The sequence below is a fragment of the Bos taurus genome, chromosome 25, assembly GCF_002263795.3.
Source record: "Bos taurus isolate L1 Dominette 01449 registration number 42190680 breed Hereford chromosome 25, ARS-UCD2.0, whole genome shotgun sequence".
NCBI lineage: Eukaryota > Metazoa > Chordata > Mammalia > Artiodactyla > Bovidae > Bos > Bos taurus.
In genome coordinates this window covers 41914681-42054035 of record NC_037352.1, presented here as the reverse complement: position 1 = coordinate 42054035, position 139355 = coordinate 41914681, and the positions used below count along the sequence as shown (strand labels likewise).

Here is a 139355-nt window from a genome sequence, read left to right as displayed (position 1 = left end):
GGCCAGTGCCTGAGTCTCAGTCTGCACATCAGACCCCTGGTTCAAGTGAAAGCCGCTCAGTCGCATCCGACTCTTGGCGACCCTTTGGACTATACAGTCCATGGAATTCTCCTGCTAGAATACTGGAGTGGGTAGCCTTTCCATTCTCCAGGGGGTCTTCCCAACCCAGGGACTGAATGCGGGTCTCCCACATTGCAGGCAGGTCCTTTCCCAGCTGAGCCACCAGGGAAGCCCCCAGTAGTTTAAGTGGCCCTGTAACTTTAGGGTCCGTGCTGTTCCTCTGCTGAGCTGCTTTTGGAGGCCGTGACCCAGGCCCGTGTGTTGCTTGATTCCCTCCTTCCCGGCAGGTGTGTCTCACGGCTTGACAAGCACAGCTGTCCCTGGAGTGAGGCGAGCTCGTCCCGCGGCTCCGGCCCCAGAGGCAAGCTGTCCTCCGGCTACTGTGCGAAGAGGAAAGGGAGACCACGTGTCCCCTCCCCGAGTGCACCCCCCAGCAGCCCTGAACGCCACCCCGCCGCCTCTCCGGAGACCCTGAAGGCAGATCCTGGGCCGGGCGGCCCCACCAGCAGCGGGCGAGCGGGTCTGAGTCAGGTTGGGAGCCTGGTTTGCATCGCCCGCAGACCCTCAGGTCTGAACTAACCGCCGGGCCACCTGGACTCCCCAGGGATACGGCAGGGACCCCTGATCCCCGGGGGCTAGACCAGGAGCCGCTACGGCTTCCGTCCACCCGGACTACAGCCGGCCTCTCCTGGCAGATTCCAGGCCGTGGGGCCATACCTCAGAGCGGTGGTGAAGGGGTGCCCAGGGCCTCAGGGTGCCCGGCACCATGCCTGCTGGGGCCACAGCAGGATGCCCAGGGCAGCCCTTCCCCCTGGCCCCCAGCCAAGGGCTCCCTCAGTCACAGACTCAGAGTGCCCCCTGAAATGGGAATTCAGGTATGGGCTTCCCCAGGGGGGCGCTGGTCCTGCCGTGAGCTCCGGGACACTCCCCGAGCGGGTCCTAACCCCTAGGCCACAGCTGCCCATGATCAGCCGCCCCAGCTCTGGCTTCCGTACCCGTAAAGCAGGAATAATCTTCCTGCTAACGCGGAGCAAAGCTGGAGGCGTCTCCGGAAAGTGCCTGCCGGGCAGGGAGCCCCCAGCCTGGGACCCACTGGGCTCCAGGACCAGGGAACAGGGCAGAGGGAGCCCCTCCTGAACCTCAGGCACCCCCGCTCTGGGAGGGTGGGGGGGCGCATGAGACTGGCATCCTGGTGCAGGGGGCGGGCTGGCCCTGGCGGTTCCCCTTCCTGCAGCTCCCAGGACGGGGTGCTCCGCCCTGCACCCTGCGCCACTGGCCGCCCGCCAGCTCCCCGGCATGCCTGTGGGTGACTCCTGGAGCCCCGCCAGACGCTGTCACACGTCCCGGAGGCCTCGGATGACTGGGTAGGGGGTGGGGCCCGGAGTCCCTCGGAATCCTGCACAAGATGTTGGGCCTGGGGGCGCAGACAGGGAGGGGGCCGTGCGGATGCCCCCCTGCAGGAGGGTGGGTGCGTGTCCCCACTGGAGAGGCCCAGGGCAGCGGGAGCTCCATCTCAGGCTCAGGCACTCGGATGGAGCACAGTCAGGGTCTTGGGCCCGGGTGAAGGGGCACGGGGGGGTCCCTGGCCTCCATGCCGGAGGGGCCGCACGAGTCTCCCTCCCACTGGGGATGGGGGGGCACGGCTGAGAGGGCCCCCGGCTGTGGGCCACCCCAGCCCCGCTCCCCTGCAGGCCGTCGGGGGCCCCTGGTACGAGTGGCGACAACTGCACGCTATTTATATCAGCAGCCCCGCCGTCCACAGGCCGGCTAGGCTGCCACCATGATCAGCTTACATTTAAAATAAATGTTTCCTTAGCTCGAATCCGATCTCCAGTGGCAAATTTCGGGAAGCGGTGAGACAGGTCAAGACTCTGAGCAAGGCTTGCCTGCCGGGCCCAGGGCAGAGGCCGGGCCAGAGTGTCCCCAGGAGGGCACCTTGGTGATCCCGAGAGGCCGGGCTCCCCCACCTGCGCCTCACAGGGTCCTCACAGGGGTCCTCACGGGGCTCTGGGTGCCCCTCAAGACGGCTGAGGGAAGGGACACACGTGGCCACATGGGGCCCTGAGCCTGGATCAGGGGGTCAGACCCAACGCCACAAACGCAGCTCTTTTCAGAGGCACTGCCGCCTCCTGGTTTGAGGCAGGGGCTCTGAGTGGGAGGGGTCTTCAGAACTTGGGGGGCAGGAAGGGCAGCCCCCTTACCTGTGGCAGCTGTGGCCAACGCATCTGCCCCTCTGGCACTCGGGCCGCCCCGGTCCGGGGACCCTCCACCTTCCCCCGGAAGGCAGGCGGGAGCGGGGCTGGGGAGCCGGGGAAGCAGGGTGTGTGGGCCCCTCCCCAGGCCACCTGAGGTCTCGGGCCCCCTGTGGGCGAGGACCCAGCGCCAGACAGGGAGGGCTCAGCACCGGCCTGGACTCCCTGCAGAGCCCCAGAGGCTCCCGGGGGAAAGTCTTCTAAGATGACTGCCTCTCCAGCACCCCCACCCTTCTGGGGAGAAAGCCTTCTTTGAAGCCAACTGGGAGCCCCTGGGCCGCCCTGGGAGAAAGGGGTACGGGCATCAGCCCCACCCTGGGGGGTGCCTGGTACACAGGGCCAGAGTGGGACAGACAGCAGGGGTGGGCACGCCTGGTACACAGAGCTGGAGTCGGTAGACGGGGTGGGCCTCCCAGGGACCAAGAGCCCCCGCTGATGACCCCGAGGGGCCAGGCCAGCTCAAGCCCAGACATCAGGGCTTCTGCGAGAGAGACGGGGACCCCCTCTGAATCCCGCCCCTGCCGCCCACTTCCCTGCCCCTGGGGACCTGAGTTGCTTCCACAACAGAATTACATCCAACTCTGGGGCAAACCAAACCCCCAGCCCACGTGACCCCCTTGCCCATGACACCCTGAGCAGTGCCCCCGGGAGCGAGGGCGGCTGGGGAGGCTGCTGGGCTGGGCTTGTCCTTCTTTCTCTCTCGAGGCAGGAATGCTAATTACCTCCCCCGCTGGGGCAAAGGAATCCCAAGGGGAGCCCTCCCAGCCTGGAAATCGCAATTGCCGGGGGGCCCCCCTCCTTCTGGGAGGGTAAGTGCCTGCTGGGTGTCAGCTGCGGTGCAGAGCTTCACTGGGACCCCCCCCTCAGGTGAGGTGCTGTTCTGCCCCCTTGACGCAGGAGGAAACCGAGGCTCCAGGGGCTGGGATAGAGCCTGTGGGTGGTGGAGCAGACAGGCCTGCTGACTTTGGAGGCCACGTCGGACCACGCCAGGCTGCGCAGGCACGGGGGACTGATGGTGAGAAAGGGGGGCCACGGTGGTTGAGGGCTGAGTCCATGCGGCTCCCGTGGCCCAGGAAAGAGAAGACCCTCTCTGATCCCAAGGCCGTTCACTCAGGCAACTGCAACGCAAGTGCTCATCTCCAAGCCCAGCAAACACTGACTGCCAACTGTATGCTCCACCCAGCGCTGCGGCAGGCGCAGCCACAGTCCTGTGGAGGAGACAGAGGAGCGTGGGGCGGCCCCGGTGCAGGGGAGGGGGTCTGGGCTGTGAAACTGAAGGAGGGACATGGAGGGGCCCAGCATCATGGGTTGGGGGGCTTCAGGGATAGCTGGGTCCAGGAACTCGGCCAGAGCTGGGTCCTGAAGGCTGGACAGTCTTCCCCTGGGGAGGAGCCCTCCGGGTGCAGAGGAGTGTGAGTGCGGGTGTCACACGTGCCAGCATCTGGGGCCCGAGGGGTTGGTGGGGCTGACGGAGCGGAGAGGAAGCGGTCCCCACCACCCCACGGCCCTGTCTGCGCCCAGCCCTCCTCCTGGGCAGCCTCTGGCTGGGAACCGGAGGTGGCGCGGGGCGGGCGCCCACCCCAAGGGGGCCTGAGCTCCTCCGGCCAAGACACCAGGCACTTCCTGACTCTGGGCCCAGATCTCCGGGCGGGGGCGGGCACCGAGGGGGCGGCATTCCAGCTGGCATTCCAACTCCTCCTCCACAATTTGTCCATTTCCTGCCCTGGCTGCAAATTTCAACCATTTCCTTCTCGGGCCACCTCCGGCCTCTGCCGCTGCCTGGCCCTGAGCTGACCCTGGCAGGGGACAGGACGGTCCTTGTCCTGCCAGCTCCAAGCTGGGAACCAGGCTGGCCCTCAGTCAAGCATCCTGCCAGCAGGCCCCAGGATGCTCAGAAGGGCACTGAGCCAGAGCGGGGTGCGCCTGGGGTCCAAGCTGGGCTGTGCGAGCCCCAGCCCTGTGCCTACCCTCAGGGACATATACACGGCGCCTACTGTGTGCCTGAGCAGAGCTGGTGTGGAGACTCTCTAAGATGGGAGGCAGCAGCCACGGGCAGGATGCGGGCAGCACCACGTGCCAAGGGTGAGCATCTCCCTGTTCACCTTGAAAGCACGGCCTCCCATCCCAGGGAGGGCAGGCTCCATGGAGAGGGGCCCGCAGGGTGCAGGGGGCCCGGGGTTCAGTGCGTGGATGCCGGCGCCCCTCACCTCAGCAGACGGATCTCAGCAGATCCTGGCAGAGGCTGGCAGTGCTCCTTCCAGAAAGTTGCAGAGCGGAGGGACAGTCGTTTCTTTGCAGGCGCTCTCCCTAAATTCAGAGAAACTGCCCCAGGAGACCAGTGCCCCCAAGACGAGGAGGGGGCCTCCCAGTCCCCCAAGCAGGGAGTGTCCCACCCTGGACGCGGGCTCTGCTGGAGGCCCTGTGCAAGCATCCTCCAGGGCAGCCTGGCCCCACGCCCCTCCTGAGGTCCCCGGCTGTGGGAGCCGCAGGCCTGTGGCTGATAGCACCCTGGGGCGTCAGGCTTGTTCAGGAGTCTGCGGGCCTCCCTAATAAGTGATTTTTGCCAAATGTCTTCTCGGCATAAACCAGCCGGAGTGGCGGCTGCTGCTTGCAGCTAAGCATCGGCGTGGGTGCTGGATGGGAAGCTGGGGGAGAGGCCCCCCGGCTCCGGGGCCCACAGCCACTCAGTCGACAGCGGCAGCTGCCTGTGTTTCCCACCCAACCCAGAGACCCTTCCCGCCAGCTCCCAGCTTCCAGCCCCCGGGGTGGCCTGCCAGGAATGACCCTTTCCTGACAGGCTGGTCAGTGTTTGTCCCCAGAAGCAGGCACCCAGCTGAGGTCCTGAGGTGGGGCTGAAAGACCCCCGCTCCCTGCACACAGCGCAGCGAGGCCTGGGGCTTCCTGGAGGCGGGGAGCTCAGGGACCACGGGGAACCCACGTGCAGCCTCCTCTCCCAGCTTAGGCCCAAGTCCTGAGCCGGAACTCTGTCCCCCAAGGACCGCGTCCAGAGGCCCCTGGGGACAGCCAGACGTGCCCCGTGCAGGGACTGCACCATCGGGTCGGCACAGGGGGGTGCACACCTCCCCTGGGGTCAGCCGTGCCCTGGAGTTTGCACCACGGCCCACAGGAGACACTGTGTCTTTAAAACGGGGATCTGGGGGTGTGAACCCCTGACCGCCACAGCGACCGCGCCCAGTGGGCCGACCTTGCCCAAACTGAGCGCTGTCCTGAGGGCGTGAGGAGGGCTTGCCGAGACATCTGGAGAGGATGGGGGAGTCCAGCCCAGCCCCAGCTCTGTGACGGGAGGGCCACACAGGGCAGAGGCTGCAGGAAGGGCCCGGGTGGACCCGCTGCAGGGAGCCGGGAGGACACGGGACAACGTGGGCCCAGGGCACAGAAGTGTGCGCGCATCCGGCCGCGGGCTGGGCACCCTCCAGCACAAGCTGCGAGCCCGGACAAGCGAGCAAAGGGGAGACTTTCCAAGCTGGGGCCCCGGAGGCATAGCTGGGATGCCCGTCACATGCTCTCAGTTCCTGGAGTAACAGCGGAGGGTCCTGCAGTCTCTGCAATGAGTCTTTCCAGTTGGGGGTTTTAATATGTCATGGGAGGCTCCTCCCCACGCCACCCCAACCCCCACCCCAGAATCCTGAGAAAATCCCCTTCCACGGTTTCCCACAAAGCAGGTGCAGAGCAGCTGGAGCGGGGCCGGGGGAGGGTCTGGGGGTGGGCCGGCAGGAGGCCCTGGTGGCTGCAGTGCCAGCAGGCGGGCAGGCAGCCCCTGCGCCCCCAGGACCCCAGCTCCAGAGAGGGCATCGCCCCCAGAGGCCCCCATCCTGGAGAGGCCAAACCCAGACCAAACTCAGTGTGCTGAGCCCCATCCACTCACACGCAACATGGACATTACGGCAAATGCTTCAGGCAAACACACAGAGTCCACTTCTGTGTTAAATACTCAAACGAGGTTCTTGGACCAAATTTGACCCCAAGATCAGAGCAAACCATGCTAACTTCATGGACCTCCTCCCAGCTTCCCTGGTGGCTCAAGAACCTGCCTGCAGTGCAGGAGACCTGGGTTCAGTCCCTGGGTCGGAAAGATCCCCTGGAGGAGGGGCTGGCAACCCACTCCAGTATTCTTGCCTGGAGAACCCCATGGACAGAAGAGCCTGGTGGGCTACAGTCCATGGGGTCACAGAGAGTCAGACATGACTGAGCGACTCACACTTTCACTTCCTCCCAACCCAGACAGCCTACCCTGCCGCCCACCTGCCCTGGGAAACTTGAGTTTGGGGGTGCAGGTTGGCTGGGGGTGGGGAAGCCAGGAAACACTCTCCTGAGAAACCACCAGCCCCCAGCGCTGCCCCTGTCCAGGCTCCGGCCCCGGGGGGCATCCTGAGGGGCTCCTGAGACGCTGGTAGGCGGGATGCACTGTGCACCTTGGTCTCTGTGATGGGCACCCCCCAACACACACACACTCCCCTCATACACACCACACGTACACACACACACACACACACACACGCCACACACACACACACACCACACATACCACAGACACACACACACACCCCACAGACACACACACACACCACACACACACACCACACACACACACCACACACACACACACACCACACACACACACAACACACACACACACACACGCCACACACATGCCACACACACACACCACACACCCCACAGACACACACACACACCCCACAGACACACACACACACCCCACAGACACACACACACACCACACACACACACACACTCCACACACACACACACACCACACACACACACACACACGCCACACACATGCCACACACACACACCACACACCCCACAGACACACACACACAACACACAGACGCACACCACACACACACACACACACACCAGATGCACACACCACACACACACACACACACACCAGACGCACACTCCACATACACTCACACACACACACACCACACATACCACAGACACACACACACACCCCACAGACACACACACACACCACACACACACACACACTCCACACACACACACACACACCACACACACACACACACGCCACACACATGCCACACACACACACCACACACCCCACAGACACACACACACAACACACAGACGCACACCACACACACACACACACACACCAGATGCACACACCACACACACACACACACACACCAGACGCACACTCCACATACACTCACACACACACACACCACACATACCACAGACACACACACACACCCCACAGACACACACACACACCACACACACACACACACACTCCACACACACACACACACCACACACACACACCACACACCCCACAGACACACACAACACACAGACACACACCACACACACACACACACACCACACACACACCACACACACACACACACACACCAGACGCACACTCCACATACACTCACACACACACCCCATACACATACCACAGACACACACACACACACCCACAGACACACACACACAACACACAGACACACAACACACACACACACACCCCCCAGACGAACACACCACACACACATACTCACATATCACAGGCACACACACACACACGCCACACACACACCAGACGCACACACACACACAAACACGACACACACATACATCAGACGCACACACCACACACACACATCACATGCGCACACACACACCACCACATGCACACTTACACACACACACCAGACGCAAACACCACACACACTCACACACACACATGCCACACACACACACCCCACACATACACCACTCACACACACACACACCACACACACATACCAGATACACACACCACACACACTCACACACACACATGCCACACACACACATATCACATGAACACACACACACACCACACACTCACACAAACACCAGACGCACACACCACACACACATACCACACACACACACCACACACACATACCACAAACACACACACAGCCCCCACAGACACACACACACGACACGCACTCACACACACTCACACACTGGCTGCTGTGACCGGCAGCTGGTTTAACTCAAGGTGGGAGGGACACAGGGCACACAGAATGCGTGTAAGGTGGCAGACTGGCCACACCCCAGCCCGCCCAGCCATCACACAGATCCAGAGGGCAGCAGCCAGTCCTGTGGCAGGTCAGGGCAGGGTCTTCCTGGGGTTTGCTGAGGGCCTGCACGCAAGAGCGCCTTTGGGGCGGCAGTGTCTGCGCCCTGCCTGTTCTGAGGGTCCCCAATGCCAGGCTGCTCCACCCGTGGCACGGCTGGGCAGAGGCGGCCTGCAGACAGGGGCTCTGTCAAGCACCATCAGGGCACTCGCCTTCCCGCAGGCACCCAGAGGCAAGACAAGGGGGGCCTGCTCTTTCTGGAACCTCGAGCCCACCGACCACGTCGTGCCACGGGCCCGGCCCCCGCTCCCCTGCACACACATGGCAGGAGAGGGCTGGGGAGCCCGGTCAGTGCTTGGGCGCCGGCCTACCCAGGGCCGCTGGGCTGTGGGCCGGTAGCAAACGCGACCCGCTTCTAATAAAACAAATCATCTGAGGCTGGGAAGCCGCAAGAGGAAACAGCTGTGCACTGCTGGCTGTGAACATGTGTTTCCACGCCCATCCCTCAGCTCGCCTGCTCTGCTCCCGGAATTCTGGATACTTGGACATTTTCTGACAGCAGAACGCTCCAGGCTATCGAGAGGGAGTTTCGGAGGCCAAGGAACGCGGGCACACAGAAATCAGATGGGCAGACCCCTGCACAGTGGCCACTGTGTGCCAGCCAGAGACTGTGGTCCTCGCACGATCTGACCCCGAGCGGCCCTCAGAGCAGCCAGAGGGACAAGGCTTGTGAACGAAAGCGGCAAGGATGCTCATGCTGGCTCCGATGGGCCAAGGCCCGGACAAACGCAAATGCTCATCCAGGTGACAGATAAACAGGGGTCACACGAAGGAGCCGCGCCTGCCTGGGCCCAGGGCTGGACACTGTCAGGACCACGTGGAGATGGGACCCCACACAAGCAGGGCTCGGGGGTCCAGCCCACGACGTCCAGGAGCGGAGGTTGACCTACGCTGATGGGAGTCAGAACAAGGTTTCCCTCGGGTGGGGATTGGTCCCAGGGGGTCGGGGGTGTGGGAGATGCATGTACCTGGACCTGTGAGGTGGTCCCGGGCCTGCACGTGTAAGTGGGAGCTGTGCACACAGGTCCTGGATTCCCTGTGTGCAGCTCATACCTTAGGAGAGCGCTGTAAAGGACGGGGACACACTCAAGGGCCCCACCCCACCCCACCCCGCACACAGGGCCCTCCTCCAGCTCAAACCCTGCACAAGACGGGAGGTGGACGCCGGTCTGGGAGAGGATGAGCTTTCTCTCATCCTGGGGGCTGGGCTGCAGCCTCCGCAGGCCAGTGGGCAAGGGCCCTCATGGTGGGTCTGGCCTCGGAGACACACCAGGGTCTGAGCCCAGGTCTTTCCAGCCTTGTGATGCTAGAGTAAAAAGGGGTGAGGCCCAGCAGACCAGCAGGTCCCCGGGGTCTTGATGACACTAAAAAAAGGGTCTGGAGCATCATCACAACCTTTATCCTGTCTCCTCCCGAGCACCACCACCGTTATCAGCCCACTGCCCTTCCCCCAGGACCACCACCACTCTGCCACCATCTCCTCTTCACCGCCACCATCACCACCTCCATCACCTCCAAGATCATCACCAATATCGCCATCTTCATCACCTCCAGCATCACCACCAGCATCATCACCACCACCACCTCCATCACCTCCAAGATCATCACCAATATCGCCATCTTCATCACCTCCAACATCACCACCAGCATCATCACCACCACCACCTCCATCACCTCCAAGATCGTCGCCACCGCCACCACCACCTTCATCACTTCCAACATCACCACCAACACCTCCACCACCACCATAGCCTCCAGAACCACTTCCATCACCCCATCATCACCACTGATCCCTGCTCTGAGCCCACTTGCTTTATTACTAAGATGCAAGTGAATGTCCTAGTATCTGGGCCCCCAGGCAAGCAACGACCCTACATTCCAGTGTGAGTCTTCAGACCCTGACTGACAGCCTTTGTACCTCAGTACTCAGTCCCACAGCCAAGACCCATCCCCAGATGATGAGATGTATCCACCAAAAGTCCGGCGGTGGACTAAAACTCACTGAGATCCTGTTTTCAAGCCCTGTGTAATCGGCATGTACCTGGATGCTCCTCGGGTTCCCTGATGAACCCAAAGGTGTCACCTTTAAGGTAATCACATGACTTATGGAAAGTACCCTGGATCCCTCCAAGCCAGCAGCAGGGCCTTCCCACTCCCAGGACCCCGGACTTGCGCTTACATAACCCTTGCTGGAAGTCTGAGCTGACGAACCGCTCCACTGAAGAATGACTACCACCAATAAAACGTTTTATTGCCCAATCAGGACTGCTGGTAGAGTCTATATTTAAAGCAGTTCTGTTAACCCTGGGAAGTGAATGCTCACTTGGCTCTGGGGCAGCTTGCAAAGCAAAGACAGCGGTTTCAGTAAAGCCCTGGGGCTTTGTAAATTCAAGAAGGAAAAGCTGGATGTTGAGCCAGCCCAGGCGCTTGGGCAGAGCTCTCGAGGAGCCCTTCTCTGGATGCTCCAGGGCCTGGAGCCAGATGAGGTTGGGAAGGCCGGTCCCGGGGAGCTCCAATTGGTGGAAAGAAGATGGGATTATGACCCCCACATGGTACAAGAGCCACAAACAGAACGGTCCCCCAGCCATCCCTGCCCTACGTGGCCCCTCAGCCAAGTTCAGGGCCCAGGCAGGCCCTCCATGGGCCTGGCCCATGGGGCAGGACTCTTCCTGGTCCTAAGCGGGCCCCCCAGGCCTGAGGCCAACATGGCAGCACTGGTCACACATGGCCACTTATATTTAAATACAAGTAAGGACTGATGCTAAAGCTGAAACTCCAGTACTTTGGCCACCTCATGCGAAGAGTTGAGTCATTGGAAAAGACTCTGATGCTGGGAGGGATTGGGGGCAGGAGGAGAAGGGGACGACAGAGGATGAGATGGCTGGATGGCATCACTGATTCCATGGACGTGAGTCTGAGTGAAATCTGGGAGGTGGTGATGGACAGGGAGGCCTGGCGTGCTGCGATTCATGGGGTCGCAAAGAGTCGGCCACGACTGAGCGACTGAACTGAACTGAAGTGACACTGTGGACACTCAGCCCCTCGGTCACGAAGGCACATTTCCGGAGGCAGTGGACACACGGCCAGTGGCTGCCTTGCTGGGCTCTGTCCACGCGGGCAAGGACGTCCATCATGGTGGAAAGTTCTCACGGGCAGAGCTGGGCTTGCTGTGACAGGTCAGGACTCTGTGGGCCCAGAGCTGACGGTCCGGACGCTGCGCTGGCTGGTTTCTGCTGGAGGCCCCGAGGGGTCGGCCCAGGCCTCTCCCAGCTCCTGGCAGCACCTTTGAGGCTGCCCGTCACATGGAGCAGCCCCGACCCCCACTTCCATCATCATGGGGCCCTCCCCTCCGGCCTGTGTCCACGCTTCCCTATTCTTTGAAGGCCGTCGGATTCTGGGCCACCACATGCCAGGGCGGCCTCGACCTAACTGATGATGTCTGCAAAGTCCTATTTCCAAATAAAGCTGCAGTCACTGGTCCCACGTGGACGGGGATCCTGGGAAGACATTCCTCAGCCCACAGGCCCGCAGCTCCTGCTGCCCCGGGCCCCCGCGATGTTCTACAGACTACCCATCTCTCTCCACCTCGGGCCGTAAGCCCCGGCCAGCACCTGCCCGCCACCCTGCAACCCAGAGCCCGGCCCACAGTGAGGGCCGAGTGAGTAAGTGAGGACACAGGGCCACATGGGCCCCTCCCAAGCCTCTGGAGGCCTCGGCCACAGAGCTCCCCCCAGGCAAGAAAGGTGCAAATTCAGGGAGATGGCCTGGGTCCGAGGCCTGGCTCTGCTGGGTGTGCAGGTCACCACTCCCCAACCAGAGGCCCGTGTCCCCGTCTCTGCAGGCGGGAGGGGAGGCTCCCATCCAGGCTGACCTGGGGGGCAGGCAAGTGGACAGGCAGGGTCACCAAGATGGCCCTGGGCAAGGGACGGGTGTCAGAGGAGGGCTGTCGGGGGCCTTGTCCAGCAGACCCCCATGGAGCCCCTCCATGGAGCGTCACACCCAGCACAGTGGATGCACCCGCCACCCTTCCAGCCGGGGTCACTGGGGCTGGGAGCAGCGGAAGCGCATGGAGGAGGCGGAGCGCATGGAGGAGGCAACTAACTGCCCAGGACGCTGCCAGCAGGCGGTGCCCGGAGCAGGTGCTGGGCGCCTCCGTGGCCCCCCAGGCCAGAGGGAAGGAGGAGAGGGCTGGGGGTGAATCTCTTCTGGCAGCCCCTAGGGGTTCCTGGGCAGCTCGAGTTTCTAAGGAGCATAAACTTCTTATGAGTTAAGAGCACGACTCCGATGACTGAAGACATAAAAATAGCTCTGCTTACTCAGTCCCATCTCAGAGTTCTGTGGGAAAGCGTCCGGCAGCCGGAGGGCTGACCCTAGGGCCCCGTGCTCACCCGGGGCTCTTGCAGCACATGGAGGAAGCATGGGAGGCTCTCCGGGGGTGGGGGTCCTGCACTGGCCTTGGTGACAGGGAGGAGCCCCACTGCAAGGGCACCGGCCGCCTGGGGCTCACGTCTGGCCATGCTTCTCTGGCCCCTCATTCGTCACTGCCTCTCCTAAAACTGCCTTTTCTCTGCCCAAGGAGCAATCTTTTGATTCCCTCTTAACGCTAAGAAGGGAAATTTTAGTACACAAGTAACCAGTTAGGATGTTTGCCTGCAAGTACAGAACAACCAGCTTGAAGCGGCTTTAAAATATATCATGTCATATGACAGGAACGTTCAAGTTAGTGCACAGAGGTGGCGTGACATCACGGGACCCAGGGTCCCTCCTCTCTGCTCTGCCATCCTCGCTTGGCCTCAGTCCTCGGGATTGGCTCTCGTGGTTGCAAGACGACTGCCATTGCTCAGGATGTCACACCCTCATCCGCCAGCCTCTGAAGACACACCCGCTTGTGGCCGGTGCTTAAAGAGCCAAGAGGATGCTCCCAGGAATCCTCAGCAGCCTTCTCTAAACTTCTATTGCCAAGATTGTTACAGAAGGGTTGCTTTTTTCTTTATGCTAACTGAACACTTATTCTTTCTGTAATAAGAAAAAAATTAACTCATTTTTCTAAAGAAACCCTCTTTTCAGTAGAGCACAGGTTCTGGACTCCAAACTGTGGGCTCGGTCCTTCCAGGGCAACGCCAGTGTGTGCCAGGAAAATCTGGGAGAAGATGGGTTCTCTCCAGGCTGCGCCCAGGGGCTGGCCTGGGCTCACTCTCCTGAGCCCAGCTCCGATGTTCTGGTCACTGGGCAGCAGCCCGCATGCTCATTCAGGGACCCAGGCCCAGATGACCGCTGCTGTACCTCCCCAGGTCCCTCTGCGGCCCCTCGGCCCAGTGGCAGGCAGGGTCGGGAGGGCGGAGGGCCGCGCAGGCCCACACAGCATCTGTCTGTCTTCTCAAGCTGCCGCAGCCAGCCCAACACAAATCCTGGGTCTAAGGTCCTGCTAACACACCGCGACCCCACACCACTCGCAGCAGACCACCTGCACAGCGGCTGCTTCCCACAGAAGCAGTTTCCAGGGCTCCAAGGGCAGCCAGAAGGATTTTAAGCCTCATCCTGGCTCCTTCTAGAAGAGAAGCATTGACTCACTGAGGCTGAGAGGCAGGGCCTCAGGGATCTGAGTCCATGGGTCTGGTCTGCACAGGGGGTCACTCTGCCCCTTGGGGAGCTGGTCTTGGGAGGAGTGGCTGCCTGCCCCTCGCCAGCCGGAGCACCGCCACAGTGCCAAGCACGCCCTCCCCTTTGGTCAAACATTTTGCATGATGAGGGAAAAGACTGAAGTACCCTTGTTGTTTTTATTAAAACACAAAATTAATTAATTCAGCCATTTCTCCTGACCTCGAAACGTCGGAGGAGCAGAGTGAGTAGAGACATGAATTATTCATATCTTTGGAGTCCATTCTCCCAAACATGTGCAAAAATAAATTGGGTTTTCCTCCTAAAATGGGGCTGTTTCACCTGCAGGGCTGTGATTTTGAGAAATGAGACTTCACAGGCAGAGACCACAGACTCCCCACCGCGGCCAGGACAGCAGGGAAGGGCCGCCACATGGACTGCCCCGTGGTGGACACAGAGGACCCGGGAGTCAGGCCCTGGGTGTCCTAACCTGAGCAGAGGGCAGGGACAGGTGGGCGCGTCCGGGCGGACAAGGGTCCCGAAGGTGTAGACCTGCTCCAGGGCCTCACCCCTGCCCCGCTCCCCACTTTTCTCGTCTGTAGTTGAGTCTGCCGATCAGATGATGGCCTGAGGGCTCTGCACCAGGTTCTGAGACGTAGGCTCAAGCATGCCCGGTGGCTTCCTTCCGTTCCTTGGGGTCACAGTCTGGGCGCCCCCAGGATGAGCAGCCTTGGCTGGCCCTCAGAGTCACACCCATCCTCCCAGCTGGACAGCAGCCGTGGGCCGTGGGGAGGACCAGGCCGTGCAGGAGCTTTTACAAGGTGAAGTGGGGGTTTGGGCCCGTCAGTATCTTTCTGGGCTTATTCACCACTAGTACGTCTTCCTCGGCGAGGCCATCAGGGGTGTCTGGACGGCTTGGAAAGCCTTTCCGGAAGGTCTCACTGTCCAGAGGCCAGGGGACCACACACGCTTAGCCCTGGACGCTGAGGGGCGTGGGGCAGGTAACCCGTCGAGGTTCCCTCCCTCTAGACCTAGGAAGCGACAGTTTGGGGGCACCGTCAGCCAGAGGATGGAAAGCAGAGCCAGGGGAGGCACCACACGGCCTGGGGACCCAAATCATCTTCCGGAATTCTGTTGCTTTTCTACGTCCCTTTTGAATAACCTCCTCTGGAGGACTGGCAAGCCTTGCTGCATTAAAGCTGTGGCTCTTAGGACAGGCTCCTTTAATGAATTCACGGAGGACCCAGCCGGGACTTTCACGTTCATTTTCTACCATGCACAGCATGTGCCGGCTGCACTGCAACACTTGGAGAAAAGTCTCAAGTAACGAGCAGTGCGGAGAAAACAACATAAGACGAAGGACCTCGGGGGCCGCCAGAGGGCCAAACCCAGAGCCAGGGCCACCAGGACTAGCCCAGAGGTGGGGGCAGCAGTCAGGGTCCGGGGTCCTCATCCTCGCACATCTGCCCGCAGCCAACAAAGCCCCAGGCCCGTGCCCACCCGACCCCACGCCTCGCTCAGACCCCCAGCTGCAGGCCCGTCCCAGGCACTGCGCAGGGACGGGGCCCAGGGCGGCCAGGCTCCCAGCTCCTGCACGGAGGTCACGGCTTCAGCAGGATGGAGGCCACAGGCCCAGCTGAGGACCGGGAGGACGGGCCGAGGATGGGCCCAGGAGCAAGCCTTGGGCCAGCCAACACCGGGCAGAGCCCAAGGAGAAAGTGCTTCCTCTGCAGCCGCCCCGTCCTCCGGTCCTCGGCCACGGGGTCCTGAGCGCCTGCCAGAGCCACGCTGCGTCCGGGCCAAGCGCCTCACACCCTGGAGGCAGCGCCCATGGGGGCCCGGCCTCCAGGGGAAGCAGGAAGGCCCAGGTGGGGCTGGCACCGCGGGCAGGAAGCCAGGCCCTGATCCCGCTAATTAATTGCTTCAAATGGCTCAAAGCGCCAGGCCTCCAGACAGCGGCGTCTCTGAAGACCAGCTTTGTCTACCTTCTGTCCTGATGTTTGGAAACCAAAGGCTCCCCTCCCCTAATCTCTCCATCTCCCCTCCTAGAAGGCAGCTCATTAGCAGAGTTTGATAACAGGTGGTCCAGGATAGGGGCTGGCCCTGGTGGGTAGCGCAGCCCCTCCTCACCCCCCGCCCCCTTCTCACCCCGCGCCCCCTCCTCCGTCCCCTGCCCCTCCCCACCACCCCCACTCACCAAGTCTGTCCAGGCTGAAGGGCCACCACAGGTCCTTTTGCCCGGCAGCCCCTCCCGCCGCCCCACACGGCCCCTGCCCTCCACACACAGCAGCCCCCTAAGCCGCGGACAGAGCACACCCTGAGGGTTCCAACCCAGCCTGGCTCAGGTTCAGACCTTGACTCTGCCAATTACCGGATGTGAGGCACGTTCCAGACGGAACCCTCCTGTAAAACAGCTTGCTGGGGGCCCTTATCCTAGGGCAGCTATGAGGATTAAAATATAAATTATCTCTCCCAGCGTCAGGATCCTGCAACACAGCCACTGCTTCATTTTCCCTGCAGGCCCCCACTTCAGTCCACGATTGTGAGTGTGTGTGTGTGTGTGTGTGAGCAATGCCTGACTCTTCCCCTAATGATCAGCTCCACAAAGGCAAATATCCCTGGTGCCCAGCACAGTGACAAGCCCTGGTAGATGCTGAAGAAATATCTATTGGATGGATGGATGGGTGGGTGGTGTTTAGAAGAATAAATGGGTGGGTGGACGTATGGATACGTGGGTGGGTGAGTGGATACGTGGGTGGGTGAGTGGATACGTGGGTGGGTGAGTGGATACGTGGGTGGACAGTGTTGAGGAGAATCAATGGACGGGCGGGTGAGGACACGTGGATTGATCAACGGATTAACTGTGGCCGAGGCCGGTGCTCTCTCCCTTGCTGTGGAACGCGAGCTGACCCGGGAGCCTAGGTGCAGAGCAGGGCTGCAGGGAGAGTGTCTTGGGTCTCCCAAGGGCCGTCCCGCCTCTTCCTGCCCTGTGCCCACTGCTCAGGGGAGGAACACGGGGCACAGGTGTCGGCCCACAGGGGGCTGGGAGAGTCAGGTGCCCAGTGTAGGGGTGGCCCTGCACCCACTGTATGCTCAGCATGGAGGGTGAGAGCTGGCCGCTCCGTGCAAGGCTTCCTTGTTGACCCCTGCCAGGCCTGCCCAGCGCCTCCCCCGAGTGCCCCCCAGACTGCCTAGCGGCCAGTGCAGATGGAGTCACTGTCCGCTTTTCTCTGAGAAATCCATTTACTGTCTGCATTGCCTGGGAAGTTATCATCTCGAGACTGCAGCTTCCTAAGGCGTTGCCATGGAGACGAATTTTCTGTCATAAATAAAAGTATTCTGGGGTCAGGAGATCTCAAGCATAACTAGGACAGATTTTGAGGGGAAAACGCCAGAATTTTTTAAACACGAGACGATGATTGGGCTGCTTTTTTCCAGAGGGTGTTTCTCAGGCTGTTATGAATTTGGACAGGAGCCCAGCGCCTCGGGAAGCGGGTCTGTCCCCCCATGGTCCCCCCTTCCCCGGTCAGTGCCGGGCCCCCAGCGGCCACGTGCTGCTGGGGGAGGTCGGGGCTCCGAGATGGGGGGTTCCGGGGGCCCCGCAGCCGTGAGAGGAGACTGCGCGCTGCTGCATGTGCCCAGACAGGCTGCTGCTCCTCTCTGGGCCTGGACCAGCCAGCTCGCCCTGAGGGCTCAGCGCACGCCCCACGCCCCTCTAAGGAGCGGAGCCGTGTGACTTCCCAGGAGGCCCCGGCCAGGCCCCACATGCAGCCCGCGGACGTCGCCGTCAGGGAGTTCCTTTGTTCGGGGTCACTGCAGGTCAGCAGTGAGGAGGTGGGGGAGGAAGGTATGCAGGCCGAGGCCCCCGATGGACGCCACCCAGGCCGGAGCCGGAGCCCGGGGCTGTTTGCCAACCCCCCACCATGCTGGGCAAACAGAGCCCTCGTCCCCAGGGGCCTGAGCTGGGACAGCGGCCCCCTGAGGCCCGCAGCTTGGGAGGGAGCAGGGCTGAGCCCTGGGGGTCTTCCGCAAGTAGGGCAACCCCAGGACCAGATGGAGTCAGTCCACAGTGAATTCTAGCAAACAGTTCTCAAAAGAATTCACATCGATGCTTTACAAACTCTTCCCAAAAACATCAGAGAAAGGAACTCACTCTCCCAGAATCATTACTTTTACATGTTGATACCAAAACCGAGGACGTCACAGAAAAGGAAACACAGACCACTGCCTTTATGCACAGATGTAAAAGCTTCGACAGAACATCAGCAAAACAGATCCAGCAGCGCGTGAAGATGGTGATCGCGCCCCATGACAAGGTAGGTTCATCCCGGGAACACAAGTGTGGTGCAACAAACAAATCCAGTCAGCACGGGGGTGTGTGTGTGTGTATGTGTGTGTGTGTAAATGTGTGTGTATGTGTATGTGTGTAAATGTGTGTGTGTGTGTAAATGTGTGTGTATATGTATGTGTGTGTATGTGTGTGTGTGTGTGTATGTGTGTGTAAGTGTGTGTAAATGTGTTTGTATATGTGTGTGTGTAAGTGTGTGTATATGTATGTGTGTGCATGTGTGTGTATATATATGGTGTATATGTATATGTATATATGTGTGAATGTGTGTGTATGCCTGCTGCCAAGTTGCTTCAGTCGTGTCTGACTCTGTGCGACCCCATGGACTGCAGCCTACCAGGCTTCTCCGTCCATGGGATTCTCTAGGCAAGACCACTGGAGTGGGTTGCCATTTCCTTCTCCATGTGTGTGTATGTGTGTGTAAATGTGTGTGTATATGTATGTGTGTATATATATGTGTGTATGTGTGTGTGTGTAAATGTATGTATGTGTGTATATATGTGTATATGTATGTGTGTATATGTGCGTAAATGTATGGGTATATGTGTGTGTTTATATGTGCGTATGTACATGTGTGTGTATGCGTGTAAGTGTGTGTGTGCGTGCATGTGTGTATAGGTGTGTGTGAATGTGTGTGTAAATGTGTGTGTGTGTGTGTGTATACACACACAATATACATGCATTATGTTCACAGGATAAAAAAAATACAAATGATCTTCTCAATTACTGTGGAAAAAGCATCACCCAGAAAAAATCCAACACCTTTTCATGCTAAACACTCAGAAAACTAGAAACAGGAGGGAACTCCCTTACCCTGGAAGGAACCCACACCTGGCACCATATTTAAGGCAGAAAAACGTAAAACTTTCCCCCCATCAGGAGCAATGATGTCTGCTCCGCCAGCTTCTCCCCACTATCCCAGAGGTTCTCACCCTGGCGATTAAAGAAGAAAAGAGAAACAGACCGAGAAGAAAGGAGTCAGCTACTCCTGTTGGAAGGTGACACAACCTTGTACATGGAAAATGCCAAGAAACCCAGACACACACAGACGTCAGAGCTAAAAACGAGGCCACAGGACTGTGGGACAGTATACAAACACAGCTGCGCGGGTCAACACGCACCAGCAAAGACCCAAACGTTCAATCAAGAAAACAGCTTCACTGACAACAGCCCAGCAACAGGGAGGCCTTGTGAGGTCCCTGAGCTCCTGTCTGATACCTGGGGCAGCCCGGAGGGCGTCTGCGGGGACAGGAATGAACGAAGGAGCACATCTCCAGGGGCCAGTGGCGACGACCACCACCCTCTGCGTTTAAACCCGGGCTTTGGCTTTTCCACGACCTGCCCCGAGGAAGTCTGGGTGGTGGGGGACCCGGGCTCCTGGTCTCCACTGTGCTGGGGACTGGGGCAGACGGGGGACGGGGCTCTGGGGTCAGGGGTCCGCGGCGGCCGCGGGCTGAGCTGAGCCTCCGTCTTGACGCGGCAGCAGGCCTCCCCTACAGGTGCCGGCAACCCCGGGAGCGCAGGTCCAGACAAGCCCACAGCCGCCCCTCTCCCTCCGGAAATGCAGCCTCCTCGGAGCAGCTGGCGGCCCGGCGGGCAGGGGGCTCTGCCCGCTCCCCCTCCCTGAGGGCCTGCAGGAAGGACGCCGGGGACACCAGACAGAAAGGCAGGGACCCAGCTCCTAGTACCAGCCAGCCCCAAGGGAGGCCCAGCCCACAAAGCACCCAGGGAGGCACCAGACACCCCGCGCTGCCCAGGTTGACATCCCCCAAGCCCGCGAGGCCTGCACCCTGGAGGGGCAGCAGGAAGAGCGAGGGCCGGGCTGTGAGCCCACCTGCGAGGGCAGAGGGCGTGGCTGCCCAGAGTTTAGAGGTGCAAAGAGGGCAGGCCGGGGCCCAGGGGCCTGCTAGTGACTCCGGGCTCCTCGTCCCCAGACGGGCAGCCTGAGGCCCAGGGGCCGCATGAGGGCTGTGAGTGCCGGGGCTGGGCTGCCTGCCTGGGGCCTGCACTGCGTCCCCACCTGGAGAAGTCTCCGTCCGTCTACCCTGCACACTAGAACCACACACGGCCTTCGGGACAGCGCAGCGCCTGGTGGAGCCTGAGGTGGCAGCCCTGCAGAGGCAGGTGCCAGCGCAGGCCGCGGGGCCAGAGTGGTGGGGTGGGGTGCTTCACCCACAGAGTGCCAGGCAGGGGCCTCGGCCGGGGGCACAGGGCCAGGGTCTGGTTGGCGGGCCGGGGGCAGACGGCGAACACTCCACATTTTTGGCAGCTGAAGGGCCTGGTCTGAATAGTCGCTTTTCTATTCTGCAGAAGCCACCAGCTTTGCATCGCAGGGCCCTGCAGCAGGCAGGGGTGGATTCCAGCTGATGCTGGAGGGGTGCTGCGGGCACTGTTGGGTGACAGCCAGGCCCCGCCTGTGCTGCAGACCCCCGAGGCCAGGCTGGGTTGGTCTCCAGCCTAGGGGTGACCCTGGGTTCCTCTCTCAAGAGCAGCCCCAGGGACACAGGGACACGCTCTGAGCAAACAGCTTCCTGGCCACTTGACCCTCAGGTCTCCCTTGGGGGCCCAGAAAAGACTCAAACCCTGGCCCTGTCTCCCAGGGTCCCAGGCTGGTGAGGAGACACCCAGAAAGGAGCCGTGAGCAGGCAGGCAGCCCCAATGGGAGGAAGCTCCGGGGAGGCCCTGCTCTCATGCTCAGCCCAGCCCCACTGGGGAAGCGGGCCTGGCGGGCCGTCATCAGGGGTCCCGGGGTCCATCGGCCCACAGCCCCAGCAGACACTCCCCCATCTGAGACTAGCTCCTCTTGCTCCCGTTCAGGGTCGGGAGCCCCATGAGTCCATCTGGAGCGTCCGCTCTGGGACAAGCTCTTACATTCACTACGGAGACCAGCACAGCTGTCCAATCAAGAGCAGGGAAACCACCTGCCAAGGTCACACACAAGGTCACCCAAGGTCACAGGGCCAGGTGGTCCTGGCAGGGAAGAGCCTGGCAGAGCCATATTCCCACACTCCACGCTCAGCGGCCCCCAGCACGTGAGCCGGGGTCTGCAGATGGACCTCTGGGCAAACAGCCCTCCCCAGCCTGGGTAGCGCAGGGCACCAGCTCGCCTATTCAGGCCAGGGGCCCACAGGGGGACAGCTGTCCACCGGGCTCCAAAAATGCTGGCTCCTTCACCTGGGCCGCCCACTTAGCCTGAGCCCCGAGACTCAGCTGTAATTGGTACCCCACGGAATAGACAGAACTGGCGAGGCCAGTGTGAGGGGTCACGAGACCAGGATGGGGGGTCACGAGGCCAGCAGAAAGCACAGAGGTTGGGGGTACTTCCCAGCCAGGTAGGGCCCAAAGCCCACCCCAGGTTTCAGACTGCACTCTCAGAGAGGGCTGGGGTGGGAGGCCGGCAGGCGGCCGCAGTGCCTCCAGGGCTGAGCGTGGCCCTGCACTCCTGCTTTTGCCAGGGCTGCTGTGGGCAGCGCCCAGAGCATCCTCCCGCTGACAAACTCAGAACCACAGTGGGGTCCCCGGCTTCCTGCCCACCTCCCCCAAAGCCAAGAGAAAGGCCCTGAAGGAGCTGTGTTCACAGGTGCACAACCCAGGCAGACGGCTCTGATGGGCACTTCCAAGGCCCCCGGGATGGAGCCCAACTCCCTGCTTCACCATTTGACCCCTGGACGCCCCCTACAACAAGCGTTCTGCTCCCCAGCCCTTCACAGGCTCCGTTTTGGAGGCCCAGCACCCCACTGTATGGCCACATCTTCCTTAGGGGGCCTGTTCTCCCCATTTCTGTCTAGAGCTTCCAGGGAAGTTCACAACAGATGGGGGACAAGGGAGCTAAGCCAGCTGAGCGCGCCACCTGGACCCCTCGGGGGTCGATGACGCGGCCTCCCAGGAGTCCTGGAGCTGGACGGGCACTGGGCAGGGGCCAGCGTTCAGGGCCTAGTGCCTTTATCAGGGAACGGAGAGCAGGCCGAGACCCTCAGTCCCGTGACACGTGGTGGCCGCTCCCCACCAACATCCTCCCGGCTGCCGCTGGGGGCCCCACCCCTTCCTGGGCGTTCCTCTCCCCCAAGAGCACACCAAGCCTTTCTGCGCCATTGCTTTAATGGACAGACCATCAGACGCATTTGCCCAAAGAAAGAATAACTGAGCAGGGTTCTGGGCATCTCACCGGACGTAAATACACAGATCACGTTTGTACATCTCACATCAGACACGTATCCACAGCACAGGATCGCGCAGAGCGCCGCTGCGGGACACCCCTCCTGGGAGGGGCGGTCCCCCATGGGGCGGGGCCACGGCCCGCGACCACGCCCCCATGCGCTAGTCAAAGGCGTCCTACAGCCGCGCGTGGAGGAAGCTCCTGAACGGACAGGTGAGTCCCGGGACGGGACGCTCCCTGTCACCGGAGACGGCCCCAGGGCAACAGAAGGGTCCCGACGGTCACTCGAGCTCCGAGGCGAGGACAGGGGCGGCAGGCCGCGGGCAGTACGGGGCTGACCCAGTTCGCAGGCGCAGCAGACACTGCTGTCCACGCACTCCGAGGGATCAAATCTTCCTCATTCACTTGGCGTCTGACAGGGCGCGCCGCCGCGTCTCTGTGAGGTCACGATGCCGGTGCAGCTGTTCGGCCCAGTCGTCCAGAATCCCGGAGGCAGGCCCAGGACACCGAGACTTCCCGGTCACCACCTGGAGCTCCAGCACCACAGGCCACAGGCCATGTGGCGCTGATGGGCCGCGGCCACAAATGCTTTTCACCGTGAATGCATTTTGGTGGGTTTGTTTTTTTCCTTTTGGTTCAAAAAAAAAAAAAAAAAATACCATGGCAGGCTCTCAGGTATATAAAACTTGGTAATATTAGACAAAAATACAAACTTCACCGTTACAAAAAAAAACAAAATCAAACAACAACACACAGAATTTCCGTTGAATACACGTAAAGCGTAACATTTTACCAAAAATAAGAGTTTAGTTTCTGTCCAAACACGGCAGCCGCAGGGAGCAACCCCGGGCTGCAGCTCGGGAAAGCCGGGTCCTCAGGCCCGGCCACGCAGGCAGGAGGCTGGGGAACGGCATGTGATTGCTTCACGCAGTTCTCTCGAAATGGCTTAAATTAAAAGGCGGGTGAGACGGGGCAAGAAGAAACACGTACAGCCAGAAACATTTAGGAAATGATGCACGGGTGGGCATACCACGTTTATTTTAATACAGCTCATTCGCTTGCATCCTGCTAGGAAAGGTACCGTCCCCTGTACTGACTGTCACAGCAGCCTGGTGTTATCGGTGTAAATGTCTTCCAAAGAGATAATTAAAAAAAGAAAGCTAGGCCAAGAGTAAAAAGGAAAGCTTAATAATCACTTTATGATGTAAAAAAAAAAAATCCACTTAAGGCTCTCAGGGAAGTTTCTGGATAAGACTCAAACACTACGGCAAGGAGATGTGGTTCCCCAGTCTTGGCTCCTGCGTGCGCCTGCAGAGCCCGCGGCCTCCGATCGCAGCCTTCAGAAAGCAGGCTCTGCATCCTCGGCAGAAGCACCTGTGACCACCCTGGACAGAGATCCAGTCCGCTGAGACGTCAGTCCTTCCGTCCCTCGGGGCGTCCCTCCATTCCGGCAACTGTTCAGATATTTCTGTGAGTGAGTTTGTTTGTCGTGTTCCGTGGGTTTGTTTGCTCTCTTTTTTTTTGACAAGGAAGCGTCTTATTGTTTCACCGAGTGCTACAATACTTGCTTTGATGTCACATGAACGACGTATACTGTCTCTTTGTTCTCCAAAGCGTGCATGGAGACAGTTTTCACGGAGGAGAACAAAGACCACGCTGGCAGTAAGCACCGTACATAGTAGGTTCAGGAATGTAACACGCCATGTACATCCGTGTCCCGGGAGAGGGCTGCTGGCTGATCTTCACCTCACATCTGCAGGCAGGAGAGAGACAGACACTGAGAGGCCACGAACTCACAAGAGCCATGACGGCACGCACACACACGCATACACGCTGCGTGGTAGCTCGCAAGATTTAAAGCCTTTGTTAAATTTTCCAAATCAAATATGCCCCATTACCCTTTCTGTAACATCCTGACCAGAACTGGCACTCGGCTCTTGGGATCTCATAGAACACAGCTTCAGAGCAAGCCCCATTCTCCCATTGTACAGATGGGGAAAACTGAGGCCCAGAAGGGTTCTTCTGCTTTTCTCCTCACCTTTCTCTTTCTTCTGGCCTACAGCTTGGTATGATTTCTGGTGTTCCGGCAGCCATTCTGGGCCATGAGGCAATCCTGTCACCGGATGCCATCAGTGAGACACGGGTCTCTGTGACCAGGCGGGGCACATGGGTCTGAGCATGCAGCAGCTCTTCCCTGCCCTACACTGCCCGTCTGTTGCTCATCCGAACATTCACACCACACGCCCAGAGACCGAATGCTAGCAGGGAGGCAGGGACGGCACTCTCCCTTTAGGGTCTCTGTCATCAGCTGGCCCGTGGAGGCTTAGCCCGGTGGCTGCAGACTGGGAAGCACAGGCAGGTACTGATCAGCCCCTGCACACCCTCAGGACCCGAAGCCAAGGCTCGGCAGCTGGGGGCTGCTTCAGGATCTGTCTACGTGGACCCTTCCTCCCAGAGGAGCCTCCCGAGTGGACCTGGCCCACAGGCCTGAGAAGCTCCTGGCCTGGTCAGGTTCTACAGTTACACATCACTCAGCTGGGCCCTGGGTTCCCAGGCACCTGTCGCCAAGAGTTTCTCTCACAACTGTTTGTCTTGGATGCCATGGGCTCCACATACCCAGGAGCAAGGACCAGGCTCTCCAGAGGCAGACAGTCCAACAGGAAGGACCAGGAAGACTTAGCACTGCCTCCCTCCATGACAACCGCAGTTGCCCACACCCACCTCCCCTGGGAAGCCCCTCGAAAAGACCACTTTTCCCAGGCCCCCTCAGAGTGGAGGGGTGGCCAGTGAGATTAAAGCAAAAGTCACTGGGTCCTTTCACTGTTCTCCCCACCATAACCTTTCTTCCAGCCTGGAGTGTAACACGATTTCTGGAGCTGGGGCAGCCATGTCAGGCCACGAGGCTGAGCACGGACATCACCAATCCTGAAGTGGGTGTCTGATGGTACTTTGAGACTGCCGTACCTGCTCTGGTCTCTACCTTATCTTGCCCTTATTTCTGGTGTGTTGTTAGCAGCCAAACACAATTTCCAGTACAGCAACCAACAGCCCTACATGTTTACAAAGCATTTCAGACAGGATCTATCCAGCCTTCAACGTCTCATCTGTGATCCTGGTAAGCCTCAGTTTTTCCATCTGTCGAAGGAGTGGGTAAGCTGTCTGTGTGATCCCAGCAATTAAACACGGGAGCTACTCCACTGCTGCTCAGGGAGCCCAGATCACCCCGCTCCTATGATCTCTGCCTCCCGATCAACGAGGGCCAAAGCCAGAGCGGGCACCCCAGAGCAGGAGGGGCTGGGGCCAGGCGTCCCGAGCGGCAGGAGAAGGGGCGGAGGACAGGAGCGTGGAGACCCGCAGCCCGGCCGGACAGACAGCGGAAGCTCGCGGACGGATCAAGGCCAATCAGGGCGCGTCCTCGCCTGTGGGTGATTCGCCGAGTGAGCGGGCGCTGCGCCTCCCACCCCAGGATGGCGGCGCGGCTGGCGGGTGGCTCCTACCTGGTTGGCCACGTTAGGTGGGTTTTAACCTTTTTCTTTTCCGTTTTTTACCTGACTCCCTACGCCTTCCTGTTGACAGAAGGGCAGGAAGGGTGAGTGGGCCTGAGGGAGGGTGTGGGGTGGAAACTGAAGCAATAAATACCTGGGGTGTTTGTCTTTCTGTAAAACAGCTCGATGGCGCTGGCAGGGAGACACTTCCTGGTCCCATGAGCCGGCCCGGCGCGGCGGTCACGACGCCGGGCTGCTCTGGGCAGAGTCTGGCCGAGAAGGCCAGGTCCCCGATCGCCAACACTGTGGCCAGCACCTGCCACCCGCCAGGGACGGGCCGCATCTCTCCAGCTCACCGCTCGGGCCGGGGCGGGAGACGGGACCCCACGGCGGCCTGACCCCTCCCTCCAGGCGCGTGGCCATGTCCCCGCGATGCTCTCGGGGGCAGCACACCCCCCGCCACAGCAGGTCCCGGGTCGCACGGGCCGCGCAGTGAACGCACAGTGACCGCAGGCCTGAGCCACAGGGCTCCGCCCCCGCCCCCCATGCCCCCGCCGCCCCCCAAGGCCACAGGCGCCGGCCCCGCCCCGCGCCCCTCCCACAGGCCACAGGCGCCGCCCCCCGCCCCGCCGCCGGCCCCGCCCCCCGGCTGGGACTCACCCGCCTCCTCCTCGCGGTGGTCGGGGCTCGGGCTGGCGCTCGTGCACGTGCACTCCAGGTGCTCCTCCAGCCGCACCTGCACCTCTTTTAACTTCGCCTTCTTCCTGAAGTACTCCACCTTGGCCACCTGTCGGGAGAGCAGCGCGGCCGTGGACGAGCGGCACACGAGCCTGGGCGCCGGGACGACCCTTGACCCCTGACCTCCTCCCAGTGGGAAAAGCAGGGGCACCAGTGAGGAAGCAGTGAGACCCAGCAGTGAGGTGCAGCGTTTGTGGTTTGGTCCCATTTTAACTTGAGCCCAGAGGCTTGTGCCCGCCAGGAGAGGCCCTGAAGGATGCCCTGGAGGGGGAGGCTCTGGGTGACGAAAGGGGTTTGCTTCCACGCTTCAGGGATACGTGGAACAGCCACAGAGGTCGGCAAAGGTGCGCCTGACCATCAGCAGCCAGGGACCGGGGCTGCTGCTCGAGGCCCGGGACCATCCGCCCTCCGGCCCAACCCCGAGCCGCAAGGAGGAGCAGGAGGCATGGGCCCACCTGGGGCTCCAGACAAGGACCCCTCAGCCACCTGACGTGCAGCCGGCCCCAGCCCTGCAGCCTCACCCAGCTCCCAGAACAGCCCCCAGGGACACTCTCTCCATCCCTCGCTCTTCACCCAGGGACATGGGTGCGGGGCGGGGAGCAGGGCTTGGCCAAGGCCCACCTCCGGCACTTGGAGGCCTTGGGGAAGCCTGGCTCATGGGCCACAGCTGACCAGGGCAAATGGGACCCCAGGCCACAAACAGAAGCCTCCAGCCTGGGGACCCCGGGCAGGGGGTTACCCTGCACTCTGGTGGCCAGGCTGCCCACGTCATAGGCGAGCAGGCCTGGAGGCCCGTCCAGACCTGGAACGGCCACCTGGCCGCGTGAATTAACCAAGCAGAACAGAGCCGGTGGCCTGCCGGCCGTGTGAAGAGGCCGTGGCTCAGACGGGTCAGGAGCTGGGCCGGGTTTGGGGCCAGGCCCAAGGGTTTCCCAAGTCGAGACCTCGAGACCGGGTAGAGAGGAGGCCTCGGGTGGGAGCTCCTGCAGGCCTGGGGCCCGGCTGCCCCTGCCCCTTTCCCCGGGGAGAGTCCGAGAGGTGGGCAGCCAGCCTCCACCTTCCCATCTGTAAAGTGGGGACATAAGTCACATGCACCGGGGGTCACGGTGAAGGACAAACGGCCTCACGCACACATAAGCACCTGGAACTTGGGTCACTGTCCAGAGACCACTGAAGTCGGCACCTTTGCACAGAGCCTATCTAAGGCCCCCATCCAGACAGGCCAGCTTGCCGGCCCAAGCAGCCTTGTCCACTCCCCTGGGGCTCAGGCAGCAGGCACACAGGCCAGCGCCTCACCCCGCCCTGGACCCTGCTCTGAGTGCCCACACGCTTCCCACCACCCTGGCCTCTCCTGGGGGACACAGGCCACCCGAGGGCTTGGCCCTCTGGATGGCACGCCTCTGGCCAGTGGGCGCCTCCCCTGGTATCCTCTGCAGGGCAGGACGAGGACCCAGGCCCCCACGGCCGGCATGGGTGTGGGGGAGGGGGACGCTCGCCAGCCACCAGACAGGCCGCCCGGGGACCAGCGCTGGGCCCAGCAGCGCTGCCCCAGCGGGCCCCTCAGTGAAGGGTGCGCAACAGCGGCCACTTGAGTCTTTAGAGAAAAATCTTGTTTTTCTTATCACAGAAAAACAAACAGGGATTCATAGCCGCACCTGCAAGTATCCGGGCTGGTCCACCACCTCCATCTGGCCAGGAAATGGCTACATTTTTCCCCCAAGAATGCGCTGTGAATATTAAATTCTCAAAAGCGTCCTCCGCCCTAGCCAAGGCCACGATGAAGATGCTGACGTCCTTGGCGCCCCACCCCCTGGCGCCCCACCCCCAGACCTACCTACGCTGCAGCCTCTCGGAGCCCACACCCCACGCTCTCCCCGCCGTTTGTCTCGGCTGCTCCTGAAAAACCAGACACTCGGACTCCCCGCCATGGAGCTGCCCCACCTGCGGGGTCCCAGGCCAGACCCACCCAAGCACACCACCCCATGACGCCATCAGCCTTCTGAGCCAGGCCTTGGGTCCCTGTGCCCGCCAGCCCCCATGAAGCAGGACACCCCCAGGAGGGCCAGGGACAGCCGCGCCCTGCAGGGCCCCCTGACGCAGGTGGGAGGTGGGGTGTGGCACTGCGGAGGCCAGAGGCCCCCCGAGAGGTCCCAGGTCCAGAATAAACAGCAGCATCTCCCGAATCCCACGGGCCAGGCCCATGACTCTCACAGCAGCCTCGAGAGGGCACGACCGTGGCCCGCTTCACAGACTGAGAAACAGGCTGCACGGACAGGGCCTGGTTCACAGGGAGGGGTCCCGGACTTGCAACCAGCAGGGCCCCTGAGCGTGCCTCTCAGCCAGGGGACATCCTGAGTTCGCCAGGCAGGGTCACTGGGGCCCTGCAGCCCCAAGTCCACTCAGAACTGAGTCCGGCTCCCGGGGTCACGATGGACAGACCGACCTGGCTCCCAGGTGGGTGGCGGGAGGCCTTCTCCAGGCTCGGTCTAGAGGCCACAGTGGCCGGAGAAGAGAACCCAGCCCCAGGGCCTGCGGCCGATGGGGTCTGCCCTCCCTGACCAACTAGGGCTCAAGTCGGGCAAGCAACGGGCGCCTCGCTGCACAGGGCAGGGACTCAGGAGCCCGGCACGGAGGCATGCTGCCAGAGCTGCTGCCTCACCCTCACGGCCCGACCTGGCTCCCGGAACAGCAACGGCTGATGCGGCCCTGTGGGGACCCCCACCCAAAGCACAGGGCCCCTGTCCATGAGGGGTGCAGAAGCCCATCCTGGACTTCCCCGGGTAGACACGCCAGGCCCACCTCCCAGAGGCCGGAGGTCTGGCGAAGTCAGACTGCAGTTAACTGCCCAACATGGCCGCAGAGCTGAGCCCGCAGCTGCCCTGAAAGCAGGGCCGCCCCAAACTCCCAGCACCCGTGAGGCTGGAGGCCCACCCGGCGGCGGGGAGCCGCTCCTTCCGCCTGACCCGCCGCCGCCCACGCCCAGCTCCACCTGTCCCGGCCACAGAGGCTCAGGTCTAGGGGCGGGACCCGCATGTCAGCCCGCACCGGGGGGGCAGATGCCAGGCGCTGGCCTTGCTGAGCGGGGTGCCGGGGAGTGGCTGGGACCCCTGCCCACGTGGCAATACGGCAGGTCTGCAGGGGCTCCAGGGTCCACGAGCCGCCCCCAGGGCAGGCCCCGGAGGTCTCAGGCCGCCCTCCATGGAGGTCACAGCAGGGCTCTAGGGGCCAGGCCACCGACCTGGGCGTGTCCTGACCCCGGGCCCGGAGCCCCCTGCAGCTGAGGGTACCTACCTGGTTCAGTCACCCGGGAGACCGTCCCGGCCTCCCCGCCCTCTCCTCCCAATGAGGGGCCTCGGGCTGTGCGTCACCCTATGACCCCCAGCACCCACCCCATGTTCAGTCTGGGCCTTGAGGGCCGCTCTCTGCTCGGCCTCAACCCCAAATGGAACAGGGACGGCCCCTGGCCAGGCTGGGGGGTGGGCATGCTACAATGGGCCTCCTGTTCCCACTGACCTCTGTCTCCTCCCGCCAGGACCCCGGGGTCTGGGGCCGGATGTCTCCTTGCCGACCTCCTGATGGCAGGGCGGGAGGGGCCCTCCCCGGGAGAGGCGGGTGGGCGAAGGCGTGCGGGGTGCCGGATGCGGAGCTGGGTGGTCAGGCCCCCCGCGGCAGGCTGACCCCACTCTGGGCAGATGGAACTCGGCTCTCCCGCTCACTGGTCAGGCCGCTCCGGCAGACGGAGCACCTGCTCTCACCCACTGAGACCCCCGAGGAGCTGTGGACCACCCGCCCACCCTTAGGATGGACCAGGGGAGACAGAGGGTCACTGCCCAGCCTGGGACCAGACATGGCCTTGCCCTCACACCATGGGAAGCAAGAGTGGGAGCCGTGGGGGACCCCAAAGGCTGGAGCCACGGGCAGAGAGCCCGCTCCATTTCCACTCCCCTGTACCTCCAGGCCCCTGCTGCTGGCCCAACAGACAGGCTCCAGCATCCGTAAGCAGGACCATCTAATCTAGGGCACCCCACCCCCAGGCCCAAGAGACAAAGACCTCAGTTCCCTGGACTCCTGGGGCTCCTAAGACCCCTCAACACACCACAAGGAGGGACCCCCAGACCCAACGGAAGCCCAGGAGGCTGGGCTGAGAGCCAGGGCCACCGCTGAGCCCACAGGCAGGCATCAGGCCTGCTTCCTCCTTGAACCAAGGAGGACACAGCAGTGGGGCCCGCGGGGTGCCCAGGGCAGACGACCCCCCACCCGGAGCCTGAGGCCTGAGGCAGGAGCCAGCACGCCGGGCAGGCACTCCAGGGCACCTTGGCCCCAGGGGAGTGTCCACCTGAGACCACAGGCAGCCAGCCGTGGAATCCACTTACTCAATCTCCAAAGCACGCAGAGGACCAAGTCCCGAGGTCAAGTCAAGTCCCAGTTAGAGTCTAAAGTGCTTCTCGCGTGCCAGCTACAGGGTCCTTAACTCCACACCTCACTCTGGGGCCAGAAGCCTGGACTCAGGCTCGCAGGTGATCGGAAATAAATCCCAGTGGAGAAAAGAGTTCTACTGCACCCCCAGAGCAGAAGTCCACATTCCAGGAAAACTGGAGGCCCGGCTGAGTGGGGTGGGGCGGGGGGCGAGGGGGTGGGTGGCAGGGGCTCCTCCATGACACGGTGCCAAGTCCACGCCCAGGGCCACAGGGACCACAAACCACCCGGAGACAGACCTTCCGTGGGGGCAAGCAGTCCCCATGTCCCAGACCCACTCCCCCGAAGAGGCAGGTGCAGCCAGAGGGGAGCAAGCCCAGGCTAAGAAAGGCTTCCAGACATAGGGCCAGAAGCCAGGCCCGAGTTGAGCTGCCCAGTGACCTGAGGATGCAGAATTTCCCCCAGATTCAGAGGACAAGCCCCAGTATGTGTCCTAGGAACCTGCCCTGCTGCAAGACCCCGTGATGCACTTAGCGGTCAAACCAGCCAGCCTCCCGCCTGGGAGAAGGCCTCATAGTGAGCACTGGCCATGTACTGGTTCCCAGGAGCCCAACACGGGAGCAGAGACATCTGACCCAAGCCGCAGGGCCTGTGGTTCTCCACGCAGAGCACACCTTCCTGAAACAGGGGGCAACCTGGCCCCCAAAAGGACCCCCCTGGCTGGCGCCCCATCAACAGCACGTCCAGTGGAGAGGGACTCCCTCCCAGGTTTCACAGGGGCCAGAGGTCTAGCATGACAGGCGGTGCCTGGCCCTGCAGCCTGAGTTCTGAGCCAAGTTCTGAGCCATGGTGGGAGTCAGCCTCCCCACCCAGCCCCAGCCTGGGGCTCCCTTCCAGTCTCGGTGGGGAGAGGCTCTCAGGGGACGCCCAGCCCCCTTGCCACCACCAGAGCCCCCACTAAAGTGCCCAAGAGACCCTTCCAGAGCCTGGAGGAGACACCAGGCAGCTCTCAGCTAAATGGCTGGACACCATGCGAAACCCGTCGGCAAAGCCAACCACTTTTCTTGTGGATCTTAGGATCTCGTCGTCCTAAGACCCACGAGAGGCCCTTGGAGAGGGGACCAGACACCACCCCTAAACTACCCACCAGGACCCAAGCCCCAGTCCCGCCCCCGGGCCTCAGTGTGCCAGTCAGAGAAATGGCCGCATCCTCCGGCTCACCAGCCACAGCTGGCCGCCGCAGGCCAGGGATGCGCAGGCTCACCTTGACGTTCCGGTGGTGGACACGCGACGGCTGGCACTTGACGCTGCTCGTGTTGCAGCAGCCGGTGCAGCGCTTCACCTCCACGCACGGCGGCCAGATTAGGAAGTTAGCGGACGTGGGGTCCACCTGGCTCCGAGGTATCTCGTAAATGACAGTCCTGGTCTTGCAGACCGCTGGGATGGCCTCCTCTGCAGACGTGAGAGGCGGGTGAACGTGCCGGAAGCCCCAGGGCTGCAGCAGCTCCCAGGGGTCCAGGCAGGAGCGACCCACAGCCCATGGCTTCCGCCCACGGGACATGTCACCCAGCCCCTGGTCCAGCACAGGCAGAAAGACCCCCCAGCAGGGCGCCGCTGACTGGCCCGAAGGTGAGCGGTAACCTGAGGGCTGGGAGGGGAGACCCCAGAGGGGCAGGGTGCTGCAGAGAGCCTCCCTTGGGGTGTGGGGGCTGAAAAGGGGCTCACACAGCCCCTGAGGCCAGCTTGGAGCTGGGACACCACCTTCACTCAGGACCGGGGGCGGGGGGGCAGCTCTCACCTGCCCCCCCTCCCAAGGGCCCCGCCTCCCACAAGCACATTTCCAGTGGCCCCCAAATCAAGAGGGCAGGGTGCTGGTGACCCAGCCACCCCAGTGCGGGAGGGGGCCCCACTCACAGTGCCCAACCCAGCGCCCACCAGCAGGAAGGATCTGGGGAGTCTAGCCAGGCAGGGCCACAGCCTTCAGTCTAGCCCCAGTTCCGTTCAAGGGCAGGCCCCCGGTTTGGAGCAGGACAGGCCCCCATCAGGCCCGAAGACTCGAGGCAGCACACGTCACCCGGGAGGGCCTGCTGGCCTCAACCAGGAATCGTCTACCCACACACCACGCCCAAAGGCAGAAGCTATAAAATTCATATTCTTGGAAAGACAGCTCAGACAGAGAGAGTCACATGCCCAAGGTCACAAGGAGGACGGACAGCTGTCAGGATCCCCAGGTGGCACGGGACTGGGTGGTCACACCCCCCAACTGCACCCCTGGGGCAAGGTCTCCCCTCAAAGCTGAGCCCAAGGCCCCAGGAGACCTCCATCAGCCAGTCACTCCTGAAGGGGCCAGGCAGACCCCAGATGCTCAGAGTGGGGCCAAGGGGCCAGGACTGCAGGAGGTGGGGACCCCGGAAAGGGCCCCCCAGGCCCAGCATGGCTGCACCCACCCCTCCGCGGGGCGGCGGGGAGCACTCTGTGCTTGATGTTATGAACTGCAAATTAAACACAACCATCCTCCAGCGAGGCTGCCTCCAGCACAGGCCCCAACAAGACCGGGCACCTCAGGAATTTATGGCGGCTCCCCGCTTCTGGAAACTCTTGGCCCAGGCCAGGCCTGCAGCAGGGAATGGGGAGGGGGGCGCGGGGCCTGCACAGCAGAGAAGAGACGGACCCCGCGTCCTGGTCGGGGGGGAGGACGTGTCCCCGGAGCCCCTCCACAGCCCCCCAGCACAGGGACTCACCGATGCTCCTCTTCCTCCGGATGGGCACTGGCCGCTTCTCCAGGGCATGCTTGGCGCCGTGGCCCCCGTGGGCTCTCAGACTGGTTTCCAAAGGCTCCTCAGCTCCTACAGGAAAAAGAGGAGATGCCAACCGTCTGCCCACACCTGGGCCCCTGGGGCCTGCGCAGCAGCACACCCCACCGCCCTCCTCGTTACAGAGGGGGTCCCTCTGTACCCACAAGGGGGGGCCTCCAGACGTGTGCAGGATGAGACTCCCAATGCGGCCGGCACGAGGCTCCTGCCTGCCCTGCACCCCACCGTGAAGCTGCAGGCCAGTGGGGAAGGGCCTGCAGCCAGCCCGCCCGGGGCGCCTCCTCAGGGAAGCTGGATGAGGGCTGACCCAGGGGAGGTGCCTGAAGCCAGCCCGCCCTGCCCGCAAGGCTGAGCTGACAGGCCTTCTGCTGCTTGCTGGACAGCGCACCTTGGACAGCGGGCTGGACGGCAGACCCGCACAGGCTGCAGCCGCAACTTTTCCACCACCTCTGCTGCCTCCTCTGCTGCCCTCATTGACCCAATCCTGGCTGAGCATCCCGGCCTTGCAGGGGCATCAGGAGCAAGGCCAGACGGGGCCTCGGTCAGACCCCCCTAGTCCCTGAACGTCAGCCTGCCATGATGGCGAGTCCGCTAGAACCGGAGCGGCGCGTCCGGAGCCCAGCGCCCCGTGGGGGACACGGCTCTCAGGAAGGAAAGAGCTTTGAGTGGCCCCAGAGCCAAGGTCACCGCTGGGCCTAGCGCCCCAGGCTGGCTATAGCCTCCTCGGTACACACACCACCACCCGCTCTGCTCCCAGGGCCCCCAGACAGGGCTCGGAAGGGACACACACCTGCCGTCTGGGCGGACCCCGCCCAAGGACAGCACCTGCACCAGGGTAATGGGCCCTCAGACCTGGTGGGGCATCTCCCCGCCTCTCCCCTCTGTCACTGCTTCCCCCACCGTTAACCAGAGGCAGCGGGCTCTGAGAAGGCACGCCTCCAGGGCCACAGCTGCCCAGGGAGCCCGTTCTCACCACCTCCCCTCCCCAAGAAGCTCCAGTGGTATCCCAGCCATGAGCCCAGACCTGAGGACCCCCGTCCCCGATGTGCAGCACACAGAGGCCGTGGAGACTGTCCACATGCCGGCAGTCTGAACCTGCACTCACTAGAAACGAAGTGCAAACACAGAGAATGCAGCGGGAGCACAAGATGCGCCACCGTGCACCCCGCCGTCCAGGGGAACCCAGCTCTTCCCTCAAATGACTCAACGTTCCACTGCCGCTAATTTTTTCTGAGACCCAAAATAAGATCAGAACAGAACTACTCATGCAGTAAGAATTTCCCATCTACCAACTGTTACAAGAAGCATTTTTTCACGAAAAAAGTGACATTATGAGTCACGTCCTGGTGGTGGCCATCTTGCCATCGCCAAGCCCAGGAGCAGGTGGTCAATCCTGAGCTTCTAGGAGACAACGCAACGGCAGCAACGCAGGCCGCACCCCACCCCGCGCTCCAGCCAGGCAACAGCGGCCTTCCGCGACATCGTGGTGCCGTGCACACAGTAGGGGCTGCCGCCTCCCCACCTCAGAAGAAACTGAGGCCAAAGCTCAGAAGAGCAAGCAAGGCCGATGGCCGGCAGGAGGCCCCCGACTGCCTGCCCCACACCCAGGTCTCTTGCCCCTGAAGAAGCAGAGAAGACAAAGCCTCCTCCTGGTCAATCAACTGTTCTGCAACCTGAACCCAGGACTCAATCCCCAGCAAGAGTAGCAAGAGCTCCCAGTCAGACAAGCTCATCCACTACCCTATGGAGACGGGTGGTCCGGAAACTCAGCCCAGACATTGCTGATGGGGAGGCAGCCCTCTGATTCATGTGGGTGGAGATGCAACAGGCAGGGATCCCCTTCCCAAGAGAAGGCCACACATGAATCACACCCGAAAATGGCTCTCAGGACAGTTCATCAACTGGTTTTCCCTTCTGCCTCTTCTGCACAGATGTCCGAAGGATAGAGAGCCGTCTTCCAGCCGTCAGTCCTGGAGGAGCATTAATGGCCTAATGGGATGATATTTATGTATCCTTACTCAATGGCCACGGGCGCCCAGCCAGGCTTCAGAGAACAAAGCTCCCGCGCGGCTGAATGCTCTGCTCTCAGCACGCCCGACACACAGGCCGCAAACTCCATGCTACTGGTCATTAAAAGACCACATGTTGGCCCCTGCACCCAAAGGTCACACGTGAAAAACCAACTGTCCGGTCCGTGAGCGCGCTCGGAGCTCGCGGGCGCGGGCAAGGAATCCACCGCCTGCGGGCCTGGGCGCAGCGACTTACCTGGGAGACGGGAACGGCCCGGCCCTGGAGGCCACGCCCACCTGCCAGTCACGAGGCCCCGCCCTGGGGAGGAGCCACTGCAAACCCGAGTCTCCTTTCCCGCTCCCAGGCGTAAGTCTGCAAGAGCTCCACTCGGAGCTGTAAGAGGAAGGACGGACACCCAGGCCAGCGGGTCTTCTCTGCACCCAGCCGCCCCCTCACTGATCCCACCTCTGGCTGACCCTGCTGGGGAGTCCTGGGCCTGGAGAAGTAACCTCACAGCAGTTTACAACCTTTCCTAGCAGCGGGATCCATTTCTACTCATTTGGGGCAGAAACAGAAGGTGGGGAAAAGACACCCACACCCCCCAGCCCACTCCTTCTGCAAAACATGCTACAGAAGCAACCAGCTCAGGTCAGAGCTGAGAGGGGGACCACCCAGAGCTCTGATGAAGGAGCCGGCCCGGGGGTCTGTGTCACAAAGGGTCCCGGAGGGACACAGCTACTGAACAAAGGAGACCCTGGGGCCCCTCGAGTGTTCTCAGCCCAAAGCTCACCAGGCACTAGGAGCTCCCTCTCAGACCCCAGCTACCCTAACAGGTGGGGGAGGGAATGAGGCGGTCCACTCTGTCCACTCCCTGGGGCAGGAGGGAGCAGGCTCCCAGGGCTTTTATAAGGGGGCAATTTGAAACCAGCCCGGAGAACCGGCTGCTGCACCCTTGCTTCTTCTGTTTGGACCCTCCAAGGAGGCCATGGACCCAGAAGTCCGCAGGTCAGGAATGCTATCAGCATGACCCCAGAGCTGCAATGCTAAAAGCATTAATGGGGGGGGGGGGGGGGCGGGGCTGCAGAAAACAGAATAAGAATGGTCCCAGCAGAAAGTGAATGGCCCATTTCCCCAACACAACCCAAAGCCGGTACTGCGGGAGGCCCAGCCTTTCCCAGGGAAAAAAACTCTGGGAAGCCAGTCCCCTCCTTGCCCAAGTCCATCAGGGAGCAGCAGAATGCAGGCAAGTGTTCTCCTCGGCTAACCAAAGCCAAACCCTTCTCCCCAGGGTTACACATCAAGGAACCAGATCAAAATCCCCCCCTGGCCCCACTCTGATCTCCAAGTGAAATTCTACCCCCTTCTTGATAAGGATCAGCCAAAGGATTTCCTGGGTCAAGAAACTACAGAAACCATCGCCCTTGCTAGAAAATGGTTTTGGCATGAAATGAAAATAGTTCAGGCCTTTCCACCACCATAATTAGGTACAAATTTCCAAATGACTAGACCATGTGATTTTACTTAATTCCTCCACTGCCCCCCTTTTTAGAGTAGTTTGCAGCGAAAGAAAAATCTTCATTTCACTTAAAATTCTCCCAGCCAACCCCTGGCTAATTTTGGTTGCCCTGTTTGACAAGCTCATCTGGGGCTCCTTTTTGTCCAGTCAACAGTAAGTTTTCTGACATGAGTATCCCCCTAGCTAACTCACAGTGGAGTTCCTGCCACAGAAATGCGGGCCAGAACCCTTGTCCTCTAGGAAGAGCTTCCTCTGGTCCACAGGCAAGCACAGCCACCCAGCACCACCGGCTCCCAGCCAGGCCAATATGGGTCGTCAGCACCTCTGCCCACCTGGGGCCAGTCCAACTCTGCAGCCGACACTCAAGAGCTTCAGAAGTCTGCTTGACACTGTTTCCTAAAGCGGCTCAGCTCCAGAGCCTGAGGGGGAGCCCCAAAATAGTCCCCAAACAGCAGAGTGTCCAAGGCGCGCCTTTTTTATTGGCTCATGAAAACAGAAAAACACAGGACTCACAACCACAAGGCCCAGCCCGGCAGCAGGAGCAGAGCAAATGCGCACCGATGACAAAGGGGCCCTCGGTGGGGCGGTGGGGGGCGGCACCGCGTACCAGCTTGCGCCCAGGTCGGGGCTCAGCGCCCAAGGTCTGGGCTGGCTCCTCCTGGCCGGAGGGCAGGCCCCGGACCGCACACCTGGCCGGGACGCCGGCGCCCTCTATGCGGCTTAACTTTCTGAGACACATTCGGCATTTTCCTTAAAGCAAAAAAACAATCCCTGGGCGAGTGAGCAGCCCCGGCCGCCGCCGGGAGAGAAAGTGGTGATTGGAAGAGAAACTCCTGACTCATCCGCCTGGGCTTTTATGGCCCGGGATTGGATTCTGACCTTTCGGTGCGCTCCTGCGCGGCGCCCGGCCCGGCCCGAACACGGGAGGCGGCACAGGGCGCACATACAGCCTGCCCGCCCGCCCGCGCCCTCCCCGCGCGCCGAGGGAAGGGGCGCGATTTACCTACGGAGTCTATCTCCAGGAGTCGCTGGAGGTCCCGGATGCTGTGGATCTGACTGTGCGCCAGCCTCTCAATGACCTCGCGGGGGATCTCGGCTTCCTGCAAGCATAGCAACACGGTCAGCGCCCGTGGCTGCCCAGAGCGCCTGGTCTCCCACCCGGCCCGCGCGGGCGCCTTGCAGGAAGGCCGCCGGACCCCCAGCCCGGGCCCTGGAGCCTAAGGCCCAGGGTGGGGCTGGATGAGACCCCCAATACAATTCTCCGTCCCCATTCGTGTCTGCCCTTTACAAAAAGAAACGGGTCCCCACGTTTAAATTAAAAAACACACACACACACACACACACAAAACCCACGGGGCCCCTCTGCCCAGGGGTGTCCGTTACAGGTCTAGGGGTGGCGAGGGGCCCGGGGAGCTGCTGGTCTAATAGTGAAATCAACATCGAGAAAGATCAAGTTGAAATGCGTCACGGACCGGCGACGAAAGTCACGGCAGCCCTAACACTTTAATCTACCCGAGGTTTAAATTTCACACCCGGAATCCCGACCGAACCTGCGGGGGAGAGGGTCTGCAAACACGCGCGCGCACACTCACACTCGCCCCACCCCGGGCTCCGGCCCAGCTGCGGCCCTAGCGCCGACGAAGACGCCCCAAATCCAGCCGCGACTGGGAGGGGCTGCCAGGGAACGTGAGGGTTAAATATCTATCTCTCGCAGCTCCGGGTCCCAACCCAGACCACCCCCCACCTCTCGGCCTCCCCCTACTCTTTTCAGGTTTTTAAAGGGAGTAGGGGGTCGTGGGGGTCTCAAGCACTAAGTCCCCACGACGGGGGAGTAGAAAGTCATTTATCACAGCACAGCTCACGAGGATTCGAGATTGGGGGTGGGGGTGGGGACGCGGGTGGTGGGAGGGCGAGGGCTCCCGGCCCGGCCCCGGCTCGCCTAGCTCAGCCACCTGTAAGCAGGCCCCGCGCGGGCGGGACTGCGCCGGCCCACCCGCCGCTCCGGGCGTGGGGACCGGGACCCGGGGTCTGCGGCTCTGCGCTGCTCACCCTGCCTTCCGGGGGCTCCCGCTGCAACCGCCCCTACCAGTTTGTCGGGGGCTCTTCCCTCTTCCCCGGCTCCGCGAGCTCACACACACGCACACACACACACACACACACACACACACACACACACACACCCCCTTCCGCGCTCCCGCACCCCAATGCTGCATTGTCCGCCGCGCCCTAGGTCTCCCTCCTCGGAGAGGAGCCCGCGGCCCCCGAAGTTTCTCCCCACTCGTCCACCCAGCCGCCACTCCGTCCCTCCGCGGCGGAGCGACGCAACACGCTGGAAACTCACCAGACACACTTAGGCATGGCAGAAAATAGAACCCAGTTAGGAAAATTTAAAAACCGACCACCCTAGCAGAAATCAAAACGCGCCCTGCAGAGCCCCGGAGCCCGGGCTCTCGGGCCCGCGGGCGGCCTCAGGGGGCGTGCGCAGGGGGAGTCGGAGAAAGGACAGGGCGCGGGGGTGGCACCCACCTCGGCCAGGGCATTGGCGAGGTACCCGCAGCCGAGGAGCAGCAGACAAGCCCAGGTCCTCATCGCGTCCCGAGGCACCGGTGGCTCGGCGGGGAGGCGAGGCCGCGGGGCGGGCGCTCCAGCCGGGCTCCTGTGACGGCGAAATTCAGTACCATCCCTCAGGGAACGCGGCCCGAAGGAGGGTGGCGCGGAGAGCAGGGAGCCGACGGAGCGCGCCCGGCGCGAGCAGCGAGTGCGGAGAGGCAGGCAGCGCCAGAGAGGAGGAGGAGCAGGGAGTGCGCGCTTGCCGCGCCCGCCGCGCCGGGAGCCTCCTGGGCCGCCGGGTAGGGGGTGGGGACGGAAGGGGCGGAGGGCGGGGGCTGGGCCTCTTCCTTGGTGCGTTCCCGGTGCTGGCCGCCGCCGCGCTCGTTCCCCGGCGCTGGCTCTAGGAGCGACCAGGCCGGTAATTCTGCATATTTGCGGGCGTCAGCCCCGAAAGGGACCCCCGAGCGAGGCTGGAGCCGCTGCCGCCGCACCACCCATCACCTGTCTGGACGCCCGGCCAGGCCCGGCGCGGGCTCGCGCTCTCCCTGCGGGCTGCGGGCGGCCCTGCGCGCCCACCAGCGGCCCCGCGCTCGCCTCCGGCCTCCTCTCGCCGCCGCCGCCGCCGCCCGGCCGGGCACGGCGCGGCCCAGCACGGCGCGGCCCGGCGGCCTGCGTGCGCCCCTCCGCGGCGCGCCCTCGGCTCCGGCGCCGCGCTCCGCCCTCCGCCGGCCCGAGCCGGGCAGCGCCCGCGGCCGCTCCGCCTGGCAGCCGCCGCCCGCCCGGGGCCTCGCCGCGCGGGCCTGAGGGCCGAGCCGGCGCCGCCGCCGCCGCCGGCAGAGAAGGAGGAGGAGGAGGCGGCGCGGGCAGGCCCGGCTCGCCGGAGTTGTGCGGGCTCCGTGGGGCGCGCGTGTGGAGCCGGCCGGCGGCGGGGAGGGGGTTATAGCGCAGCGCAGCGCCCCTCCCCCGCCCCCTCCCCCTCGCCTCCCCCGGATTCCGGGCCCCGGACCCGCACCTCGGAAGCGCGTGGGGGCCGAACGGGCCGGGCAGGGCCCCGCCGCGGCCGCAGTGAGCACACACACGCGCTCGCGCAGGCAGTAAAACCCATCAAGGCCCCGGGCCTGGCCCCGAGCACAGCCGCCGGGGCTCCGCGCGCTGCCCGGGGCTCCCCGGGCGCCCCTCCCTAGAGTTTGCCCACCCCCCAGTGCCAGCTGCAGCCCTGCAGCACCGGACGGGGAGGGGAGGAGGCGGCCGCAGAAGCGCCGCCGTCGCCGGCTCGCCTCTCTCGGGCCCCAGCGGCGGCAGAGGGCAGCGCCCAGAGCTGCTACGCCAAAAAGGGCAAAAGCGAGCCGGCCCCCGCCTCCCGCCCCCCGCCCTGGAGCTCCGGCCTCTGCACGGTTTGGATCCCGGGCCCCCGGCTCCCCCGCCATAAAAGGAGGGGGAGTGAGGCTCTGGTGAGAGGTGGGGCGGGTTTAGGGGCGCGTCTGGGACACTCACCTGGCGGCTGCCACGCGCCCCCGCCCGGAATCCGATGCCTGGGGCGTCTGAACGAGGAACCTCCACCCACATTCCGGGAGACGAGGGCGCCCCGGTCGGAGGAGGGGGCTGCCGCGGACCTCGTCCCCGCCCTGGGGTCCCGCACCCCCAAGTCCCCGCGCCCTCGTGGAAGGCCTGGCGGCGGTCTGAGCCAGAAACTCGAGGGCTGGAAGGGAGGAAAAGAAAAGAGCCGCTCGAGAGGAGCCCGGGCGTCTCAGCCTCCCGCGCCGGGATCCTACAGAGCGCCACCTCCGGCCACGGCGCCGCACAGAGCGATGCGGGGGAGCGACGCGAGGGAGGCCGAGGCCTGAGCGGGGCTGGACGGCGCCCCCGCCACCGAAGGGCGGTGCGCCGAGCTGGGTCCCTCCCGCCTGCCTAGGCAGGTGGGACCGCACCCTGGCGACGGGTCTCTAGAGGGGCGGAGAAGCCCCGGGATCAGGGCTAGATGGGTAACGAGCCAAGTGACCCCGCAGCTAGACGGAAGGCCATTAAAGGCTAGGGACTGCAAGTGGCTGGGTGGGCTGAGGAAACAGAACCCCGCCGGCCCGAGCCCTCCATCCCACACCCCCATCCTCCGGGCTAGGTCCCTGCCCCCACCCTGGCTGCCCTCCGGCCAAAGGCAGTGAAGGCGCAACCCTCCAGGCGTTCTTTCATCCTCGGCTCCTCGGGCTCCAGCATTTCAAAGGCCGAGTCTAGTGGGCCCTCGGTGGGGGGCGGGGGGGCCCTCAGCTTCCCCCAGATTCCGGGGAGGAGGGGTGGGCCCCTCCTGGGATTCCCAGGGGGCAGGGTCTCCCAGCGTTCAGCCCCCCAGCGCACCTGCCTCTCTCCCCTGCTAGCCTCACCTGCAGCCTCCCCCTCCCCCCAAAGCACGCACTCGGGGCTCAGAATGAAGGAGGGCTGAGGCAGAGCTCGGGAAGCCTTGGTACTGTCCGTGTCCACCCAAGTAGACTTTCCATTGCACTGGAGGGAGTCCGCTGGATGGTTTCCAGAAGGCAGCAAAGAGCACACTGCTTGGACTCAGGCTGGACCCCTGGCGGAGCCCAGAGACTTCCTGAGAGTTGACTGCATCACACCTGCTTGAGCATCGAGTTCCTCACAGGCAGAGGGGACCTGAGGACCCCCACGTCTTTGGGGCTGAAGGACTTGGTTTGATAGCCGGTGTTCGAATGAGGAAATGTCGCATTGTATTGTAAGGGCTGGGGTGGGGGCTCTTCTGGCTCCAACCTCTGTACAGAGGCTCGCTAGTTCCTGGGGAGGGGGGTTCCACCAGCTTTGAGCAAGTGATTCACTCTGTGCCCCATCCCAGCCTGGAAATTCAGTGGCTCCCAGTTTGAGTTTGGGACAGAAATGTGGGTTTGGGGCAGAAGAGAAGAGATCTGGGAACATGGAATGGGGGCATCTTCTACGGGAGCCCAGACCAAAGTTAGAGAGCAGGCGAGATGGGGGTGGGGGGCCCGACGGAGGCATCCTTCTAATCGCTAGCGGCTATTAAAAATAAAACCTCGGCTCGTTGTCATAGCGACCACGACAACAGCCGCTGCCCAGGGTGGCACAAACTTGTGCAGCCGGTGACAGCCGCTTTTGGGGGAGACTCAGGGCAGACTCACACTGGGCCACCAAGGACAGCCCGCCCCCACCCTCCCCCCTCCTCCGGAAAAGCCGGCAGAAGGAGATCCCTAGGCGCTGTTTCCTAGACCTTGAATCGACTTGAGCAAGAATCACCAACCAGGACGGGAACCCACGCGTGCGGGGACTCCCCGGCCCTGGCGCCTCTCTCCAAGGCCCCTTCCCCTTTCAAATCCCGGCGTCTTCATCTCTGGGGAAGGGGCTGAGTGGGGAGGCGGTTTCAGATGGAGGCTCGGCTGCGGGAGAGGGGACCCTGGGTCCCGAAGCCAGGCACGTTGGGGGCTCCGGCACCTGCCCAGCCCGCCTGTCTTGCGATCCTGGCGGCTCAGGTGTGGTCACGTGCTCCTTTCTGCCCAGGAATCGAGTTTCATTTCCAGCCGCTATTAGGCGGTTCACACGGTTCACTGCAAACATTTGATAAAGAGGCTAAATATACATTGGAGTCGGAGGAGGCGTGGGCGGCCTCGCAGAGCGCAAAGGCGGGGCTCCGCGGGGCATCCCCGCCCAGGCCGAGAGTCCGGCTCGACCCCGACCAGTTCCAGGTTCCCGGTGCTCCCACCCCAACCGCCCCCCGACACACACACACAGTTGGGAGCCCAGGCTCAGGACACGCGGCCCTGGCAGGCTGTGGGCGCCCCTTGGCAACCAAAGGCCCCGAGGCGGAAGAAGGGGGCGCTGGGGGGGAGCTCCAGGGAGGGTAAGTGCTGGTGGGAGGTGAAGGCGCACCTGGCAGCCCGGGATGTCCGGTCGCCCCCGGAGCCGGTGCTTCCGGGCTATCTCCAGCGTCCCGGCGGCGCGCCCCGACGTGCAGCGGACCCATAATTAAGGTGAGTCAGGCGCTACAAATAGGTGCAGAGAGGGACTCCCGGTGCAGCTGGGTGACTGCGCGTCTGCCCCTCTCTGGTTCCTCTGGGCACCGCCCATGACCCCCCCCCCCCACCCACGAAGGAGCGGGAAGGGCCTGGCCACTCCTGGAGAGGGGGGCTCCTTTATTAAGGACCTGAGGCCAGCCCAGGACCCTTCACCCCACAGCCCGCCTCGCCACGTGTGCAGTGCTGGCCTGGGGCCTGGCACCCGTTGGCACTCCATTGTTGCTGTCACCCTTTTACCATCCTTTTTTTTTTTTTTGCAGTGGGAGTCATGACTAACGTCCACTGGACACCTCGGTTTCTGAGTGGCCCCTGGGGGAGGAGAGCTGCCCCACAACCCCTCTTATAGATGCCAGGAAGTTGGGCACTGCCCGCAGCCCCAGAGTGCAGCCCCGGACAGCCACTCCTGGGCCAGCTCTCCCAGTGCTGGGGGTGGGCGCCGTCTCAGGCCTTCTGGCCCTGCAGGTTTCAGGGGGGCACGAAGAATGGTGGGGCCTCCTGGCAGTGAGGGCCTCAGGGCTGGAGCCCACACCTGCTCAATCCCCATCCCGAGGGGCGCTAGCTGCCTTCTGCCCCGTGACCTTGGCTTTGCTGGAGCGCTTTGTCCCTGCCCTGCCTTGCATCTGAAGAGTAGGGGCCGGCAACCTTGCTGTGCACGGCTGTCTCCCACCACCCAGCCTCCTGCCCAGGGAGGCGATCCCCACGCACCACCTGCAGGTCCTGGCACCCCAGGCTCGGGCACAGCTGCCTCCTCCTGGGTGGCCAGCTGGGCGTCCAGACCCAGGTCTCTGCCCACTGCCAAAGCAGATCTCAAAACAATTTGTCATGACGAAACACCACATCTCCCTTTATCTCTGGGCAAGGATTTCTTGGTTCAGGGCAATTAATCCAGGAGCGGCCTCAGCTGAGTGGGCAGCTCTCCTTGAAGATCAAAAGTGCCAGGCGGGTGTTAATTAAGTCATCATCTCAGCCGCCCCAGGCCCCGGTTCAGGATCAGGCCTTTCCGGTCTGCCCTCCCTATGCTCAGTGCTGGTTTTAACTCCCTATTAAATATTTTCCTTTTAAACACACAAACCGCAATGAAGTTTTACATAGCATATGGGCCTACAATCATTCTATGAATATTTTGTGAATGAAGACCTCTGGGAAGGGGCACTTGGGGGCTTCAGGAATCGAGGCCAGACCTAGTCTGGCTAGGATGGGAGCCCCCTGCCACGAGAGGCCCCTGGGCATTTGAAACATGGCTGGTGTGTGCTGTTCATGTAAAATACACACAGCCTCCAAGACTTGGTATGAAGATAAAGAGTGCAAAATTTTTCATTAGTAAGTTTTACATTAGTTACCCGCAGAAATGATAAATTTTTGATATATGAATTCAATAAACTGTATTATTGCAATTAATTTCACACATTTGTTTTTCCTGTGTTTAATGTGGTGGCTAGAAAATTTAAAATACTGTGTGTGGCTTTAGTGACATTTCTACTGGACACAGCTGGTCTGGGCATCTGGAGTTCGTATCTCCTCAGTGGAGCCAAGCCAGTGAGTATGAGTAGGGCAGGGGCGGGGCGGAAGTCCTGCCCTGGGAAGCCCAAAGTCCCCGGAGACCAGAACAGCCCGGGGCCTGCTCTGCCCACCACACGGGCTTGCTTCGTCTGCCGTATGACCCTGAGCAAACTCTTCAGCATCTTGGAGCCTCAGCTCCCGCCTCTGGTCATAGCCAGCCCAGGGGGGCTGCTTTCGGAAATCCTCATTCACACAACAGGTATTTCTGTGCCGGGCACAGGAATGCAGCACTAACACGATGCCCTCACGGAGCCTACAGTCTCTCCAGGGAACAGTAAACGAGTGGCTAGTGTCCACGCTTCCAGGTCAGGAAGCCCTGTTTCTAAAGGAGTCAGTGCTGAGATCAGGATGGAACCTTCTAGGCAAAGCTCACAGCAGCCTACAGCAGCCTGTGCCAAGGCCTGGAAGCAGGAACCGGCTAGGCGTGTTGAGGGCCAGCAGGAGGGCATGAGCTGGGACCGGTGGGCAGTGGGCAGGTCCCACAGACCTCGAGGCCGTGTCAGGGGTGTGCACTTGTTCTAGGGGGACAGAGCCGACTGGTGGGCTATGGATTCGGACACATGCGGGGACAGAAAGAGAAACCGATCCCCCAGGGCCGCCTGCCAACTGGCCAGGCCCCAGTGGCAGACCTCACCCCACAGTTGTCTTCAGGATTTATAGCCGAGTTTGCATCTTAGGTGTGAATTCCAAGGTTCAAGTCTGGTGGGCACCTGGCTTGAGCCCAGAGCCAGTGCACACCTCCTTCCCCGGGGGCTCCCGGCAGGCCCCGTCCCTCTGTCCTGGCTGTGGATGGGGTGAGGGGGGTCGACAGTCTCCCTTGGCCTTCAGATTTGATGGGACTCAGCCTCCAGAGGGAGGCAGGAGTCTGGGGCTCACAGGTTGGTTGGGGAGAGGCATTGCTGGCTTCCCAGGCCTCCCAGAGGAAAGATGGTGAGAGCGTGTCCTCCAGAGAGAGGGACTCACTGGATGGAAAGGCTTCCCATGCAGGGAGGGCAGCACCTCCCTGAGTAAAGGCACAAGCCAGACCAGAGCCCGTGGGGTCAGCAGGGAGGTGACCTTGGCTCACAGGCGGGGGAGGGGGGTGGGGAGGACATCAGAGTGCCCTGAAGAGGCGGGGCTGCAGGGTGAGCACCCACGCTCCCAAAACAAAGAGGTGCACGGGCTCTGAGCGTGAAGAGGAAGGCAGGGTGCTGGGGTCATCAGAACAGCATGGAGCTCGGGACAAATGGGCCAGGACACGCAGAGCCCGGAAAAGCTAAAGGGACTCCAGAGGAGGAAACGAGAGACGTTGAAAGAGTCCTTCACTCAGTGCCACTGGGGCAGGTTAGAGAAACTACCTGATTAAATCCTCACTTCTCCTTGCCGCGAAGTACATTTCAAGGAATAAGAAACTAAGTTGGTAAGCAAACATTTTGGAACAAACTTCACCATGTATGTCTTGGGGGAGGCCCCCGCCCTCCACTGCAGCGTTCTCACCAAAACCATTCTTGAGGAGGGGAGGACACACCCAGGTTCAGAGAGACTCCAGCAGATACCTGCTCCTGACCCCTCGGAAACATCACCGCCGTGAACAGAACACGGAGAGAGCTGGAGGTCACCGCAGCTCCCAGTCCTGGACTGACTCCTCCGTCTAGACCGGCAAGTAGCTCGCGGGACGCAGCTGGGTCCGTGGGACCAACATTAGGTGACTGTATCCAGGAAAAACTCCTGGGTGTGGTGACGGTGTCACAGTGACATGGGCGGACTCTGTTGTCCTTGGAGACCGTGGTATTACTGCAGGTGAAAGGTCAGGATGCCAAAGCTGGTTCTCACGTGGCTCGGGGAGCGGGCAGTGGCGCTGGCAGCTGATGGACAGATGCACATGTGCACGCACAGGAGGACGGCACACGCATCCCTGGGTGGAGACCGGGAGATGACAGACGGGTGACGGTGGCTGGCTGGCGGTGCGCACACGGGGAGGCGGGCGGGCGCTGGATGCGGCTGAAGGGCGTCTGGCCGCTCGTTGGACTCTTCTTACCACTTTTCCGAAAGGTCGAAATGTTTCAAAATGAAAGTTATGAAAAACTGCCAATTCCTATTTTCTAGCTTTCCCATGGTTGATCAAACTTCTAGGACACAGAGAACTTTCAGAGCTCTAGAAGACACAGGACAAATTATATTTGCTATGCGTCACATTTTCAGACTTCAAAACAGACTGTCAGATTTAGAAATTGAAAACAAGTAAAAACATTTTAAAACCTGAACAAAGGGAATCCTTTCGTTGTGTGTTATAATCACGTTTCTGCTGTCCCTGTGTATTTTCATCTGCACAGAGTAAGTGTATTAAGCCAACACTTTCAAACATATCTGCCAGGGTCTTTGCTCATGTTTTCTCACGAGAAAACCAGGAAAGATGCACAGAAGCGACATGGGGACACCTCACTGCCAGCCGACACCTCAGACACAGCCCTGGGGGTTTGCTGTTTCCCGTGCAGGGAGGGTGCCAGGCGCCAGCCCGAGAGGGCTGCTTTCTCAGCGGGGGCCAGTCGCAGTCAAAGCCAGTGGCTACTTGGATCAGGAGCCATGAAAGTGGCCATGGCCCCTGACCCCGTCATCCCACGGCTGGGCACTTAGTCCACGAAAATGACCCAGATACAGAACGACCACAGACTAAACGGTTCAGGGCAGCACAACTTGAAATAGCAAACACTGGAAACAACCGAAAAACCCAGGTGTGAACCGACTGTTTCCCTGACCCTTCCCCTGCGGTGGGAAACGGGGGAGGATGGCTTCCTGCCGTGGAAACTCCAGCAATGTGTCCAGCAGTCTCACCTCTGTTTTCTCCACCGGGTTTGGGGCGCCCTGCTCTTCTCAGTGTTGGCAGAGACAGGGCACTGTCCGTGAGGGGCGCTTGCGGGGGGAGGCTTGTCTGGCATCGTTTTCTCTCAGTCCTGCAATGAGTTAATCTTCTTGTTGAAGAAACTCAGTCGCTTCTATTTGGAACGAGCCATGTGAGATCAGAAACCGGGGTTCTGGGCTGGGAGCAGCCGTTCTAACCTCCCTGGGCCTCGAGTTCAGTGAACAGAGCTTCGCCAGCTGGCCCTCCTCCTCCAGGAAGCCATCCCAGGGCTGGCTTCAGACCCAGCCTCTTGCTCACCCTATGACGGGGCAAATCATATCACAGCTCCAAGCCTCAGTTTCCCCATCAGGGAAAACAGGACGCCAGTACCTCGGTTCCAGGACTGCTGTGGAAAGAAAAGGCAGAAGTGATGGAAAGACCCTGAGAGCATCGTGGCCTCCTCCCCGTGGCTGTGTCGTCAACCCGGCACGTTCCCGCCTGCTTGTGACCTGCGTCGGAGGACAGGGCCGTCTTGTGGCAGCGTCGGCAGCCTGGTGGGCTGGCATCTGGGGGAGGCACCGGGCTGGTCTGGGTCAGGGGGGCTCTGTGAATCCTCCTGGGGGCAGGCGTCCTGCCCTCTGGGGCCAAGTAAGGTCCGGGGCACAGGACTTCCTTGTAAAAGAGGCTTCCTCACACCAGCCTGGCCCACTGGGCACACCCCAGGGGACGTGGAAGGCAGCTCTCCTGAGGCCAGAAGGCCTGGGAGGAGAGGAGGGGTAAGGAAGAGGGGTCAGGGGAGCGGGAGAGGAGGACAGAAGCAGAGGAATGAGGGGTGAGGTGACGCGGAGCGGGAGGCAGGACGGAGCACCCTCCCCGCCTTGCCCGCATCTGCGGTCACAGGACGCTCTCCTGCGTCAGCCTGAGCAGGATGGCGGTGCCAGTCACTGTCACGATGGCGTCCCCTCTGCAGGGGGCCCGTGTGTGCCTGTGGGACGTGAAGATCCCACCCTTCTCGGCAGCCACACAGGGACACGGCTGCACACGTCGGACCCCAATCACAGGGGGCCCCCGAACACCTTCATGCATGAACACCCCCGTGCACGGAGATCCGGCCTGGGGGCTCAGAGGGGAAGGGTGGGTGGGCAGGCTGCCTTTGTCCTTGTCAGTCAAGTCCTGGGTCAGAGAACTGACAGGAGGCCTCCCATTCCCTGTCATCTCCCAGAACGTGACAGCTTCCAGACAGGAAGAGCAGTCAGCCCAGCCCCACAATCCGGTTTTTGGATCAGAACTCTTGTGACAAGGACCCAGCTCACGGTGCCCAAGGAGACAGGGGACGGCTGAGCCAGGGTGAGCGGCGTCAGGTACAGCTGGATCAGGGCCTCGTCTCAAACTCGCTCTGCAGTGGGAGGCAGCGCCCAGCAGCCCAGCCTGACCCCCGTGCAGCCCTGGACTTCTCAGGACTCTGTCTCACTGCCACGCCTGGGGCTGACTGTGTCCGGGGGGGTGCGGACCCAGTGCCCAGAACTCCTTGGGTTGCCCTCAGCCCCCAGGTTGATGAGACCACACAGCCCCTCCTTGCACCCAGCCTCCCTGAGAGGCTGCCCTGCCCTGACTGGGCAGCCTCTGATTCCAGCCCCCTGGAGCACCCTGGAATTCGGGGCTCACACCTGTATCCCTGGGGACTCTTAGCTGCCCTTTGGAGGAGTGAGCTGAGGCCCGGGTGTGACTGCCAGAGACAGCCTCTGCCTCCAAGTTGTTTTTCTCAGCAGGAGAGAGCAAAGTGCGTCAGATAGTCTTATCCCTGTCCTGCTGTGACCTGCAGGCACCCCTGGGGCAAGGGAGGCCCTGCAACCTCTGGACACCTCCGCGCGTCCCTGTGGGGGCTCAGGGGCCCACCCCAGCGTGGGCAGGACAGGGCCCGGGCCCGAGGAGCCAGTCCTGGGTTTAAGGGCATTTCCGCTCCCGCCGGTTGTACAGCCTTTAGCAAATGCTTCCTTCACTGGCCTCAAGACAGAGTGGGCAAGGCAGCGGAAGTAGAGTCGTGATGTTTGTAGTAATGCCCGAGAGGTAAGTGCTCAGTGCAGAGCTGGGTATGTGTCTGAATACAGCTGGTGTTCTGTGGCCGGTGACGGACAGGTTGCACAGGGTGCTATCTGCAGAGACGCCAAGCCTGGTAAACAGCAGGTGCTCAGTAACAGCACAGAGTGCCCCACCCCCGGCTCAGCAGCCCTGCGAAAGGAGCCCTGGGCTTGGGGACAGCGGCAGCCTCTTGGTTCCCTCTGGGCTGGGGCCACTGAGCTCACGTTTACCTGGACAGGAGCCCCCTTCCTGTGTCCTCCGGCGGGAGACCAGGCCGGTCCTGGGATGGCCATCCTCCCTGGAGGCCGAGTCTCAGCGTCTGCACGCTGCTGGGTCCACGGCTGTTCCCGTCTCCCCTCCCTGGACGGTCTGCCACCCCCAGCCTTGCAGGCTCCCACATGGCCTCCACGCTGACCATCCTGCAGTGGGGTCTCCAGCCCAGAGCTCCCTTCTGAACCCCAGGGCCCTTCAGGCCAGCACCTCCCCAACCAAGACGAACCCCGAGACCTACCTCTGAGTTCTGGGGACACCATCACCCCACCCCTACTGCTAGGCCCAGGAGTCTCAGAGCCAACCGTGAACTCTCTCTTACTCTGTACCTCTGAGCGGGCAGGAAGCCTTGTCAACTGACTCTCTGAAACTTGACCAGTCTCCAGTCCTCGCCTGCGAGCCAGCCGCAGCCCCACCCCTTCCCTTTATCCCATGCACCCCCAGACTGCACAGTCAGTGATCCTTTCAGAGGCGAATCCGCCCAGGTCACTTCTGCTCCGACGTTACCCTAATAAACTCTGGGCTGGAGAAACCCACCAGGAGATGCTTAAATGACGCCCACCCTCGTGCGAGATGAGAGCAGGGTCAGGCTGCAGGCGAGTCCAGCCTTGATGATGGAGAGAGGGCTCTGCCAGCAGGCTCCCTCACCACCACCAGGGCCCTCCCCGGAACTACAAAGCGCTTTCCCCGGCAGATAACAGGTTATAGATAAGTCTGTACTCCCCACCAGCTCCCTCTGCCAAAGCTGACGGGCAGAGGCAGATGCAGGCCATGAGAAAGCCTCCCCTGGAGTCCAGCAACGTGCTCCATCTGCAGACGTCAGAGTCCGGCCCAGCCTGGCCCCGCTCTGTCTCCCGAGAGACCCCGGGAGTCAGGACCACCCGGATTCTGAAGGCAGCCTGACTTCCCCACCGCACACAGCTCTTCCACACAGCTCAGGGAGCCTCACGCCTTCTGACCACGACTAGGCCGCTGGGCCCCACGTGGCCGGGAAGAGGCCTCCAATGTCACCGAGGGTCTGACTAGGACCCTGAACTCCAGAGCAGCTGTGGGGTCCTGGGCAAGGGCAGCTCAGCCCCCGGGAGACCCTGCCCAAATCCGGCCTGACTCTTCCTAGTGTGTGCGGGGTGTGAGTCAGGTCTCCCCGGCCCTGGTCTCAGTATCCCAGGAGGATAGTCTGCTGTAGCTCCCTATTCCCACAAAGCGAGTGATCCCAAGACAGACAGTGAAGCCACAGCCCAGAGAGGTGAGCTCCTGGAGGTCAGGGCTCTGAGCACCGGGCTGGTGGTTCTGTCCACCAGCCTGACAGGGAGTGGGGGCTCCTTCACCCACCAGCCTGACAGGAAGTGGGGGCTCCTCCCGTCCATCAGCCTGACAGTGAGTAGGGGCTCCTTCATCCATCAGCCTGACAGCAAGTGGGGGCTCCTCCCGTCCATCAGCCTGACAGTGAGTAGGGGCTCCTCCCATCCATCAGCCTGACAGCGAGTGGGGGCTCCTACTGTCCGTCAGCCTGACAGTGAGTGGGGGCTCCTTCATCCATCAGCCTGACAGGAAGAAGGGGCTCCTCCCGTCCGTCAGCCTGCCAGGAACTGGGGGCTCCTCCTGTCCATCAGCCTGACAGAACTGGGGGCTCCTCCTGTCCATCAGCCTGACAGCGAGTGGGGGCTCCTACTGTCCGTCAGCCTGACAGGAAGTGGGGGCTCCTCCTGTCGGTCAGCCTGACAGGAAGTGGGGGCTCCTTCATCCATCAGCCTGACAGGAACTGGGGGCTCCTCCTGTCTGTCAGCCTGACAGCGAGTGGGGGCTCCTTCATCCACCAGCCTGACAGGAAGTCAGGGCTCCTTCTGTCCATCAGCCTGACAGGAAGTGGGGGCTCCTACTGTCTGTCAGCCTGACAGGAAGTGGGGGCTCCTCCTGTCGGTCAGCCTGACAGGAAGTCGGGGCTCTTCATCCATCAGCCTGAGAGGAACTGGGGGCTCCTCCTGTCCGTCAGCCTGACAGGAAGTCGGGGCTCCTTCATCCACCAGCCTGACAGGAAGTGGGGGCTCCTCCTGTCCGTCGGCCTGACAGCGAGTGGGGGCTCCTTCATCCATCAGCCTGACAGGAAGTGGGGGCTCTGCGGCTGTGAGCTGGAGGCCTCGGTTCCGCTTCCTCCAGAGCGAGTGACCGCAGCTGGGCAGGGCTGAGGCAGCCCCCACGGCTGATCCTGGGAAGTCCCTGCCACTGTTGGCACTGGTGACTCAGGCCAGCCCTACTCCACCCAAAGGGGATCACCAGGCCCCCCTTGACTCAGAGGTGCCCACTGGCTCTGGCACATGGGGGAGCCCCAGCACTGGGCCCCCTCAGCCTCTCAGGAGAAGCACCGGAGTTACAAACACCAGGCCTGAGAAGTGGGCAACTCATCTTCCAGACCAAGGGAAGCAGTGACCAGCAGTCTGGCTGAGGTGGGCAGGCTAATATCCAGAGGGAGAGCTGGCTTATACTCTCCTGAAGTTCCCCCAAGATGCCCACCCACCCACCTCTGATCCCCTGGTTACCTGTAGGTTTGAGGCGGGAGCGGCCCACACATCTGTCCTGCCTGCCATCTGCCTGGGACAGGACTCCTGCAAGGAGGAGACTGAGGGACATGCAAACATCCAAGGGTGTGGGCGGTATGAGTTGGGTGCCGGCAGGCACTGAAATAGCCAGTGCTCCTCAGGCTCTGGGCAGCAGCTCCCAGCCCAGGGTGTCCCCAGGGGCCCCGAAGGCCGTCCTTGACAGTCGACACCCCAGCCAGGCTGCTTCTGGCACTCAGCCACCGTGAGGGCCAGAGAAGAGCAGCCTGCACGTGACCCCGAGCTCCCCACCAGCCCAGGTCTATTAGCAGGAGGATGTAGCCAGGCTCCCCAGGAGCGCCTCTTGATCCAGGGAGCCAAGGATGAATCCAAGAAGGCTTTAAGGAGGAGGTGGCATTTGAGTGGAGCCTTGAAGGATGGCAGCCAGTAGCAGGGCGCCTCTGCCAGGAATTCTGCTTCCAGCCATGCTCCACCCATCTTATCTTCCTCTCAGGGGAGCTGGATCCCAGGGACCTTCCTGTGAAGGGCAGCAGAGCCGCCGCCTCTCTGCCCCACACTGCAGAGCTGTGTGTCACCCGTCTGGAATGTGCTCTCCATTCCTCCGCCTCCCCCGCCCCCTGTGCCGCCTCCCCTCCCCTTCTCCTCAGCTCCCTTTCTCCCCCGGCTCCCCCCTCCCCTCCCCCATCCCCCCACCTGCCCCTCCCCCTCCACCCCCCCATCACCTGACCCAGCCGTGCCAGGGCGGCCACCTGGCCCAGAGACTGGGTCTGGGGGTCTGCAGACCACAGCCCCACCCCAACCAGGTACCGGGCAGAGGGAGGGGCACCTTCCCAGTCAGGGGAGATTTCCCCACAGGCCTCCCTCCAGCCTGAAGGGCAGAGTCAGCACCCTCTATTAGCCTGGGCCCAATGCAAGGCCACTCACTCAGCTCAGCCAGCCAGGCAGAAGACCCCACGGCCCCTGCACCTCCGGTCCTCTTTCTTCATGGGATTCCGGCTCCCATGGAGGAGACTGTACCTGTGGGGGGCTCTTCATGAAGGAGAGGAGACTGTACCTGCAGGGGGTCCTTACAGGGGAGAGGAGACTGTACCTGTGGGGGGTCCTTACAGGGGAGAGGAGACTGTACCTGTGGGGGGTCCTCATGGAGGAGAGGAGACTGTACCTGTGGGGGGTCCTCTCTGGAAGAAGGGTGACCGTACCTGTGGGGGGTCCTCATTGAGGAGGGGTGACTGCACCTCTGGAGGGTTCTCATGGGGAAGAGGTGACTGTACCTGTGGGGGGTCCTCTCTGGAGGAGGGGTGACTGCACCTGCGGGGGGTCCTCATGGAGGAGAGGAGACTGTACCTGTGGGGGGTCCTCACAGGGGAGAGGAGACTGTATCTGTGGGGGGTCCTCTCTGGAGGAGGGGTGACCATACCTGTGGGGGGTCCTCACAGGGGAGAGGAGACTGTACCTGTGGGGGGTCCTCATGGGGGAGCCAGGTCGGCAGAGAGGAGGGCTTGCAGGCCTGGGAGGTCCTTGCCTGCTGCCCACTACCACCCAGCCTCCCTGCTCAGCATGTGACCTGCATGGTGGCAAGGGGTTCCCCAAGGGGGCCTGGGCGGCTGTCCTAGGTGGGAGCCGGCCCAGAACAGGATGGTCGGTGACCAGGGGCAGGAAGTTGGAGGGGCACAGGTCCGGATCCCACTTCAGGCTCCTGTGGGGGAGATCACACCTGGGAGGCTCCCCCCGAGCCATCTGACTCCCCAAGGCCTCACCTGGCCCAACAGCTGGTCCCTAGTGGGTCAGCGCTCACTGCTGAGCAGCCGCCCTTACTTCCTTCTCTGAGCGGCTCCCTCGTGTGGGGAGCTGGGGGGTTCAGGGCAGCAGGCAGGGCCTTAGGGGCTCAGCACATGGGCTGCTGCACTCAGGTGGCCATTCTGTGCCGACATTCTGCCCCCTCGAGACCAGACTCCCTGAGAGGAAGGACACTTCTGAGAGGCCCCTGGGCCTGCGGGGCGGAAGTCAGGCAGTGGGAGTGGGGAGCGGTCCACTCCAGAGACCCTCTCAACCCTGGCCAGGCCCTGGGGTGCTCACTAATGGCTGAGAGAGGGGATCGGCGAGTGAGTGAAGCAGTGAAGGCACCAGCCTGCCCTCCCGGTGGCCTCCTGGGAGCTGGGTTCTGACAGGTCCACTGAGCCCCTCAGCGCTAGTCCAAGGGCAACCCTGCCAGGACACAGAGGCAGACGCCTGAGGGGCCCAGAGGGGCCCAGGGCCCCGCACTAGGGCGCTGGCTCCCCATCAGGGGTAATCAGACCCTCCTCCTCGCTGGACCAGGAGTCCAGACCCAGGGTCCCCTGCCCTGGCACCCGCAGCCTGGGTCACGGGGACAGTGCATGTCCAGGACTGGGGCCGGTGACCCTGGCCCCCTCCCAGCACCGCAGACACTCAGTGTCTTCAGGACGGCCCACCTCACGACCTCAGTGTGACCGCCTGTGAAGGTTCTGTGCGGCATGGCGTCCACACCAACAGGCGAGGCATCCGCTTCCAGAAGGCTGTGGGCCCACGGTTCCATTCTGGGCTCTGAGTCCCTGGAGCTCCCTCTGCAGCCCCAGCCGCTAGGACACCATGCAGGAAGCCCCCTGCAGAGGCCACAGAAGCTTGAGACCCGCCCCCCACTCCCACCAGTGGTCCTGGGCTCACCCCCACCAGGAAGGCCCGACACCCCCCGCTTTGGGAGGCAGGGATCCAGGGAGCGGGAGGAGCTGGGATTCCCCAGCCTGGGGGTCCAGGACCCGGGAGGCTGCAGTGGGCACAGAGGGGCAGGGCTGTAGGCTCCCTGGGGTGGGGCTCTAGGGAGGGAAGCGGGGGCCAGGAGACAGCGGGAAGCCAGTGACCAGCGACCACGGGGCCTGGACTCTGGGAGGGCGCAGAGGGGAGAGCAGGGAGGCAGAGCCAGCCAGTCTGGGGCCAGCACCCATGGGGGCCGTGAGCAGAGAGGCCTGGGCTTCTCCGCACAGTGAGAGAGGACATGACCTCCAGAAAACCCCTCTCCAGCCCAGGATGGCCAGACTCTGGCCACTGCTCCCGGGGCCCCACCTCCCAAACAGCCCTCAGGCCAAGTCTCTTGGCCCAGGGCATCCCTGACCCAGACCCCAGGGAGCGGCCGTGGCCTTGGGCGGGGGTGGGGGGACCAGGCTCTGCCCCTGCCCGCGGTGACTCCTCCAGGCAGGTGCTACAGAGACTTGGGCGGGAATCCATGGACTCTGGCTAATTGGAGCATTTACACTGGGATTATCTAAATTCGTGAAGTTTTCCTGTCACGGTTTATTTAGTCTACATAAAAAATGAAGCAGGAGTTCCTAGGAGTTCCCATGCACACTCAGGGGCTTTTCCTTCTGAAGCATGAAAAATTCAGCTGGAGTGTGTTTGGAAACGATGAAAATCTTACCAAAAGCAAAATAACAAGTTTTCTTCTGACTGGAGCAGCTTGGAGGAGTTGCAGGGGACAGGGGGCCTCCAATCTGGGCTCAGGCCTCCCCACCCAACCTCTGCCTCTGGGTCTCAGTATTGCGACCCCGTCTAAGGTTCCTGGGCTCCCTAGTGAGCAATCCAGTTCATTCTGCTCTTTGCAAGGGCTTTTGTGCAGGTTTAGTTAATCACACCTCCATTCAACAAACGTTTGTGTGCCTGCTATATGTCTGGGGCTGGGGGACAGCGTGGAACAGAGTCCACAGGGGAGACACACCTCCTGGAGGAGCTGGGCCAGGCCTGGACCAGAAGGGATCCCAGCCAGCAGGACGCAGAGACAAGGTTCATCATCACATGCTCGACCAACGCGAACTGAAGCCTGTTCGGGTGGGGACGGAGTTCTGGAAACTGGGAGATGGCGGCAATTTCACAACAAGGCTGCCAGTTCTCTGATGACTCTCCTGTGGGGTGGTGGGGTCTACATCCCCTCCCTGAGTTCAGGTAGGCTGGTGGAGGTGATCCTGGGTGACTTGGGATGCCAGGTACCAGGAGGGAGCGGCCCGCTCCCGCTTGGTTGGAAGAGCTGCTCCCAGAGGCTTCAGGGCCCTGTAGAGGGTCTTACTGCTGAGGCTACCACTCGGTGCGGAAACCCAGCCACGTGGAGGGACCTGGGCTTCCAGGGAACGTGGCGTGTCAGTGCTGAGCCACTCCCAGCGCTCAGTGTTTGTAGCCGGAGCCCTGGCTCTGGAGCTGGGAGGAGCCCCCTCCCCACCTGCAGGGGCCAGAGCAGTCGTCTCAAGCTCCAGGATTTGGGGTGACTTCACAGAGCAACTGCAAACGGCCCAGGGCAAGCCGCACATGCTGGAGAAGACACGCTCATCGCCTGCACAGAACTGAAGCCCGGCCCCAGGGGCGGGAAGAGGGGGCGCGGGGGCTCACCACCCGCTGGCTTATTGGGGAGGGGGCACTGTAGCTGCCTTGAGGGCAGACGGGGTGGGGTGAGGTGGGTGGGGAAGGAGCCTCCAGCCAAGCGTGGCCAAGAGGGGGCCCAGGTGGAGCCCGAGGACCCCAAGGCGGGGCTTGAGCCCCCCATGTCTGGGCACAGCTGGGGCCTGGCCGTCATCGAGAATGTGGGTGACACGGTGAGACGTCCTGTGTCACAGCAGCTCCAAACCTGACCCCGTGCTGAGGCCTTCACACGCGTGATCCCGTCTCTCGGGCACAGCTAATCCCGGGAAGCGCGCATCGCCAGTCCCACGTTACGGACGAGCCAGCCGAGCCCCGGGGAGCTGAAGGAGCTGCCCGATGCCACAGAGCTCCCACGAAATAGGACCAGTGTTTCGAGTGCCAGCCCCAGGGCGTCACACTGGGGGCGGGCCTGGGATTGCCTGGCTCACTGTCCGCTGCGTTCCTGAAATACTCCAGCCTGATTTATTTTTCCAGCTGCCATAAAAAGGAATGTGTGGCCAGTGAGGTTGGTGAGGGAACTCCAGTCTGCACTGGAAGAGAGGTCTCCACTGGAATGCCACCAGGCTGCGTCCTCGAGGCAGACCTGATACCAAGCTGGAGTGGGCCCCGCTGGGAGCAGCAGAGTGACCCAACGGCCCTCTACATGGCTGAATTCAAGTCCCACGTGTGGGCTGGAAAGCGCACTGCGCACATGTAGGAGCTGCCTTCGCTAGGCAGCACCCATGAAAAGCTCTGAGGCTCTCGGTGGCCCCCACAAGCACCACCGGCCTTGAGTCTCCAGGCCCAGGTTAAGACACTAAGAAGGTCCTCCTGCCGGTGGAGTCCAGTTTGAACAGACCAGATGACCCCTGGAAGAGGGGAGCTGCTCGGCACAACAGGAGGTGGGGCTGCAGCAGAGGCGTGAGTCATCAACTTCCCAGAGCGGTCACAACCCAGGAGGCGAGAGAGGTCCAGAGGGGGGCGAGAGGTCGCTGTGGTCAGTGGCATCGGGACACTCTTCCTGGCAGGACGTGGGCTGTCTTCCCGCACTCGGACGGGAAAAGGCAGACCCCAGGGGCCCATCTGGGTCTGAACCCCTGTGGCCCGCAGGACCCCCTAGCCACCCAGACGCGCTGGCCCCTGCGGAAGGCTGCTCCCAGGGGCCACCCCTCCCCCAGGCCCCACACATTGGACGGGGGTGCCAGGCTCTCCCCAGCCTGGCAGTGGTGGGCTGGGAGGGAAGTACCCGACCCCAAAGTGAGTCATCACCCGCCTGGGTGATTCAGCCACGGAGCAGGGTGAGGCCAGGCCTGGCCATGGCACGGCCATCACTGAAGGCCCAGCTCACCCAGCAGGGTGTGTGGGCTGGACACACCCTGCAGGGCCCCTCTTGACAGCTAGGACCTCATTTCTTGGCACTTTGGGGGAAATTGCCCCCCTTTGACAGACGGGGAGGTCGGGACAGTGCCCAGTCCTGAGACCTGAAGGGCAGAGCTGCACAGGAAGCCTGGGGCAGCCCTGAGTGCTGGCGCCCAACAGCCTCCTGTGGGCTCCTGTCTTCAGGTCCTCCTGCCAGGATTCCCAGCTCTGCAGGAGACAGGCTGGCACCCACCACCGGGATTGCCAGGCACAGGGCACACTGATGCCAAGCAGATGGGCGAGCCTGCTGTCCTCCTGGCCAGGGCAGCCCCCCAGGCCAGCCCTGGCCCCACCTGAGCCCAGGTCAGGGAGGGGCTTTGGGACCACTCTGTCTTCCAGAAACATGGGGAGTACATTCCTAGGGGGTTTAAAGGAGGGGTGGGTGGGGCCCAGAGACGTCAAGGACTTGTCCAAGGCCACACAGCGAGTGGCAGAGCTCTTGCTCTGTGTGGACAAGGGCCGGGGCAGAGCAAGGAGGGGTGCTGGGAGTGGGAAAGCTTGCTGAGGCCTGGGTGCCCCCTCTGCCTGCCTCTCCTATCCCGGGAACACCACCAGGGAAGGGAAGTCCGAAGGTCGCCTTGGCCACTCAGTCCCAGGTCCTCCGACAGCACATATCAGACTCCCCCAGCCCCAAGTTCTGCAGCGGCGCCCCCCAGCCTCCTGGGGGCGCAGACCCCTTCCCACATGCTGCCGCCCCGCCCTCCCCACACCCTCGGACACCCAGGCTCCGTCCCTCCTGAGAGAGGTGCAGCGGGCGGTGGGGGTACCTGCACCCGGCCGCCCCCGCGGTGACGTCTCGTGAGACTCCGGGGTGAGACCGTGAGGCCCTCCCGCCCCCGCCTGAGCCCTGCGTCCTGGGGGTTTGTCACTTCGAGGCTGTTGTGTACCTGGTCACCCCTGGGGGTCGGCGTTTCCTCTCAGCTCCATTCCCTGGAGACCGGCCCAGGCAGCCGCTAAATCCACAGGCTGCTCCTTGTACCCGAGTTGCAGCGGGGTGTGGGGGCCTTGTGCTCAGCCACTCACCCGCTAGCACGTCCAGGCATTTCCAGCTCTGAGGATGAGGCCTCGTGAAGCTCCCTGTGAGGGTGTCCGGGCGAGCAGGTCCGCATCTTTCTGGGCTAAGTGCCCAAGCTGTCCTGGCTGCGACCTGCGGAGCTCTCTGTTTACTTCAGGTTTGTGGGGGGTTTTATATCATTTTGTACCTTGCCTTTTTTTTAATTAAGTAATTTATTTTTGGTGGCAGTGCTGGGTCTTCATTGCCACGTGGACATTCTCTAGTCGTGGTGAGCGCAGGCTTCTCGCTGTGGGGGCTTCTCTTGCCGCAGAGCACAGGCTCTGGGCACACAGGCCTCAGTAGCTGTGGTACACGGGCTTAGCTGCTCCGCGGCATGTGGGGTCTTCCCAGACCAGGGATCGAACCCATGTCCCCTGCGCTGGCAGGCAGATTCCTATCCACTGACCACCAGGGGGGTCCTAGCTCTGTGTCCTTCTTTTCTTGCAGAAACCCAGCCACACGGGCTTGCATCCGCGTCCCCCGCCTCCTCACCAGCACTGGGTGTGGCTGCATTTCCCGCCCCGGCTCCCGGGGTCGCCCCCTCCTCCGCGGTGTGCGTGTCCTCTCCGTGTGTGCTCGCCGCTGAGCTTCATCGTCCCGGTGCAGGCCCCGAGGGGGACATTGTCCCCTCCACCTCGTCTCGGGTCCTTCTCAGGGCAGTGCTCTCAACTGTCAGGACTTCCAGCTGGTTCAGCTCTCCTTTCAGGGCTTGTGCGGGACAGGCTGTCTGGCCCACGAGCCCCAGGATGTCTTCTTCTTTCTCCTGCAAGTTTTATGGTTTTATGTTTGTGTGTGAATCGGTGAGCCATTCTGAGTTCATTTTTGTAGAAAATATGATACTTCGAACAAAGGTTCCGATTTTTTGGCCTGTAGAAGCCAGAGCCTGAATTTCCCCAACCTCCCCTCCAATGATACATACTTTATCCACTTCTATTCATTATTCAAATATTTGCTGCTGCCCACTGGGTGCCCAGTGCCATGGGGTCCTGGGGCCCACAGGTGAGTGTGTGAGACCCCAGCTGCCCTCCAGAGCCCACTGTCGGGCCTCAACTGGCCACAGCCTGACCCTCCCAGATGTGGCCTCGGGACAGAGTGGGGTATCCACGTCAGGCCCCAGAGCGGCCAAGGGGAGCGAGCCACCCGGGGGCTGTCCCTCTGGACCTCATCCTGCTGGCCCCTTCTGCCCCGCGCCCCTGGCACCACCCTGGGGAACGCGACGGGGCAGGAACAATCGCCCGGCTTGTAGTCTCAGGCGGACACAAGCCCGCTTTCACAAGCCCACAGCCCCGGGTTTGTGCCGCCTGGCGCCAGAGGGAGCAGGCCCAGTGCCCAGCTGGGGAAGATACTGCTCCGGCCACCCCCACAGTGGGCGGTGGGCAGAGGCATCCTGCAACCGCCCGCCTGGGTGCCTGCGCCCAGGCGGGCAGGCCACACCCCTCTGCGCCCCAGTCCAGGGAGACCCTGGGCCTTAGGAGCACACCCCAAGGCTGGGGAGGAACCTGCCCTCGCGGTGGCAGAGCTCCAGTCCAGCCCCAGCGGGCCTCGTATGACAGTCCTGCAGGTGCTGTAACAAAATGCCCCAAACTCAGCAGCTCAACCGCTACTTAACCCTACAACCCAGAGGTCGGTCTGAAAGGCTCCCGTGACCTGGCTCCTTCCGGAGGCGCTGGGCAGGGTCCGCTTCCTCCTCTCCCAGCTCCTGGAGGCGCCGTGCTCCGTGGCCCATCCTCGTCCTGAGCTGGTGTCTTCTCCATCCCCAACTGCCTCCTCCCCCGTCCTCTCTCTGACCCGGGGCCCCCACCTCCTCCCAGAGGGTCCTTCATGATGACATCGGGCCCCCCAGGCACGGGCAGCTTAGAACCAGGGGACACAACAGAGAACCCTGCTTGTTTTATATCCGTGAACTGCTTAGAACCAGGAGACAGAACAGAGAACCTGCTTGTTTTATATCCATGAACTGCTTAAACCGGGGGACACAGAGAACCCCGCTTGTTTTATATCCATGAACTGCTTAAACTGGGGGACACAGAACCCCGCCTGTTTTACACGCGTGGCTCACGTGTGATTGTGTGCGGCGCTTTGCGGTGTGTGGTGGTTTTGATTACTCAGTAGACGGCCTTCAAAGGAAACTGAAGGCTGTGCGCGTTGACCTCACTCCTGCTGCAGAGAAGCCATGGCCTCTGCCCTCCCTGCGTCCTGGACAGTGCACCCGGCCCTCAGGAGGAGCGGGGGTCTTAGGTGGCTGCTCTCTGTCCTTGGGAAGCATGTGGCGGCAGCAGGACCCCAGAGCAGGACAGCCCCCCGAGCCCCGGGGTCTGGGAGAGCTTCCGGGACCGTGTGGAGTAGGCCCCGAGCTGGCCCTCAGCAAACAGGGCCGTCTACGTGCCGTACACAGTGGACGCCTGGCCACTGGACAGACAGGGTTCATGATAGCTCCCCCAGGGCTTGCTGAGCCAAAGCTCCCATCCTGGCTCCAGGGACCACCGCTCACAGCTCTCGAGACAAGGCCCAGGGCAGGTGCCCACAGGCTGCACGCCTGTCCTCGACCCAGAAGCTGCTGCCTAGTCCAGCAGCAGCAACTCTCTGCGGGTCAAGACCCCGCCCCGGCTCAGATTTCATCCTGGAGCTGTGCCCAACTCTCCCGGGGAGCCTGTCTGGGAGGTCCTGGGCAGTGGGCCCTTCGCACCCTCACAGCAGGAGCCTGAAAGCTGGCCTGAGGGCCCTCTGGGAATGGTGCAGCCGAGGTGCACCCCCACGTGGGAGGGGGGTGGACGGTGGTCTCAAGCTAGCCGTCCTAGGGGAGGCACAGGCCTGCTGCTCCCCGAAGTCTGGACAGGAGGGTCGGGCGGCACATGCTCCCCAGCGTCACCCCCTTCCCGAGCCGCTGCTCAGAAACTTGCCCCCAAGCCGTCAGAGCGCGGTCCCCCAGGGTGGGCCCGGGGCCTGCCTCCTGCCGCATGGCTTCACACCCTGAAAGCTGCCAGCACCCCGCCCCCTGGGGGCCGCAGCCAGCTTGTCAGCTATGACGGTGACAGGCTGAAAGCCCCAGGGACCATCGCCGTCAGTGGGTGAATGGAGACGAGACGTGCTACACGCTCACACGGGCTATGATTCAACCTTAAGAAGGAAGGAAATGCTGACCCGGCTCCACCACGCATGAACCTTGAGGACATAGCCATGAAATGAGCCAGACACGGAAGGACAGACAGTGTCTGACCCCAGTTCTGAGGTCCCCGGAGGAGTCAGGGCCACGGTGACAGAGAGGAGGAGGCTGGGCTGGGGGAGGGGCGTCAACGTCCATGGGGACAGGGTCTCAGTCTGGGAAGATGAGAACGTTCTTGAGACGGAGGGTGGCGACGGCTGAGCAACTGTACGAATGCGCTTAACGCCCCTGAAGTTACAGATGGTTAAGACGCTAAGTTTTATGACTATTTGACCACAATAGAGACAAACAAAAGGAAGAAAATCTTCTCTAAAAATTTTAGACCAAAACCCGGAGTCAGGAAGATGCATTTCACTGCACATTTAATAGCGCATGCAGCATTCAGAACATCGTGATAAACAGGTGGGGTCCACACATCACAGAAACACTCAGAGGCAAAGGCAGGGGTCCCCTCAGACCGGGCAGCCTCCCTGGGCCGCACGGGCGGGAGCCAAGCGGGGTAACCACGCTGTTTCGCTGGTACTTCAGGTCACTGGGAGTCCCATGCGCACAGGCCCCAGCCGCTCCAGCTCCGCTGAGAGCAGGCCTGGCGGCACTTCCGGGGGGCAGTCAATCGATGGATGACCTAGGTGTGCGGGCCACGGGCTGGCCTGGCGCACGCTCCTGCTTGGGGAGAGGCTCGGATACCTGCCTTCCTAGGGCGATGCTCCCGATAACGGAGGCCTGTCTGCGGGAGGGTGGCTCACAGCTGCATCCAGAGCATGCTCAGAAGGTCCCTGCACTCCCTCCAAGTCTCCAAGAGGCTGCTTTGTGGAACAGTGGGGGCAAAGGGGCTCCTCCTGACCTAGGGGGCAGGGCTCCCGTGCCCAGGGAAGCCCCAGACTCAAACAGCGGGGCCTTCCCTGCTGGGCATCCCAGCCCAGCGAGGCGGCCCCCACCCTGATGGTCAGGCAAACCAGCCGTTGTGCCGGGCTTTCCAGGAAAGGGGAAGTTCACTGCTCCGCACCCTGCCCCAAGGCCAAGCCTGGCTGAAGCCACCAGAGCATCCCCAGCCCTGGCATCTTGGGGGGCCCGGGGGAGGCACACGTCTGAGGGAGGGGCCTGAGCTTTGCAGCCTCAGCTTCCAGCTCCAAGAACAGGGACGTCATCGCCCCAGACCAACTGCAGCCCAGCGGCATCATGTTACCAGGCCTGGGCTGGGGAGCTGCCTGCGTCCCAGGAGATGGGGGAGTGGGGTGGGCTCCCTGAGAGGGGCCGCGAGGGGAGACCAGGCAGGCAGGCGGGCAGAGGGCTGCCTTCCGGGAGGCACCGCGTTTATTCCCGGAGGGCGGGAGGGCGCTCAGACGGTGAGCGAGATGAAGCTGTTGTAGCGCTGGATGTTCCTCTTGAGGATCTCGGAGCAGGGCCCCAGCACGCGCTCGAAGCGGGGCCGGTCCAGCTTCACGCACTTGAGGGGCCCCCGCGCCACCACCGTGGCCGCCCGGGGCCGATTCAGGAGAAGCGCGATCTCCCCTGAGGGCGAGGGGCGTCAGGGCTGCGGGCATCGGGGTGCCCTCCCCAGGGGGACGGCGCCCAGGCCTCCCGGGACTCCCACGGCCCCGCCCAGGCCCTGCTGGGGCCCCGCAAGCCAGCCACCCCCACCCCGAGGACAGAGCCCCGCACTCACCAAAGTAGTCAGAGGGCCCAAGGCGCCCGACCTCCACGTACTCCTCGCTGGGGGACCGACGCTGCAGGACGGAAGCCGTGCCCTGCGGAAGCCAAGGGCGCGTGAGGGTCCGCCAGCCAGGGCCCAGCAGGCCAGGGCGGGGGTTCCTGGGCTCACCCCTGAGCGTGCTGTCCACACCCCCCTCCTGCCAGCTCCGCACGCCCCGACCTGGAGCAAGGTGCGGGCGCCGGGAGCCGTGCTCGGCACAGGGCACACCCAGGCCACCCCCAGGGCCGGGCGCCGGCAGAATCTAGGGCCATCTCCTGGGCAGCACTCCTCCCAGCTGACCTTGGCCTAAGTCTCAAGGACAGGAGCAGTGTGGCCTGGGGGTCGCACTCCCCCCGCTGAGTGATGGGAGCTTCGGCAGCTGCGGCCTCCCCGGGGGCTTCCAAAGGCAGAGACCCTGGCCTGTCACCTGGGGTCGGTGGCTGGAGCCTCGCCCAAACTGGTGTCTTCCCCACGCACCTGAGGAGTCAGAGCGAGGCCTCCCCAGCCGCCCCACCGGCCTGCACAGCCTCCAGCAGCTCTGAGCCACACAGACGGGCACTGCGCCCTCTGTATCCATGCTGGCCCCCAGCAGGGCACGTCCGCATCACAGCCGAGCAGCTGGGGCCCCAGGACAGGGTTCCTGTGGCACCGGGGTCCTCTCGTGCCCACCGGGCCCTCGGCTACCCGCTGCTCATGCGTGTCCCCAGTCTGGACAGCCAGTGCCAACACCCCGGCCACACAGACAAGCGCAGTCTGTCTCCCTGTGGACTTGGCTCACCAGGACCCAGAAACATGCGTGCCGGCCCGGCCGAAGCCGGGTTAACGAGTGAACCCCTCTGCCTGGGCTGCGAGAGACACAATCAGAAGACCCTGCCCACGCCCGCCAGGCCTGGGACCTCCGGCCCTGGGCAGCCCCATGCTGGGCCCCCTCCGACCCTAGGGCCTCTCGGCTCCCAGGTGTCTGGGGTGCTTACAACGCTGGTGAATGGACAGAGGGACCTGGAAGCAGCAGGCTTCTCCACCCACCCGGGAGTGCTCCCTGGGCCAGACGGGCTGAGGGGCAGGGCCTGCAGGACACATGGTCTCGCGCTGATGCCACGGAGAGGAGCAGAGACCCGCTCCCCTGGATGGGAGGGCAGTCAGTGCAGGGCTGACAATCCCACAGGGACTGCAGCGACTCTCTGGAGACAATGCTGCATTTAGCTAATTATCATTTACACTCATGCCTTTTCACTTATACAACTTACGTTCCCATTTTAGACAATTTTCCACTTTACAGCTGGATCATTGTCCTCATCAGGACCCCAGGGATGGATCTGAAGTTTCCTGCTTTACTCAAGGCTTAGAGCACCCAGGAGGCTTCAAGCCCCAAACAAGGAAAACCCAACTCAATGTGTCTGAAGGCTACTAAGGGCAACCGCTGTCCCCAAACCAGAAGATGCAGGAGGGCTTTCAGGGCTGGCCGACTCAGAGGCCCGCAGGCGTGTGTGCACCTAGGCTTGGCCTTGCCTCCTGTTTGGTGGGCTCAGTCGGACCCTCATGGTGCATCCATGGCTGCCACGGTTCCAGGAGTCGCCAAATGCCTCCCCCATGCCATCCATAAGAAACCCTTCTGGAAGCTCCGGGCACCATCCCCTCACACCTCACTGGTCAGAGCAGGTCATGAGTTCACCTGCAGCCAAAGTGATTGGCTCCCCTCCCCACGTTCTGCCCTGCCCACTCGGGACAGGTGTGAGGTCTGGGGCACAGAAAACAGGGATGGGCTCAGCTTGGCCACCGTTCTGTTTCTCAACCGTCTCCCCTCATGCAGCCCCCCAACCTCGTGTGGACCCCTCCCGGATTCCTGTCTTCTCTGGAACCCGCGAGTCCCCCACGGTCACTACAGCATCTCTCCCGGTCATGCATGGACCAGCCCATCTTATGATCCACGTAGGCTGATGAGACGAAATCGGTTTCCACTGGGACAGATGGACAGAGCTTTCCCACCAGGGCCTTGACGTGGAGGCTCAGAAGACTGAGGTCATAACAGACCCTCCATGCTGGACGGTGTGAGCATGGACACACAGGAGGGCCCTCGGAGGAGCCCTGAACGAGCAGGACCGACAGGGGACAGGCCTGCCCCCACCAGGTCCTCACACGTCCGGGCTGCAGGCACGTGGCCACGGACCGCGTGTCCCCGGCAGGCTGTGCGCTGCACCAACTCTCTTCCCACCGCCGCAGCCCCGCCTCCACCAGGGAATGTCTGCCACAGGTGCCAGGACGGCTGGGCCACGGGACAGGGCCACACGCCCCAGGGTGCCTGTGACGACCCTGGGTCACTGCTTAACGAGGCAGGGAAGCTCCGCAGCAGCCCCGGGGGTCTCCGTTCCAGCAGCCAAGGCTGACCAGCCGCCACCCCCGGGCCCTGATGCAAAGGCAGGCGGTCCCTGTCCTGGGAAGGCACAACCAGCAAGCCGGGGGCGGGAGCGAGGGAAACGCGCAGATGGACTCGGAAAGGGTGGGGCCTCGGCCAGCAGGGCCCGGCGTTCCCACGACATGGGCCCCGGCGTGCCCAGCACACGCCTGGCTCTTCCCACCCCAGAGAGACCATCGCGGGCCCGGAGCAGCCAGCCTGTCCGAGCTCCTTTCCCAGACGGCAGAGAAGGCAGCACAGACGTCCTCCAGGGACTGAGCACCGGAACTACGGGGGCTGGAAAAACATACTTGCCAGGATCCAGATCATATTCCCCAAACTTCTCACTCATTGATTCTAGCCCAGCTCTAAAAATAAACCAGGTCACATAGGAGTCAGCCCGGGAGGACATACGATAAAAATGTCCCTGCCAGAGCCTGGGGGAGATGGGGTTATTATAAGAGACCCGTTTTCCTTAAAACATTTTTCACTTTAAAATTTTTCTACAGAGGCAAAACCCAAATCAACTCTGGTTTCGACAATGGGCACGCATGCCAAGGTTGAGGGGGACGCGCTCGTTGAAGCAGTGCCTCGGGCTTCCCCCTCCCCAAAACTGCCCCCGAGCCCAGCCCAGAGCCCCCAACAGTGCAGGTGATGGCCGTCGGGAGTCGCGGTTCCGGCCGTGGGGGCTGCGCCCAGCGAGGCAGGGAGGGCAGCCTCGCCCCCTGAGGGACCCCCCCCATCCTGCAGGCCGTCACCCAGGCTTCTGGCTTATGAGTCGGATACTGCTTAAGGACTAAGAAAACTGACGAGCGAGGGCCGGCAGACACAGGCACCCCCAGAACTCTGGGGCGACAGAGCAGACGGGTCAGTGCCCGAGGCGCAGCCCCAGGGGGTCAGGGTTAGGGGCTGGGCAGACAGCATCCAGGGAGAGAGACGCCCCCGCCCAGGCTCCCAGCCGCTGGGCACAGACCGGAGTCTGTCACAACCCTCGTGCGCGTCCAGCCCGGCGAGGGAAGGGACACACGCTCCTGTCAGTACACAGGGGTGAACCTGAGCCCCGGCCCGCCTTGCAGCGAGCACACGGGCTCAGGGCCCGCTGACACCAAGTTCAGGGAGAGGAAACGCTATTTAAACCAAAAGAAAGTGTGAAAGTGTCAGTCGCTCGGTCGCATCTGATTCTTTATGACCCCATGGACTATAGACTGCCAGGCTCCTCTGTCCCTGGGATTCTCCAGGCGAGAACACTGGAGTGGGTGGCCGTTCCCTTCTCCAGGGGATCTTCCCAACCCAGGGATTGAATCGGGGTCTCTTGCATTGCAAGCGGATTCTTTATCCTCTGAGCCACCAGGGAAACGCACTTATTTCAACAAATATATATTTTAAAAGAAACAACGTCACGGCCATAAACTGGAACCAGCATCACTTCCCATAAATTAAAGAGCAACTGAGAAGGAACATGGGGTGTGGGTACAGGGAGGCGTGATGACGCGCCAGCCCCACCTGAAGTGCCCCCGATGCAGCCTGGGCCAGCTCCGCACGGCTCCCGCGGTTCAGGCCTGGCTCCTCCGCGTGCTGGCCACCGTCTGGGGAGAGCCAGGCACCGCCCAAGCCTCAGTTTCCTCATCTGCAGGACAGGCAGGCTTCCAGCCACTGCCAGACACGGGGAGCCAGGCGCGCAGGCCCAGGGCAGCCTGGCTGAGACTGGGGGGGCAGCCGCCCTCGGGCCGCCCCCCTCCCGGCCAGCGGGCAGCGGCGGGGATGGGGGATGACACTCCCACGGGCTGATTAGCCCGGGACGGCGCGTCTGTGGGATCGTCCTCAGCCAAAACAGGTATCTGTACGGCCATGGTTTGTGCACGCTGCTTATCTCTGCCCTCCCCCCGGTGCCGGGGAGAAAACGGGACCTTGGGATCCACGTCTATGGTCTGGGAACGCCACTGCCTCAAGGACCAGGAAAGTAGAGCCGGGGATGGCTCACAAGGGGATGTGGTCAGGTCATTTGGAGCCTAGGAGTGCCGACGTAGCTGGCACTGGGAGCTGTCCTCCCCAAGGAAAGGGCGACTGAGGTGCACAGGCTAGGGCCTATACAAGGGGGGCCCCCAGAGGACGAGGCCACTGGGCGATGAATTAGGACCCTCGCAGGGGACACCAGAGCCGCCCAAGACAGGGCTGTGCCATCTGGGCGTGAGAGCCCCGCAGACAGTCAGCAGAGGCATGCACGAGCAGCAAGCAGGCACCACACCGGGGGTCCCCACCTCTGAGATTCGGCCATGCGTGGAGCTCCTCGGGATCTACCCAGAGGTGAGGCTTAAGTCATGAGGCCACAAAAATCTGCAGAGATGCTTGGAGCAGCTTCCTTCTTAAGTGTCAAGAGCTGGAAGCAACCAAGATGCCCTTCCGTAGGTGACAGATGCGTAGAGTAGCAAAGGACAGGGGAGCCCGGTGTGCGGCCGTCCGCGGGGTCCAGACTCAGACACAGCTGAGCGACTGAACACCACCGACATCCAGACGGCAGACTGTATTCAGAACTAGAAACGAGAGCCGTCCAGCCCTGAAGAGCCCCGGAGGAGACGCGCATGCGATCACGGGGTGAAAGGCACCGGCAGGAGAGGGCCTCAGACCCCGTGATCTCAGCTACAGGATCACCTGGAAAACGGGAGCCGGGGACGCTGAAGAGCTGGGCGCCGGCATGGGAGCGCCGGGGGCAGGGACAGCGTGAGGCCTTTCCCGGCAAGGAGGCCGCTCGTGTGATGCGGTGGCAGCCAATGCAGGCCTGAGTGCCTGGGCTGGGCCGCGGGGCCGCGTGCAGGGAGGCCCATGGCCGGGTAGGGCTGCCTGGTGGGGAGGCCGTGCGTGGCAGACCTCTGTACGTTCCCTCCACTTTGCCGTGAACGGAAGCCACCCTTCAGAGACGCAGAAAGGACACAGCGCAGATGGGAGCCCTCAGGGTGCTGGTGACCGAGCCGGCAGGGAGGACAGTCAGCTGAGTGGGCAGGGCGGGTGGACGCGTGGGCAGACGGCGCTCAGCCCAGCGGGCTTCTGGAAAAGCACTCTCCTGGTTCAGCCCAGAAGCGGAGAGTGTCTTCCTGCTGCCTCTGGACTGAGACAGCCGTGCTCCGACACCGACCTCGGGCTCCGCTCTCTCCCCGGACATGACAGTCTGGCACCGACCGCGGTGGGACCACGCAGATGTGGGCCGCCCTAGGGCACCTCCCCGTGGGGCCCCTGCGGCTGAGCCGTGAAGGACATCACCTGGTGGGGGAGGGCCAGGGCGAGCTGTCAGACAGGCCCATGGTGGGGGGCAGTCCAGGACAGGCAGACCCCCAGGCCCACAGGAGGCCCCTCAGGAGCTGGGAGTCCTGGGCGGGACCACTGTTGTCCAGCTCATAAGAAGCCTGGGCATTGGACACAACGTCCCTGCCCTTACAAGGGGTCTCGGGGGGCATCCAAAGCTCTTGTCTGTAGGGCAGGGGTCTGGTCCGGCCTGCCCCCAACGCCTGCCAGCCATGGCCTTGGGCCCGAGGTTCCTCTGGACATCCCGCCCACCTTCCCCACTTGGAGGACTTCCACTCACACGTCCGCACACAGCCCACCGAAACCTGGGACCCGGCTCCACCCCGGCCTCCCCATCTCCGCTCGGGACCAGGGCGGGTCTGCAGCAAGGCGTGCTCGCGCCTCAGTGAACACCCCGCACACAGCCCAGTGGTGGCCATCGCTCCCGCAAGTCCAGTGAGCCTCGGCCCAGAGCACAGTGGGGGCTTTCAGGGGTCTCCCTAAAAGTTCCCGAGATGACGGTAAACGCAGAGACCCCTCCAGAGGTGGCTTCGAAGTGGCCGCTGACTAACGTCAGGGACGTTCAAAAAAGTGATTTGCAAAGAGAGGAGCCGTGTCCAACCTCAGGTTTCCATGGCAGTGCCTCCTGGCCGCAGGAGCGGGCTGGAGGGAACCGGCTCTGCCCAGCTGCCCGCAGGCCCCCAAGGCTCTGCCGTGTGGAGTCACCCACAGGGTGGGCTGTGTCAAGACTGAGGACTGAGACCCAGGCCGGGCCCCACCCTGCGCCCAGAGCCTTCCTGGGGGTAAACTGAGTCTCAGGGCTTTGGGCGGCCCATGTTCCTCACAGGGCCCTGCCTGCCAGACCCCTCCCTGGGCAGCCCCCTGGGCTCTGTCCTGCAGACGCTGCTAGGAGCCCCGCAGCTCCCGCTGTCAGCGGGGGCCAAGACCCCTCGGGCCGCCAGGCGCTTCAGGGCTTCGGTGACTAGAGGGTGTCCCAGAGCGGCCGGGCTACCTCGGACGCCACGTTCAGCTGCCGGCCAGGCCCCGGGAGACCCGCTGTGCCTTCTGTCCTCGTGTCCAAGCGGCCCCAGGTTGACGGCCGCATGCCTGCTCTGGCCGCCAGAGAACACACTCCTGGAGCGCTGGGGTCCACTGTCCAAGGGGCTGGCAGGCCCCCAGAGTCTCAGAGACGGCTGGTGTGACACAGACCCCAGAGACAAGGAGTGCCCACCGCAGAGGCCCCAGGGCCCGCTGAGCCCCGGCGGGCACCCAGCAGGCGTTGGTAATGTCGTGTCCAGTGTGTGCAAGGGCCGGTCCTCACGTCTGTGCAGGTGGGGGTCCCTGTCAGCCCCTCACACCTGGGATGCAGCCCCCAAAGCAGCCCACACCCACCCGAAGAGCAGGGGGCAGAAAGAGGCCTGGCGGAAGGTGGGGCTGGGCAGCAGCGGCCCCAGGGGCAGCCTGCACCCGGCACGGCCCCAGGTCCACCCCGAGGGGCAGGGCTCCAACAGTCACACTCCCCGCTCCTTGGGGAGCTGGGGGCCCGGCCTCAAGGTCAGCGGATGTCGGTGTCAACTGCATCAGAGAAACACCTTTGCAGAAACACCTGGAGACCCACGTTGGGCCAGGCCCCTGAGTCCAGCAGCCTGGGTCCTTCCCGGCACATCCACAGGGCAAACGTCCTTTCCTGTCTGGCTGTCTGCTTTGTGGGCCAACGCTGCACTGAATCGTATAAACAAGCAAACAGCCTGCATAAGGAATCTACTCAGACGCTCCAGCACATCCTCCAGAGGAATCAGGGCCCCGGGGGGCTCGGGGCAGCGCAGGGCTGGCGTGGGGAGACACCACGCCCCCTCAGAGGTGGCCGGGGCCACAGGCAGGAAACACGGCGTGAGGCTGCGGACGCTCAGCCCGCCTTTCAGCTCTGAGCCCGTGACGCCTGTGAACCCTGAGGCCCCACTGTGACTTCCCCAGTTTGGTGGATCACAGAAGAAAAGCGAAAAATACCCAAGTTGCCAAGGAGACCACTTCAAATACATCGCACAACACCGTGAAAGCCGTGCCTTCCGAGGGGGCTGGGTTACCCTCCGGGGCCAGCACCACCGCGGTTCCTGGGAGTCAGCCCCCCACGCCTCCCCCGACCTCCACCACCCCAGTCAGCAGGGGGGCCCTCAGTCACACAGCCGACCTCCCACAGAGCCCGGAGTCGCTCTCCCAAGGCCCTCTTGGACGGCTTTTGCGCAGGAGGCATCAGGGCCCCCGGGGATGCCCCTGCCCCACCCCCCGCTGCCCGGAACACAGACCACACCGTGCAGCCAGGTGTGCCCCGGAAGACGACCACGGAACTCGGCTCTCACGGCCTCTAATGGAAGCGCCAAGAAACATCCGGCCCCGGAGCAGCTGAGACAAGCGGTCAGTACCCACCCGCATCTCCAGCTGAAGGGCATCAACCCAAGGGACACCGGGAAACACAGGAAGCAGCGCGCACACTACTCACACTGCTCATTTGCACACACGTGTGCACACACACAACCGCACCCCACAGTGAGGGGCCTGTGCAGTGCAGCCTCTGGGGCCCGCCACCTGCTCTCCACGTGTCCTTGGGGAAGGACGGCCCCTCGTGGGCGAGGTCAGACGGCCTGCCCGCGGGGCGCACCCTGGAAGCCCCCGTTGCCACGGGCCCCATGGCTCCGTGAGGACCCCTCAGCTCCAGCTGTCACAGCTTTGTGGTTTCTCTACCCGTGGCCTTGGACCCGACAGGTGGCCCTTGGCCCCAGAGAACCGCTCTCATCCCCTCAGCCTCAAGACCATAAGAACCACGGCTGCAAACTCAACGGCTTGCGAGTGGGTGCAGAGCCCAGAGCAAAGTAAGGTGGCGGGCGGGGAGCGGGCGCGGCAAGGAGCACAGCACCCAGGCAGGGACACCGGTCCAGAGCCGGATCCGAGCTCTCACGTGAGACACCTGACTGTGTCGCTCCTCAGTCGCTCGGTCGTGTCTGACTCTGTGACTCCGTGACTGCAGCACGCCAGGCTCGTCTGTCCTTCACTGTCTCTGGGAACTTGCACAAACCCAGCTCCATCAAGTCAGTGATGGCATCCAGCCATCTCATCCTCTGTCGTCCCCTTCTCCTCCTGCCCTCAATCTTTCCCAGCATCAGGGTCTTCTCCAATGAGTCAGCTCTTCGCATCAGGTGGCCAAAGTATTGTAGCTGCAGCATCAGTCCTTCCAATGAACACCCAGGACTGATTTCCTTTAGGATGGACTGGTTGGATCTCCTCACAGTCCAAGGGACTCTCAAGAGTCTTCTCCAACACCACAGTTCAAAAGCATCAATTCGTTGGCACTCAGCCTGATTTTTAAATATTGACAATTTAAATGTTTAAAAAAGGAAGCCCATGGTGCAGGCCAGTGCACACCACACCCTCCTTGGCCATGTTCAGAAACGTGGGCAACTTTCTGCTGGAACATTCTCCAGAAACCACGAGCCGGACCCCCGTGTGTCTGCGGACTTGCAGGAGGATCCAGAGTGGAACAGGGCCCTGCAGGGGCCGCAGCAGCCTGAGTCCTGCGAGGAAGGCCCTGGAAGTGCTCCGAGTGAAGCTGAGGTCTCCAATCGTGGGCTCACCTCTGGCGCCAGCAAGCGGGAGCCTCCTGCGAGGCCACAGCCGGGGCCGGGGCCGACACGCGGGGTGCCACTTCTCGGTCTACGGAGTGGAGACCTCGCTGGCAGGAATCGTATTTTGTTCTGTCTGGGGTTCTTTCCCTTTCTTTCAAGAAACACGATTGTCGAATGAGTCGCCCGCCCCAGGACAGGAAGGCTTCCTGTGGACGGCTCCCCGGCCCGGGGGCTCTGGTGTGCCCGACGCGTGGACCAGGAGGCGGCCGGGGCCCCGGTTCCCAAGTGCACACTGTGAAGCTCGTGTCTGCCCCCTCAAGACCCTCCCATGGTGGTTCTCCTGATCCCTCAGCCTTCCGATGGCTCCCGTGGGAGCAGCCAGGCAGGCAGAAGGAAGAACCACAGGCACTCTCCCAGGAGGGGCTTCTGCAGGAGTCCAGGGCAAGCCCCCCAGGACCCCCCTCGGGCGAGCGTGTGGCCCGAGGCACAGAAGGGGACTGTCCGCGGGAGGACACATGCTCACCCACAGCAGCCGGGGAGGCCCCTTCCGCTGTTTCAAACTGAGACGGTGGCTCCAAGTCCAGGGTGCCAGCCCCCTGTCCCCGGGTTGCGCCTTCTCCGCACTGCCCCCAGGCGGGGCTGGCTCTCCCTGGATGGCTCAGGGACCCTTTTTGACCTCCGTGGTGCTGTGAGCTCCGAGGGCAGTGCGCGGGGCTGGAGCACGTGCTTTCCCGGCGGGCGGGCGACAGAAACGCTTCCCACCAGGAGGCCCGGCGCAGCAGGAAGGGAGCCAGACACGCATAGTTTTGGGCCTGCGTCACGGGGAGGGCCCCATGGCCAAGCGCCCCCCTCCCGTCCACGCCGGGGCGGCTGTGGCTCCTCTCCGGGGACCACGGCCGAGCCCAGCCCCAGGTGGGGGAACGCGCAGCCCCGCAGCTGCCCATGCCCGTCAGCGGCAGGCTGAGCGTGGCCGCCACGGATTACGGCGGAGCCAGCTGTCGCCACAGCGGGGGGCTGGGGGGGTGGCAGCGGGCCGGCCGGTGACTCACACGGGCCCAGGTGGGGGAAGGTGGCGCCCACCTCTCACACCAAACTCGACCAGGGACCACGGCCGGTTCACACGGTTGTGAGAAGCCGCGCAGGGAGACCCCCCCTGGGCCCCCAGCTTACACGCTCCCCCCGGGAGGATGCACATGCCGCCCCCGGGTCCTATTTGGGGCAACCCCTCCCCTCCCTCGACCAAGCCTGGCCCTCCAGCTTCACACGCATGGCTGGTGTGTCTGGTCTCTGCAACATCGGCACAGGGTGGGCCCAGGGGCCAGGGGAGACCCCATGGGTCCCAGGGCAAGGACATCGGTCGGGGCCAAGGCCGCTGTCCACACGCCCGATGGAGGCGGCGGGCATGGAGCGCCGGGCCGGGGTGCAGCGGGCCCCAGGGGGGGCACGTGCAGACCAGGCCTCACCCCTGACCCCGCAGCGCCCCCCCTTCTGAGGCCCTCGCATGGAGCCCCCCGCCCGCCTGAGCTGGACTCACCTCCGTGATGATGAAGAAGTCGTCCCCGGGCTCCCCCTGGACCACAATCTTCTCTCCGTCTTCAAACTGCACGGGCTCCAGGGCGTCGGCCACCGTCAGACGCTCCCACTTCTCCAGGGATGCTGAGGGGGGACACGGGGGGTCATGGGAGGCCGTGGGGTCCCAGGGAGCAGCGCCCCTCCCCAGACCACCTCAGGAAACGCCCACATGGCCAGGCCTGGGGTGACGAGGCTTTGCTAATTCACAGGGACGAACAAGATAGCACATCTCTGTGCAGGAGGCGCGGGCATCTCCACAAGCACACCGGGCCAGGAGGCGGCTACGGCCCAGCAGGAGGCACGGGCATCTCCACGAGCACACCGGGCCAGGAGGCGGCTACGGCCCAGCAGGAGGCACGGGCATCTCCACGAGCACACCGGGCCAGGAGGCGGCTATGGCCCAGCAGGAGGCGCGGGCATCTCCACGAGCACACCGGGCCAGGAGGCGGCCACGGCCCAGCAGGCGGGCGAGGAGGCAGAACCCGGACCGACCCTAGCCCACGTCAACCACAGGCACAATGCAAACACCATGAACACGGGCAGCGGGCACGAGTCCAGCGCAACGTGGGCTGAAATGCTTTTATCTTCGAGAGAACAGAGCTGCCTGGAGTTTTGCAAACAGTATCATTGCAGCTCAGCACTCAGGGGTTTCAATAATTCAGAGGCCGAAGCAACCCGCTGTTTATGGGACACCGTTCAGCGCCCCAGAGAGCGCACGACTGAGTTTACGCTGTGAGAGGCGTGGACTACCTTCTGTTATTTGAGGTCAAGGTGCTGCATTCCAGTGGCAAGTTTAACGCTTGCAGGTTCTGTACCTGTCCCCGCTCCCTCACGCCTTCCCTCCCCATCATTGTCCCCTCTCAGCCCTCTGGAAGGAAAAGCATAATAACCAGCTCCTCTTATAAGAAATTAATGATCGCCTGATCAGTTCTTTCTTGGTCAAGGAAACTTCTCTGGCCTGTGCTCACCAGACGCACTTACGTATCAGCCGTTAAAACCCAGAGCAGACCACCTATCTTAGGTCTCGCCTAGGAGCAGGATTTCTCGGCTTGAAAACTCCTGCCAGGGCCGTACGTCACAAAGGACAGGCTTCTGACCGAGCCCGGGCTGGAGCGGCTTCTGTGTTGAGGGGGGAGGGAAGGTGGGGAGCCCCTGGCAGCAGGCTGCCCGCCAGCCACCACCCGGGTCAGGACCTGCCCGCGATCCACACCCCACAGCCGCAGGAGGCGGCGGGGCCACCGCGTGACCACAGGTGACTCTGGCGGGGATCACGGTTTGTCCCCATGAGGAAACCGGTGCCGGTAAATGCACGACTGGCGCTTGGTCTCCTTCCAAGGCGATGAGAGCCTCTGACTTTACAGCCTCTGGCTCAGGAAGCTCACTTCCTTGTGTTTGATCAGCAGGTTTTTCTATTACGCTTAAGACCTTGAACATCCCGAGGTCGGAGAATCAGGGCTTCTTCCCCGATGATGCAAATCCCAGGAGAGAAGTGTCGGGGGAAGCCGGTGGGCAACTCCTTGGCCCTGACCTCCGAGGTGGACGCTTCAGAGCACTTTTGCTACGCTCAGCTCCCTGGGATCCAGGTGCAGTCAGCCAGCCCACGTCCAAAGTCACCCCAAAGCAACCTTTCTGGGGGAGTCTCAGTGCTGCTGGGGAACATGGTGGAAACCCCACAGGAGACGCCAGAGGTGCCCCAAAGGCACCCCCAGGCGCAGCCAAGCGAGCAGCAGGCACATCTGCTGGGAAGGGACCTGCCGGGGCCATGCTTCAGGAGGACACAGCCCTCCGGCCCCACTTCCGGCTACTGCCCTCCAGCTCTGAGCCTGACCCACTCCCCTCCCAGGAGACCTCACGTTCCTGCCCTGGCCTGCAGTTTGCTTCTTCCCCGGGAAATGGGGACGGGGCGTCTCTGCTCCCCCCGTGAAGCTCGAGGAGCTGCAGGGCTGCCCCGGGCAGGCCTGCCACCGCCACCCCCGGCAGGGACCCGCCTGCCTCCACCGCTCACAGTGCCCAGGGCCCTGACTCCACAGTCGTGCCCTTCCCATTGTAATGTGGAAAAAATAATCAGAACGTTGGAACGGACGACACAGGCAGCATCTATCCTGAATGGAATCGCAGAACCACTTGGCCGCGATCGCTTCGGAGCTGCTCCTCGCAGACATGCTGGGCACCGACAGGGCCCAGTCCCTCCGGCTCAGCCTGAGCTCGCTCTCCTTCCCCGGAGGCTGCGACTGTGAAGGACTTGGTGGAATTTTTTTTTTAATCTTAAAGGGTTTGGTTGGTTTCTTCCCATCGGTGGTCTCACACCTTTACCGTAATCTGGCTTTGTAAACACGACACAGCATTGCCAAAACTGTGCACGCACACGCGTGTCACCGACCCGTCCCGACATGTGCTGGCGTGCAGAGGCCTCGTCCACGCGCCTCACTGGAGGCAAACCCACACCACAGACGCCCGGGGCGAGTCCCTTCCTGTGGTGGCAGATTTTAGGTTCTTCCCATCTTGTCATCGTGGGAATTGCTGAAAGGACCGTCCCCAGCCATGCCCTTGTTTTTTTATTAACCATTTTTAAAACCGAAGCACAGTTTATTTTTATCCATCTTCCCTGGTAGCTCAGATGGCAAAGAATCTGCCTGCAATGCAGGAGACCTGGGTTTGATCCCTGGGTGGCGAAGATCCCCTGGAAAAGGGAGAGGCTACCCACGCCAGTATTCTTGCCTGGAGAATTCCACGGACTGTATAGTCCATGGGGTCGCAAAGAGTCGGGCACGACTGAGCGACTAACACTCTCCTTTCATACTCGACTTACAAGGCGGTGAGTTTCAGGTGCACAGCAGAGCGATTCAGTTACACCTACGCAGTCTTTTTCAAAACCTTTCCCTCGTAGGTTATTACAAGATACTGAATAGAGTTCCCTGTGTTCTCCAGTAGGACCTGCTGGTTATCTAGTTTATATATAGTGATGTGTATCTGCTAATCCCAAACTCCTAATTTCCCCTCCCACCCCCCCCCCCCCGCTATACCCTCTGGTAACCATAAGTTCGTTTCCTATGTCTGTGAACATCTTTCTGTTTTGCAAGTACGTTCGTTTTTTTAGATTCCACATATAAGTGATATCATATGTTATTTTCCTTTCTCTTTCTGACTTTCTTCACTTGGTATGATAATCTCCAGGTCCGTGAATGTTGCTGCAAATGGCACTATTTCATGCTTTTTATGGCCGAGTAATATTCCATTGTGTGTGTGTGCATTTGTGTGTATACACCACATCTTCTTTATCCATTCATCTGTCGATGGACATGTCTTTGCTCTCGTGACTAATGCTGCTATGAACATAGGGGCAGGCCCATCTTTTCTACTGGAGCTTTGTCTGGATGTACGGCCAGGAGTGAGGTTGCTGATTGTGCGGCAGCTCTATTTGCAGTTCACTGAGGACTCTCGCACTGTTTCCTATAGTGGCTGCAGCGGTGTACAGTCCCACCCGCAGTGTAGGAGGGCTCCCTTCTCACATCCTCCCCTAAATTTATTTGTAGACTTTTGATGACGGCCACCCTGCCCAGCGTGAGGTGGTCCTCCCTGTCATTTCGGTTTGTGTTCTCTAATGATCAGCAAAGTTGCAAGCATCTTCTTCATGTGCCTGTTGGCCATCTCTGTATCTTCTTTGAAAAAACGTCTGTTTAGATCTTCTGCCCATTTTTGATTGGGTTGTTTGTTATTTTTTATATTGAGCTCTATGAGCTGTCTGGATATTTTGGAAATTCATCCCTAGTCTATTGCATCATTTACAAATATTTTCTCCCAGTCTGTAGGTTGTCTTTTTATTTTGTTTATGGTCTCCTTTGCTATGCAAAAGCTTTTAAGTTTAATTAGGTCCCATTTGTTCATTCTTGTTTTTATTTCCATTACTCTAGCAGATGAAGCCAAAAAGATATTGCTCAGATTTATGTCAGAGAGTGTTCTGCCTATGTTTTCCTCTAGGAGTTCTATTGTATCTAGTCTGACATGTGGGTCTTCAATCCATTTTGAGGGGTTTGGTAGGTGGTGTTAGAGAATGTTTTGATGTCATTCTTTTTTTAGGACTTGTCTGTTTATGCATCTTTGGCTGGCTGGGTCTTTGCTGCTTTTGCTTCGCTTTTCTTCGCTGCAGCGAGCAGGCTTCTCACTGTAACTCCTCGTTGGGGAGAGCAGGCTCCGGCTCCACAGCTCTCGGGCTTCAGTCCTCCTGGCTGCCGGCTCCGGACACAGGCTCAGTAGCTGTGGCGCACAGACTTGGTTGCCCTGTGGTGTGTGGGATCCTCCCGGATCAGGGATCGAACCTGTGTCTCCTGCATTGGCAGGCGGATGCTTTGCCCCTGAGCCGCCAGGGAAGCCCTGACTTCACTCTTTTACAGGCAGTTGTCCACTTTTGCCAGCACCACTTATCGAAGAGACTGCCTTTTCCTCATCGGGTGTCCTTGCCTCCATGCTGCCCTAGCGCCCCAGAATCCGCACCTTCCTCCTCCTCAGCCCACAGGGTCTTAGACAAGGAGGCTGAGCCCCACTTGCCACCTGCACCCACAAGCCCACGTCCAGCCTGGGGCTTAAGGCTGAGACGTTCCCCTAGGAACTGTTTCTGGATGGTTATTCCCCGTGGTTTCCCAGGTCTCAGCTCTGAGCTGACACTCTGCCCAGCAGGTCGCCCTCCTGGCCCTTAACCGGAACTGCTCGACACACACTCACACCCCGACACGGAGTTCCCAAGTGCCCCACACAGGCGTGGAGACTCCACACTGCTGGGCGCCTGGGCCGGGACAACAGTGCTCCATTCTGAACCTCAGAGCAAGGTCCAAACAGCAAAAACACGCAGCTGGGGGCCTTTGTGACACTCGCCACCGTCAGTGGGGGTGCGGTCAACGTGTCTGTCAGACCCCAGGATGAGAAGAGTGGGGGGAACGCCCGCAGAGGAAACCCCAGAGAGGTCAGGAAAGACACTCAACACAGGGGCCCATGCGAGACCTCCAGACAGACCAGCGTGGGGAGAGCGGCTCCGACGGCGGACAGACAGACACACACAGCACGGACGGACAGAGGCAGACACACGACAGTGTGTGTGCGTGTTCACGGGAACCCACACGCCTGCGTGCACAATGAGCATGTGTATGGTGTGGGGTGGCACTGCACGCATGTGAGCACACGTGTGTGTGTACATGCGCGTGAGCACATCTGTGCATGCGTGTGTGAGTACGCGTGTGCACATGTGTGAGAGCACGTGTGTGTGCGTGCGCGTGAGCACATCTATGCACGTGTGTGCGCGCACGTGTGTGCATGTGTGTTAGAGCACGTGTGTGCGCACGTGTGAGCACATCTGTGCACGTGTGTGAGCACATATGTGTGCATGTGTGAGAGCACGTTGTGTGTGCGTGCGTGTGAGCACATCTGTGCACGTGTGTGTGAGCATGTGTGTGTGCATGTGTGAGAGCAATCTTGTGTGTGTGCACGTGTGTGTGTCCGAGGCGTGCGCGGTGCGTGGGAAGGCACACACCCAGGATGGAGACCTTGCTGAGAAATTCCTCGTACATCCTGCGCTTCCTCAGCGTGCTGCCCTGCGGGGAGGAGACAGAGAAGCAGGTGTTCAGAGGGCTTCACGCCCCAATCCCTCCCACGATCTCCAAATCCCCAAGTGACCCTGAACCCCTGAAAGGAGGCCCTCGGGGTGTTCCATGTCCCGCAAGCCCCTCAAGCGAGCAGGGGTCTGAGGGGCTGCTGCCATGAGGCCCGGACCGCCCGCTCCCCCCAGGGTCTCACACGACGCACAGCCTCACCCAGATTCACGCGGGAAGGGGCGCCACGAGGCCGACCCTCAGGGGGCTTCAGAAGGGCTGGGCCCAAAGCCCACCCCTCACTAGATATCTGCACGCCCTGACCAGCTGCCCACCCTGAGCCTTGGTTTCCTCATCTGGACAATGGGCATCCTAATTCCTGTCCCCACAGGACTCCGTGAAGGCTAGGTGAGCAAACATCAGTCAACCGGCCTGGTGGGGGAACCCCAGCCTCCCAGCCCCAGGGCCCCGCCTCCCCATCAGCTCCCGTGACTCCGTGGTTCGGGGCCAGACCAGCACTGCAAAGGCGGCGTCTCGATTTCAGAATTCTGGAGGTTCCCGGCCTGCCCCCAAGAAGCCCAGAGACTCCCTAGGGCCCCTTCATCCAGCAGAGCCCCCACAGGGCTGGGATCCAATACTCCCTCATAGCTGACCAAGAGGGCAGGGACCAGGCTTCTGAAGTGCTCGGTGGTGGCCATGCAGGGGATACGGCGTCCAGGAGGTCAGCCGCAGAAGCCAGGGCTAGTGGGGCCCGGCGTGCCCATGGCCAGCAGGTCTGGACGCTCACGGGGGCGGCTTGCTCAGCTCAGCACAGCCCCCAGCCGGAGCTGAGCCATCTCAGACCGCGCCGGCCCAGAGAAAGGCGTTTCTTTGAAGGATAATTTATATTCCCGCTGACCTCCCGGCAGCTACGCCCGCCCGCTGGAATGCAGGCGTGTTTGCCCGGCAACTCCAGACATTAAAGCCGCCACAACCGGCCCATCCGTCTCCCGCCGCAGGACGACAGCTGGAGGCGGCCGCCCGGGACCCGCGGATAGGGAGACCCGCCTCCCAGGCTGACCAAGGCGCCTCCCGTTGGAGCTCTCCTCCAGGGTGAGGCGGGGGCCAGCCAGGACCCACACCTGGGGGCTTGTCTGCCAGCAGTGCAGGGGGCTTCATGTCTGGTGAGATGGCGCTACACGGACCCCCAGCGCCAGGACAGGGCCTGCCCGAGGCCATGTGGGAGATGCCAGCGGGGCCTAGACCCGCATCCTGAGTGCTGCTCACAGGACCCAGGCCATCGGGAGGAGTGGGCCCTGGCCCCTCTCAGCTCTGCCTCCCTGGTACCTGCAGCCTCGGCCTGGTCCCAAGTCTGTGCTGCGGTCCCGTCGGGCCAAGGCCACCTACATCCCCCACCTGGTACCTACCCTGCGCCTCCTCCCGCCCCACCCATCACACGCCCGCCCCCCAGCACAGCCCAGCCGGACCCCCGCTGACCCTGACAGACGGACGGGGGTCAGAACGCGCTTCCTGGCGGCCTGCCCCACTGTCAGCAAGGGGCATGACCCCCCAGCCCCGACCGCCTGGCACAGCCCGAGGCCACCCCGAACCCACTGCCCAGCGAGAGGCTCCTGCTGCTGCACCCCGCGGGCCCAGGAGCAGGCCTGTCCTAAGACGGGAACCTAAAACGTCCATGCAGGCCCCCTGCCCTGTCCCAGCCACACGGTCTGAGCTGGCCCTAAGGATGGGAAGGAGACCCGGGTCCTGGGGGACAGCAGGGCTCTGGTCAAAGCACACACACCCCGGACAGCGCCGCCCGAGGCCCCTGGAGGCTCCCGACCCCCAACCCCTGACACCTGAGTCCCAAGCGTTCACAGCGCTCCTGCCTGCCAGGCACTCGGGGCGCAGCTCGGGGGACGGTGTGGGCCCGCCAGGCTGAGGAGGCATCTACGGCAGCTAAGGTGACTCTCCAAGCTGGACCGACTGCCCCTAGCACCCTGTCCCCTGTACACAAAGGCCCAGCCAGCCCTGCAGCGCGAAATGAAGCCCCCACCACCTGGCCAGCTCCCACGAGGAGTGGGCCTGAGGCCCCGCCGCCCCACGTCACGGGTGGGAACAGGGGCCGAAGCACGAGGAGTGGACGCCAGGCCCCACCGCCCCACATCACGGATGGGAGCAGGGGCTGAAGCACGAGGAGTGGGCCCCAGGCCCCACCGCCCCACATCACGGATGGGAGCAGGGGCTGAAGCACGAGGAGTGGGCCCCAGGCCCCGCTGCCCCACATCACGGATGGGAGCAGGGGCCGAACCACGAGGAGTGGGGGCTCAGGACACACTTCCAAGGGTCTCGGGTCACCCCAGGCAAGCGGGGCTCTGGAGCCCCTAGCCCAGCCTCTGCAACAGGATTCTACACGCGTCAGCTCCAACTGGAGGCCTCATGTAAAAGAGTCAGGGTGAACAAACGGTCCTGACACTGGAAGGAGAGAAGGCTGGGGGCTCTGGGCCCTGTCCGGGGCCTCGGGGGGCAGGCCCCACTCTGCTCGAAAGTGGCGGGTGTGGCTGGTCTCACCGAGCTTCATCCATCCGTCTGTACCATGCAGAGCGGGGGCACGTCCCGGATGGGCGTGCTGGGGTTCAGAGGTGGGTGGTCCTCTCCCTGGGGACACCAGCCCCCACCCGGCGTCCCCCACGCGTGTCCAGCTCAGGGTCCATTCATCGCGCAGCAGGCACACCCATGTCCGCCCAGGCCACAGTCTGATGCAGAAGCGGCCACCGTCACGGACACTCCCTTCTGAGTGGGCCGCACTGTCATCGTCCTCCCGAAACACAGGGCTCCGCCGGCTCCGGGCACGGCCGCGGCTATTCTTAGTGCCCAGGGATCCAGAATTAAAACAGAGGAAGCGCCGGCTGCCTTGGTGGTTTGGGAACTTCCCTGAATATAAGGTTCCAGGCACGGAAATCCCACAGCCAAGAACGACTTGGTGTGGACAGCGGTAAAGGAACAATGGCTTATGCAACGGGGCCAGGTGCGCCGGAGCAGCCAGCACGGGGGAGGGTGCCCTCCGGGGGAGGCAGGACCAGGCAGGTTTGAGACCAAAGAGAGGGGGCCGCATTCCACGAGGACGCACCTCGCTGGGCAGGGCAGGGCAGGGCCTCCGGGCACACGGCGGGCGGCCAGCGGATGACCCCAGAGTGTGTGGATGAGGAGCTGCACGAAACAGAGGCCTCCAGGACTGAACTGGACCCCAGCGCATCACAAAGGACCAGGCGCAACAGTGGGCCCCTCTAGAGGGGCCCCCAGGACAAGACCGCTGTGCAGGCTCAGACGAGACTGAGCGCACAGGGCCTGTCCTGCACGTCCCGGAGCTGCCCCAACCACAGCCCCCCGGAAGCTGCAGGGCCCAGCTTGTCTTTGGGAGACGACCGAGGCCTGAGGGCCCGTGGCAAGGGCACGTGAAGCCCCCGGGTCTCCCGGCAACGCATCCCCTCGGTGACCTCCCTCCAGGCCGGCAGGCCCACTGGGGGCTGTCCTCAGCCCAGGCCCTCCAGTGCCACCAGCTCAGAAAAGCACCTGAGCCAGCAGTCACCCCGGGGGAAGATGACAGGCAAGGAGCGTGACTCCCTCGACGAGCCGGTGCTCAGCTCTCAGGGGCCTCAGGCCGGGGACCTGGGCCATGAGGGGACTCCCCGAGACCAGCGCGGCACCCCTCACCCTGCCCGATCCAGAAGGCTCTCCACGCTCACCCGGAAGGCCCGGGAAGGCCCCTGCCACTCCTCTGCCCACACTCCTGCAGGGGCGCCTGGTGCAATGGGAGTCTGAGCCCAGGACCCCTGGGGGCTGAGGGCCCAAGGACCCAGCCCTCCCACCACTGCCCCTTCCCTGAGATCCGGCATCCTGGCCATCTCCCTACTGGTCCACACACAGACCAGCCAGGCCTGCACCCCAGGGCCTCTGCAGCAGCTGCTCCCATTGCCCAGACACTCTCCTCCCGGACAGCCAAGGGCTCCCTGCTGCAGGCCTCTCAACACCACCGTGTCGCGGGGGACCTTGGGGAGGGGGCTTCAGGGCCTTCCGTGAAACAGCGGGCCCTGCCCCCTCCTACCCCTTCTTCTCTGTCTCCCTCTTTGGAAACGTCGCCAGGAGACATGCCTGCTCGGTTGTCTCCTCCACCAGCACGCCAGCCTCCCCGACCCCTGGCGGGTCCCTGCACGAGGGCCAGGCAGTGAGTGTGCAGGATGAACACCGAGTGGGCAGGGGAAGGCCCAGCCGCCTCTGCCTGGGAAGGGCCCCCTCCGCCCAGGAACTCATCTCCAGAGCCCTTGGTGAACACTGGCCCTGTTGTTCCCAACAGCCCCACATGCACAGGCGTGCGCGGCTACACCCAAAACGTGAAGAGAGGAGGTGGCTGCATGTAAGAACACCTAGAACGACTGTCGCCCAGTAAGGAAGCAGAGAGGCCTGCAGCCTGCCCAGGACTGTGGTCCTCCTGCTGCCCCCGCAGACGCTGGGCTCCTCCCGGGAACTCACTCCACCCCCTTGGGGAAAGTTACCTTATGGCACAGAAAGGCAGCTGGAGCTCCAGTCATCACAACCACACTCCAGACTGTTTTAAGGGGAAGGGGAAGGAGAGCAAAGGAGCCTCCCCAGCTGCCTGCCTGTCTTTTGGGTAAATTTCCAGAACCACCCCCCAACACTCGCCCCCCATCTCATCCCACCTCATCCCACCCGGACACAACCAGGGTTCCTATGAGATGCTTGGCAGGTGTCAGACTCAACTGGTGCCCTCCCAGCCCTGGTGGGGCACCCCTGAGGCGCCGCTCACTTGCTCACCATGAGGATACGCCGGTAGCTGTCCCGGTCAATGCCCCAGAGCTTGAGGTCCGTCTTGGCCTTCACGGTCGCTGCCCTGGGGGTGCCGTAGATGAGGGCCAGCTCCCCAAAGCTCCCGCCTTCACTGATGCTGGTCACCCACTCTCCGTTCACGTACACCTGCAAGGGTCAGGGGACAGTGTCGGGGGCCTGGGGTCACCCGCCCTCTGTCCACACACACCTGCAGGGCATGGGGACTGGGGGCTGAGGTCACTCTGCCACTTGCTGCATGGGGAACCCTCCACAGCACCCCCGGGGGGCAGGAGGTCCCTGCACCCCCAATGCCTCACAGGTGGTGGGACTCAGCTGTGCTCTGCCCTGCCCAGGACCAGCCAAGGTGCCCACCTCACGCCCAGGCCCGCCCAGACCAAGGCTGGACAGGCACAAAGGTGGGGATGCCGTCGGTGCCGACCCCGGCCAGGCCCCAGGGGATGCACCACTCAGGACCCCCACCTCCCAGGCCAGGCCGCACTCTGCTCCTCACCAGCTGGAGATGGCCACCTGCTGGGCCCCGGGGCGGGGGCCACCCCACCAGGCATCACCCTGCCGGGATGCTCACGCCCCACCTAGGCGACCCCTCCAACCCAGCCGCCTCATTCACAAGCTGCCCTCCTGTCCGTAAAGGCTCCATGTAGCAGCTGGGCCCTCACTCACCTCCACTAGCAGGCCCCGCGGCCCAGGAGGAGCCAGGCCCCCAGAGTCCCCCGGGGCCCCCCCGTCCCTCGGGCAGCGCCCAAGCGCCCAGGCCTGCGGTCAATGGGAGTGGAGGCCAGCGCCCAGGGCTGAGCCCAGAGGCGGACAAGGTTCCCTTTCAGCTGGCGAGGGCGGTGGCCTCGTACAGTGTCGCGACTATGCATTGACTGCAGGTCCTCGTCCTGCCAGAATGGCCCGGATTGTTCATTATGTGGATTCGCTTACTATCAGCTAACACAACCTCTGTTCATTGCCTCGGTGTCAATGAGCTTAAAGAATGGCTCCCATTGGCAAAAAGCGTGCGTGTCGGGGAAGAATGGATTGCGACGAATCATGGAAGCAATTCTTATAGACTCAATGACACATTATCTTGACCATGACTGAGGCTCAGAATCGCCCGTCTGTGGGCGCCACGCCGGTGATACTGTGTGCGGTGTGAGCAGGGTGGGGAGAAGGGCCGGCCTGCTGAGCACAGGGCGTCAGGAGGACGATACGACACGCAACCCTTCGGGGAGCCCCCCAGGCGGGGACCTCCTCCCACAAGCACTGGCCCGCCCCGCCGGCCTGCACAGACCCGCCAGGAGCCAGAGGAGACACAGCAGCTCCCACGCGGCGAGGCCCTGGGGCCAGGGCGAGGCCCATCCTCCCACAGGCAGGGCGCGTATCTGCCAGGCTCTGCCCCGAGATGCTCTCCACCGGCACGTCCCCGGAGCCTCCGGTTGTCCCAAAGGGACCAGAGTCCACAGAGGGGCAGGCACGGCGCCGGGGCCTGGCCTGGCCGGCCCTCCACATACGGGGCTCACATGTCCGCGGAGCGTGCGCGGCTCACATGTCGTGTCCGTAAAGCCCACGCGGGGCTCGCGTGTCTGTAGCACCCTTTCTGCCTGGACACGACCCCATGTGTGCAGCGCTGAGCTGTCCCGCCACCCAGGTCAGGCACTGAACATCTCCCGGGGCCAGGATCTCCCAGGGCCCTCCCGCGCTTCGTGCCCGAGGGTGTCCGTGGGGCAGCTGGCCTGGGCCCCCACGCTGCATGCCGAGTGCTGGGTTTGGCCCACAGTTCTCACGGCCGCACCAGCACTACTCGTGGGTGATGGACGCCGCCCAGCCTCAGCTCTGATGCGGCCACGAAGCTCCCCGCAGGTGACTCAATGCCCTCCTCTCTCACGCGTGAGGCAAGGTGGGGACCCCCGGTCCGCTGAGCAGCACCCCCAGTCTGCACCAGCTCACCCTCCCCCTTGGCGCCGGGTCACCACAGCGCCGCAGCCTCGGGGGAAGAGGGAGCCACTGCCTTGGGTGCCTGTGGGGCAGGCCGGCCGCCCCATCACCCCCTGAAGAGACAGGGCCCCGGGAGCAGGGCAGGCGCTCAGCAGCCCCGCTCCCCCATGGTGCCCCGAAGAGTGGGCAGGTGGCCGCCACTGCAGGGCACACCCCAGCGAGGGCAACTTGGCCAGAGCGCGTCCCTGGGGGCCATGAGGACCCCTTTCCTCACTAAGCCCCGACCGCATCCTCAGAGACGTCAGAGAAAAGCATTGTGTAGAACCAAGGAGGGGCCAGGCCGCCCCCCGAGCACAAAGGCCCATCCTTCTCGGGACACTGGCCGCTGTCAGCACGGCCGCGCAGCGCCCGGCCCCACCCGGCTGGCACGCACAGGGGCTCCCTCGGGCTTTGTTTCATTCTTGTTGTTCCTTCTTGTGTAGGGAGGGGCGGGAGGCCGCACTGGCGGCACCCACGCTCCCGGCGCCACTGCAGGGTCTCCAGGCACCCCAGCCGCTGTTCCCGCAGGCTCATTCAGTCACTGGCACCCCGGGTCACCCCAGCGCCCGGGGTGCCCTGCGTGTTCTCACCGCTGGCTTCAGCAGCAGAAAACACGCAGATTCCAGTTCACAGGGACTCACTGACCAGCGGCTCAGCAATGATTATTCAGATGTGATCGTTCTTAAGGGCTCCCCTGGTGGCTCAGCTGGTAAAGAATCCACCCACAATGCGGGAGACCTGGGTTCCATCCCTGGGTTGGGAAGATCCCCTGGAGAAGGGAAAGGCTACCCACTCCACTATTCTGGCCTGGAGAAGTCCACGGACTATAGTCCATGGGGTCGCGAAGAGTCGGACACGACTGAGTGACTTTTTCACTTTCAATTGTCCTTAAAACAAGCTGCAGGCACCGGAGAGAAAGGAGGAAGATGATTCAGGGAAGAGCCACCATACGAGACTTTCGAGGGGCAAACTCAAGCCCAGCCCAAGGGGTCCTGTGCAAAGACCAGGGGTGAAGAGAGTTGGAGGCAGATGGGACAGGACGTGCAAAAAGCCCGAGGCAGGACTGGACTCGGAAGATCCGTATGCAGCAAGACCGTGTGGGGAGGCCACGCAGAGAGGCCACATAGGGGCCACGAGGTGGAGGCCACGAGGGGGCACGTGGGGGCCACGGGGGGAGGCCACGAGGGGCCAAGTGGGGAGGCTACACGGGCCACCAGGGAGAGGTGTGTCTCGGGACCACTGAAGGTTCTGGCAGGGCTGAGGCCAGCTCACAGCCAGGACGCACCCCCTGCTACAGCTGGAGCCCAGCTTGGGGCGCCCAGAGGAGAGCAAGGGTCAGTGAGGGGTGTCCCAGACTTTGACCAGGTTCCTTGACAGGTGGTCTGCAAACCAGGTGCACAGCATAGCCTGGGAACCTGCCCCCCAACAACGACCGACCGATCCAGAGCCCCGGGGGTGCGGCCCAGGATGTCGGCAGGTGACGCTGATGCCCACCCACCGTGGACCAGCTCTTGTTCCAACGTTGGACAGAGGTGGAGGTGGTGACTAAAGACACAGGAATCTGCTTGATGACACCCCCAAAGCAGCACCACGGTCCCAGCCCCACCTATCCAGACAGCCAGAACACATGAGGCTGCCTGCCCGCCTGCTCCTACCCACAAGGACACTTCAGTTCAACATGCGATGCCACAGAAAATAGAAAATCCATTGAAGCAACTGGGTAACTGGAGACAGTCACCGAGTGACCCACTTGCTGGAGGGGGTGTCGTCCCACGACCTCAGACCTGCCCCCTCCTGCAGGTATTTCCCACGTAACCCGGAGCCGCCCGGGCGAGGAAGCAAGCCGGGCGTGCCAGCTGCTGTTGTTTTTGGTTCCACAGGCGATGAGAAAAGTTAATGGCCCAGCTCCTCCGCGTCCCGGGCTCCAGCCACAAAAAGTGGGGGCGTCTGGGCAGGTGAGCCCAGGTCCACAGCCGCTCTTCCAGGGTAAACCGGGTCGCGAGCCTAAGGCCTCTTTAGTCCAAGAGCCTGGAGGGGTTGGGGGGCTGACTGACCCGTTTCGCCTGAGAGCAGCTCCCCCAAGTCTCTCTGCTGGACCCCGTCTGTGGAGCCCGAGCCACGTGGGTGACGACATGGGGTCAGCGTCCTCTCCCCGGTGACCGGCCACCAGCTTGGTCCACTCTGTGGACCCGCCACGCTCTCGGCCCTCCCCGGCAAACCTCACACTCCCCGGGGGTCCACAGGCAGGACCCCATCGGGCCCCTGTCCCGTCTGGAGGGCCACGTGCTCCAGGGTGACCGCGCAGCCTGTCGGGGGCCCAGTGTGGAGTATGCATAGGGGCCGACGCCCTCCCCAAGCTCTCGTCACGTCACCAGCACCACGGGGGGGCTCTGGGTCACCTGTTCCCCCATTCCAGAGCAGCTTCTGGCCACAGTGGGGTCTCCAGGGCCTCCTCAGAGACCCAGGAGGGTGAAGGTTCCCCAGTTGCCCTCTGTGGGTGAGACACTGCAGGAAAGCTTCACAGCCAGTTGGGGGCCACGGCCGCCCTGCACCTAGGAAGTGACCAGCCAGCAGACAGCACCCAGAGCAGGATGCCCAGGTCCCACACGGCCCGTCGTCCACAGCAGCGCTGGTCACAGCGGCAGCCACGTGGCGGGCACGATCGCTGATGAACAAGACAGGGGTCCTTTCCGTGACTCGGCGGACAGGCCCGGAGCTCTGCCACCTGCTGCAGCATGGACCAGCCTTGGGAGGCGACGCTCAGTGGGGTGAGCCCGACCCAGGGCAGACGCCGTGTGGCTCCGCCCCTACGAGGCCCCTGGAGGCATCAGGCTCACAGAGATGATGGAACACAGCGGGCAGGGGCTGGGGAGGACCCGGGGTTAGACTTTAACGCGGACAGAGTCTCAGTTTGGGAAGACGAGATGTCCTGGAGATGGTGGTGGGAGGGCCACGTGACAATGTGAATGTGTTCACGGCCCCGAACTGGACACCTAAAGGTCAAGATGCAGCTTTTACGGTGTGTGTACTTTACCGACCGAAAAATAAAAACCAGAACACCCGGCGAGCAGGCTGACCGGCCATGACCCACGGAGCCAGACGGCCTGGGGCGCCCTGTCCCCCGAGGCCCCCCCACCTCTGGAGGCTGGACGCGGCTGTGCCCACAGACGTCTGGTGAGGTGGGAGGGGCCCGGGCCAGGGCAGAGCCCGGGTACGGCAGGCTCCCCCCAGGAGGCCCCAAAGCACCAGGTGCCCGGACGGCCTGGCGGGAAGGAAAGTGCTCCTGAGCCACGAAGCTGGCCGTGGAGCGCCCTTCCAAGTGGAAATGCTATGTTCCATGAATAAAACAAATTGGGAGATATTTTTATACTTAGGAAGACGGATTATAGCTCTCGGCGGTACACACGCTGCGGCCGGCACTGTCCGCATCTCCCTGGAAAACCGTAATTTAAACCGAGCTGGTGCTTCTGGCATCCGGTCAGCCGGCCACTGCCCCCAGGGCACTGCTGGCGAGGGGGCAGCTTTCAGAAGGGGGCTCTGGATGGCCACCCCCAAGCCCTCCTGTTAAAGGCAGAGTGGGGCCTCTGAGGGGGGCCCCAGGGTGTCTTGAGGGCTTCAGGGTCACAGTGCAGTGGGCCTGGCCTCTGCTCCCCAGAGGCCCCTACAGAGCCCCCAGGACCCTCACACGCTTCCGGTCCATGGTCCACGGTCACTTCCCCACCCCTGAAGGCAGGGCCAGAAGCACGGCTCCAGACCAGGAGAAGCTGCACTTGCAGACCCGGAGCAGGGACGACAGCCAGGGTCAGGACGCATCCGGCCACTCTGCCCCCGGGTTCCTGATGGAGCACCTCTGGTCCTCTGCACGTGGCCGCCCCCACGGCCCACACCTCAGGCTCCCAGCCACCCCGCACCCACCGGCCACTGGAGGAGCCGCTGAGGCCGACACAGGGACAGCCTTGCAGTCACCACCTTGCCCCATCTGGGCCGACAGCCCGAGCTGGAGACCACAGCCAGGAGGCAGCATCCGCCCACGGGCCTGAGCATCTGGGCTCCAGGAGCCGGGGGTGGGGCTCCATGCTAACCTTCTGGGCTGACATAGAGATGCCGTGGCTCAGGCATGTGGGCCCAGGTCTGTGTGGAGGACGTAGGCAGGGGCGCATGTCTCACGGGACCCCAACACCCTTCAGGTTGCTAGACAGACAAGGACGGGACTCTGGGCCACAGGGAGGCCGTGCCCATGTCTGCTGGCCAGGGAGAACCCAGGCTTGATCATCTCAACTCTCAGGGAGCCCCATGCTCTGGGGGAGCCCAATGGCTCTGCGTGGGTGGGGTCCTAAAGGATGGGTAGGAGTTTGCAAGGCAGAGCAGGGATAAGAACAGGACAGGACGGCCAGAGGCTCACTGGGAACTACCTTCTCAGCCGTCTCCCCCACCCCCACTACCCCGAGGGCAGGGCCATGTCCCCAAGAGTGTATCCTCAGGGCTCTGCAAGTGCCCAGCAGGAGACAAGCGCTCGCTAGACATCTGAGCCAGAAAACGAGGGCCAGATGGAGGGCAGAGGCCTAGGAGCGGGCGAAACTGGCAGAGCTCAGGCCCCGAGTGACTTGGGCCCGGGCCACGAGTCCGCAGCCCTGCGGGGGCCCTGGCGGCCGGGTCCGAGGCGCTGCAGCCCATCTTTCTCTCTGAGGCTGGCTCTGTGACCGGCTGGCAGCCGGGGTCAGCCAGCCTGCGGCCTCCCCCACCGCCTCCCCTGGGGCCCTCCCTCCGGCTCCCGCCTCAGTTTCCTCTGTCGGGGGAGACAGGATGGCCCCTGCCTGAGGACTGCTCCAGGCCTGAGCCCGGGATGAGAGAAACCCCAAGCCTGTGTGGCTCGCCCAGAGGTCCCCACACTGTCACCTCCTGTGGCTCCAGAAGATGAGGGCCACAGCCACGTGGACACAGGCTTGCTGCTGGGGGACATGAGGAGAAAGTGCCCCCCACCTGGGATGCCCGGCTGGCTGCTGCCCTGAGGATGGGCAGGTGGTGGGAGCCAGGGGGCTCCGTCTCATGGAGGCTCGGACGGGGGTGTGGGAGCCACCACCCCAGCACTGGCGCCTGGGACCCAAGTCCAACATAGGGTCCTTGAGGACACGTGCTGACTCTGCGGGACCCGGGACAGACTCGCCCTGCGTGTGGGGGGCAGGGGGCTCCAGAACGTGTGCAGCCAGCCTTAAACAGACACCCCAAGGTCAGGTGTGCAAGCTGGACTGAATCACGGCTACAGGCAGAACCTCAGGGGAGGCGGACGGCTGGCAGCCCACGTGGGGGACACGCTCATCGAGCCGACGGGGAGGCGGGAGGGGGCGCGGGAGGGCAGACAGCAGCACAGGCTGAGTCGCACGCTCGGAGGAGCCCACGTGGGGCCCCGGGGGAGGTCGGGGCTCAGCCTGCAGTCAGGTGATGGAGGAGGTGCTTCTCCAAACAGGGCCTGGGCCCCCCCGCTGGAGACTGGGCAGTAAAGAGAGGACGCGAACAGAATCGGAGGGCACAGCATCCCGGGACGGACACAGCCTGGTTCCACCACAACGCCAGAGCCACGGGGCCCCTGGGCGTCCGAAGCGCGTGAGGTGCGCCAGCCTGTCGGGTCAGGCCCCCAGGGCCGCGGTCGGCTCAGCAGGAACTGACGGCAGGGGCCGTGGCCGGACTGACACCGGCTGCCCTTACCCCACTCTCGCTTGGATGTGCCTGCAGTACCTTTAACGTGAACTCTGTGGCTTCTGGGCTGAAAAACCGGAAACACACCGCCCAGACCGGCCTTCTAGGCCTGAGTGTGGGCACAGACAGGCGCTGCCGTCCAGAGAACGTCGGGGATACTCACGTCCACCTCTCCCTGGTCGATCACGTAGAAGTTGTCCCCTTCGTCCCCTGCGAGGGAAGAAAAACAGACGCGTGATGTGAGGAGGCGGGCTTTCGTCTTTCTGGTAACGAACCATCTTACGACGCTGCTTCCTAGATCTCTGCCAAGCAAGGCCGAGTCTCACCCATCTTTAAAAATACTTAAGTGGAAGCTGTGCGTACGAAGGTGGTGAACACAGTGACCTACTTCACACTCGTCGGGAAACGGTTACCACAGTCAGGCTGGCAGAGCGTCCTCTCCTGACACCACTGCCATCTGAAGTCCACGGCCGTCGAGCCGCCAGGACTCAGTACAGCTCCTCAATTTTTTTAACGATGAGAAGGTTATCCCGTGGCTCAGCTGTAAAAAGAATCCGCCTGCCAATGCAGGAGAGACACAAGCTCGATCCCTGGGTCAGGAAGATCCCCTGGAGGAGGAGATGCCAGCCCACTCCAGTATTTGCCTGGATAATGCCATGGACGGAGGAGCCTGGCAGGCTGCAGCCCGTGGGGTCGTAAAGAATCAGACATGACTGAGTGCCGAGGCTGTCAGACCACATTCACACATGCTAACTTGTGAAGTGGACTGTTACGCAGGCTCATAGTGACCTGTCTCAAGGACAGACAATAAGAGTGTCGTGATAAATACATCCGTAAGTAAATAACCAGCCCTTCGCAGGGGCTCCTGGCGGCGTACCTTGCTGTATGACGGTCTCCCCGGCGATGTGTGTGACGGGGAACATGGCGTCGAATATGTCGCTGCAAAAGAAAGCATGAAGTGTGGGGGCCGGGGGGGCGCTGGGGGCCGCCCTGCCCTCCACACGGCTCCTGCTCCCTGGCTCGGAGCAGGTGAAGACCCCAGGGACCCCTGCCCTGCACAGCCTGAGGATTTATGAAGACGGGATCATTCGGGACAGACTCCACTCACAGAAGACAAAGCATAAGGGGACCATTCCCACGAGGACACGGCAACCAGTCCTGACTCCATTTCTACCTTTTTCCAGGGAAACCCTTTCCATCGAAGGGAGTTGAGATGCTGGACACAGAAACAGGAAGAAACCAGACTCTTAACTGCTCGCTTAACGGGCACAGAGGCTCGAGGCTGGCGCGGGGTGTGCCCACCAGGCAGCCTGGCTGTTTTGTCTCCCGAGTCTGCTGTGAGATGGACCCTCAAGCGGGATGGGGGTGCAGGGAGCTGGGGACGTGGGGGAGCACCCACGTCCGCCGAGGAGCCTTTACCTGCTCTGGACAGCAACCAGGTGCAAACGCCAGGGTCCAGACACTGGAATCCAACCACCAACCACCATCCCTAGGGAGGCCACCAACCCCCGGGCACATGTCTCCCCAGAAGAGAAGTGAGACGCTGGGCCCCTTGGGCAGGGGGTTCTCAGGGGTCTTGGAAACGGGTCAGTGGAGGAGCCCCCAGGAAACAAACACAGGGCCAGAAACCCAACCGGCCTGCGCCCGCCCGCTCCCCGGGCCCAGGAAATATAAACACGTCTGAAAGCCGTTGCTTTCGTCTATTTAAACGCTTCTTTGTCTCCCTGCAGGAGGGGGCGGGGGGAGCAGGTGAGGGAGGGTGGGGTGCGGGAGACCCCAGACCGACCCGCACGGACGCCGTCCTCTGCTTGGCTGAGTCTCACTCCTGCCTCCAGACACACCTCAGCCCCCGAGCCCCGCCTCCCCGACACTGTCGGTGGGGATGCAAATTGGTGCCACCACTATGAGAACAGTATGGAGGTTCCCGAAAAAGAATAAAAATAGAGCTGCCATATGATCCTGCAATCTTACTCCTGAGAGCGGGACTGGAGAAATTTCTGATTCAAAAAGACACGTGCAGCCCAACATTCACAGAAGCAGTGTTTACAACAGCCAGGACGTGGAGGCAACCTCGGTGCCCATCAGCAGAGGGACGATTCACAGAAGCAGTGTTTACAACAGCCAGGACGTGGAGGCAACCTCGGTGCCCATCAGCAGAGGGACGATTCACAGAAGCAGTGTTTACAACAGCCAGGACGAGGAGGCAACCTCGGTGCCCATCAGCAGAGGGACGGATGAGCAAGACGTGGTGCATCTATGCGATGGAGTATTGTTGTTTTTGTCGTTCAGTTGCTCAGTCGTGTCCGACTCTTGGCGACCCCATGCACTGCAGCATGCCAGGCCTCCCTGTCCTTCACCATCTCCCAGAGCCTGCTCAAACTCATGTCCATTGAATCATTGATGCCATCCAACCCTCTCATCCTCTGTTGTCCCCTTCTCCTCCTGCCTTCAATCTTTCCCAGCATCAGGGTCTTTTCTACCCTGGAATATTACACAGCCATAAAAAAGAATGAAAGCCTGCCATTTGCAGCAACATGGATGGATTTGGAGAGCTTTAGGCTAAGTCAGATAAAAAAAATACCATATAATCTTACTTATATATGGAACCTAGAAAAAAGAACACACTAGTGAATACATCGAGAAAGCAGCACTCAAAGGTACAGAGGGCTAGTGGCTGCCAGTGGGAAGAGGGGGCAGTGCGGGCAGAGAAGAAAGAGGCACAAAGACTCTGTAGAAACTAAATAAGCCACAAGGATGCACGGCACAGGGGAAGCAGCCAGTATTTTGCAGTAACTATAAATGGAAGATCACCTTTAAAAATTACGAATCACCATGCTGTACACCTGGAACACATATTGTAAATCAACTAGAACTCAATTAAATAAACAGCACTGAAGAATCCCAACTCGATACATTTCTGGGAAAAAAAAAAGAATCATGCAAACAGAGCCGTTCCATCTTGGGCTTGTTACTCTCAGCCCGAAAGTAGATTAAATGTTCGTCACAGCTAATTCCAACAGCACAGACTGTTTGGCTTTTGCTTATTTTAAATCTAAACCCCACTGCCCAAGTGCCATTTTAAAATAAGGCTAATTCTTGACTTGCAACTAAATGTTTAGAGCACATCCTGCTGGTAAGTTACTTGTTTTGACCTTGGAAACCAGACGTCCGAAGCCACTATGGTCAAGCCAGTGGCCAAGGCCACCGAGCAAGGTGCCTGGGAAAACAGTCCTGAGACGAGGCGGGAAGAGGCTGTCTGGGGTCGGGGTGGGCCTCGGCCCTGAGATGCCCCCAGCCTGGGGGGTGGGCACTGGGCGTGCCTAGTCCCAGCTCCCAGAACATCCACCCCCGGGAGGGCCGCACCGCGCTGACACCTCCCAGGCCATGAAGGGTTCTCAGCCACCTGCTGTCCCCATCCTGGCAGAAGCCAGACCCTGGCCCTGCAGCCCTGGGGTGAAAGCACTCTGCCATGGAAACCAGGCCTTTCTGGAGGGCCACCTCTGCAGACGAGAAACGTTCTCTCTGATGGTCGGAGAGCCCCCACTCCTGGGGTGAAATATCAGCCAAGTCCTTCCAGCCTCTGTGATCTGACTTCAAACCTGCTCTCAGGACGGCTGGCCTCCCAGATTCGACCACGTGGAGCTGGGGGCTTGGCGTGGCCCCAAACCCCAGGGCCCAGCAGAGGGGTTCTGTGGTGGCCCGGACCAGCCTGGGCGGTGCCGTGGCCCCCGCTGCCTCCGACGGGCATGCGAGCACCGCTGGGAGCCACAGGCGTCTTAAAGCCCAGATGCAGATTAGCGGCCCTGAGTTCACAGCAGTGGGGATCGCTCTTGTTGAAGAGTCCTCCCCCTTCTCCCTTCTTCCCTGAGCTCTGGGGCTTGTACTGAGATTTGAGAGGTTTCCTTTGGGTTGTGGGCTTCCCTGATGGCTCAGTTGGTAAAGAAACTGCCTGCAATGCAGGAGACGTGGGTTCGATCCCTGGGTCGGGAAGATCTCCTGGAGAAGGGAATGGCAGCCCACCCCAGTATTCTTGCCTGGAGAATGCGATGGACAGAGGAGGCTGGCAGGCTACAGTCCATGGGGTGGTGAGAGTCAGACACGACTGAGTGACTAGACCACCACCACCACCTTTCCTTTGCACGTTTTCTCTTACAACACGGAACCCGGAGGTGTGTGTGTGCCTCAAACCCCCAGGCGGCATCATGCCATGGAGCCCATCCTGTTTCTTCTGTGTTTTTCAGGAGCACATCTGGCTGCTTCTCACTGTACCCTCACGTGGGCAGGGAGAGAGGCTCTCTGGTGTCTTCTTTAAAGAACGTATATACTTATTTACCTGCTGTGCCGGGTCTTACTTGGATCTTTAGTTGGGAGATGTGGTATCTAGTTTCCTGACAAGGGACTGCACCCAAGCCCCTGCACTGAGAGGGCGGAGTCTCAGCCTCTGGACCACAGGGGAGCCCTCGTGTCTTCTTATCCCATCGTTGGAGTCCCACCTCACCTAAACCCCACCGCCCCCCAAATGCCTCCAGGAAGGCATTACTTCAGCAGGTGAATCCAGGGCACACGGTTGGGTCCAGAGCATCCTCTGCCAGATATTTCCATGAACACATTCAGACCTTCTGTCCATAGGAAGGGGGTCCAGCTTGTTTTCCCCGAGGGTCAGCCGACATTCCCAACAACATCCACTGATCACTCCATCCGGGGTTTACGGCCTGATGGGCGTGCCCCTCCAAACTCATTTGAAATTCACACAATGAGCTGGGCAGCTTTCTCATTCTCTATTTTCTGGAGCCACTTGTAAAAGGATGGACGGTTTGCTGAAGTTTTCACAGAATTCATCCATAAAACCTCTGAGACCTGGGCCTCTTTGTGAAGGGAGGTCACCACTGAAATTTGAGTGCTCTATTGATTGTTCATGGGCCAATGGTGCCCCATTTTCAAAGTTAGCTCCCAATATCTAAAAATTGAGAGATCTATAAATATCATAATTTTTGTTTTTTTTTTGGATGGAAAAAAAAGGAATGTCTAGCAACATGGGGCCTTTGTTCTCATGAAGCAAGAACCAGGCCCCCTCCCCACCTGGTGGGAGAACAGGCTGTGTCTGCACGACCCCGTCTCCGGCCCCGGAGCCCAGCCTCTGTTTGCAGCCCCTGCCCTAGGGGCCCCCTGTGCAGAGCCAATGACAGCTGTACGTGTGGCCTTCACCAGGCGGGGGTCGTCCCTGTGACGAGTGCTCCCTCGATGGCAACCAAGGGGCCTGAAGGGACCCGGGGGCTGAGCGTCCAAGGAGCTGGCCCGCAGGGCATCGGGCACAGCCCTGGGCACCGCAGGAGAGCACCCAAGATGGCAACAGCCCTGTCTGTCCCACCAGGAGCCACCATGGCGATTCCTGCTGGCTCCAAACCCTGCACACACGGGGGCTCCTTCGCCCAGTCCCAGGAGGGACGCCAGCGGTGCGCTCCGCCCCTGGAGCTCAGCCAGTCTCGTGATCCGGTTATGGCCTTCTTATTCCCTTTTATTGGCTGACATTTCTGATATACTGCCGAACTGCTGCTGCAGGTGGCCTGACAGGTAAACACCCCCACCCCCAACCCCTGCAAAGAAACCTGTGGAAGCAAACAGGTTGGACCAGTTCTCCGAGCAAGGCCAGAGGCCACCCAGACCGGAGGGAGACGCCCACAGCCAACGGAGCCGCGCCTGCCCCTTCCAAGGCGGACTCGGCAGGTGGGGTGGTGAGAACCCCCCTGCACCCCGCCATGGACCCCAACAATCTGCCCTTCCTCCAGCATTCTGTATACATGGGGAGGGGAATCCCCTGAACCGCAACAATCTGCCCTTCCTCCAGCATTCTGTAAACGTGGGGAGGGGAATCCCGAACCCCCAAAATCTGCCCTTCCTCCAGCATTCTGTATTCATGGGGAGGGGAGTCCCCTGAACCCCAACAATCTGCCCTTCCTCCAGCATTCTGTAAATGTGGGGAGAGGGAATTCTTGTGACTTTGAGCAAGCGCTGTGACAGTGACCACGGGACCACCTCCAGTCCTAAGGGGAAAACCTGCATTAGCAGTTCCGACGTTTCTGTGTCTTTATTTCTTTAAACACTTTATTCTGAAAAATGTCCAACTTTCCGAAGCACGGGGGTGGGGCTGTCAGAGCCAGGATGTGTGTTTCTGCCCCCCGCTGCTGAGGTCACAAGAGCAGCGCAGAACCGGGCACGGACGCTCCCGCCACGGGCGCGCACAGGGCGCATGCGTGCGGGACGAGCGCCAGCGCAACGCGAATTGGAAAAGGCCCCGGGTGCAGAAAGCACGTTCGAGGGATAGACTGTTTTTTCCGACGTCGAAATGATGCCAGAAAGGGGAGGGGCACACCTGACCTGGAGGCCGCGGCTTCCCTGGGCTCACGTCAGCGTCACTCACGCTCCAGGAGCCAGGCCCACAGGCAGAGCCCCGGGGACCGACACCGCGGGACGCCCTGCTTTCTGCCGCCTGTCGCAGCCCCGGGGATGGGGGCTCTTGTCCACTGGAGCCAGCGCCCTGACAGGGTGCCTGGCTTGTGTTTAGGCTTTTCCACTGTTTGGGCTAAACTGACTGCAAGTTTCCAAATAATTCTCTCTAAGCAGCAATAACTCAGGCGTAGCTGTTCACGGCGTGGATACAGGGCTCCTGCTCCCTGCCGGAGGGCCGAGAGCACGGTGTTTATAAAACCCCGGGAGCCTCCGCCTCCGGGGACCGGAGCCACCGTGTCTGTGGCTGCCTCCTCAGCCACGATGCTGGGCACTTCTGAGATGCACACGAAGGCGTGACTGCATGGGGAGCACATTCACCGAGCCCCGGACGACCAGGCGAGTCCCACTGCACCTGGCACACCTGTGCAAATTAACGCAGCGAACCACACCCAGCCCCCCTCAGACCGCAGCGGGCTAAGCTGGAAACCAACAACAGAAAGGTGACCAGGTCCCTAAGTCCCAGAGACGAAGCAGCACGCTTCTAAATAACACACGGTTAAAAGAAGGTTCCGGAGAAACTGAAAACGTATTTAAATGAAAATGAAAAGGCAACTTAACAAAATCTGTGGGAGGCAGCAAGAGCCGCACTTGGAGGGGAACGCGCAGCGCTGAAAGTGCAGGTCTGAAAGGGGGAAAGACCTAAGGACACTTAGTAGAAAAGGAAGAGTGAGCCAACCCCAAAGCAGGCAAAAGAGAGAATTAGAGCAAAGCTTAAAATAGGAAATTAACAGAGGAAATCAACGAAATCAAAGCCGGTTCTCTGGAAAGATCAATAAAGACCTGTAAACCCCTCGCCATGGTAACCAAAAAGGTGGGCAGGACAAATTGAGACAGAGAGAATACACGGATAGCCAACGTCACAAACCAGAGAGCAGGCGTCACTACAGACCCCGTGGACTGACAAGGCTCATAAAGGGGGACTACAAACAACTGCGCGTCCACAGACCTGACAGCTTAGAGGAAAGAGACCAGTTCTCTCAAAGATACAACCTGCCAAGACACACCCAAAGGAAGAAACCGAATCAATAAACACGCAACTACCCAGACAGGAAGCAGCAGGCCCAGGCGGACTCACTAGTGAATTCCACCAAACCTTTAAGTTAGAAATTACACCGATTCTCTGCAGTCTCTTCCAGACACAGAAGCAGAGGCAACACTTTCTAACTCATTCTGTGAGGCCAGAATTACCCTCATACCAAAACCACAGATGCTTCAAGAAAGGAAACTTACAGACCATTGTCTCATGAACATGGATGTAAAAATGCTCAGCAAAACACAGGAAATCAAACGCGACCCTGTATTAAAACATTTATACACCACAGAGAAGTGGGCTTTATTCCAGGCATGCAAGGTGGGCTCAGTATTCAAAAATCAAAGGTAATGCATCACATACCAGGGGTAAAGAAGAAAAATCATATCAAGAAATGCATAAGGAGCATTTGACAAAACTGAATATCCATTCATGATTCAAAAAAAAATACTCTCAGAAAAATAAGAATATGGAGATGTCCCTCAACTTAACAAAGAGCTCCAGAGACCCTACAGTTCACACCACACCTGGTGCTGAAAACCGGGATGCTTTCCCTCTAGGTGGGGACTCAGGCCAAATATATTTCCCTCACTACTCTTCATTAACGTCACATTGGAAAATCCCTAGCTAATGCAATAAGATAATGGATAAGAAAAGGAAATAAAAGCTATAGAGACTGGAGGGAATTCCCTGGTAGGCCAGTGGTTAGGACTCTGGCTTCCACTGCCAGGGGCCTGGGTTCAATCCCTGGTCAGGGAACTAAAATTCTGCAAGCAGTGTTGTGCAGCGAAGAAAAAAAGCTACAGACTGGAAAGGACGAAATAAAACTGTTTGCAGAAAATATGACTATGTAAAAACATCTTGAAGAACCAACAACAAAACAAAACCTTTGGAATTAATGTCATTACAACAAGGCTGTGGGATGCAAAGCTACTGTGCAAAAGGCAATCACTTTCCAGTATTTAAAATGGAAAAAAAATTACCACACCATTTACGTTAGCACGCCACAAAAATAAAACACTGAGGTGAAACCCTAACGAAATGTATACCAGATCTGTATGAGGAACTACCAAACTGACGAACAAAATTGAAAAACTAAACAAGCATCGTGCGGTCCCCCTCCCCGGCCCGGGCAACAGCTCTGGTCAGAGCCAGAGGGAGAAAGCCACCTCCCCTCTCACCCCCAGCAAAGACCGCGCAGAAAGGCCCCTGCCTCCTGACCGACGGCCATCCTAGGGCTGTGGCCCCCGTGGTCCCGGAGCCAGCAGCCAGAACCCCCGTGGCAGCCATGGTTCTGATGGAGGGAAGGTGCGCGGAGGCCCCGTCAGGCCTGAGCCCACACTGCAGCTGAGCAGGGCTGCAAACACCACCACCGCCTCTGCACGGCTCAGAACCCAGGGCCCGGGGAGCCCTACACACGGCTCAGAACCCAGGGCCCAGAGGAGCCCCGCACACGGCTCAGAACCCAGGGCCCGGGGAGCCCCACACGTGGTTCAGAACCCAGGGCCCAGAGGAGCCCCACACGTGGCTCAGAACCCAGTTCCCCTGGGCCCAGGGGAACCCTGCATGCAGCTCCGCCTCTACAAAGCCCCACTCTGCCACGTTGGGCGTCACGACGCTTGGGGTCTAGACACTTCCTCGAGGATTTCTTTCCAGAAGAGCTGCAGCCAACGGTCATCCAGCAGGGCCCAAGGCAAGCAGCGGCCCCCAGACCAGCGAGAGGCGCACACGGGAGGGCGCTGGGGCCCATCTGAGGCCCAGGCCAAGGTCACGCAGCCTCCCCACCATCTGGAGAGAGCCAGGCATGGCCACCCTGCAGGCTGAGAATCCTCAGCTACACAGTGGGGTGTCCTCACCGAGCACCCCAGAGGTGCCCCAAGCTCTGCAGCCTCTGCTGCTTCTCCCCAGCATCCCTGCACCCACCTCTAGGGACCCCCGGCTCCTCCTATCACCTCCCTGGGGTCCCACCCCCCCGGGATGACTCCTGAGGGCCCAGCCGGCCTGCACGGACGCCGCGCCCTGGGAACCCCAGGTCAGCGTGGGCTCCAGGATGCCGTCAGCACAGTGCACTGAGGCCCCACATGAACGCTGACAGCCACGGAGCCCCCTTCCCTACGAGACCCTGCAAGAACACTGACAGCCACGGAGCCCCGTCCCCAGTGAGACCCCGTGTGAACCCTGACAGCCACGAGCCCCATCCCCAACGAGACCCTGCAAGAACGCTGACAGCCACGGAGCCCCGTCCCCAGTGAGACCCCGTGTGAACCCTGACAGCCATGGAGCCCCGTTCCCAACGAGACCCTGCAAGAACGCTGACAGCCACGGAGCCCTGTCCCCAGTGAGACCCCGTGTGGACCCTGACAGCCACGGAGCCCCGTTCCCAACGAGACCCTGCAAGAATGCTGACAGCCACAGAGCCCCGTCCCCAGTGAGACCCCGTGTGAACCCTGACAGCCACGAGCGCCATCCCCAGTGAGACTCCACGTGGACCCTGACAGCCACAAAGCCCCGTCCCTAACAAGACCCTGCATGAACGCTGACAGCCACGGAGCTCTGTCCCCAGTGAGACCCCGTGTGAACCCTGACAGCCACAAAGCCCCGTCCCTAACAAGACCCTGCATGAACGCTGACAGCCATGGAACCCCATCCCCAATGAGACCCCGTGTGAACCCTGACAGCCACGAGCCCCATCCCCAGTGAGACTCCATGTAGACCCTGACAGCCACAAACCCCCGTCCCCAACGAGACCCTGCATGAACACTGACAGCCACGAAGCCCTGTCCCCAACGAGACCCCACATGAACGCTGACACCCACGAAGCTCCGTCCCCGGTGAGACCCCGTGTGAACCCTGGCAGCCATGAAGCCCGTCCCTGTGACCCCACCCCGTGCAGGCCACGTCCAAGGTCAGGCGTGGAACACGGGGTCCTGGCTCCCTCCTCCTTCCTCCTCACCTCCCAAGATAGGAAATGTTTTCCAGGATAAGTGGCATCTCGCTTATTAATACAGCAGGCCTGGGCATCAATCACGAGACCCGGGCGGCCCAGGCAACTGCAGCCTCCAGACCAGCTCTGAGCACGTGCGCGGGGGAGGCCGTGGCAGTCCGCCAGCTCCAGGACACCCCCCAGGCCTCATGGGCGGGGGATGCGTGTCCTTTCCACAGCTGCTGAACCAGTCAGGCGCGGCCTCAAAAGACCAGACGCAGGCCTGCAGCAGGCACCTCGGACGCCCCTAGCCAGGCTGGCCAGGGGGCAGTGGGGCAGGAACAGTGAGGGTGAAGCTGGCAATCACAGGTGAGCAGCCTGCAGGGCTGGAGGCTGGAGGGCAGAGAGGGCAGAGAACCCAGACGGTCACGGCGCCAGTGGAACCCAAGACAGCACCACACCCAACAGCCACAGAAGCATGGGCCTGCCCTTCGCTGGGGTGCCCTCCACACACGCCCCGGGGCCCAGCACAGAAAGGGCAGGGAGGCTCTGTCACCAACGGAGACAATCCCAGGGACAACCGCAGAGTGAGAGCCACTCGTGGGGCAGAGAATGTGGGACCCCTGGCACAGGGTGGAGCCCCAGAGTGGCCTCGTCAGGCAGCAGCCCGCACCCGCCGCAGGCCCGGCCAGCACGCGCCCTGCCACGCACGACGTCATCACAGACCACCGAGTGAGCAGGTGAGCACACAGACGCACCTGGAGCCCCACGTTTGCAAAGGTCCCCTCCCCTCTCCTTCCGGGTGCCGCTCAAGACCCTGTCCCTGCGTGGGCAGCGCCAGCCCCACAGAGACATGGCAGCAGACGAGGCCCAGCCTTATGGCTGCCGCCCATCCCACACCCAGCACCCCGGAGAGGCTGTTTCCATGCCCCGGCTCAAGCCCATCACGGACACCTGTGTCCACCCGCGCCAACAGCCCCAGGCCCCCAGTGGCCCTGGGATCCAAGGGCCGGGTGCTCAAGGTGAAGCCACCTCGGTCCACGCCAGGTCAGGCCCGGGACACGCCGGCCCCTTCCCTGCCAGAATCTCACCGTGTCCGCCCACACTTGCTTTTCTCCCACAAGGTAATAAGGCCCAGGGCACGGCCGAGTCACGCTGGCTCTCCCGTGAAAGTGCCGGGGCTGGGTTCGCCTGACTCTCCCGGCCCAGCAGCCACGCCTCGGCACACTCAGCAGCGCCATGAGGACCGGGGCCATCGGGGGCCACGGCCACCCCATCAGGCTGGGAGCCACAGGCGTCGGCCCTGGGCGGATCTCAAGCTGGACCCTGTGGGCCCCCCGGGGCACGGGCCTGGGCTTGGCGCCACGCTCAGTGCCGCCTTGATGCCCACCCGCCCCAGGCCTGGCCGGCGGCTTTCTCCTCCATGAAAGGGGCCGAGCCGCAACCAAGGAGACAATGTGAGGAGATTTACGTACCCCCCTCCCCACCTACCAACACAGCGCTGGGATGGCCCAAGACCCAGAGCTTTCCAGACCATCTAAAAAGAGCCGCAGCGTGAGCTCCAGGACACATGTCAGACAGAAAGGCGTGTGTGTAAGCAAGGGGCGAGGGCGTGAACCTGTGCATGTGGACCGACTGGCCCACTCATCTGCTGCTCCAGCCACAGGCGAATCGGAGCGCAAAGACCCCCTCAGGCCATAGGAAGGAAGCTGAGTGTCCGGTGGGGACATGAGGTAAGTGAGGCTCCAGGACACGCCATGCTGGTGGTGACAACCTTGAAACCATGAACTATGTTAATATTTCACATGGTTCTAAAAGCAAGCCTGAGATTTGAAAAATAATACTTACAAATCCAAGGAAAAGAGAAAAAAGGAAGTGAAAAGCGTGCCCAACTGACAGCACCAGCTTCCAAGCTGCAGACGCCTCAGGGCAAAGTGAGCCAGAATTAAACCTTCGATGCTTCTGCTGACCATACTGGTTGTTATTCGAAGGTCAGGTGTGTGCGTGTGTGTGCACCCCTGTGGTGAAATGAAACAAAGAATTCCTTCGCTTGTATCATGGACAGCTGAGATAGTCAGCATGTGGGAAAAGAGATAAAGACAAAATTAATCACATTACTTTAACAGGAAGGAAGGAAGGAAGGAAGCCACCCTGTAGCCCTGAATTGACATTGGAAGAATCAACATGAACGCATGAAATATTTTATCTTAAAAGCAGTCCTGGTTCTGTCTGCAGAAAAAGCCCAGCAACAAGGACAGAACAAAGCAGTGACTCCCCCCAGAACATGGTCTCTAAACAGAGCCTCCCACCAAGAGGAAGGAAACACGAGACAAGCCGGCCACCTCACGAAGTACCAGAAAGCAAGGAAAATGACAAAAACGACGCGGTCGCACCAGAGGACGCAGGAGCTTCACGAAGAGGAACAACGGCCACAGAGCGGCTGTTCGGGCGCCGGTCGGATAAAACCTGCAGTGGATGAAACACCTGCGTGGACTCAAGCCGGGGGCCTGGGGAGGGACGGTGAGCAGGGTGGATGCGGCTCCAGGAAACCAGAAGCGATGAGGGTCCGCAAGGGGCAGGGCTCAAGGCGTGCCGCTGACCCGGCCCGGGGTCTGGCCATCCACGCCCCCGCCCGTCACAGCCACAGACCTGCAGACGTGCTGGGTTCCATGCTCTGTATTCCCCACGGTCCATGGCCAGAGATCGTGTGCTGGGTTCCATGGCCCGTGGTTCTTCCTAAGCTGCGCTGAGACCTGAATGTGCTCTTTCCTGAGTGGACAGATCTGCGCCTGGGCACTGTGGGGCCCGTCCTCCCTCGTGGGCTTTGTCCACAAGTCCCTGTGGCCTCTGGATGGCTGCAGGCAAGGAGGGAGCCCAAGGCAGGCGCCCCGGGGCAGGGACAGGATACCCCAGCCCCTCCCAGGCCCCGAGGCTCTCCTCTCCCCACCCCAAGCACGGCCACACCAGAGTCACCCCACTCAAAGCCCCACCATTTCCACCCACGCCCTGGCCAGGCTCCAAGGCCATCAGCACAGAGCATGCAGAGCGGCCAGCTTCTGGCCTCTGCCTCCCATTTCAAAGGCTTCCTCCTCCCTGACGTTCTCACTCCCACCACAGAGTCACAGTCCACGGAGGGGACAGTCCACAGAGGTGACGGTCCACAGACCACTGAGGCCACAGTCCACAGAGACGACAGTCACAGAGGCCACAGTCCACAGATCACAGAGGCCACTGTCCACAGACCACTGAGACCACAGTCCACAGAGACAACAGTCACAGAGGCCACAGTCCACAGATCACAGAGGCCACGGTCCACAGACCACTGAGGCCACAGTCCACAGAGACGACAGTCACAGAGGCCACAGTCCACAGATCACAGAGGCCACTGTCCACAGACCACTGAGGCCACAGTCACGCAGGGGACAGCCCACAGAGGCGGTGGTGCACAGAGGCCACGGTCCACGGAGGCTGCGGTCCACAGAGATGACAGTCACAGAGGCCACGGTCCACGGAGGTGCTTGGCCAGACGTGTGTGGACAAACCAGGGGCCCCAATACCCTCAGAGAACAGGGACCCAAGAGGTGCTGCCACACTGAGGACCCGACCCCGCTGCCCCCTGCCCCCTGACCCCGTGGGCTGCTCCCTGGGGCGCTGGGACCCCCCGGGATGCTGTCCTATGAACAGCTTCAGAGAAACAGCCTGTCCCCCACCCCGTGATGGCTGCAGGCGCCCTGGGAGCAGGTGGACAGAGGACGAGCAGAAATGGAGGGCCCTCGGTCTTCCGGGCACAGCGAGGCAAGGTGGGAGGCGGACGGGCCTGGGGGCCAGGCAGAGGGTTCACCTCGTGGCTCTCTGACCAGCCAAGGGCCTGGCCAGCCAACCGCTGGGCCTCATCCCATCACCTGCAAACGGGGCAACAGACAGACCCGGAGGCGCCAGCAACGGACCCAGCAGGCGGCACAGTCCCGCCGGCCCTGAGCGCCACGTCCAGCCGCGGGTGGCAGCACGCTCACCGAGGCCCAGGCTCCTCCGGGGGGCTGGGGATCTGCGGCTGGCCCCCCGACCCCACCTGCAACAGGTTCTAAGCTGAGCCGACACCCGCCCTCGCCGACGCTGGAGCACAGTGACCCCAGGTGGCCGGCCCTGCCCACGGGGACGCCCATGTGGTGGTCAGCACCTCCCCAAAGGGGGCATCTCGGGGGCCACCCAGGGTGCCAGTGGTGATGCCGTGAAGACCCCCGGGGCCCCACCCAGCCCCTAAGCCCTGGGGGCCACCGTGAGAATGTCACTTAAACAGTGTCCCGCAGGATGGAAGCTCGAGGGCCGGCTTCTCTCCTCAGCAAGCTCCCTGGAGGCTCACCCCGCCCGCCGTGTGTGTGAGCAGCTCGTCCCCTCTTCTGGCCGGCCGCTCTCCCACGGCCCGGCGCCCAAGGTTATTTATCCACTCGCCCGCTGAGGGATACCTGGGTTGTTTCCAGTTTCGGGCTTTTACAAAGAAAGCTGCTATGACAAGTTAATGTACAGGTTTTCACGTGAACATAATTTTCCATCTCTCTGGGATAAATGCCCAAGAGTGCAATTGCCGGTCACACGGCAGTTACGTGGTTAGTTTTCTAAGAACCTACTCATGTTTTCCAGGCTCTTATGGCTGCCATTCCCAGCAGCAACGGACGAGGGCCCAGCTCCTCCGCGTCCGCACCGGCGGGTTTCACTCTGACCGTCCCGATGGGCGTGGACCAACGGTCCCCTGGGGTTGGCTCTGCATTTCCCTGCTGCCCGAGGAGCTGGGCATCTCCCAGGGCTTGTTCTCTATCCCAGGGTCCTCTGTGGTCGAGCGTCTCTTCGACTCTCTGTCCAATTTCTAACTGGACTCCTTGGTTTCTGTGTTGTTGAATCGACAGAGGTCTTTACATGTTCTAGATACTAGTCCTCGTTTAGACGTGAATCGGCAGCTTGTCCTTCATCCCCCGCGCCTCATGCTGGCCCCTCCAGAGGAGAAGGTCACTGGAGACAGTGTATCCGCTGACCCTGCATCGCGGGAAGCGCTCGAGTGCATACAGGCCCCAAGCAGACACAGGATAAAAGCCTTGGGGCGGTTATCTCCAGAAAGCCCTGAGTTCCTTGGCGCGGCCCACTTTCATTTAAACTTCACTCCTACGCCCAGATAAAGAGCCCCTGTGTGCTTAGCCGCGAAGGAACTCTTCCCCTAACTAGTCCCAGAGGCACCAGCAGAGGTCGGAGAACACGGCTCACATAACAGAGACCATCTGGAGCTCTTGTCCTGCTCCTTGGGGGGCACACGCTGAGCTATGACCAATAGGCTGTCCCCCAGGGCTCAGGGCTGGCAAGCCCCGGCTTGAAGCCCAGAGCCCTCTGTGCCCCTCTGCCGCAGGGGTGTGCAGGGGCAGGACCCCTGGCCCCTCCTGGCCAGCCCCGCCCTGCCGCCTGCCTCCACTGCCCACCGGAGCCCCCGGGCCTCCACAGCCAGTCCACGCCACTGGGAACCCGGTCTTCTTCGTGAGAGCATGGAAAAGGATGAACACTGCAGGATCCGTTTGCCAAGAGAAGTGAGAGCTTGTCCACCGAGAACTGCAGGAGCCTGCCACGAAGGTGCAGATCCGTAGACACGCTCCTGTCCATCGCTGAGAAGCCTCAATGCCGACAAGATGCCAGTTCTGTGTCAAACCAATCTACAAATCCAACGCGGACTTTCAAAATAGAAAGTTATCTAAAATTCATATGGAAACGCAAAGGCCCTAAAATAGCCCAGACGATTCTGCAAAGGAAGAATGAAGTGAGAGGATTTACATGACCTGATTTCCAAACTCACTGTGGAGCCATGCCCGTCAAGAATGTGGGGCTGGTGTGATGACACGGCACACGGATCGTGGGACAGAACCCAGAGCCCAGAAATGAACCCTCACCCTGATGGCCAGTTGATTATCAACAAGGCGCCAAGACATGTCCATGAGGAAGTAACAGTCTCTTTGGCGAGTGGAGCTGGACACCCGGACATCCACATAACCAACCACGCAGCCTCAGACGCTGACCTCACGGCACACACGGTAACTCAGAGTGGGTCACAGGCCTCAACGGGAGGGCTAAAAAGACAAAACTTTTAGAAGAAAATGTAAGTCTTTGTTAATGTGCTTTAGGCAAAGTTCTTAGATTGAAAACAACAGAAGCTCGATTCTTGAAAGAAAAGACAGATAAACTGGACTTTAAAAGACTCGTTGGGCTTCCCCGGTGGCTCAGGGGTAGACTCTGCCTGCCAACACAGGGGACACGGGTTCCAGCCCTGATCCAGGAAGATCCCACAAACTTCGGAGCAACCAAGCCTGTGCTCTAGAGCCCGAGCAGCACCGGTGCTGAGCCCACAGGCCGCGACTACTGAAGCCCCTGCGCCCGACAGCTCATGCTCTGCAAAGGGAAGAATCACTGCAGTGAGAAGCCTGAACGAAAGAAGCAGAGAAAGCCCCGCTCTCCACAGCTACAGGGGCCAGTGCAGCAGCCTGGCCCAGACACCCCGTTAGGAATCTACCCAAGAAGGTGGACACGTGTTTGCACACAGACGCGTACACGCGTGTTCACAGGCCCGTGAGCCCCTGCCCAACTCCAGCAGCCCTGGGCGCTGTCACCCAGCACAATTGGCCTCGGGTCCGCACGGGGCCGACCAGGGGGGCAGGCGGGGGATGGACCAGGGCGCGGAGATGCTCAACCGGACTGAGACGACGGCTCTGGAGTCCAAGAGAGCCCTGATCTGACAAGGAAGCTCTAAGTCCTGCTCCCGCCGCCAATCCAGGCTCCAATCCAGGCTCCGGACTCAACTCCGGGTAGGCACCAGGCCATCTGCGAGCAGACACACATCTAGGGAAGGACAGAATGGGCCAGTGGAGCCCAGGTTCACACTGGACAGACAAGACTGGGGCCCAAGGCCTGGCTCAAGGGACCCTTCATTACCACGAGCCCAGCTCACGGGAATGTGAAAGGGATAGTTCCAGTGCTTCCGGACAGATGAGGGGAGAAAATGAGCTTGTGGTGAAGGGCCGCCCCGGTCTCCTGACAGCTCCCCCCGGACACCCAGCAGGCGGGGCCAGTCAAGCTCATGAGGCCAGATCCCACCTGCCCACCAGCACCTGTGCCCTGGAGAACACACCAGCCCGGAGCCTGCAGCCGTCCCCCGCTCCGCACCCCCGCTCCGCCCCCCCCGCTCCGCTCCCCAGTCCATCAGCCCAGCTGGGCCACACCGACGTGCCCACTGTGCCCTCCAGCAGCCGTCCACCGTCCTCCCCGGCGGCCTACCTGACCAGCCACCCCAGCGGCCCCGACCTGGTCCCCTAAGGATAAGGTCCTTCAATGCAGCCGCACACGCTGTCCTTAAACATGGGAAACACTTCAAATGTCTCCACAGGGAAGAATTTCTGGCCTACTCTAACGGCTGAAACTGCTGTGTCATTCTTTTAAGCACAGACCGTGAAATAAAAACCCGTAGCTTCAAGTGTGCCGTCTTGTCTGGGCGAAGGGACGCCCACTCCACTGTGAGAGCCGATTTCTAGGCGCATCTGGGACAAGATGGGCGTTTGAATCCAGAAAGCGTGAGATGGGCCTCCCCAGGGAGGGCGGCGCTGCCCCTCGTGGGCCCAGCAGAGGAGAAACGCAGGCGACGGGAGACCCACGCTCCGCCCGAGCGGCCGTCCACCTTCCCGCCCTCGGACCCCTGCCTCCTGGCTCTCGAGCCTCGGACCGGCTCCCTGCACTCCACGGGTAGACAACGGCACACGGAGCTGCCCAGCCTCCACGACCCCAAGAGCCCCCAGCATAAGCGTCCTCGGACGCGTCTGTGTCCTCCTGGTTCCGTGTCTCTGGGGGAGCCTGGTGTTCCACGCAGACTGCACACCCGCCAGCTCTCTAAACAGGAGACAGCCGTGAAAAGGCATCTTGGCTGGAGCTGCACTGCTCCTCCCCTTGAATGGACATTTCTACTCTTTTCCCTGTGGCTTGCCTTAGTGTAAAAACATCTACGTTTAAAGATGTTTCATCGACCTCCCTGACATGCTATCCTGGGAGAAACACGTGACTCCAAGACTTTAAGTATTAGAATCCTCCTTCAAGATTGAGGGTTTTTTTTTTTAAATTATTGGTACGGAGCTGATTAAAAATAAATACATTAGATTATGATAAATATTACATTGAAAAGATAGAACTGTTTCCGAAATGCAGCATTTAAAATATCGGGACGATGCTGGTTCACAGCGCCTCATTACAAGCAACCTGCTTGTCCCGATGTTCGGCAGCCCAAGGCCCCGAGGCACAGTGGAGTCAGGGGAAACCCGGGTTGGGAGCTAGGCGTCCCCTGCCCCCGAATGACAGAGGCTGATCTTGAGGAGGACAGGGAGACACTGGCCCCCCGACAGGCCAGCCCCAGAGCTCGAAGCCAGAGACCAACACCGTGTCTGAGCAGCCCCAGGAGGCTCGCACAGGGGCCAGCGGGCCAGGACCATGGCCCTGACCGTCCCTCTGGCCCGTGCACTTTCCAGGTCTGGGTTACGCAGCCCCTCCTCCAAGAGCCCCCCACCGGCCACTGGGCCCTGCAGAGACCACTCCCACCCCACTCAGGCGCATCTCCCGAGCACCCTTCTCCCCTGCCGCCTGCTCACCACCCTAGGACAGCACCAGACACCTGATGGACGGATGGGTGCGTGGGAGTGAGCTCCTGCCTCGCGACCAAGGCTTTCCTGCCTTCAAGGGCTGGCAGAACATTCCTGAAGCTCCAGAGGTTACATCGCTGACCGGCAAACAGCAAGGCCAGGAGAAATCCAAGGTCACCGGGCCCAGCCGTGCTCCCCACCCCTGCTGCCGGAGGTCTTAGCCGCCTCCGGATGGCAGAGCAGCCCTGAGCATCACCACGTGTCTGGGCCAGGAGCTCAGGGGCCGGGGCTCACAGCCCACACAGGCCCTGCTGCCTCCCTGGGCTCCTCCCCCAAGCGGCCCCCCTGGACTTGCGTGTGGCCACATTGGGGGTCCCCAGTGGGGAGCGGGGAACAGCCCTGTGGGCCAGCCGGACCCTGGCCTGGCCAAGTGAGGACCACGTGCCGGCTGCTTCACCCTGAGCCCTGGGCCTCCCCAACTATAAAATGGACAGAAATCAACATGCACAGGGTCACCCCGAGCCCTGGGCCTCCCCACGTATAAAATGGACAGAAATCAACACGCACAGGGTCACCCCAAACCCCAGGCCTCCCCACGTATAAAATGGACAGAAATCAACATGCACAGGGTTACCCCGAGCCCCGGGCCTCCCCACCTATAAAATGGACAGAAATCAACACGCACAGGGTCACCATGAGACCTAGACGGAATCAGGGTGGCAGGTACCAGAGGGTGGCGCGAATGAAGGTCTGGCGGACGCAGGGTCAACACCAGCCACATCCCCCTCGCAGGGACCCAAGACACCAAACCCTTTGCAGAGCCCTTGGCTCTGGGGGCCCCTCAGGGGTCCCGCAAACACTCCATAGGAGACCCCTCCAGAGCCCTTGCAGGAGGCACCCCCGCCACACTAAGGTCCCGGCATGGGGCTCGCGGCCCCACCCCCCACCACCTCGAGAGGCTGAGCTGGGGGCCCAGCCGATCCCCTGAGGGGCTCCCAGGGTCGCCCCTAGGCCTGCTCTGCGGCCACCGTGTGCAGCCCTGGCTGTGATGTGGGTCCCGCCCACGGGCCCGGCCGCGTGCCGTGTGCCGTCTGCGCTCAACCAGCCGCCTTTGGGTGGGGCCCCTTCACGGCACTCGAGGGCGAGGCTGGGAACAGCCGGCAGCCCCCATCCCCTGGACAAGCCGCGCTTTCCTCTTGCCCCACTGAGGATCTAGGCTACCTCGCCTGGCTGCATCTTGGGAGGGGACAGCTGGTTCACACGTGTCCTTCAGAAAAAGCAACAGTTGCTAAGAGTCGGGCAAACAAAGAGACGCTGTGACTCCGGGAACAGCTGTGGGGATGCGCACCGTGTCCACCAGCTGCTGGCCCCTGATTTTCACGCCGTCGGAAACGGAGGCTTTAACTCTTTGGCGCCCTGGGGTCTTCCTGCCCGGTAACGTCCTGGGTTCCTTGCAGCTTGACTGTGGACCCACGTCCGTGGACATGGCAAGGCCGAGCCGGCAGGGCTGGGGAGCGGGGGGCAGGGGGTGGGCCAGGCCCGGGGGACAGGAGCTGCCCTCCCCTCCAGGCGCAGGGCTCTGGGGGGCTGCTGTGGGGGTGGGCGGACGTGGCCTCACAGGGCCTCATGCGCTCGGGGACCCTCGCCTCAGGGACGCGGACAGGGCCGTGTGGCCGCACCCACCTGACAAACGGGCAGGCAGTCTGCGTCTGCAGAGGCGGGACGGGCCCCGGGCAGCCGGCGACCCCACAGCCGGCTCAGGTGCTCCCTGTGCAGTGACAGGGCTCAGGAGTGGAGCCAGGGCCCCCGGGGTTCCTAAGTCCAGGGATCCCGTCGTCACTGTGGGGGGGCCGGGGCCAGCTCCCCAGCAGGCACACCCCGCAGGGCCCCTCCTTTCCAGACAGATGGTCCTACTTCCCACCTCTCTGGGCCTTGGGGACCCATGGCTTGCTGGCACTTCAAATCACATTAGGGGGTGACCGTCAGGGGACATCAACAGTGGCCTGGCGGGTGTGCGCAGACCCGTCGGCCGCATCCTGGAGACCTCTCGCCGTCGGACTCCAGCAGCTGTCACGACGGCGCCGGGCAAGGGAGACCACGGGCGAGGCCAGCAGAAGGCTCAGGGGCCGGCAGTGCGGTCACGGCAGGAAGCAGGTCAGCCCGGTGGTCTCACTGCACCCACGGCCCGAATCACCCCCCCAGGCCGTGGGGGGCCATGGGGGGGGTGGGGGGTTGTGGGGGCCATGGGGGTGTGGGGCGTGGGGAGCCATGGGGGGCGTGGGGGCATGGGGGGGCGTGGGGTCGTGGGGGGCCGTGGGCAGCCTGCTTGCCGTCCCCAGGGCCCATATCACTGCCGGCGCGGCCCTTAAAAGATGCGCCCACGAGGCCTGCCACCTGCCGTCTGGCTCGGAGCACCTAGGGACATGGGCGCCAGAGCCCTGGGCCCAGCCCCCACAGAACACAGACCCACGCGCTGGGCCACGCAGCCCGGATGTGCTGCCTGGAGGCGTCCTCGGCCCAGAGCCTGGCCTCGCGTGTTAAAGCCGTCAAGCAGCTTCTCAGACGAGATCCTGCCTCCTCCGAGACGCTAGCGTTGTTTTCCAGTTTTGTCTTTTAAGGTCGCCTGACTGGGAGGCAGTGCAAAGCCCGAGCTGGAGCCAGGCTGGGGGGCGGGGGGCAGAGAAGCAGAGCCCGCCCGGAGCTGCACCGCCTCGCAGCGCGGCTGCGCGTGTTTTTCCCATCACCCGGGGCCGGGCCAGTGTACAGACAAACAAGCTGCAGAGGTGCGCGGGTGGGCGGGGACAGACGGCCGCGTGGCGGGGCACAGGCGGGGGCCGCCGTGATGAGAGCTGCAGAGAGCACGCCCTGCCGCCAGCGCAGCCGCCCGCGGTCAGAGGCTCATCCGCCTGTCTGGGGGCTCCAGGGATGAGGAGGCCCCCACCCAGGGCCCAATGCACAGAGGCCGTGGCCAGACCCCTGCCCCCAGCACAAGCACACGGGGCTCCCTGGTTCTTCCTGGTGCTCCCAAGACCTAGCAGGGCACGGCCAGCTCCCTGCACCCCCAGGGCCCGGGGACAGCAAGCCCCCCCGATCACAGGGCAGCGCCTGGGCCAACACCTTCCTCTCATCACAGGTGAGTGACCCTGTGACCTGTCACCCAGGAGAGGGTGGGACGCGGGCTGCGGAGCTCCCGAGGCGTGCGCCAGGACCCACCTCTGGCGGGTGCTGTGGTTTGACCAAGAGACACCCTCCTTCTCTTAGACCAAAGCCTGCACACAGCCTCCCCTGCTCTCCCCGCGGGTGGACCTCCACACAAGCTGGAATCGCCAGTGGGAGCCACAACACCCAGCCCACGACCATGGGGTGGCCTGTGTCACCTCTGAGGTCAGCGGGAGGGCTGCGGAGCAGCAGCATCCCCCCAGGATCTGCCTTCAGGGATGTGCCAGTGGCTCTCCCCCCAGGGAAGAAGAGGGAGCAGCAGGCCGCCTGCTCATCAGGGCTCGCCAGACGCTCCGCGCACTTCAGGGTACAGGTGGCACATGCCAGGCCACAGGCAAGCAGAGACGGAGCCGTGAAGCCCCACGTCCACCAAGCTGGGAAGAGCAAAGACACTGGGGCACTGCACGAGGAGCCATCACAGGGAAGGTCAGGAAACGGACCTTTCCCACCCACGCCCCCTGGACCCGCTTCCTGAGCTGTCGACTCATCTCCTTGAGGCCGTGGCCAGAAACGGGGGCCCATGCGGGCTCCGATCTGGAAAGTGAGTTTTCCTCTGAGCAAAACAAAAGATCTGAAGCAGACACACCCTGTGGAAAGCTTTCTTTCCAAGCCAGCCTCGCAAAGAGGAATTTTAATCCAACCATCTGCTTCCTCCACTTCTTGTCCACCTGGCTCTCAGACACAGAAAAGTCAGAGGCAGAGGGAGACTCGCGGCTCTGGAAATTTAGGGTCAAGGGCAAAGGACCCCCCCACCCAGATGCTTCCCAGACATACGCTGCCAGAAACCGCCGGGAGAAGGAGTCCCGCTCAACTGCCTCGGCCGTAAGCTTAAGGCTTTGCTGCACCAGCCGCTGCCTTGGGCTGGCAGGGCTGTGAAAGGGCAGGACCTGCAGAGAAGCCTTGCAATTCTGAGCCCAAACTCTTCTGTTCTGGGCAGAAGACCTGTTCCAGGTTGCAGACCTGCTCAGCAGCTTCCAGGGAAGCCGGTGAACTGAGCCCAGGTGTCAGCAGTTATCAGAGAAATGACGCCCTCCCATCTCAAACGTGGTATCAGGTCATCGCACCCGGGATGCTGGCACTGGGAAGGCTACTCAGCGGAGAGAGAGGGGATTTGGGGTTGACTGTGAGGTCCACCCCGCATCCACCTTCCACGGGTCTGCTAGGAGCCGCAGAGCAGAGTGAGAGGGCGGCCCACGACTCCAGGCAGGACTGAGTGGGGCGGGCAGTCCCGGGAGGGGGGACTGGCCCCACGGGCGTCTGAAGACCGAGCCTCTCCAATGCCAACCTCCCACCCGCCCTGGGAAGCAGCCTCGTCCCCATGCTGGGGAACAGGAGGGACCAACCCCAAACTCAGGTCTCCTGGACACCCCCACCGCCTTCCTGGGCGACCAGCCAGCACAACGTACCACAAGCCTGAAAACCCAGCCTGGCACCTGGCCAGTGCTGCCACACTCGTCTGGGAGCTGACCCTGCAGAAGACCACTCCTCAGGCTCCACCCCTGACGCAGGAGCGATGGCCCAGCGACCTCGGTCTCCACCGAGGCCCTTAACTCGGAGAGAAGTCCCAGCGACCTTGGTGCGGGCAGTGGCAGACACACCAGCCCACCCCTCAGTGGAGCAGCAGGCCCACAGCCAGACGGCTCACAGGGCAGCCCCGGCCCGCCCACCCCTCAGTGGAGCGACAGGCCCACAGCCAGACGGCTCACAGGGGAGCCCCGGCCCGCCCACCCCTCAGTGGAGCGACAGGCCCACAGCCAGACGGCTCACAGGGGAGCCCCGGCCCGCGCCACAGAGCATCCGTGTGTCCCGTCCGGCTCCACACAACGCGCACACGGGCAGTGGCCTGCAGGGACCACCCCAGGCTGCAGCAGGCAGTCACTGTGGGGAGGGGTTGCAAAGAGGCCTTCTTAGGATTTCCCTGGTGCCACGGTGGATAAGCATCCGCCTGCCGATGCAGGGGACAGGGGTTCAGTCCCTGGTCTGGGAAGAGTCCACGTTCCATGGACAACTGACCCATGGACATAGACCCCAAGCTCCGCACCAGGGAGAGCCACAGCAGTGAGAAGCCCAGACGCTCCGCCCCGAGGACCCCCGCTCTGCGCAACTACAGGAAAACCTGTGCACAGCACGAAGACCCAGTGCAACCAAAGATGAACAAATAAAATCAGTTTTTCAAAAGCTGTCATTATTAAAAAAACAAAGAGGTCTTCTGCATGTCCTAAAAAATGCAGGAGCCAGGGAAGGAAAGCAGCCACATGACACGGCCCCCGGAGCACGCCTAGCAGAAGCTGTGCGGGCAGATGCTGCTCTCCTCGTGGGTGTGAGGCTCCGCCGGGGCGTCCTTCCACTCTGCGCAGGGTCAGCTGTGTGCACGGAGTCAACCCTGAAGGATTGCGCCCAATACCCCAGGGACCCTCTCACCCGGGCGGCAGGGTGAAAAACGTCCCAGCTTTCCCTACTATTTACGTCTTCCCTGGTGGCTCAGAGGTTAAAGCATCTGCCCCCAATGCGGGAGACCTGGGTTCGATCCCTGGGTCGGGAAGATTCCCTGGAGAATGAAATGGTAACCCACTCCAGTATTCTTGCCTGGAGAATCCCATGGACGGAGAAACCTGGTAAGCTACAGTCCACCGGGTCGCAAAGAGTCAGACACAACTGAGCAACTTCACTTACTTACTTACTTACTCACTCACTTACTTACTTACTCACTCACTTACTCACTTACTCGCTTACCTGGTCTCAATTCTCAAGCAAAGCACCCCAGCGCCGTCAGGACTCGTGGACCACACCCACCCCCTGGGGTCACCTGTACCCCCACACCCACCCCCTGGGGTCACCCGCACCCCACACCCACCCCCTGGGTCACCCGCACCCCCACACCCACCCCCTGGAGTCACCTGTACCCCACACCGACCCCCTGGGGTCACCCACACCCCCACACCCACCCCCTGGGGTCACCTGTACCCCCATATCCACCCCCTGGGTCACCCGCACCCCCACACCCACCCCCTGGGTCATCCGCACCCCCACACCCACCCCCTGGGTCACCCACACCCCCACACCCACCCCCCGGGGTCACCCACACCCCCACACCCACCCCCCGGGGTCACCTGTACCCCCACACCCACCCCCTGGGGTCACCTGTACCCCCACACCCAACCCCTGGGTCACCCGCACCCCCACACCCACCACCTGGGGTCACCCACAGCCCCACACCCACCACCTGGGGTCACCTGCACCCCACACCCACCACCTGGGGTCACCTGTACCCCCACACCCACCCCCTGGGGTCACCTGTACCCCAATATCCACCCCCTGGGTCACCCACACCCCCACACCCACCCCCTGGGTCACCCGCAGCCCCACACCCACCACCTCGGGTCACCCGCACCCCACACCCACCCCCTGGGTCACCCACACCCCCACACCCACTCCCTGGGTCACCTGTACCCCACACCCACCCCCTGGGTCACCCGCACCCTCGCCCCACGTCCGCCCCCTGGGGTCACCCGCACCCTTGCCCCACGTCCGTCCCCGAGGCCCTTCCCGCCAGTGCTGCCCCTCTCCCAGCTCAGTCACACCCTCTCAGGACCCCGTGCCGCATGCACAGACGTGCTTCCGCCCGCGGCCCCAGGAGGCAGTGTGTTTGGCCTCCGCAAGCAGACGAGGTGTCTTTCTGTGACAAGGCTGGCCTGCAGCCACTTCCGATCCTGACCCAGATTTGGGAGGCAGCCCAGGTGCAAACGGCGCTTCGTTTCTGGAGGCCACCCCCACCCGTGAGCCTGTGCTCCCAAAACTGGCGTCCCGCCAGCACCCCCAACTCCTACCTCCGCTCGTTGTCGTCCAGGTGAGAGAAGAGCACGTTCTTGGAGATGGCCTTGGCCAGCGCCGTCATGGTCTTGTAGTCCTTGGGGATGACCTGCGGGGAGGCCAGGTGAAGTCAGAGGGGCAGCATCCCAGGGCCGAGCCCAGGGCCTGAATCTGCCAGCCTCTGGGTACCCGCTAGACCCCGAGAAATGCTGCTGCCCAGCCTTCAAAATGTGTCTACCAGTGATGGTGGACAGAAAACTTGAAATGCTAGCTGAGTGTCACAACTTTTTGAAATTTAAAAAGTAAAGAAGAGACAAGGGGCTGAGAGCGACTCAAAGTTGGCCTAAGACCGTGAACTCAGGGTCTTGGTGGACAGGCGCTGGCAGCCGTCAGAGCCTCTAAAAGACACTACAGACCTCCAGGCCCCTGGATTATGATGCCTTTTTAAGTTTTCTTTATTTCTTTGGCTTTTTTTCAGGTAATAAGTACTTACTGAAATATTTGAAAACTGGGGGAACAAAAGATAACTTGATCCAAGACTGGCTCCACACTTCCAGGTGGTGATGGAGGGGCCGGGTGGGGGTCTGGACCCAGTTGGCCAAAATGTGAGTAAAAACCCATCCCCACGCCCTCCAGGACCAGCCCGCGGAGCTCACGATGTGTCCCGTTGATGACCAGCACCAGCATCTCCAACGCCAAGGTTCTTCCCTTAAAAGACACCAAGGGGAACTTCCCCGACGGTCCAATTGTTAAGAACCCGCCTCACAATGCAGGGGAAGTGGGTTTGACCCCTGGTCGGGGGATTAACATCCCACAAGCCAAGGAGCAGCTGACTCCTGATGCCACAGCTACTGAGTCCGTGCGTGGCAACCACAACCCAAAGCGGCTCAATAAAGAAACGTTGTCTTTAAAAAGGACACCGAGGGGAGGCTGACTGTGCCGCGACACGGCCCCGCCTCGTGCTCAGCTGCCCTTCAGTCTCTTCCAGGCTGGGGCAGGGGGGACGTCAGGACCCGCAGGTGGGCGCACTATGTCTCCTGAAACCATGGAACCTTTACAAAGAGACCCCTGGGGGGCAGGACGGAGCCTCTGGAAAAGCCGCCCCAGGCCCAACCACCGAAGGCACCTCGCCCCTCCTGTGACACCCGGGGTTGCCCCGGAGCACCCCCCACCACCTGGGACCCGGCCGGTCCCTTCCCAGGAACTGAACTCACACGTCTGTCCCCCCTCCTCAGACCCCACCTGGGCCACACCAGGCCTCACCACCCCTCAGCCCCTCTGGTTGGGGACAGTTCCTTGGAGGAGGGCCGGCCAGTTACTCTGCAGAGCGTCCCTCCCTCTGGGTATGTCTGGGGAACTCCCCGTTAGACAGGAGTCCTGGGCTTTAGGAGAAAGGTCACGAGAGTGAAGTGACCTGGTGGGCTTCTCAACTGCACTTGCACGGGTTTCACGCCCTGATCATAGGGGAGGGCTGGGGGGTGGGGTGGTCTCGTGTGGACAGGGGTTCAGTTTTGTGAGATGCAAACATCCTGGAGATGGTGGTGACTGTGGCATGATGGTGGCTGAAGTGCTGCGGCCACTCTGTTCCCAGATTCCTATGTCGAAGCCCAAGGACCACGGCCTAGGGACGGTCCCTGGGTTACGGGGTTCGGTGATGGGGCTTTGGGAGAGGTCGTGGGGGCAGGGTCCCCAGGATGTGATCAGTGCCCTTGTAAGTCGAGACCCCGAGAGCTCACTCCACACACTCCCCGCCAACACGTGAGAACACGTGCGAAGGTGACGACTGTCTGGGGACACGGGAAGAGGGTCCTCACCAGGGTGGCCTGCCGGCACCTTGGTCTGGGACCCTGAGCCCCCAAGTTGTGACAGTACATGTCTGCTGTGTAAGCCCCCAGTCTCTTGTTATAGCGGCCAAAACAGACACAGGCAGTACACCTTATGTTACTCATATTTTCCTATAATTTAAAAAAAATTTTAATGGCCATAAACTATTTAAAAAAATTTTTTAAAGCAAAGCTGGCTGTAGAAATGCATAAGATGGACTGACAGGTCCGAGGGGGCCTTGGGTGTCACGTGGCCACCAGCACTGGCTCACCAGGCAGGCCCCTGACAAGGCAAAGGGGAGCCCTGCTCCGCTGGTGAGGAAGGGGGGTTGATGGCCAGGGGGGGCGGGCTCCCTCCAGAAGGCTCCGAGGTCGGGGTCTAGCCTCCAGGATGAAGCCAGGAAGCCAGGAAACCGTGGCCACAGACCCGGGGTTCCTCCCCCTACACCCCACAACCTGGGTGACCCACCCTGTCCCCAGCCTATTGGCGTCAAGAACCGCGGGCGGCAGGGGCCCCATGGGAGCTCAGGTAAGTGCAGCGCCAGGCTCAGGCCAGCCTGGACCACAAGGACCCCCCCGGAAGCAGGGAGGTCAGCGGAGTATCGGGCGTGGGCAGGGTGCGGGCGGGGGCAGGGCGCGGCGTGGGCTGGGGCGGGGCGTGGGCCGGGGTGTGGGCGGGGGTGGGGCGGGGGCGCGGCGTGGGTGGGGTGGGGCGGGGCGTGGGCGGGGGTGGGGCGGTGGTGTGGGCGGGGCGGGGCGTGGGCGTGGCTCGGCGTGCGCAGGGGTGTGGGCGGGGGCGGGCGGGGGCGGGGCGCGGCGTGGGCTGGGGCGGGGCGCGGGCCGGGGGTGGGGCGGGGCGCGGCGTGGAGGGGGTGGGGGGAGGTGGGCGTGGGTGCAGCGTGGGCGGGGGTGGGGCGGGGAGCGGCGGGGGTGGGGCGGGGGCTGGGTGCGGGCGGGGCGCGGCCTGGGCCAGGGTGTGGGCGGGGCGGAGCAGGGTGCGGGCCGGGCCGGGCCCACCTTCCGCACGTAGGACACCGCATCCTCCTCCGTGTACACCTCTGCGCTCACACCCCCGCGCCGGTGCCGGGCCTTCACCACGGGATTGGGCGGCAACGGAGACACATCCTCATCCTGCAAGTCCGACTGCGAGGCAGACTTCTGCTGAGCCAGGATCTGTCTGTTTTCTTCCTGGGGGGCAGGGGGGCAACGGGGAGGGGTGAGAGGAGAGGCCGTCCTGGCAGAACCCCAGAGTCGTCCAGGAGGCCATGGGGTCCCGGGAAGGCAGGGGACCCAGCACACCCTGGCCGGGCTCCTGTCCCGGACCCCGCCCCGGCCCGGACTCCCAGCCCACAGCTCTGGCAGCCATAGCACCCTGGCTCCGGGAGGCTGTCTGCTCATTCACACTTTGAGCAACGTGTCCTGGAACCAAATTCGAGTCAACCCAAGCCCCCAGCAAGCACGTGGGGCGCCCCCAGGCCCCAGGCTTCACCTTGAGGGCAGCAGTGCCCGCGCTCTGCTCCCTGAGGCGCAGGAGATGGGAGTTGGGTGCATAACAGGGAGACAGACCCAAAAGCCACTGCTTTTTAAAAACTAGGTTTACACACAGAGGGCCCCAAATCCAAAACGTGCAAAGGGACGTGGAGGTCTCCCGTGGCCGACCCCGCAGCCTCTCAGCCCCAGAGCAACCTGGTGACCAGTGAGTCCCCAGATGGAGATGGGGCTTCCCAGCACATGGCCCAGGGCAGTCACAGCAGCACAGGCTGAGCAGCATGACTGACTCCATACAAGCTCTGCATCTACAGAGACCCAGAGGACAGCCAAAGCAGGACAGATGCTTTACTCATGCTACCGTAAATGGTGTTCATCCAAAACCCAGCGTCTGCAAGGCTGAGCAGCAGCCCCGTGCCTCGTGGGAGAGAGGGGTTCCCCGAAGGGCAGCCATGGACACACCAGCCACCACCGACGGCTCCAGAACTGCCTTCCAAGGTCACGCCTTGCCGCTCTTCTGTTACCATGACGACAGCCATCCCATCCTCCCTGAGACTGGCATCAATCTCTCCCTGGTGCCAGGAGTCCCTGGGTTATGTGCCGTTTGCAGTTCACTGGGTGAGAGATGAATGTCAACACACTAGAGTGTGCTGCCGCTCTTTAGTCGCCAGTCATGTGCGACTCAGGCTGCAGCCCGCCAGGCTCCTCTGTCCATGGGATCTCCCAGGCAAGAAAACCGGAGTGGGTTGCCATTTCCTTCTCCAGGGAATCGTTCCAACCCAGGGATCAAACCCAAGTTTCCTGCATTGGCAGGCAGATTCTTTACCACGGAGCCACCAGGGAAATGTCATTTTCCTACTCAACATTAAGATTGTCGGGAAGGGCCTCCCTGGTGGTCCAGTGGTGAAGAACCCACCTGCCAACGCAGGGGACATGGGTTCAATCCCTGGCCTGGGACGATCCCATGTGCCTCGAGGGAACTAAACCCATGCACCGCAGCTACTGAGCCCGTGCTCAGTAGAGAAGCCACAGCTGGAGAGCAGCCCCCACACCCCAACGAGGGAGAGCCCACACACAGCAGCAAAGATGAATTTAAAAAACTGTCGGTAAGGCTGTCCCACTTTTACAGAAATCATTACAAATGAAACCGACTGTTCCTATAAACCATGAATTTTGACTAGAAATGTCAGCTGCATCTCAAGTGAGACACTCTGGGCCTTTGCTCTTAGAAATTATTGAAGACAAGAACAAGGGAATTCCCTGGGGTCCAGTGGTTAGGCCCCCACGCTCCCACTGATGAGGGCCCGGGTTTGATCCCTGGTTGGGGGGACCAAGATCCCACAAGCCACGTGGCCGAAAAGAGAAAACAGTACTACAGGCAGAAGTGAGTCAGTGGGATACTGAAGCGACACCGTGGAAAGGCCCCCACACTGCAGTGTAGACCGTCTACAGTGACTCCAGGCTCTGCCAGCATCCAGAAGAGAGGAGCCAGCAGAGGCCCCTGGCCACCGCAGGAGGTCCACAGAGTTAGGCCACGCAGAAGTGACCGGGCTCCGTGGTGGTGGTGACCCGGGGCAGAGAGGCGGGAGCAGGCCAGGAGGAAATGCCCCCGGGGCTTCCCGCAGAAGCAAGGGGCCGGAGAAGTGATTGAGCAAAGGAGGGGCCTTTTCCTTCATTGAAGTGAAACTCGAACAACATAAAATTAACAGCCCATCATCTTAAAGTGTGCGGTTCTGTGGTCTTCAGTGCATTCGTAACGTTACACAACCATCACTGGCACCTGGAGCCAGGCATCTCATCACCGCCAGACACCCGGCAGCCCCTGCGCCCTCCACCAGGCCTGGCCCCCACCAGCCCACCTGCCATGCCCACGGACGTGCCCCTTCTGGGCGTTTCACAGGAGCAGTCCCATGGTGCGTGCCAGGCCCCTCCCTCTCCGATGGTCTCCAAGGTGCGTGTGTTGCTGAGGTGCCAGCTCGCCCCTCCTTTCCGTGGCTGAGTCAGACTCCATCCTATCACATCTGGACGGCCCGTTCATGGCTGGTTGACACAGGCTGGGTCCACCCCTCAACCACCGTGGATGTTGAGTGTGTGGGTGTGTGTCTCAGTGCTGTGTGCCATTCCTGGGGACACCCCGGGGCGTCACACTTAGCTCAGTGAAGAACCTCTAAGCTGTGTCCACCAGGCGCCCCGTTCCACGCTCCCAGCAGCCGTGCAATCCCCAGGCACCCTTGCCACTTTCTGTGTGTTTGTTTGGTTTCGATCTGGTTAACCTGAATGGGTTTGGGACACACTGATTTGAGATAATGAGCGACCTGGCCTTGGGGGTGGCCCACAACACTGTGGACAGAGGCTGACTCAGGTCCACGGTCACGGCCAGGACGCGGGGCTCCCCGTGGGAGCCGCGAGAAGCCGCTTTTCTTCCAGGAAGCTGAGGGCCAGCCCTCACTTTCTTGGACCTGTGAGCAGCTCCAGCTGGGCACAGAGATGATTTTTCCATCTTTGGCAGCAAAGAGTCAAATGAAGCAGGATACTGGTGGTTCCAAGCATGGAGCCGCTTCAGGGGGGTTAAGAGGACCCAGGGGTGTTCCCGGGAGCTATGGTCCCCCAGGGCTCTGCCACGCCAGACCGTTATTCCTGGATGACACCCCCCCTACCCAGGAGATTCCAGGAAACCCTCTGGCTCTCGGAGCTCCCCTTCCTGTCTCCCATTTCCGGGCTGATGAGCTGTCTGGGCTGCAGAATGGTGGAGGACTCAGGGTCAGGACAGGCAATCCAGGCCAAAGGCATCTTCATAACCAGAGTGTGGGAACAGCCTTCCCAGAAAGCGCGGAATCTGCCCCTAACGCAGAGACAGCTCCAGGGACCGTCTGTCCTGCCCCCGGGGCCAGGGGCTCCCTGGGACGCAGCGTGGGCAGCTCATCTTCTGACCGGGTTTTTCCCACACGAGGGGCTGAAGTGCAGGCTTCCAGCCCGAGGGGAGACAATGACGGGGGGTCTAGGGAGATGCTGCATAACTGAGCTGACCCCCCAACACCCCGCACGCCTGGGACCCTGGGACAGTGGAACCCCTCCCCCCACCCCCCACTCACTGGGCGGGAACACCACCCACCCCCTCCCTTGCAGGAGAGTCCCAGGGTAAGGGGCGTGTCCAGGGCACCCGGTCACTCAGCTGCAGGGCAAAAAAGAGAAACACAGGGCTTCGATCATTTATTGGGCACCTTCTGTATACGAGGCTTCATACACAAAATGCAACAGGGGAAAAGGGCATGGTTCTGTCATGAAGGAGGTTACTGTCAGAGCTCGAAAAGGACAGACGGTAAGAGGGCTCAGCAAGACGGCGGGTGAGCTCCACTAGAGAGCCACGTACAAGGGGCTGTGCCAGCAGCAGCGGGCTCTTGGACCATCCTCAGCAAGGAGTCAAGGAGGGCTTCCTGGAGGAGATGCCTTCTGAGTCCACCCCCCACCACCCTCCTCCTCCTCGACCCTGTCCTCCCCTGCGTGTGGCAAATTACAGTGTGTGCAGCCCACAGTGTGGCGGCCCTCTGGGATGCTGGCTTCACCCGTCTCGTCAGAGTCAGGCTCTGACTTTATCGTCTGCTGCTGTTTCTTCGATTTCTGCTAGACTGACTTCTGCTTTTATCCTTGTTGATTTCCCATGTTTCTGTCTTGCTTTCTTTCTCTCCTCCTGGCTTCTCAGGTAGCACCTGGCAGTGGGTTGAAAGGGCCCTTCAAAAACTCATGCCCATCAAGAACTGCAGAGTGTGGCTTAATTTCGAAATAACTCTTCGCAGAAACAATCAAGTTAAGATGAGGTCATCCTGCATCGGAGTGGCCCTAATCCAGCGACATGCGTCCTTTTAGGAGGAAGTCTGGACACAGACACACAGGGACGAACATGGGACCGTCTGATGATGGGTCTGCCAGTCAAGGGCAGCCCCCAGAAATTGAGGGGGCCCAGGGAGGACCCCCATCACAGCCCCGAGAAGCAGGGGAGACCCAGGATGGACCCCCGTCAGAGCCCCCAGAAGTAACTGCCTTTGCCAAAGCCTTGATTTGGGGTTTCTGGGTTCCACAACTGAGGTAATACATACCTGTTCTAAGCTGCCCAATTTCTTGTCAATTTGCTATGGCACCCGAGGAAACTCAGACACACAGCTCATTAATTTCTCATCTTATTTTTTATTTGTCTCATTTTTAATGAGGCTATACATTTCCCTCTAAGTACCAGTTTTGCTAACTCCACATGCTTTGATATGCAATGCTCTCACTGTCACGCAACTGAAATATTCATAACTTTTTTACCACGACAATCTTCTTTTACTGATGAACAGACAAAAGCTCATTACTTATTTTCAAACATATGCAGTGGCTTCTGGCTCCTTCTCTTTTTTCTGGCTTTTTATTAATAATTTGTAACTTGACTGGATTACAGTAAAATAATTTGGTTTCTGAGTGAGAAAAAGACAAACTCGTCCTGGGGTCCCTTGAGATAACAAGTCACACTGGTACTTCACTCTCAAATTCTAAAGTTCTGATTCATGCACATCTTTCTAGGGTCTCTGATGTAATCCGATCGTGGTCTCGAGAGACAGAGACCGGAAAAGGAAACCGAGGTCAGTGACAACGCAAAGCAGGTCCCGTGTCCCCCCGAGTCGCACGCAGCCTCCGTCGCGCACACCCACGTGGAGTCACTGCTTCCCATGGGGCTCACCAGCGCGTCCTCAGCACCTGGGACAGTGCCCGGCGCGTAGAGCTGTTCGATAAAAACTGGCGGAATGAATGAGTGAAACCTTTTGGGAGAAGTGGCTTTATTATCAGTGGGTGCTTTTGAGCTTCCTAATTCTATTTCTTAAAACACATCCTAAGGAAACAGTGAGAGGCGTCAACAAGGTATCTGTGCCAGAACATCCTTGCAGGGCGTAAAAGTGTTTCACTTCAACCAACAATAATAAGAGACTGCTTAAATCAAGTTAGAAACATCTATATAATAGAATACACTGCACCATTAAATCATACTTTTAATAAATTTAGTAACTGTGTAAAGTTTGGTTTAAAACGCCGAGAAGCAGGACTCGGAATTATGCACAGTCAGGGAATTCCATGGTGGTGCAGCGGTTAGGACTCTGTGCTTTCACACCAGAGCCTGGGTTCTGCCCCTGGTCAGGGGGCTAAGATCCTGCAAGTCACATGGCGAGGCCAAAGAAAAAAAATTGTATATAATCAAGAGAATGAAAAGACAAGACGTGGACTAGGAGAAAATATTTGCAAAACATGTATCTGAGACAGGATTCGTATGCAAAATGTATAAAAAGCTCTGTGCGTGCGTGCGGAGTTGCTTCAGTCGTGTCCGACTCTGTGCGACCCCATGGAGTGCAGCCCACCAGGCTCCTCTGTCCATGGGATTCTCCAGGCAAGAATACTGGAGTGGGTGGACATTTCCTCCCCCAAGGGATCTTGCCGACCCAGGGATCAAACCAGAATCTCTCACGTCTCTGGCATTGGCCGGCTAGTTCTTTACCACTAGCGCCACCTAGGAAGCTCTTAAAACTCAATAGTAAGAAAACAAACCCGAATGGAAAACAGGCCAAAGATCTGAACAGACCCCTTGTAAGGAAGTTCTGCAGATGGCAACCAAGCACAGGAACGCCGCTTCTCCTCACGTGTCATCTAGGAAACACAGACCTGCCGCTGCAGGCCCGCGGGGCGACCGGAACCCAGGACACTGGCAACACCAAACGCCGGCAAGGAGACCGAGCCACAGGAACCCGCACCCACGGCCGCGAAATGCCTGGACGCACAACGGGGCAGCCGCTCTGGAAGACACTCTGGCGTCTGTCTCCACGCAACACAGCAACTGCACTCCCGGTGTTTATCAAATGAGATAAACCTACATCACATAAAATCCCACACACAGACATTTATAGCAGCTTTCGTTGCAATTGCTAAAACTTGGAAACAGCCATTCAGCCGGTGATGAATAAACTGGGGTCCATCCCGAAAAGATAATATTATTAGATAATAAAAAAGAAATGGGCTATTAAGTCATGAGAAGACCCAGAGAACGCTTCAGCGCGAATCACTAAGTGAAGGAAGCCGGTCTGAAAGACTATGTGCTGTGACCTTCATGACCTTCTGGAAACTGGAGACCGGGAAAGAACCGGGCCACCAGGGTTGGGGGAGGGTGTGGTGGACAGGTGGAGCACAGGGGTTTCTAGGGCCGTGGCGACTCTGCATGACGCTGTGACGATGGAGGCACTCCACGGGTTTGTCTAAACCCACAGAACGTGCACCATGAGGGAACCTTCAGGTGAACTGTGGGCTCTGGTCAGTAATAATGGAGCAGGACTGCTGGTCACTCCCTTGACCCGCTGGTGCTCCGAGGCCCATCTCAGCCCAGGCACATGGCCACCCAGACACACCTGTGCTGCCAGACACACCTGCACCCCAACCTCAGCCTCCCCCAAAGCCTGCTGCCTCCACCGCCTTCCTCCAGACCTTGGGGCCAGCTATCTGGTGCTAACACGGCCCAGGACCCTCCCACGCCCAGCCAGAAGCCTGGGGACCCAGCCCAGCCCCTCTCCTCCACCTCTAACTGGTCTCCACACCCTCTTTATTCCATCTTCTCAGCCCCAACCCCCCCCAAGCCCCTCCACGCAGCTAAGCAGACGTCTCAGCAGAGCAGGGGAGAAATCATTAGGGCTGAAGATATGAGGGCCCCACTTTGTTTTTAATTTCAGAGACTATCTTTTTTTTTAAGCTGTCACAGTTCAGTTCAGTTCAGTCGCTCAGTTGGTATCCGACTCTTTGCGACCCCCATGAGCCGCAGCACGCCAGGCCTCCCTGTCCATCACCAACTTGTCACAGGTTCACATCGAACATCGCAGGGAGGCACAGAGACCCCCATGCAGGCACAGCCTCCCCCCGACTCTGCAGAACGGAGAGCGTGCTCCCCCACAATGCCCCGGCCGCCCCCAACCAGATGCAGCCACTGTCGGCCCCCAGGCTGCACGTGGACATGCCCCCCACATTGGCTTCCCCGGCGGTCCCCTGCAAGGGAGGGCCTGGAGCATCGATGTGCCAGGGGGTGGACGGCCCCTCCAAGAGGAGGTCAACGCTGGACCAGCTGATGGACACGTCTGTCTGGCGCAGGCAGCATTGGCCACCAGCAAACATAGGGTGAACCTCCCCACAGTCACCAGACGCCTGGGATGCCCAGCACAGACCACGGCCCTCATCTCAGGAACGGCCTTCTGCGCCCGGACAGGATTCACTTCCATAGAAGCCACCGCCAGCTCTCCCGAGCCAGTGTGACTGCTCGTCTCATTAAAGGCACAGAGCGAGCCTGGGTCAGCGGGCATTTGACCAGCGGACCAGAGGGAAGCCACCATCGCCCCAGGATCAGGAGCGGCTGGATGAGGCGTCCAGGCCCGCAAGGCAACGCAGAGCAGTGGCAGCGAGGGCTCGGGAGAGGGTGCGGGCTCTGCCCACAGGCTGACCCGGCCCTCCGGGAGCAGACGGGCAGCCCCGAGTCCTCCCTGATAAGCCTGCTACAAAGCTGCTTATTTCTCTGAAATCATTTCCTGGGCATAAAGGTGCTTTCTGGAGGGGAAAAAAAAAAAAAAAAACTGAAAGCCATCAAACAGGAAATGCTGGAAAGAAAGTAGAGCAGGGACACACCCACAGGACGGAAGACGGAACCGCGAGAAGCCACCGAGACGCTGCTAATGCAGACGCAGCGGCGCATCGGACGCCGCCGAGACGCTAGCTGAGAAGGGCCAGGACAGTGGATTCTACGTCATGCGTGATTTACCACAATAAAAAGCGCCACTAGGAAGAAAAACATCAGGGCCTTCCGTGGTGGCCGATGGTGAGGGATCCTCCTGCTGGCGCGGGGGACGTGGGTTCGATCCCTGACCCGGAAAGAGTCTACGTGCGCACCGCCTAGAGGGCAGCCTGCCGCCGCCCCCGCAGGAAGCCCGCGCACAAAACAAGGACACGGCACAGCCAGAAATAAATAAATGACAAGTTTGAAAAAAAAAAGAAAAATCAAACAAAAATGCACACACACACACAATTATCCACATCTGTATGTAAGTGCGTCCTGCAAGCAAGGGAAGTCCCGGGGGAAACGTCGGGTTGGCACACGGGTGCGACTCCACAATCTCTCCTGCTCTATTTAAACGCAACGAATCCCTGAGCGGCTCCGAGGCTGTGCTTTGCTGGGGGATACGGACTATTCTCGGAGAAGGCAATGGCACCCCACTCTAGTACTCTTGCCTGGAAAATCCCATGGGCGGAGGAGCCTGGTAGGCTGCAGTCCATGGGGTCCCGAAGAGTCGGACACGACTGAGCGACTTCACTTTCACTTTTCACTTTCATGCATTGGAGAAGGAAATGGCAACCCACGCCAGTGTTCTTGCCTGGAGAATCCCAGGGACGGGGGAGCCTGGTGGGCTGCCGTCTGTGGGGTCGCACAGAGTCGGACACAACTGAAGCGACTTAGCAGCAGCAGTAGCATGGACTATTCTGCTTTCTCAAGACTCCACCTGAGAACAAGTCTGCCTCCTCACTGGCTCCCTCACTGAGGCCTGGGCGCAGGACACCGCACCCCAGCCAGGGCAGCACCCCAGGAGCTAGGCCATCTCCGCCGGCCTGTGTGGAGAGCTGCCGCCTCTGCGCTTATCAAGGCCATGGACATATGCTCCCGCCTCACCACACGAGGGGAGAAACGTGTTCCTCCCCAGGCTTCCGGCCTGCTGGCCTCCTGCGGAAAGGGCCCGGGACCAGGCCCCAAAGCAAGAGCCTCTCCTGCCCCCCGTCACCCTGGTCTGCAGGTGCAGCAGGGAGTGAGACACTCGTGGGTTTGAGGACACCTCAGGGCGCTTCTCGTTTGGGGATCTCGGGTCCATCTGAGCGCCCACTGCAAATCTTGGGGACTCTCCCCAGGAAAACGCACCCACTTATAAAAGCTCACAGGCGATTTCAGAGACTCCACCCAGTCAGCCTGAAGCCAGGAACCCGGCCTTCAGGTCACCCACCTTCTCCAAACCTCAGTCCTCACCTGTCAAAGGCAGGTAGGAAACTACCCCTCCAGGTGAGAACCATCAATTAATCCTCCTAAACCTCTGTGCCCGCCCTGGCCTCTCCCCCGCAGGCTCTGAACCCACAGTCTCTTTGATGACTCAGACCCTCCAAGGCACTTCTCTTGTCTTTCTGTCCAACACTGCCTCTCCCCACCACTCCCTTCTTGGCGAGAGGCACCCCTTCACTAGGGACTCGGGCCAGTCCTAGGAGTCAGGGGCCAGGCCTCACTCCTCACCCTACCCCCATCCCCCAGCAGGACCGGGAAGGCCCCCCGAGCCTCTCACTCCACGTCCACTCCCCCCAGGGGACAGAAGCACCCCCTCTCCTGCCAGGTGTAACAACCTCAAGCGTCTCCAGCCACTGCAGATGTCCCCTGGGGGCAAGAGGGCACCCCACCCCCCCGCCAGGACCCTCTGTTTGGGTCTCACTCTGAGGCCTCAGGTCTGGCCGGACCCTGCCTCTGGCCTCCAAGCAGGCTGCCTGCGTCCATCCTGCTGAGAGCTCACATCCCATGGGACGTGTCACCTGGCTGGGGTCGTCGTGAACAAGTTGAGTCAAGACGCACTGTCAGCGCCTGACTCTCCCCCCTCACACATGCAGGAAGATGGGCACAGCCCTGGCCCGTCCTCTGGGCACCAGCTGGGCACTGGCTGGACACCGGATGCCTCTCCTACACAGTGATCTTGAAAGGGACCAAAGAAAAACAGATGAAAGCCACATGCCCATGTTCAGCTATCAACTGAAAAACAGCTCTTCACATAAATCAGCCAAAGCCACGGAGAAGGGCATGGCAACCCACTGCAGCGTTCTCGCCTGGAGAATCCCTCGGACAGAGAAGCCTGGCGGGCTAGAGTCTATGGCGTCAAAAGAGTCGGACACGACTAAGCGACTTTGCTCGCACGCGTGTGCACGCAGGCAAGCACGGTGAAAGCTGGCTACAGCGGGTGGCCACAACCACACCATCTGCTGGTGGGTCTTGAACTGATGCTACCTTTGGAGAGACCCTGACCACCCACACCAACAAGATCTCTGTAACCCGGTAAGTCCACCTGGAATTTCAGTAATTCCACCTCTAAACAATGCTACATGCAGAAAGAAAAAAAAAAAATCTATGTATGAGTATGTTCATATGGCATTACTTTCCAAAAAAAAAAAAACTGGAAACAACTGTCCAATCGTGAGGAAAATGTTGAGAAAACTGGTGAATCTTCTCCACACAACACTACACAACCATTCACAGAGAGGACTACGAGGAATGTGTAATAAATGCAGAACGTGAAGCTGCGTCCACAACACGATTCCAGCTTTGTTTCAAAACCACAATGGCGGGGGTAGGGATGGGGGAAGGGCTCCAGGTGATTTCTACTTCTTCTTTCCACTTTTGAACTTTCCAGATTTTCTTTAAAAGGCATGTATTACTTAAAAATGTGCTTTAGCGGGTTGTTTCAAAGGGAAGAAATAAATCCAGCCCCCGTCAGAAGTTAAACACTGCGGGGCTCGGGGACACAGAGGTGCTTAAAACAGAGCTGGGCCCCAACTGAGGTCCCGTTCAGTCCCCAAGAGGGGCGGGCAGATCAGGTCCTGACACAGGACCTCGAGGAGGAGCCCGGGGTGACCCCAGAGGGAGTGCCGGGGGCGGGGGGTGGGCGGTGGCGGTGAGGGGGAAGAGACAGAGGATGAGCAGGGGGATGGGGGGGAAGAGACGGGATGAGCAGGGGGGTGAGGGGGAAGAGACAGGATGAGGGGGAAGAAACAGGGGATGAGCAGGGGGATGAGGGGGAAGAGACGGGGATGAGCAGGGGGATGAGGGGGAAGAGACGGGATGGGGGGAAGAGACAGGGGATGAGCAGGGGGATGAGGGGGAAGAGACGGGATGAGGGGGAAGAGACAGGGGATGAGGGGAAAGAGACGGGATGAGGGGGAAGACACGGGATGAGCAGGGGGATGGGGGGGAAGAGACGGGATGAGGGGGAAGAGACGGGATGAGCAGGGGGATGAAGGGGAAGAGACGGGATGGGGGGAAGAGACGGGATGAGCAGGGGGATGAGGGGGAAGAGACGGGATGAGCAGGGGGATGAGGGGGAAGAGACGGGGGATGAGCAGGGGGATGAGGGGGAAGAGACAGGGGATGGGGGGAAGAGACAGGAGATGAGCAGGGGGATGAGGGGGAAGACACAGGGGATGAGCAGGGGGATGAGGGGGAAGAGACAGGGGATGAGGGGGAAGAGACAGGGTATGAGCAGGGGGATGAGGGGGAAGAGACGGGATGAGGGGGAAGAGACGGGATGAGCAGGGGGATGGGGGGGAAGAGACGGGATGAGCAGGGGGATGAGGGGGAAGAGACAGGATGAGGGGGAAGAGACGGGATGAGGGGGAAGAGACGGGATGAGTAGGGGGATGAGGGGGAAGAGACGGGATGAGCAGGGGGATGAGGGGGAAGAGACAGGGGATGGGGGGAAGAGACAGGAGATGAGCAGGGGGATGAGGGGGAAGAGACAGGGGATGAGGGGGAAGGTGGGGGGGGATGAGGGGGAAGGTGGGGGGGATGAGGGGGAAGGTGGGGGGATGAGGGGTGAGGGAAGCTGCTCCAGGGTCCTCTGGGGGCTCCTGCCCATCTCCTGCTCCCAGCCCCCGCCCACACCAGGAACCAGGAGGGGTGAGGGGGTCATCCAGGCAGGAGGGAGCGGGGCGGGCAGCCGCGGGTCTGAGGGGCCCGCACCGGCCTGGTCTCAGGACTCAGGCCCCTCCTAAGGGGGACCTTTGCGGCTCCACCATGCTCCTGTAAGCCATTGGCTTCCACCCTGAGGGCAGAGCGCATCTCTGACGGTCCCTGAGTTGAGAACTGCTGGTGACCCCACAAGCGACAGTCACAGCCACCACTTCCCAAACGACCCCAAGCCTTCCAGGGTTGGGAGGCGCTGAGAGCCTGAGCCGCCGGATAAGACCGGGTCCTGTGGGGGCGTGAAGCCGCCCAGCCCGCCCGAGCTGAGCACGCTGGGGTGGAAGGGAGGCCGGGCGGGCGCCCCCCCCTCCCCCGCCACCCCTGCCCGCAGGCACCAGATGCGCAGCCACTGACCTTCTCCAGCCTCTCGAAGTGCTCGCGCAGGAACCGCATGGGGCGCTCGGGCTTGGCCAAGCAGAGCTGCACGATGCAGTCCTTGAGCACCTGCTGGATGCCGCGCCTCTGCACGTAGAGCTCGCAGGCCCTGAGGCCGTCGTCCTCGTCCAGCTGCTGTGCCCCCGGCGCGGCCATGGCGACGCGCGGCGCGTCCTGCGAGAGAAGCGAGTCCGCGGGCCGCGCGCGTCCAGCAAGCGCCGGGGCCCGACCCGGCCTGGCGACCGGGGCGTCTGTCCTGCCAGAGGCCTCTCGTCCTCGAGGCAAAGCTCACCTCTAGGCAGATACTCGCGGGGGCGCAGGGGGTCCCGCCAGGGCCCGGAAGGAAGCAGGGAAGCGCGGCGAACGGCCTGTGTGCGCAGCCGGCCGGTAAGGGGTCTCACGTGTGACCATCCCTCCCCTCCCGGGACCTTCCTGGCTGGAGGGCCTCCCGCGAGCTCCCGGGGAGATGATGGGGGCGGGGCGCGGTTACACAATCCGCAGGAAAAGGAAGGGAAACGGGAAAGGAACGATGCCTGGAGCCGGGCCTCCCGGGAAGACGAACCCGGAAAACAATGGCAGGGCCGCGCGTCCGGCCCGCGCTCGGCTAGGTCACAATGACAGCTCGGAACCCGCCCGGAACCCGGCCTGCCGGCCCGCGCTGCACGCAGCTCGGCGACCCCGGCCCCCGCGCCCAGACCACCGCGGCACGTCGGCCCGGGTCGGGCTAAGGGGCGGGGGCTCCCCCAGGGCCCACGCTTCCCGGGGCCTCTGGGCAGCCGAGGGCTCCGTCGCCGACCCTTCCCAGCCCCGCGTACCTGGATGCGAGGCGCCTGAGGCCGGAGGCGGCTGCGCGGGGACGCGGGCACGGCGGGCGAGCGGTCCCGCACTGCAGCGGCGCCGCCCTCCGTCCGCCCCCGCGCCGCGCGGTCCACCCTCCTACCGGCCCACCCCCAACCCCCTCTCCCTGCCGCCCAGATCTCCCGCCTGGGCAGACTACCCCTGCCCCCCTCCCCTTCCAGTCCCCGCCTCCTCACCCCCGCCCCAGACGTGCAGGCTGACTAGCCCCACGTTTGACAAACCGACACACATCAGTGCGCTGCTGCGCTGCCAGGAGGACCTCCACGACCGCCCCACGCACCCGCCGCACACCTCCACCCCCAGATTGCCCACCTGGCTGGTGGCAGCCCCCTGGGGCCTTGGGGGTGGTGGTGAGGACCCCCCCACACAACCTTCAGACCTGGGTGTCACCTCTGGGCCACTGGGTCTGCACTGGTGGCCACTAGTCAGGGGCACCAGCTTCACCCAGATACCCAGCAGAGGCGGGGAGGTCTTCACAGGATCACCCTAAATTCTTCCCCCAGCCCAGGGGTCCGAGAAGTCAGAGGCCAGCACAGCCCCTAACCTGCCAGCTAGGCTGGCAGCAATGGGAGTCCATTACCCGTGTTTTCCAGTTGCCTGACAGCACGTTTAATGGCACCCACCCCAGTACTCTCACCTGGAAAATCCCAGGGACAGAGGAGCCTGGTGGGCTGCAGTCCACGGGCAGCACGCTTAATGGCACCCACTCCAGTGCTCTTGCCTGGAAAATCCCAGGGACAGAGGAGCCTGGGAGGCTGCAGTCCACGGGTTCGCTAAGAGTCGGACACGACTGAGCGACTTCACTTTCACTTTTCACTTTCATGCATTTGAGAAGGAAATGGCAACCCTCTCCAGTGTTCTTGCCTAGAGAATCCCAGGGATGGGGGAGCCTGGTGGGCTGCCATCTATGGGGTCGCACAGAGTTGGACACGACTGAAGCGACTTAGCAGCAGCAGCAGCAACAGCACGTTTTGGAGATTGAAATAGCAACCCACTCCATGTTCTTGCCTGGAGAATCCCATGGACAGAGGGGCCTGGCAGGACTCCTGCCAGGGGGTTGCAAGAATTGGACACAACTTAGCAACTAAACCACCACCACCATCACATTTTGCCCCCATTCTGCCTGGGTAGTGGCAAAAACGTCATTTCAGGCAGTTGGGGGGTCCCACCCTTTACCTGGAGGCTTCCCAGATGGTGCTAGTGGTAAAGAACTCTCCTGCCAATGCAGGAGATCTAACAGACGCTGGTTCGATCCCTGGGTTGGCAAGATCCCTTGGAGGAAAGCAGGCAGCCCACTTCAGTATTCTTGCCTGAGAATCCTACGGACGGAGGAGGGTGGCCTGGTGAGGAGGGTGACAAAAACGAGGGCCAGGTTTCACGTGACAGACTTCTGGGGGGGAAGTGTACGCTCCAAGGCAGGCTTCTCTTCTCATGGTCTCCTGGGTCTCCTCGAGATCTGTGCGGGGCCCTCCCCCTGCATGGTCCATGAGAGGGGGACCCTCTCTGAGAATGGCCTTTGGATCCCAGCACCCCCCCCACACACACACACACCCTTATCTTGCTGGATGCTTTGCCCTAACAGAGAGCCCCCTGGACTGTGGCTGGCAGACAAGGACAGGTCTGGGAGCAGTGGCTGGCAGTCACTGGGTGCCCAGCCCCCCAGAACCTTGCTCCCCGGCCCGTCTCAGTTGGGACTGAATGAGCCCCGTCCTCCAGCCACCACGGGGGCAGCTCCCACCAGCCTTTCCCCTGCAGACCCTTCCAGGCCCCTCGGGCACCTATCTCAGGGTCCCCATGTCCAGGGCCTGCAGGTGGGCCACCCTAAGAACCGCCCCCTCCGGCCACAGTGCAGGGCCAGCCCTCCTGCCCACAGTTCAACCTGCTGGCAAGGCCCCTCATTTCTCCTGGGGCCCCAGCCCCCTTTGCCGGCCGTTTGGGTGGAAGGGAAACGCTTCCCATTCATCCAGGCACTCACTGCTTTGAGGCAGGGAGCCAGGGGCCCTCAAACCAGGCCCAGCCTCCCCATGTCCAGAACCGGGCGGCACAGACCAGCTGTTGTTGTTTAGAGGCTAAATCATGTCCGACTCTTGCGACCACATGGGCTGTAGCTGGCAGGCCCCTCTGTCCATGGGATTCTCCAGGCAAGAGTACGGAGTGGGGTGCCACTTCCCCCTCAGGGGATCTTCCCAACCCCAGGAATTGAACCCACATCTCCTGAACTTTATTGCTGAGCCACCAGGGCAGCCCAGTTAATGTTCCCATTGATGGCACAGTGGTTCCTGGCAGCTGATCCAAGTGACTCCACCCTGAATTACATGACCTATGCGCCTTTCCCCGAGACGGGGGCTGAGCACAGGGTCCATCAGGGAAGACTAGACCGAGGGTGGCCAGTGGCCTCACATGGAGGCACAGCAGGGATGCCCCTCCTGGAGCAGGGTCAGGGAGCTGTGTGGACCAGTGTTGCCATGCACAGCTGGGTCAAGGTCCCTTACCTCGCTGAGCTGGACAGTGACAAGCCCTGGTTGACCAGGCGTCCTGAAGACGTGAGGTGGGGATCATGTCGTCAAGCAAAGGTCCCCTCCACCCACAGGGAAGGGCCCCCCCAGCGCAGCCCCCCTGCTTTCCCCACAGAGGGGCTGCATGTGCCACAGCCCGGGATCCTCACCCCACCCTGGAACCTGAGTCTCCAAGTCTTGCAAAGGTCCAGCTTCAAAACCACCTTATTTTCCAACCACCCCCTCCC

General features: G+C 61.7%; 2 protein-coding genes and 2 long non-coding RNA genes across 15 annotated transcripts; 1 reads left to right on the top strand and 3 right to left on the bottom strand.

Annotated features, from left to right (window-relative positions):
- Positions 1-23627: 23627 nt before the first annotated feature.
- On the bottom strand, positions 23628-44224 carry PDGFA (platelet derived growth factor subunit A). Of its 8 annotated transcripts, none has more exons than XM_024984702.2 (8): positions 41649-41664; positions 40131-40260; positions 38608-38704; positions 34007-34111; positions 32530-32717; positions 26772-26898; positions 26124-26192; positions 23628-24379 (listed from the first exon to the last, which is right to left on the bottom strand). In XM_024984702.2, the coding sequence occupies exons 2-7, from the start codon at positions 40191-40193 to the stop codon at positions 26137-26139; spliced, it is 636 nt and encodes a 211-aa protein (XP_024840470.1). In that variant the 5' UTR covers positions 40194-40260; positions 41649-41664; the 3' UTR covers positions 23628-24379; positions 26124-26136. The 8 variants fall into 8 exon arrangements, with proteins under 8 accessions (XP_024840470.1, XP_024840469.1, XP_059737174.1 ...); XM_024984701.2 differs by lacking the exon at positions 41649-41664 and adding an exon at positions 41167-41441; XM_059881191.1 differs by lacking the exon at positions 41649-41664 and adding an exon at positions 40656-40672.
- A 2841-nt stretch (positions 44225-47065) lies between these two features.
- On the bottom strand, positions 47066-54170 carry LOC101904836 (uncharacterized). The gene is made up of 3 exons (XR_240131.5): positions 53450-54170; positions 48557-48969; positions 47066-47879 (listed from the first exon to the last, which is right to left on the bottom strand). It is a non-coding gene; the product is annotated as an uncharacterized lncRNA (long non-coding RNA).
- Positions 54171-63846: 9676 nt separating this feature from the next.
- Positions 63847-137422, bottom strand: PRKAR1B (protein kinase cAMP-dependent type I regulatory subunit beta). 3 transcript variants are annotated; one of them, XM_059881187.1, is made up of 11 exons: positions 137250-137422; positions 135734-135928; positions 123100-123270; positions 120277-120368; positions 95000-95061; positions 94286-94332; positions 86440-86598; positions 81573-81633; positions 76014-76135; positions 65168-65249; positions 63847-65013 (listed from the first exon to the last, which is right to left on the bottom strand). In XM_059881187.1, exons 2-11 carry the CDS (start codon positions 135908-135910, stop codon positions 64841-64843), a joined length of 1146 nt encoding a protein of 381 aa, XP_059737170.1. In that variant the 5' UTR covers positions 135911-135928; positions 137250-137422; the 3' UTR covers positions 63847-64840.
- LOC112444333 (uncharacterized) lies at positions 114532-123100 on the top strand. 3 transcript variants are annotated; one of them, XR_009492915.1, is made up of 5 exons: positions 114532-114664; positions 115203-115384; positions 115570-116363; positions 116492-119064; positions 120738-123100. It is a non-coding gene; the product is annotated as an uncharacterized lncRNA (long non-coding RNA). The 3 variants fall into 3 exon arrangements; XR_009492914.1 differs by having other exon boundaries at positions 114557-115384; positions 120738-120816; positions 120896-123100; XR_003032659.2 differs by having other exon boundaries at positions 114557-115384.
- Positions 137423-139355: the final 1933 nt, after the last annotated feature.

What these genes read in the sequence shown, in the direction of transcription:
- PDGFA (XM_059881190.1), bottom strand. Translation starts at nt 41,720, where the DNA reads ATGTGGGTGGAGGTTCCTCGTTCAGACGCCCCAGGCATCGGATTCCGG. An exon ending in TCCACCACCGGAACGTCAAG is followed by an intron (nt 26,899 to 32,529) that starts GTGAGCCTGCGC and finishes CTCTCCCGACAG; the next exon opens with GTGGCCAAGGTGGAGTACTT. An exon ending in CCACCGCGAGGAGGAGGCGG is followed by an intron (nt 26,193 to 26,771) that starts GTGAGTCCCAGC and finishes TTCTGTCAACAG; the next exon opens with GAAGGCGTAGGGAGTCAGGT.
- PRKAR1B (XM_059881187.1), bottom strand. Translation starts at nt 135,910, where the DNA reads ATGGCCGCGCCGGGGGCACAGCAGCTGGACGAGGACGACGGCCTCAGG. An exon ending in CTGGACGACAACGAGCGGAG is followed by an intron (nt 95,062 to 120,276) that starts GTAGGAGTTGGG and finishes TTTCTTTTGCAG; the next exon opens with CGACATATTCGACGCCATGT. An exon ending in GCTACCGGCGTATCCTCATG is followed by an intron (nt 81,634 to 86,439) that starts GTGAGCAAGTGA and finishes TCCTCCCCGCAG; the next exon opens with GGCAGCACGCTGAGGAAGCG.